Below are 144,179 nucleotides of genomic sequence, written 5' to 3'. Positions count from 1 at the left end.
AGGCGATATTATTCCAATGAATGAAGATTCATTCTTTTTTTAAAAACAATTAATAAGTAATATTATTTATCAAAGGAACACAATTAAAAAAAAGATATGGTTTACATTTGAGTCCCATGAGATGTAGTACAAGTTAAAGCCCCCCAAAAATGAAACTGCTCTATAGCTAATAAAGAAAAAAAGGCTGCACGTAAGCAATTTTAGCTACTATCTTCCTTGTGATCTATGGTTGGGGTTCAACATTTTAGACTGCCAACTGCAGTCTCTACTGTTACTATCCTTGACACTAGTTATACAAGATATTTGACCGTGTCTGCATCCTAACAAAATAGAAGTCACTGATTGATGATGGGTCAATGCTTTAAGGTATGAAGCTGAAGTGGGCCAACCCACTAACTTGACAAAACCAACCCAGCCCAACCCGATGTCTTGGGTTGGGTTGGAATTTTATTTTGAGCCTTGAGTTTGGTTGGGTTCAGGTTGGTAGGTTTTCCAACCCATTTGATTATGGTTATTTTAGTTTTTTAGGTTGATTTATTTTAATATTTTAAGAATTAGTTTTGATGAGTTTGGAATATGATTTAGTCATATTATGTGAATTGTAAAAATTTATTAAAAAAAATGCTTAAATAGTTTATGAAAGCATAAATTTTTATAAGCCATGGAATATGTAAGCACAATCCACTAACCCAACCCAACTTGTTCCATGTGGGTTGGATTGGTTTCTACACATGTGAGGGATTGGGATGTGATGGGAATTTTTATTTTATATGTAAATAAATTTATTTAAAAAATGACAATCTAGTACACAGGTTGTATACAAGAATCCTAAAGAGGGGAAAAAAACAACTAGCTAGAGCCTAGGTAGTCCATAAAATCTAGGAACCCCTCAATTGAAGAAAACATTGAGCCCGTCGTACGCCCATATAAAGAATTCATAAAACCTCTGTCCCGGATCTTTAGAAGATGAGAATATGAGATCTCCTTTCATTGGCTGAAACGGATTATGCTTATGTATTAATTTGGCTAAAGGACATTGCAAATTTCTAATATTGGAAGTCTGTCTCTGATATGTACCCCACTTCATATATGTATTGATAATTAGGGGTAAGAGGAACCCTAGATGTCTATTGGAAATATCAAGAAGTGAAAGTTGAATTATAAGGTCTTGGCATATATATATATATATATATATATATATATATATATATATATATATATATATAAGTTCTATGGTTTTGACCAAAGGCATTTTATGTTTTACACATACATGTGGTTAAGCTAGCTTTTACAATATTTACAATGAGGGAGGGTGGTTAGAAACAATTATTGGTAGTAGAAACAAATAGATTCCTTCTTAAGTTGTTAACAAAAGCCAAGTAAATTTTTTAATGATGGTGTGATCATGCAAGTGTATGAATTTTCAATTGAAATGATCTTTTACTGGACTGGTGGTGTTTGAGTAAATTAAATCCCTAAGTAAGGCCACTTTGTAGAGTTAGAGCTTATAAATAGAGGCACCAAGCAATGAAGTCTGTCAATTTGCACAAAGTGCTCTAGCTCTTTCCCTCACAAATAACCGTGAAAGTTTTATCATTGTTCTTCCTTGCCACCATTATATCAACACACCGAGGAATCCCCCACCAAATTGGCGGCCACTACAATCCCAGCATTGACTGCCTCAGTTGGCATCTAGCTGTGGAAACTAACAACATCCGTGATTGGGAGGTGGTTCCAAAAGCTTGTGAAAACTACATTGGACACTCTCGAGTGTGCATCAGAGCCATCAAGTAGAAACAATTATTGCTAGTAGGACAAAAAATTGCTATTTGGGTGGATCCTGTACTTAGGCACATAACTTCTTCTGTCTTTCTTTGATTGGTAGATAGTGGGGAGATGGGAGGTGAGGTTTGAACCATAGGGCAGTTGGCAGCCTAAAATGTTGAACCCCAACCATATATCACAAGGAAGATAGTAGCTAAAATTGCAATAGCGCAGCCTTTTTTTCTTTATTAGCTATAGAGCAGTTTCATTTTTGGGGGGCTTCAACTTGTACTACATCTCATGGGACTCAAATGTAAACCATATCTTTTTTTCTCTCAATTATTCTCCTAAACAGAGTATTATAAAATTGGAATCCCATGCTTGCCTATTAGCAATCCAACCCCACAACAGCAATATATCTCTAGATTAATGAGATCACAGTTCAATAGCAATCAAATCACATCCAATTCATCATCATTCAATCATTATCACTAAAGAATGTTAAAAATTGAATTTTTATCAAAAGCCCATAAACACAATCATGATTCTTGAATGAGAAACATAATAAAGAAAACTACTTTATCCATTTATTCCCAACCCACCAAAAAAAAACACAGGGGTCTCAAAAGCAACCAAAAACCCAAATAAATCCACACCCATGAAGAAACAAAAACAGCAGAAGCAACAAATCTCTCAGCCAAAATAAGTTAACAAACAACACCCAAATCTCCTATCAAAATAATAAAAATAAAAACCCAAATCAATTAATAGCATTAGGGATTACTAACAATGAATAAAACTAAATACAAATCATGCGTTGATAGTCAAAGAAACTTTAATAATCAGTATATTAGCAGTAAAATCAACTTCGTCTGAGAGAAAGAGAGAGAGAAAGACAAACCTATTTCAAATATCGTCGCCGGGTAGAGGACGGCCGATACTGTTTCTTCTTCTTTGGGTTTTGTTTAGCCGCCTTGGGTTCTTGTGGTTTATTAGTAAGAGAAGAAGCCGATTCTGGGTTCTTCAGATAAACCGAATCGGAAGCGCGAGAGAAAGAAGCCCGATGGAGAGAATTTTGTTCGTGAGAAAGAGAAGCACACAGTGAAGACTGGGTTTTTTTTTTTTTTTTTACTTATATATATATATAACTTGTTTGACCGGTAGCCAGTGTTTGCTTTAAATTACTCTAAATTAAATGAATGGTCCGGATCAAATTTTTGTTTATTCAACGGTTTAGATTTAGGTGGGTACCATACCCTCTAAAAAAAGAGGGGGTATGGTAGAATGACCTATATATATATATATATATATTAAGAGAATACAGATTGAGTAAAAAAAATTGAAATAGAAAATATTGTGCCAAACAGATTCATCAGTTTTTTGGGGTGAGAAAACAATTATATATATATAAAAATAAAAATAAAACCAATTAGAGAACAAATTCTCAAAACACTATAAGAAAACCAATTTTGAAAACACAAAACCCAAGTTGCCATGGCCACATAAATTTTTTTTTTTCCTGGGAAACGGTTTTTTAAATCAACTATCAAACACATCATCCTGTCGAAAGGGATAGGCTATAATTCTCTAAAAAACAACCAAAAGAACGCTATAATTGTGTGCTTGAAAGCATCCCCTTTAAAAAATTTCTCCGTGTAAAAATTAAAAAATTCTGCCGTATATTTACAAATGTACAATCTTCATCAGAATTACGTAGTCATTGATTATCATCTTGGGGAAAATACCAAACTTTTGGTTAGATCCCAAATTCCCAATAAAATAATTAACCATGGCTATGATTGATGGTTCCACAAAGCTTGTGGAAACTCCACATTAATCTATGCACACATCAAGCTAAACTTGTAAGGAGACACACCCACTAATTTTGTAGTTTGTGTTGTTCTTATCTTCCTTTTATGTATATATAAAATTTATTTTCTTTTTAATTGGATCTTCCCCTTCTTGTCAAAATGTTAAGTGCTGACTATCGCCTTTCTAACTACCTTGTTTCACCAATTCACCCAATGTAAACCAGGATCAATTACAGAGATCTACTAATATGAAACCAGTGAGATCTTGAAGCATACAGGCCTTGGGACATGAATATAATACACAGTAACAGATTTAGTATACGTATGGATTTTTTTGTCAGTTTATTAATTGATTTGTTTATGCACAATTTCTTACTCCTATTTTTATAGATACAACTGCATTCTGATCAATTTTAACAAATAAACAAATAAAATTTCAAGAAGAAACAAATCTAAAGGCACCTCAAAGGACTGGCCTGCATTAATACAAATAGCTAGGCTCTAGCTGTTCTGTCAAACAAGAAATAAAAGTGAACTAAGTACTCCACTCAACTAAAATTATATTAGGAGCTCAAAATGTGGCCAAGAAGGTTTCATTTGTTATATGGATAAAGTTTGGCTACAAATGAACTTATTTATAGCTTAAGACTACAAATCACATTAAAAAAATTAACATGACTACATATTTTGAAAATCTAACTATAAATTGCATGTTCTTTATATTCATAATACACATGTCAAATTTCATTTCAATCAGATGTTATTTACTATCTATAAATTTATTTTTTTATGTATAATTTTAGATTAAAAAAATTAGAAATTTAAACATTCAATTGATGACATAGCGATTTATCTTTAATCTTCTGAAAATTTTGCAAGTATGAAATATATAGAAAGAAGATGTAATCTAATGGTAGATTTGTCAAAATTCACTTTCAATAAAAAGATATTAAATGAAGTTGTAGTCTTAGCTTAGGCTACAACAAAGTTTGTTGTCAAACTTTGCACTTGTTATACTGAGAATTGAAATTAGTTTATCAATTCAACTTTGATAACTCAAGAAACAGAGCTTGACTACAATTAATAGTTTTTTTTTGGGGGTAAAGAATTCATAAAATTGCTGGTGGCAACCCTGGTTACTTAACCGTAATGCATTAATATGACAATGTTATTTTTTAGCTTTACCTATTACACTTTTTTTTTTTGGTTTGCCTTGGGGGTGTGGGAGGAGTTGGAGGATTAGTTTTGAAATGGTATTTTTTACTCACTTGCATTGTCAACATATCCAAATTAAGGCCAACATAACATTGTAGGGTTATAAGGGTGCAAATTCGCGTTGATAGGTCATGTTCATGTTGTATCGTGTCAAGGTAATTGAGGGTATTCAATTACATAGATCAGTCCAAACATGACCTATTTAAGAATCGTGTCAAGTTAATAAAACACTACCGACATAACAAACTTATTAAACAAGCCATGTTAGGTTATTAATACAAACATGGCATATTTCAAGCCGTTTAATATACGTATTGTCTTTGATGGTTGAATAAGAGATTTTGGGTCCAATTCTCGTCTATGGCTAAAACCAATTGGTATTTTGGTCCAATAATAAATAGTGCAATCATTAAAAACGGACGCTATAGGTTGAAACTATATGTGTGTGTGTGTGTATGTATTGTTTGGGTTTTCACATACCACCTTTTTTTTTTTTTGTGCTGAGTCACCCATTTTAATTAAACCACTTAACAAACAAGACTCAAAATGGTTAACTTATTTTTATTTTTTGTAAGCACAAAAATTATCATAATTATAAACAAATAAAATTCGTGCAAATTCTATTTCAGAATAACACCAATTCAAATTCTAAAAACATACAATTTAAAATTTATTATTTCAACCAAATGAAATACCATCTAAATTTAGAAATACACAATTTAAGAAAAATAAAATGAAATGATAATATCTTTTTCTTTTATTTTGAGTAAAAGGGCTAGGGAGTTTCAACAAATAATTTACAAATATAACCATAAAAGTTCTCTTAATTACTCAATTCTATATTTAAAATTCAAAGTTATATTTGTTAAAAATGAAAATAATTTAAGTGGGTGAAACAAGTTTTTCTTAAATGAGTTAACTTGTCTTAACACAAAAATTTATCATCTCATTTTGGGATGATTGCAGGCCAACACGAAATTGACCAATTTTTTTACTCACGTAAAAGTAGATAGACTGCTTTAACACTCTTGACACAAATTAATTTAGACTAAACATTACCACATAAAAAAGAGTGTAGTGTTTATGTTAAACAATCTTAACCTTATGTAGCAAAATACTAAAATGAACAAGAGATTTTTTTATTTATTTAAAATTTAAAATGGATTAGGGTTGATTTGTACTTGATTCTTGCTATATAACAAATGGATAAACAATACTCTTATTATTTTTAGTCAATGCCATGACCATGAGTTTGAGAATAATTAAGGAGCCTAATGAACAAGTTTACAACACTAAGGAATTGCAAATAAGTTTTGCTTATATACGAAATCCTATATAAATATATATTTGCCTATGTTAAATGGCATTTTGTTTTTTTTTTAATTTCCTCTCTTAGTGGTACAAGTTACATGATCATCAGCACGTGTTTCCTTTAAAACATGCTTATGTTGCATAATCTTAGATATGAATACCTTTTAACATTTGTGAAGAATACATGCATTTAGCATCAGGCAATACCTGCAACTTAAACATCCCAAACCGTAACAGTTAAGGACTTACAGTGCATGAAAGATACTACTATATCTTCTTCCTATTGAAAATGTTCGTTTCTGTAACTTTCCGATTGATAATTTCAGCATATCTTGTAAGTTGTAAGTTGTAACTGCAACCCAAATTGGTCATGTCATTGAACAATAATTAAGCTTCTCAAGATTTAGTTTAGGTAATATGTTTATTCCACATATATATTAGATAGTTCTCTCTCTCTCTCTCTCTATGCATTGAAGAACTAGTTATATTCAGTTCTTGACAATAACTCAAAAGCAGCTAGCAACAACTTCTTAGAACTTCTACACCACCTCTTGTGAAGAAGTATTATACAACATAAGACATCAGCAACAACTTCCAAATGCCTTCAAATTTCACCATTGTGTAGGGACCCAGTACTAAAGGTTGGAGGCACCATGACAGAAGAAGAAACTTTGAACCTCTTACTCCTTGAACCCTCCTCCTCCTCCTTGCCGCTACCACCAACACCCATGAATTCTGGGCTATCTATCCACCCTGATATCGTTTGGTCCACAAAACCTTGCTCATTAAAACTAACTTCTCCAATATCTGACCCATCTGAATCCAACCCAAGTTGCCTGAACCCGACCCATTCAGTACTGCAATCCGAAACACTAGAGCATTCCCAAGAAGAAGGCTCAGTACTAGTAGTAGTGCTAGTCTCCACATGGGGCACAATAATGCTTGGCTGCACCACTTTCTCTATGTTGTTGATGTCCATCTGGCTTTGGTATTGGTAATTTCTGAAGTGAAAAATCCTTGCAAAAGTAAAGTGGTCACTCACTCTACTCTTTGAGGACTTATTGTCACTTGTCCTTGCCATGATATTTTGGATGTTTTTGCTCAATTTAGCTTTCAAGGAAGAGAAGCTGAGTCCATGCCTCCCATCAGATTGTGATGGTAACCCTCCATTACTAGGTGAAGAACCTGTTAGGCTCGAATTAATGGGGTTCACTGATGCAAAGTTGGTTCGAGCATTTTCCCCACGTAGAGCTCGAGCAGCTTCATCATAGGCTCTAGCCGCTTCTTCTGGGGTATCATATGTTCCTAGCCATAGTCTAACACGTTGTGATGAGTCTTTAATCTCTGCCACCCATCTCCCTGAGGGCCTTTGTCTCACTCCCACAAATCTACGAACTGCCTGTTTGCTTGATTGCACCATTTTATTGGCCTTGGTAGTGGTGGTAGTGGTGTTGGTGGCGGTGATGTTGGAGGCAATAGTAGTTTTGGTGGTTTCAGCACCCGACATAGACACAAATATAGTAGGGAGAGATTATAATTTAGCTTTAATTTACTAGGCTTCTTTTGGGTTCGGTGAGGACTGAGGACTGAGGACTAGTGGGAGAATTTGTAATTGGCTTTGGCTTATTGCATGTGAAAGGCACATTGCATATAAATGATACTATCTCTGGCACTATATATATACGAAGCCTTCGAGAATTATAAGTGATATATGATGATGATGAATGTAGGCAGTAGGCTCATACCTATCTCTATTATGAGTTTTGTTTTCTTGTAGTTTTTTAATCTCCAACGGTGTGAAGAATGTACTTTCAAACTGTCTCAGCAATATTGGCTTATTGGGCATAAGCTCAGCTCGGCTTGCCAAAACATAATTAAAACTTAGCCAGATCCGATCCATTACAAAAGTCTAACTATATATTAGGTACATAATAATTGGATGTTCAAGTGCTAAAATAATAATCGAATAAATAATTTTACTATTTTTTAATTACTTGAGTTTTTGGAACATATACATACACGGAAGCCAGCTTTGCCTGCTTTGGTTTTTGTATAAGTCTTGATTTATCACTAAAATATTAAAAGATATTTCTATTCTTATATAACCTTCACAAAATGATGTAATAATAAATGTGATTTGTAGATTTCTAAAACTTAACAAATGAATGTATGAATTAATTAATTTTTTATAATTGGTGCCATATGTAAAGTTTTTCTCTAAATTAGTTTGGAGAAATCTACTCCAACCACATTAAACCATCTACGTGTATTATTTAAACAAGTCATATAACTAATTAAATAGATGATCATGTAACTAAAAGTATATGTAGATAATTTTTTGGATAAAATTTAGTTACAAGCTTAGTTGTAACCTTAGGCTACAACTTCCTTTAAAAAAATTAGCATTGCTACATATTTTGAAAATCTAACCAATGGATTGCATGTTCTTTACATTCTTAACACACATGTCAAATTTTGTACCAATCGGATGTTATATTTACTATATGATCCATAAACTTATTTTTATGCTTAATTATATACTACAAAAACTTGCGCAATTTAAACAATTTATTGATGACATAGTTTTGGATCTTTAATTTTTTGGAAATTTTGCAAGCATGGAGGATATAAGAAAAAATGTAATCCAATGGTGCATTTGCTAAAATTCACATCCAATAAAAATATATTGAGTGAGGTTGTAACCTAAGGTCACAACAAAATTTATAACTAAACTTTTTCCTAATTTTATTGATTGCCTCATAGTGAATTGGGAGAATTTTTATCCAAGCTAATTTGGAGGTAAACTTTTTCCTTGGTGCCACTTATATTTGTAAAAGTAATGTAATAAAATTGTAATATTCTTAACAACACTCTTAGAATAAAATAATAAAACCCGCACTATGTATTGTTAAACATGCATTTGTTTTGGATCGCGGATAACATCATCAAATGACTAATTTGAAATTTCCTTTAATAGTTTCTGTTTGTAAAATGATTGACAAATAGATGATAAATGTGATCCAAATAACTTCCTTGAATTTGAATACATATCCTTTGTACCATTTGTTGTGTATTCAATCACAACTTGCCATGTGTTGATTTTACTTTCCATATAAAATAACTGAAGTTTAGAATGGAAAAAAAAAATCAATAAATGACAAGTTGTGATTGGTGGAACATAAAACGGTACACAAAAAATGGTACAGAGAATTTGTATTCCTTAAATTTGTACATGGTAAAGTGAGGAAAAAATTGGATGCTCTTATGTTTAGTTATTCATAAGGCTGTAAAATAATAAAATTGTTTATGAAAAATTCAAACTTGGCTCTATAAAAAAACTTATTAATGTTAATTTATTTGTTTAGTAAATAAGCCAAGTTGAAGCCACAATTTAGACTCGACTATTAAATTAAGCTAAACTAAAACATAATAATGTGTTCATTATCAAGCTTGTAAACATGAGATTCGATTTAAGTATATATAACATTATATTTTTATATGTATACATGTATAAAAAAAAATACATATATAGGCTTGGCATTGAATTGTATAAGTTTGTAAATAAGTTCATATGATATTAAATTATTTTTTGTAACCCTTGCCCCCCCACACCCCACAAGTACTTATACTTATGGAGTGACCATCACACCAAGGGTGTGTGGTGGCTATTTTGTCAATAACATAAATAGTTTATTCATAATAAACATTCATATATTTATGAAGAAAAAAAAATGGTTAGTCATTGTTATACTATATATATGAAAAGAATAAGTTAATTATGTAACTCATTAACAAGCTCTAACTTTCTCAACAAGAAAATGAATTAAGCTAGAATATGTAAATTTGCTTGATGATGAGCTCGAACTTGGCTCATTTTCAAAATAAAATTAAATGAATAAGCTTATGAACTTTTAATACTAGACTCAATTTGGCTCATTTATAACCCTACTCAACCAAAAAAAAAAAACAAAGAGAAAAGGATAATTGGACAAGGTTTAGATACAAAACTGGTTGTAGCTTTAAGGCTACAACCTTACTCAATAAAATAAACACTATTACATATTTTGAAAATCTAACCGTTGAATTGCATGCTTTTTACGCACTTAGTACGAACACATGTCAAATTTTTGTGTCAATCAAATATTATTTACTATATGATCTATACACATATTTTATACATAATTTTAACCTATAAAAACTTGCAATTTAAATAATTTATTGATGACAAAACTATAAATCTTTAATTTTTTTAGATATTTTGCAAGCATGGAGGATATAAGAAGAAGATCTTATCCAATGATTGATTTGTCAAAATTCACATTCAATAAAAAGATATTGAGTTAGGTTGTTATTTTTTTTTATTTCTAATTATTTTGAACAAAATTTAGTTACAAAATTAGTTGTAGCCTAAGACTACAACAAATTTTATAACTAAACTTTATCCAAGGTAATTAGAAAGAAAGAAAAAGCCAAGCATTTGTTTAAGGTTTCACAATTCAATATCTTTTATAGCGTGTTGTAATGCGCGCGCTCTCTCTCTCTCTCTCTCTCTCTCTCTCTCTCTCATAAAAAAAAGTGGCAATATCATTTGCATTAAGGTGATAATAAATGACACAATCACACACCCTTGGTGCAATGGTCACTCTACAAATATAAGTGCTTGTGGAGTGTGGGGGGCAAGGGCCAGGATTCAAGTCTCCAAGAGGGAGCTTCACATACATATACACTTAGATTAGACTAGAGTAGAATTCTATCTTGTATATAAATAAATAAAAAGTGATAATAAATAGCAGTTAATGATATATAAAAAATAATATATATATATGTATATATTAGCTACCATTTATATATATTAATTAACTACTATTTATTAGTACTTTATATTTATAGGTCATGCTAATGAGTGATCTTAGAGTATTGGCTAATAATCCATTTTAGGAAAATTTTGACACAAATTTTATGGGAAATGAAAAATACTATCAAAAGATAAATGTTTTTTTTTCCCATAAAAACTTTATTTAAATGGATTATTAACTAATGCTCTAAGGGAATTCGTTAGCATTTCCCTATATTAATATATGTTTACATCATTAACTGCCATTTATTATCACTTTAATGCAAATGATATTGCCACTTCCTAACTTATAATAACACATGTGAAATAAATAATTTTTTTATTTAGCTGAAACTAAAATTATTTGTTGTTGAAAGAATTGTAGATAAAAGTAAAAGTTAGCTGAAACAGTACAGTGGGATCTATGAATAATATCAAAAAGTGCAGTGAGACCTATGAATGGTAGCAAAAATAAGCTGAATAGTAAAATAAGCTGGCAAAAATAATCAATGTTAAACGCACACCCACTTTGATATTATAATTATGTCACGTGAGTTAAACTCATTAGCACTTTTTTAAAGGCTCAGTTTGGGAGTCATGGATGTGGGAAGGTGAAAAATGAATTTTCTCATCCATCTTAGGTTTAATCAAAAACTTTACAAATGACTTGACATTTGCGTAACCCATCAAAAAATTCGATGCATGGCAAGATGGAGAGAAAAAAAAAAAAAAAAAACCCCAACACTCATGAAGTCCTATACGTATAGTATTTGGTTGAAATTCAATCAAAATTACTCTCTAATTAAAGTTCATTGTAACATAGTAATCGATTAATTCAAGTTAGTTTATGCTTTCTGTTTGTCATATGCTAATTTGCATTTTTTGTTAAGTTTTTATATTTATTTTACTTAGTCAAAGTGTTTTTTATTGAGGCTATCAGACCAACTCAAGTTATATCCTCTTTCAAATTATAATTTGGTATTGAAAGATATTACAATCATAATCTGCCAATAACTACAAAACCAAACCACAAACCTTATGTCATATAAATTCTGAAGCTATAAAGCACATGTAGTTTTTTTTTTTTTTTTTGACAAAGCCAAAGATATCATTTTTCATCCCACTATGTAGCAATTCATAAGACTATCAATATATATTAGTTAAACTAGTCACATGACTTACTAAAAATTTTATGTGATTAAAAGTATACATTGATGGTTTTTTCAATCCTTACATAGAATGGATTGGAAAAAGATAACACCAAACTAATTAGGAGTTAAAAAACTTTTCCCTTTATTTTAAAGTGCTAATGAATGTGTCCGGAACTCTTTGAATAATTAATTATTAATTCCCCATGTGTGTGTGGTCTCCCTGTTCAACACCTACCAAGTAATTATGAAAAGAATCCTTTAGAGTGACCCCAAGACATTGGCTACTACAATTTCAAACTCCAAGATCTCATCAATTTTGATAGGTTTAGACCCCTGTCAATACACTATATTTAACTGATTTTAAGGTCAACTAGACAATTAGGTTAATTATACACTATATTTAACTGATTTTAAGGGTCAACTAGATAATTAGGTTAATTATGGAAGCCTTAGGTTAAATAAACAATTTTTTTTGATGAACAGGTTAAATAAACAATTGTCAATAGCATGCAAGTGCAGAAATATAAATGAGACAAGAAATGATGACCTAGGAAACCAATGAAAAAAATCGTTTCACAGGAAAAACCTAGGGGGACTTGACCTTATCAATCCCGATGTGAACAAATTCACTATTAAGTAGAGATGTATAGTCTGAATAACCCTATTTGTTGTAAATCTAACTATAGTTACTGAACTGAGCTCTAAATCACATAAACATCTCTAATAGCAATTTGCTGCAACATGAATCTACAATCCATGACTTCAATGTCCCCTTGAAGATTTGAATCTAGTACACTTGATATATGGAGAGCAGCAACTTGAAATTGAATCCACCGATTCAAAGAGTATGTGAGTGATCACCGATAGGGATGGACCCAGAATTTTAAGCTAGCGGGGGTTGGAGTAAAAAAAAAAAAAAAAAACTCCAAATAGGCATCCATATAGTATTAAAAATACTCAAAATTGTTGTTTCTAATTACATTAAGATGAAATCATTTACCAACAAAGACAAAAACAAAAATAGAATAATGTTTTTTTTAGTACTAAGCTAGCTAGGATTTTTTGTTGTTGTTGAAGTTAGAGCATTCACATTGGTGGTGTTATAAAATTTAGCTTTTAACACCTCAAAAAACTACTTTATCTATTTTACCACTTCACTTTACAATACATAAACAACTCATTAAAATAATAAAGGAAGAGAGAGAATTTGAGCTTTTAATTAAAGGAAGAGATATAATCTTAATAAAATATTGTATTTTGTTTTTAATAATTTGCTATAGTCAACTGGTATTTATACCAATTTACTGTAGTTACAAAAAAAATTAGCTTTAGCTTCTCTAATAACACGTGATTTTTTGGTTCTTTAGTGATAAAATAGTTTTTTTTTTTTTTTTTGCTAAAATACAATCACTATTGTGAATGTTTTTATTAAATTTTTGGGTTGGATAGTTACAATTTGGGTGAAGCTAGCTAGGATTATTGAGGAGAAATGGGCCTAAGGTTTTGGAAGGAGGGCTCAACTACAAAAAAAAAGAAATATATATATATATATATATATATATATATATATAATAACTAAAAAAATAAAAATTGGATCTAGGGGGGCCCGAGCCCCCACCTAGGTCCGTCCTTGATCACTGGTAGTGACTTGAAAGAGCAATAAGTATAAACTTTTTAGATCTAAAAATGAGCTGCCCTAAAGTCTTGAAAAAAATGCATGGCTTAAGGTTTTTATTAATATTTATTTTTATATACTTAGTGAAGTAAGTCTAAAACCCTGATCATCTGATGGGCTGATAAGATGAATTTCTAATTCTGCAAATATGTAGTTTGATTGGTTGAACACTAGAACTTAAGTTTTGTTAACAATTCTGATCCTTGAATCACTTGAAATCCTATTCTTGCTCACTGAATGACAGTATCTTGATCATTGACTAAACATTCTTAGAAACTTTATGAGCTATAACCTATAACTAACTAGACAAGTTTATGTTCACAAGTTCGCCAACAAAACTAAACAAATTTCATGAGGCCAGGTCAACCCTTTCCATTGAAGCTATCTTGAACTTTAACAATAAAACCGGGCATATTCCAAATGGATTGAATTCCTATCATCATAGTCGTGTATTTTTCTTTGGATTGGCCTTAGCTAATCACAAACCCACTTGCTAATTCAGTGATTCTTGCAAACCATCAACTTGTTAAAATCCCAAAAAAAGATATATCTCAACTCCCATGCATTAATTTGTCTTCATCCAAAAGAAGCAAGCTTAGCCAAGATCCAACCATGATGAGCTAACATGAAAGCAAGCAGCAGCTCAATCACCAAAGCCGAACCAGACGAGTTGGGTCAAAGAAAAATACAAAGAGAACACGACACAAGAAAGACGGTCCGATTTTGTCGGGTTGCAATTGAAAACGGATTTGGAACGTTGGATCGGAATTTTAAAATCCGGCGGGAAAGTTATATTAATTGGTAGTGACGTGAAAGTTGACCGTTGGATTTTAGTAGTTTGGAGTTAGAGTTGGAGATGGAATGAGTTGTGGGCTCCAAAACTCCGTACCGTGTCTTTTGTGTTGTTTGCATTTCCCTTATGAAATTGCCCTTGAATATTTGAAAAAAAAAAACTCAATCATGCAATCAAATTATGGATTACTAATTTGTTTTTGGTATTAAGTGTATTGGGTTGATTGGAAGCAAAATAAATTTTTTGACTTGTTTTTGAAGCCATGATGGGGGGTTTTTGGATTAGGGTTATAGTAATCTAATTTGTGGCCAAATTGATTCCCAATTTTTCATTCTTATCTATGTAGGTGAGAGATTTTGTCTGCTTATTCTCACTCAATCACTATATTGGCAATTTGCAATGCAGGTTTACTAATAAATGGTGACAAAAAAAAAAAAAAAAACCCATTTGTGTGATCTAAATTTTGCCAATCTCGGTATGAATTTTTATACTATATCCAAATTCCAAGGAATTCTATGCTTCTTAATGATTGTAGGAGGCTAATAATAGATGAACAAATGAGGTAGCAGTTCCCTTCAAGGATAACCGACTTTGCAACTTGGTAGCTGTTGTTTGTTAATTAATGTTGGGTAGTAAATAATATCATAGCTAGCGTCGATTATGACGACAAAAATGACTCAGTCATGATAAGTGAGAGCAATGGAGTTGAATCAATCTTCTCTACTACTTGATTGGTCATTTTCCTACTAACCAAACCGCGACTTAGTCATATAGTATAATAATATCATTGTTTCGTAGTATTTTTGGCAATTTTCTTACTAACCTACTTAGATTAAAGACAATCAATGAAGAAGCATATAAGAATCTAGTGGGGGCAAGGGAACTACATGCTTCCATCAAAGATAATGATATTATTATGCCTATTTTGCTGAATAAAAAATTCTGTGCTTTTTGTTTTATGGCAATTGATTAATATAAAAACAAATCGCCTACATTTCATATTAATCGAACAAAAAGGAGTATTAAGTGGAAGAGTTTGATCTCGTTTGATCAGATGTAGTATTTCCTTGGAAAAAGCTGAACACATTGAAGAATTATGAAATTAAGGCCTGCTGTATCAGAGTCTCATGTCCAATCTAAAATGACTCCACCCAAAAAGAAAATCCATAATAATAGGGGTGATTTCCATCATCTAATGCAAAGCTGCAAAGATTATAAAAAGTGTCACGATTATAATGTTCATTATTGCCGCAGGAGAAGCTGAAGTTGTCAATTTTTCATTTGTGTTTGAACCAATGAAGTGAAGAACAAACCGGTACAAAATTTGGCTAATTAAGCCCAAGCTCCATAGACGATGGGTTCAGACAGTTCGAGTGGATGGATGACTCTGTTAATTTTAAGATCAGTCATAATTCCATCTCAAGTTTTCCCGAGAAGTTGCAAGAGCATCTTGGCCAGTCACATTAGCTTTTCATGACCTCACCTACTACGAAGTTTAAATGTTATAAAACAGGGGAAGGTTCTAGCTCACGAGGTGTATTACATACATCTGGTGAATATATTCCTACTCTCACATTAGGGGCATCCCCGAAACACGTCCTAACACCATGCCCCCTTAGCCGCCTTGAGGGGACAAAAAGTTGTCAAAACAACTCCCACCTCATAGGAAGGGCCCACCAATGCCACGCACCAATACCTATTGTTGGTTAATAATAATTATAAATAAATTGTTAAATTTCTTAGTATTATGCAATTTCTTTATATTGGATTGGCTTGTAAATGAAAATGTGTAAGAGTTTCAATTTTTTATGGAGAATTAAGGGGTGTTTGGTGGTTGTTTTTAAATAACCATTTTCAGTTTTTAAACAACATTTTACGTATTTTCACACTTTTTCACCCACACGTATTTCCACAAATATTTTCAAACAACAATTTTCAGTTTTTAAACACACGTACCAAACGAGCCCTTAGGCCCTGTTTGGATGGTGAGTTATTCTTATCTCATCACTTATCACCCTATAACTAATTTCTTATCACTTAAAAATCCCTAAATTATACCCTAGCTATGTTTGGCACTTAAACCTGATTGAGTTTTCATTCCAAAAACTTAGAAAACTCACATTTTTGTAGGACCCACAGATTGAGCATTGTGCAGTGCCCACAGAAAGACTACCCATGGAACCCATCAACCCACATAATCATATTACTCTTATTTCCTTCAGCCTCCAAAACCCAATTGCGCCTAACCCTTCAAATGAACAAAGTTTCTCTCCAAATTAGTTTGGAGAGAAACCCTACAAACTCATCATATATCTTTATATTGAGTGTGAATTTTGAAAATCTAACCATTAGATTGCTTGTTCTTATTACATTCTTAATGCTTACAAAATTTCAAGAAGATCAAAGATTAATTGCTATGTCATCAAATCAATGTTATAATTTCAAGTTTTTGTGATCTAAAGTTGTATATAAAAAATAAGTTAATTGATCAAATAGTAAATAACATCCAATTTGAACGAAATTTGATATGTATGTTAAAAACATAAGGAACATGAAATTCAACGGTTAGATTCTGAAAATTCACACCCAAAAAAGAAATATATGAGAAGTTTGAAGAGTTTCTCTCCAAACTAGTTTGAAGAGAAACTTTGTTCCCTTCAAATCATCTCCTCCATCCTCACCCAATTGCGCCAAAGCCATGAATTTCATGTTTCTCTTCCTCCATCCTCATCCCTGAAACCGAACCCACAAAGTAGTTCTAGACCTCCTTCCTCCATCCTCAACCTTGAAACCGAACCCAGAAACCCCCCTTTTGGTGCTCTACTCCTCGATCAGATCGGTGGTGGTTAAGAGAAGAAGCGGAATCAAATGGCTGAGCTTGCTGCATCGACTGGTGGAGCTTTAGCACTCATTGTGCTTTGTAACAAAGCTTTGTTCCCTATTAGAGTTCTGATCACCATCGCTCTTACCCCTTCGTTTGTGAGGTTTTTGGCTCGAAGGAAAATTACCAAGACCAGTGTATGAATTTTTCTTGTTCTTTTCTGAAAATTTAGAGAAAAAAAAAAGGAACTTTTTTATGGATATGTCATGGTATTCAATAAAGTTTATTTCTTTGTTGTTGTTGTTGTTGTTTATGTGTCTATGTTGATTAGAGAAATGAGAAATGGATAATAGTATACATGGGTTATTTTTAAGATATGGTATTGGTTTCAAATTTTAAGGATTTGGTTGGGATTTTATGTGGGAAGGGACTATTGGGTAGAGATTGGAATTAGAAATGTGGGTGTTGTTGGTGAGAATATAAAAGGGTGAGAATATGGCAAAGAATAAAGTTGATTATTGAGTTGAATTTAACTACTTGTTTCTCCTTTAAAGTATCAAGCAGCTTTGTAGTTTGACGAGTTAATTGCATTGTAGATTTTAGTTTGTAAGATGTTTACTTTACTATGGGTGTTTTTGATCGGAATGGGAGGGAGAAAATCGGTGGGTATGGAATGGAGAGCTAGTGCTTGGGAGCTGAAGAAAAGAAAGTGAAGTGTGATCAGGGGCGTAGCCAGGAATTTTCGCTTGAGGGGGCCAACGTAAAACTATCATTTTGATTCAACGAAAAACTCAAAGTACAGTATATTTATAACACAAGCTTGTTGATAGAATTTTTTTGTCAGTGTAATTCTATAGCACTCAAAAATCAAAATACTAACAAGTTAATCAACCAATTAAGCATCTTAAGTCTTTTTTTTCTTCTTGAATTTCTCCTATTTTTTTGAAAATCCATAAGTCCATAATATTCATAGAAATCAAATATAATTATACAATGAAACTGAAGAAGAAGAAGAAGAAGAAAAAAAAAAGTTGGTATTTCTCAATATTTGCTTAGCTTTAAATAAGAAAACTCTTTGTCAAGGAAGTGAGAGAAACTAATGAAAATGTGATTACGTGAGAGCATCCTATGGAAGAATTAATGTAGAGAAACTGAAGAGAGAACGCCAAGTGATGAGGAGAGTCTTTTGTGGAATTGTAAAGTGGAAGGAGATATTGTAATAGTTTTGAGAAAGTGTAAAACTTAAGTACAATGTCCTAAATGTAATACATTACGTTCTTCAATTAAATTCAAGCACATATTTAACATGTCCAATAAAATACAAACAATAATATTATTTTTAAGGACACTGAAATTCAATACATATGAGTTTAATCAAGTAACCTAAAGTACTACTCCTTAGTATTATCCTTTCACAAAAATTGAATAACTAAAAACTAGAAAAATATGGACGTGGCTATCATGCTTTAGAGAAGAATGGGAAAGACAAGAGGAGTTAATTTTTACTATTGCAGAGTTGGGATTTGGGGTGGGGAGAATTTTATGAGTGATGTGTTGGAGGGGGGGCCAATCTTTTAGTCTTGTGGGGGCCAGCTCTTAACTCAAAATGATTGTAAACTAATTTTACTTATAATTAGAGAGGTTTTTAAAAAAATTGGAGGGGCCATGGCCCCCCCAATGCATAAGGTGGCTCCGCCCCTGAGTGTGATGTATAGGAGAAATAGGGTTGGTTTGAAAATAAATTAGAGCCATTGGTGGGAGAGTAAAGTTTAAAGTGTGATGTGACAATACTCTAACTGTAGGGTCCATTAGTGAGGGAATTTACCAATTTTGTCACCATAATTCTATTTTTATATCTCAAAACACCATTTTTTTTTTATTCTCACTAACTCATAGCTCAATTTGGTGAGATTTGAGTGATGGAAACAGAAAATGAAAACTCATCCAAACAAGTGTAACATGCATGGGATCCACAGATTTTGAGTGATGAGTGATGAAAAACACAAAATCCAAACACCCTCTTAGTGTCTTGAATCTAATTCCAACCTTTAATTACAGAAACTCTTATGATTATAATAATGAATATAATTATATGAATAAATGGGTTATAATGCCCATTAATCTTAAGTAGGTCTTGTCAATCTATAAACAAGACTATTTGCATCATTCCTTACACATATATATGTATAACAATACAATATTTATAGATGTTTGATGTATATTTGAGAATGATTGGGCAAAGAAATGTTTTTTATTCGGTGGAGCTATGGGCTAAGATATTGGTACAAAATTAGTTTAAGTCACACGACAATGTAGTCAAGCTATTGTATCTTGGAGTAAACAAGTCAAATAGAGTTTCTAGTTTCTATTGCACCCATTTGTAGAATTTGTCATCCACAGAAGGCTTGAAACTCCTTAAATAAAGAAAAATTTCCCTGCCTCAGCCTAACTAGTTTTATTATAATTTTTTATTTATTTATATTTCTCCAATTGGCCTTTTTCTAGTTTTAAATTTCATGTAATTTTTATTACTCCCTTACAAGACCCAATCCCCTCACTTAATATTTTGGAGGATCTAATCCCGATTTAGAAAGTAGGTTTGTTTGTTGTTCACATGAACTACCCATGAAGAGAAGAGCCAGACAACCATCGATCCTCAATTTGGTTGGAATCCTTGCTGTGATTCCTATATTTTCATAACACACAGCTTTTTAAAGACATCGTATATTTGCAACAATTAAAATCAGATCGGTAGTATACTTTCAATAGAGCTTTTGTTACAAACTATGTTTCAAAATTTAATGAATATACATTTGCAGCCCATCATGGTGCAATACTAAGGCCCAATGATCAATATTAATCATAAAAGAACCATGCGGACCACAGTGTCAAGCCCATGCTGATTGTAGAGAAAAACTTGCCATTGCACTTTCTAGCTAGGTTTTTTATTTTATTATTTTATTTTTATTATAAATAATTTTAAAATAATGTTGAAGGAGAGAGAGTGATATCTTTTATAGTACCGTGTGAGCGTCTCCACACGTGAGTTAAACACAAGAGTGTTTTAAACCCAAAGCTTAAGAGCATCCACATCAGTGGATTAGTCTTTTAAAATACAAAAATCTATTCATTTTACATATTTTGGCCAAAAAAAACATCCACATTAGTGGGGTAAAATTGTGTATAATTGTGCATAAATATACAATTGCTACAGTAACCATATATATATGCACGGTTAGTGTAGCTCGTGTATATGATATTTTATTATTTTTTTCTCTCTCCTACCTCTGACTCTCATCACAGCTCTCTCTTTCTCTCATCTCACCTCTGCACTGCAAAGCCGATCAGCTTCTCCTTCTTCTCCAAAATCTCAGGCTTTGAAGACGAAGACGACGATAGCTCGACGGAGATCTATCGCGCCACGGACTGAGTCCGATCGGCGAGTGAGTTGGGAACGCTAATCAGCCTTTTCGATCCAACAATCCGTTTGGAAACGAAGACGGTGACGGAGAATTGATCGGACGAGAGCAAGCCTAGCATAGTGGAAATGGTCTGCTTCATGGAATCCTTGGCCGAATTAGAAACGGCCTTGGATACAACCGAAGTATCCAAGGGCTCGATCTTCTTCAACATGTTGGCGACGACAGAGAATCCGCGATCGAGCTTCAAGTTCCGCGTCGAGAAGACGGTGGCTGTCTAGGTGTGGGTGATTTTGTTCTATTTGATCGTTGATGGTGGCTGGGAGTGGGCGATTTTGGGTTTGTGTTGGGTTTGTAGCTCGACGGAGAAGATGGTGGCTGGCGGCTGGGTGTGGCTGATTTGGGTTTGTGTTGGGTCTGTAGCTCGACGGAGAAGATGGTGGTTGGGTGTGGGTGATTTTGGGTTTGTGTTGGGTCTATGAGAGGGTTCTAGATAGGAGATGGAAGGAAATAATAAAAAATGTAAAAAGAAATAGTATTTTATTGAATAATGTGTAGAATAGATAAACTGATGTGGGTATTTTGTAAAAGTAGATGGGTAAAATAGAAAAGTAGTTTTTTTTCTTGCAAAATAGACAAAAAACTTGCACAAACTGATGTGGTTGCTTAGCCGGCCACCTCACATATTGGTGAGAGTCAAACCCAAGCACTCATGGCGAGAAATCCAAAGTCATACCACCCCACTAACGAGCTTCAGTGGTCAATTTCTAGCTAGATTAGTCTTGCACTTTTCTACTTTGAGTTTCTTCTCTTCAATGGATACTTGAGTAGCCAAAAGACAATTTGCACTGCTTGGTGCACATGACATATGTATACATAGAAATGTCCCCTGATTGGATCAACAGATCATTAGTGACACACGTACTCCACTTTAATAATTAATTCCAAGTCCTTAGCTCTTAGTTTTGAGTCAAATTCAAAGAAGGTGTTTGATTAGTAAAGTCATACAAAAAAAGGTTGGAAGCAGGAGGAGGCTTGTCTAAATTAAAAGCTAGTACTATTGATGTTGCATATGAGGAACCAAACTCACTTTTTGCAAGGTTCCAAATAATAACTTTAAAAAAGCTTCAAATGATAGATTCACTTCTATCTTTCTCTTTGGTTTGGGTTGGGGTGGGGGGCTTCTTGATATTGATGGGGTGGAAGTTAATGAGCTGGTGATAAATAGACTTAGGTAGTTAGGTTCTTATCATTTTACGTACTAACAAATTGACATAATCATAATGTGATTGCTACTATATTAATAATATCATAAATAAATTGACATAATCATGAAGGTGATTAGTATTATATCAATAATATCAAGAATAATTTTTTTACTCCATTGAAAAATTGACATAAATATTCCTAATATTACTTTAATCATAAATGTGTAGAGTGGCATGGTTTTCTCTTATGTTTATTTATTTTGATATTAATATTTTCTAAAAAAAAAGAAATCATTTTTCTAAAAAGTATTTTCTAGAAAACTATTTCATTTTCTTATGTTTGATATTAAATTTAAAATGAGTTGGAAACTATTTTTTGACTATCTTTATTTAGCTTGGAGTAAGATAGAATTGTTTTCTAGAAAATTTTAATGGAAAATTATTCTATCTCATGCCAACCTCTATAAGGGAAGTCAATAAATAGGTTTTTTTTTTTTAAATCATTTTTTTATGATATTACAAAACAAAAACAAAAAACGCAGAAAACTATCTTCACATAATGTTTTCTATTAAGACAAATAGAAAATATGACATGTTTATTAAATGGATTGACATGATACTACTTACGTAACAAGTTTGATAAACAAGCCATGTTTGGTTCAATGGGTTGATACTGACATGACCCATTTCAACTTGATAAAAAAAGTTTTCAAAAAAAAAAATTGATTAAAAAATGACAAAAACTGATTAACTAATTTTTTTTTACATAAATTATAATTATTACAAACAAATAAATTTACCAATTGTATTTCATAATAGCATCAATTAAAGTACAAATAGCAAACAATCTAAAACAGTCATTATTTCAACCTAATAAATTTTATCCAAGTTTTAAAATTACACGATCTAATAGGGAAAAAAAATTAAATCTTTGTTTTGGATAAAAGCGTCAAAGACTAGGTTAAAAAAATAACCAAAATCCACCCCCCCCCCCTCAATTCTTTTCATTTCTCAATTCTAAATTTAAAATATAATCCTATAAAAAAATTAATATAAAATTAAGATAAAATACCACTTATTTACATGGGTTAAACGTGTTCTTGTCAAGATTGATCATTTTGTGTCAAAAAAGGTCAGTTCATTTTGATACACATCTATTTACATTAAAAATTAATTCATAAAAAATCATATCATCTCTGTGTCATATCAAACATGGTAGAAAAAACATAAGCTAAAATGCAAAACTGACCTTCTAACTTTTTTTTTTTTTTTAAGATTTTATTTTAGTCCTCTAATTTTACTTTCGTTCATTGTAGTCTTCTAAGTTTCAGATTTATTCAATTAAGGCATTTCTGTTAACTTTTGTTAAAATTTTTTGAAAAAAAAAATCTGGGAAATTTTTTTCAATCAATAATTGAATTTTTTTAATTAAAAAAATTTGAAATTTTTTTTATAAAATTGAAAGATTAACCACAACATATAACAAAAGTTGATGGAAAAGGCTTAATTAAATAAATTTGAAAGTTAGAAGTGTGAAATGAACAAAAGCAAAATTAGAAGACTAAAATGAAATTTGAAGAAATTTAAAAGGTCAGTTTTGCATTTTATCCTTTTATTTATCACTAAAAAATAAAATGGTAAAATTCAATAAATTACCCTGAGGTTTGGAGTAATACCAAACGCATCCAAAACATTTTTAAAATGACTAATTTAATCCTTCTACTCAAACAGAGTTAATGTTTTTCGTTAATAACAATATTTTCATAAAACCAAATTGAAACTCAGATCTACTCTCTCCCTCTTCTTTTCTTTTTTTCCTAACACACCAACTCTCTCTCTCAACTTTATTTTTCTTTGCTTGTTCAAATCTTTGTACAGTTTGTCATGGTCCCAAAGATTCATTCTTTGAATTTTTCTCCTTTTTTGGCTTAAAATCAACAATAGAAGCAAAACTTTTATTGGTTCTTTTTCTTAAAATAATTTTTAACAAAAAAAGGTAATTACTTTGCTACTTTATGTTTGGTAGCCCGAGAAAATCTAAGAAAATCAAAAGGAAAAGCCATAGAAAAAGTAACATCTCATCCATGTAGCGTTTGACAGCCAAGAAAATTTGAGAAAACCAAAAGGAAAAGCCACAAAAAAAAAAGGGAAAAGTACAGTAAACCCACCTGTGGTTAGGCCCGTTTTTACTTTGCCTACTTATGGTTTAAAACTTAACACTTTGCTCGCCTGAGGTAACTTCTGTTAGGGATCTGTTACCCACCTCTCCCTTTGTCGTTAAAAAAACATATTTTTAGAGAAAAACAAACATAACAAAAATAAAAAAGTTAGGGTTTTTGATTGCTTAAGAACTTCTATGAGAACAAATTTTCTCAATGCAAAATGAATTTTTAACCAAGCCCCACGTTAAACAAAAGATATATCAAAGCAAATAACAACAAAAACAAAGACAACAAGGACAAGGACAACTTTGTCAAAGCTAGCCTTTCCTGGTTTCTTCCTAGCCTAGTTTCTCAATCCTATAATCTTCACCATCACTCCCAAACCCAGAAGTCGAACTCGAATTCAAATTCAAATCCGCACTACTTTCCCAAACCCCTCTTCCTTCCAATCCCATCAAACGCGCCTCGCGTCATTTCTTATACTCAACGATCACACACCCCATATGAAACAAACATTGCACCACATATCCAACGACCCACACCCTCAACGGCACAACCGGCCTCTCCTCCACGCTCAACCCCAACACCACCAACCCGACCCCAATAAACGCAAAGTTCCAAAGTATATCCAAAACCAAAACCGGCTTCGAGTACGCCCAGTTGCTCTACCTCTCCTCCAAAACCAGTAAGGGTCATCAAATAGCCCACGACCCATAGCCCGACCCAAAAACCCGACAGCCCACTGGGCTAATGGGCAACCCGGCCCGTTGTTATTGAGGCTCATAGGTATCCCACTAGTCCAATGGGTCAGACCGTGGGCTAGTTTTTATGCCCATGGCTACCTGGTGGGCTAGCCCAGTAGCCCAACCCGTTGCCCAGCACGTTGGCCTAACCCATTGGCCCCACCCAATTACTTATAATTCTTAACAAGAATATATAGGAAGTGTATGAAGGATTGATTTTGAGATATTATAGAGGAATTTCTTAAGAAAACTCTCTCAACCACTAAGATACTCAAAGTAATTGTGCTAAACTTAGTTTACTAAATATATATTTTTCTAGTAGTCTAGCAAATTTGAATTAACTATTTGACATTTTTTTTATTAAAGATAAAAATAAAAAACTATTTACAGCCTTAATAAAAAAAAATTAAATAGGTTTCCATCAACAAAACAAAAAATTAAATAAATTTGACTGTAAAAAAATTTGTAAATAAGTATTAAATTCTTTAATTCTTTCCTTTAAAAAAATAGATTGATTATTCCCGTATAAAAAATTGATTCTTTCCTTATAAAAATTGTACGTTTTTATAACCCTTAAACACAACCAGTTTAACCTAGTTATTCAGCCAAGTGATTAACTTAGGTGAATTATGCAGATTTAGGTTAACACATATAAATCATATCATTGTAAAGTGCGGAAAATAAAGAACACAACAATAAGATAACTCAGGAAAACCAAACCGGTAAAAAACCTAGGGAGGATTTAACCTAACTATCCTCAAGATAAAACTGAATCCACTATGAAAGAATTGAAGTTTACACAATAACGACTTAGACCACTAACATCCTATTGCTACCTTAAGTAGGAAACTTACTACCACGACCACGTGACAGCTCCGAGTCCACGGACTACTTCTTTCTTGAATTCCCAGCAAGCACAAGCAATCTCGCTTGTATATTTTTAAGCTCTTGAATCTGCAACTGAATTGATCACCAAGCTCTTGACATTTATCTAGATCTTGATAACCTTATGTGTATGTGAAGACAAACACCTCTAGATCTCACAAGAGATTCACAAACACAGCATAAATAGCATCCATCAAACGTGGCTAGGGTTTTTCCTTTTATACCTAGGGCAAAACATAAAACCCTACACGTAAAATGGACTTGGGCTGAGTTGGAAAATTTTACAGAAAAGCAATCTGCATGAGGTTTGATCGATCGAGTCTAATTTTCGATCGATCGAGCCAGGCAGATTTACACAGTAAATCCTGCAGAACACTCGATTCCAACTTTACAACTTAAACATACTTTAAGCAAGTCTAAAACAATACTAAACGTTTTGATCATGGTTTGCCAACATTACAAATTGAAGTTCTAATACATTTAAATTTAAAGTCTTAGAACCTAACAAACTCCCCTTCGGCAATCTGTGACAAAACACAAACTTAACCAAAAGCTCAAAGTCACAAACAAAACAACCATTTACAAAATTATAGCTCAACACAACAAATTCAACCTAACTACTATCCATCAGTTGCAAGTGTAGACAGCAGCATGACTGAATCAACCTGTATATTCCTATAACAATTAACAAACACATAAACGCATGTGTGGAAAATACAAGTAATCAAATATAACTTCTTGATTTCACATAACACAAAATAAAGACATATATAAAAAATAACCTCATAAATATAAATCAATAAACAATGTGAAACAAAAAACATATATAAACAAAGTATCTCCCCTTATCATGGATAATCCATACACAAAACATCATGAGCCAAAAATGTAAATACAGAATGAAGCACCTAGATACAATCTAAAACTCCATAGCTCCAAAACATCAAAAACACTCAAAATCTCCCCCTAACATAAAAAACACTCAAAATCTCCCCCTAACATCAAAAGCTCCTCTCTCTCCTCTCTACAACATATGTACTCCCCCTTTTTGTGACGAATTGCCAAAGGGCACTCACTCATCATTAAAAGGAGGTGGCAGTCTAATACTCTCCAAATCCACTCGCAAAGCACGAAACTCATCAAGCATGTCCACCAAAAGCTAACCATGAGCCGCCTGAATAGTTATGATAGTCTCCAACATACGACAAATATCGGAATCATCCGAAGTAGAAGGTGGAGGAACAACAGCAGCAACAGTAGGATCAACAGACACCTCAGCATAAGTATCACCTGTAAAAGAGGGAGGAGGAGGTGTGACACCAGAAGACTCAACTCTAAGACATTTAGAGCTTGCTCTCATCTGAGTAGCCCTCTGCCTAATAAAGGTGGCACCTATAGGAGCAACTATATGAACAGGCTCAGACACAGGAAAGTTTTCTAAACCCAAATGCAAAAGAATCTGATGAATAAAAACAGGAAAGAAAAGAGCATGAGAAACAGAACTACTCTGATGAACCTCAATCAAGGAATGAATAAACAGATGAAGAAAACTCATAGGAGCATCGGTAACAAGTGTATACAAAAATGCACATCTCTCGATAGAAATGGTGTGCAAATGAGAGATAGGCCACAAAGAATGACAAGCAATTCGAAAGAAAAGATAATGAATCTCGGTCAACTCAGTAGACGTGATTCGAGGATCAGAACTTCACTGGATAGAAGTACTAATGATGTATGACATGATGTCATCAAGAGGAGAAGACTCATCGTAAGGATACACAGGATGCTAAACCAGTGGCACCCCAATAGCAGCAACCACTACTGAAGGAATAATGGTGTACTCGTCAACCCGTATCCAACTTCTCACAAGAGTGTTGGAATCATAGGAATAGACAGAGAGGTTCAAGTAGAACTCTCTAATCAAGGTAGCCCAGCAATGGTAACCAACCCCTACGCTCAAAGTTTCTCCTAATCTCAGGATCTAGCTCATCTAAAACAACCTTTCTCTCAGCCCAGACGTTCCTAAAAAGGTTCAAGGTCTCATACGTTTCTTGGTTTTTCTCACTCAAAAATCTATCACTCTCAAAAGAAGGCGCAGAAGAAGAGGAAGCTTTCCTATTGGCTCTAGTTTTCCTAGGCATGGTGCTAAGGATAGGACAAGACACACAGAAAAAAACCAATAGAAAACAAAACAAAAGACTAAGGGCAGACTGCAAGTTAGCACAAAACGATATAGAAAAATAACAATCTATATGATGCATGAACAACATAATCAGATGATGCATGATCTAATGCAATGAGAATAAGTTCAATATAACTTTAAAAATACAAAATTGGCTTGAGCATAGAGTTTATATCAAAAATTCAAATTTTTTTTTGAAAAACCACTTGTACAATTTTCAAGAAATTGACCAATTGATCATTAAATAAGATAAATAATACATTATAATGATCAAATTAATCAATCCAACAAGCCAATTTCATCTAATTAAACTCAATTGAACAAAATCTCCAAATCGGGTAAATTCAAGCCCTAGAAATTTCCATTTGTCAAAATCCATCAAATTGATCAAATTAATTCACCAAGAACAGTTGTATATCATCCCACAACAAAAACTCATTGATCAATTTCCAAAGAAAACGCTTGAATCATCAAAAATTCCAATTTCCCTTAGGTTCAAAATATGCCCAAAATGCATGACAAAAATGCATGAAACATGAAAATAAATGAAAAAGGAAGGGCAAAAAGGTCTTACCGGCCTTGATGACAAAAACCTTGCAAAATTTTTGAAGGAAAACGACAAAAATCTTGCTTGAACCCTTAGACCGATAGAATAGAGAGAAAAAATGTTTTGAAAAGTTTGAAAAAGTGTTTGAACACGTGAAAAACTTAGTTTTTAAAAAACTCTCTATACGATTTTCGATTGATCGAAAAATAGATTCGATAGATCGAAAATGCCTTCGATTAATTGAACATCAATCGAGCACCGATCGAATCACACAGAATCAAACCAAAATTTTAATTGCAATTTTGATCGGTCGAGAAACAGGTTCGATCGATCGAGAAACAGGTTCAATTGATCAAAATTCTGGAAAAACTAATTTTTGAAAAACAAAGCATTTTTATGTAGAAACTCCTCAAAGCATATTGATTTATGAATAAAATGCATGAATATGAGATGAAATACTTTTCAAAAACACTTGTTTTGAACCCGGTTTTCCCAAAAATTAAGATTTTCAATCAGTTAACCCTAAATTTTCAAATTTCAAAATACGTTTTGCATAAATCTCAAGAAAGTTTCAATCTTGGATGGCCAAAACAAAATCACACACAATACCATGTACAAAGTTTAGCAAAGAGTAACTTGTGTAGTGTGTGCAACTAGCAAAAACTTGGGATACAAGTGAGGTGATATGTGAATAGTAATCAACCACAATTTTTACAAAATCCATCACATAAATTTAAAAGAGACTATCCCTTAAAGAGTTACATCATATAACTCTCACATCTCCTAAAATAAAAGCTTGCAATTATGTAAGTTTCTTGATTTGCCTCATAATGTACACACTAATTTTATTTGATTAGAAACTTATTAAAATTAGCCAGAATAATGTACACACCAATTTTATTTGATTGATTTAAATATAGTTCAATAATGTACACACCAATTTTAGCATTTAAACTGAGGCTACACCTTATGTTCTTTTTGTACTTGTGCTACACTTTCTTGAGCACAAAATTTTACGATATGCACTAAAGTGTTTATGATTGGCTAGTAAATATTGGTAAGATGGTTATTTATGCATTTCTCATTAAGATCAAGTCTGACAATCAAAGGCATGTGACTTCAAGATCAAGACAAAGTGATCAAAAACTATAAACATCTTCCCACGCAACATGCACTACAAAGCTCAAACTAGTAAAGTGCAATAAAATAAGCTTATCCAAGCTAAACAAGGTACATAAACATGTTATGTAAAAATAACTTGGCCAACCTTGATTTCAAATCCAAAAAAATGCAAAACACATTTTGCTTCCTTTTTTTAAAAATTTTTTGAAAAGAATTAACAAAAACAACCTAGAATGAAATGCATGAATGTTATGCAATGCAAATCCTAGAAAATCAAAGACAACAAAAACAAAACAAAGAAGGATGGTCACAAAGAGAAGAACGATGAAGCACAAGGACCATGTCAGAAAGACTCAATTGGATCGAGCTTTTTGCATCCAAAGCTTTTTAGATGCAACTCTAACATTGGAGTTATTATTCACATTAGAATTCTGAGTAACTCCAAGATTGGAATAAAAGTTTAAAGCCTTTACCAACTTACCAATAAGTACCATAGGATCTTGTGCTTGAGACATATGTACTTTTGGCTTATTTGCTCGCTTAGTAGCTTGCAACTTGAAACAGTTTGGATGAATGTATCCAGATTTTCCACAAAAATGACAAACCCATGCAGGTCTATCATGCAACTTGCCCTTAGAAGGATTAGAAGTCTTAGGTTTAGACTCTTGAAGATCAACCCTAATCTTCCTAGGAGGTGTAACTTCTACAGATTTGACAACCTCACTCACAGGGGGTTCAAAAGAAGGAACAAAGTTTGTGGAATGTGTTTTAGAAACAAAGATGCTTTCTACAAAACCTAAGCTAGTTTTGTCTGAATGAGACTTTTGAACACTCAACATATGATCAAGTTTGGAACTAACAGACCTATTTGTTTGTTCTCTAGCAATAGATAGTTCATGTTCCAAATTTTTAACTTTATCAAGTTAAAGCATGTTCTTAGTCTTCACATTATTCAACAATTCATTAGCATCAAACAGTTTTACAAGCAAATTTTTCTTATCAAGTTCAAGAGATGCAATTTTCTTCAAGTCTAGATCAACACTTATAGTATCCTTTGCAGCAACTTTGCAAAGCTTATTGTAAGCTTATTGTAAATCTGCATCTTCAGAGAGTTCTGCATTAGAAGGGTTCTCCTCAACAGCAACACTTTCATCAACTATAGCAGCAGCAATGAAAGCAATGAGGTTTCCATCCTCATCACTACTAGATTCATTGTCAAAAACTTCATCATCAGTAAGGGTTACAACCATACCTTTACCCTTAGACCTCAAGAATGTTGGACATTCAAATTTCACATAACCGTACCCTTGACAACCAAAACATTGTTGACCCATAAAATTATTAGAAGGTTGACCTACTTTTTCTTTAGGTTTCTCATTATTGTTTACCTTAATGGGTTCATTCCTCCTAAAATTTTTAGGTTCAACATTGTTTTTACCTCTTGCCATTCTGTTGTTGTTCCTAAGAAAATTTCTAAAGTTCTTGGCAAGATAGGCAATCTCTGTAGTAGAAAGCTCATCATCAAATCCACTCACATCAACATCATCAACAGTTTTAAGAGCCATTGATTTGAATTTGCTAGTCTTAGGTAGGTCCAACTTATAGGACTGAAGAGATCCTACAAGTTCATCAACAAGAATGGAGTTCACATCCTTGCTTTCTATGATGGCAGTTACTTTGGGTTTAAAATCTTCAGTTAAAGATCTAAGTATCTTCCTAACAATTTTAGGTTGATCATAGATTTCACCCAAATTATAAGCAGAATTAACAATATCATTAAGCTTAGCATAGAATTCTTCAAATATTTCATTATCAAACATCCTAATGCTTTCAAATCTAGTAGCTAATTGTTGCAGCTTATTGATCTTAACTACCTTTGTGCCTTCATGCACAATTTGAAAAATATTCCATGCAGTGTGAGCAACCTCAACATTAGAAATTTTTTTGAATTATTCCATAGAAATAGCATTAAAAATAACATTCATAGCTTTGTTATTAAAATTGGCTGCTTCTTTTTGAGAAGTTTGCCACTCACTCACTGGAGTAGTAGGCTTCTCCCATCCGTATTCAATGGAGTTCTAGACTCTCTCATCAATAGATTTCAAGAAAACTTTCATCCTTACTTTCTAATAAGCATAGTTGTTCCCATCAAAGTGAGGTAGGATCACAAGAGAATGACTGTGTTCCATGACAACATGGGTCAAGAATCAACTCTTAGATCAAAGGATCTAAACACAAGAGCTAACCCGCTCTGATACCACTTGTACATTTTTAGACCCCTTAAACACAACTTTCAACCTAATTATTTAGCCAAGTGATTAATTTAGGTAAATTATACAAATCTGGATTAACACATATAAATCATATCATTGTAAAGTACGGAAAATAAAGAACACAACAATATGATAACCTAGGAAAATCAAACCAGTAAAAAACCTGGGGAGGATTTAACCTATCTATCCTCAAGGTAAAACTAAATCCACTATGAAAGAATTGAAGTTTACACAATAGCGACTTAGACCACTAACATCCTATTGCTATCTCGAGTAGGAAACTTGCTATCACGACCATGTGACAGCTCCAAGTCCACGGATTACTTCTTTCTTGAATTCCCAGTAAGCACAAGTAGTCCCGCTTGTATATCTTTAAACTCTTGAATCTGCAACTGAATTGATCACCAAGCTCTTAACATCAATCTAGATCTTGATAACCCTAAGTGTATGTGAAGGCAAACACCTCTAGATCTCACAATAGATCCACACACACAGCATAAAGAGCACCCATAAAACATGGTAGGGCTTTCCTTTTTATATCTAGGCCAAAACATAAAACCCTACACGTAAAACGGGCTTGGGCTGAGTTGGAAAATTCTGCAGAAAAATAATCTATATGAGCTTTGATCAATCGAGTCTAATTTTTGATCGATCGAGCTAGGCAGATTTACACAGTAAATCCTGCAGAACACTCGATTCTAACTTTACAACTTAAACATCCTCTAAGCAAGTCTAAAACAAGACTAAACGTTTTGATCATGGTTTGCCGACATTACAAATTGAGGTTTTAATACATTTAAACTTAAAGTCTTAGAACCTAACAAAAAAAAATAAAATAATATGCTAATATAAGCCCATGGGTAACCCATTAGGCCCAACCCGATAGCCCAAATCGTTAAAGACAAAATGGCATTGCTTGTGGGCAGGGTCATGGGCTGAGGTTTTCTCTTTCGACCCAGCTCGACCTGGCCGTTAACTAGTTAATAACCTATTATGCCCAGCCCATTGTGCCCATGGGCCAAATAAAAATGGGTCGGGCCAGCCCGACCCGACCTGACCCGACCCATTGACGTCCCTTAAAAACTGGCGAATCCGAGCTTTGTTCGATTTCTTTGATGCTGCCAACCTGGGATACTTGGACTATCCCCAGATCGATATTAACACCATTTGTGTAAAGGATTAAATTGGTCATTTTTTGAAAGTCTTAAATGTATTTGGTATTTTTGGAGCATTTTAATATTAATTAATTAAAATGAATAAATATTACAACTGAAATGTAAAGATGTGGGAGTGAATATGGAAAATGAGGAGTTAGTGAAAATGTTTAATCCTATATTGAAGAGGAGAGAAACTATTTTATTCTTTTTAATTGTGGTGATTAATGGGCTATTATGAATTGAATTAGATATTAGACTAGATACGTGCACAAGGGGGAGGTGAAGGGTGCAGGTATCAACAAGTATTACCCAACACCTCAGGGTAGTTTGTTGTATTTTAACCAAAATAAAATCTAAAGGTGGTGGCCTTGTGGGACAAGAGAAGAGAAGTGATAGTTGTGGTTAACTGTGCTAATTGTAACTTTATTCATTTATTCATTTTAAGTGAAATGCTTAAAGTAATAACAATAATAACAATTTAGGCTTGTCCAATATATATATTTTTCCTGCAACCTGGCAAAACTAATGAAAACAAAACTTTCATACAATTAAAATAAAGGTAGTTAAAAATACTTTAGTTTACTTTCTTTTCCCAAATCAATAATTTTTTTTAAATAGTTATTTTTCAATATATATTATTAATTATAAACTTAATATTCATTTTTATGTATTTTTAAAATTATAAAACTATAAAATAAATATTTATGATATCACCGATCAGACCATTGACTCAACTCTAGTTTGACCAAAAAACTGATAACTACTATTTTTTCGGTTCTTTGACCGTACCAATTTTTAAAACAATACTAAAATATACCTTATTTTTGCCCCTCCCAATTACTGTAGCAATTGGAAAACACCTTGATAGTTTTTTCACCATATTTCTCATCTGTGTTACATAGAAACGAGACCAAGTTAGCAACTTTTAAAATTAGGGATAATTACAGATTACCCACCTGTGGTTTAGCCCGAATTTAACTTACCCACCCGTGGTTTCATTTTTGACACTTTACCCACCTGAGGTTACTTCCGTTTAGTCTCTGTTACCCACCTTTGTTAAAAAAATGGGTAAATAAGTCTTTTTACACCCATTTTATGTCTCTTTCCTCCCAAAACAAGAAGAAAAAAAAAACAAAAGAAAAAAAAGATTAAAATATGGTATTAGTTTCTCACAATTTACAAACTTGAAGAACATACAAAAACATGAAGAACATACACCCAGAAAACTAATACAAATTAAATCAAGCAATACCATCAAAGTACAAACTACAGATCTATAAAAATGCGACTAAAAACACAAGAGAAACAAGATAAAAAGTGGTATTGACCTCTCTCTCAATTCACACAAATCTTGAACATGAAAAACATAGACCCAGAAAAATCAAACTCAAATCAACCTCCACAAATATATATTTGCCTTGTTGTCTCTCTTTCACCACAATGGTTACTAATTTGTTCAAAGAAAAAAAAATCAATGGTCGACCACTCACACCTGTTCTTCTTCAACAATCTCTCTCCAAACCCTAAACTCAAACATGGCCGACCACTCACAGCTCATCTCCCCCACTCCAACACTACCTCAAATGGTGATTCTCAAGCTCGAACCTCCCTCTCACCGGAATCTCTATCTTAACCCGATCTCAGCCTAAACACCTCCCTCTCTCTTCGATCTTTCGGAATCTAAAAGAATTGAAGCTTCCAAGCTCCTTCACGGCAAACCCCAGCCACCACCACCTCTCCACTTCTCTACCCAATCCTTCCGAACCGAACTCTCAAACTCACTTTTCGATCTACCACCTAAGAGGGACATAAGCGGCACACGGAGCTCCAAACAGTGGTGTGGAGGCCCTGGACAACCAAACCTCACGTGTACTCCGCTTCACAATCAGACCCACTCAGATCTGCCTCTGCACAACCTCAAAGCGCTCTATGAGGTCTGTTTTTATTTATTTATTTGTGCTCTACGTAATTTGTATCAAATTTTTTTAAAAAAAATTCTTGTTGATGTTGTATTTGAAAATTGGTGGTGTGTGTTAATGTAGGAACTATCTGGAATTGCTCCCTCAAATCCCATTTTTCACAGTGGTTTATGTGTTTGGATTTGAGTTTTTGGCTGGGTTTAGATCTTGTTGTTGCCGGTGTTGGGTATGTTGTGGTAGATCTGCTGGGTTTGTGTGTTTAAACACGCAAGACATCAATTGAAAAAGAAAAAGCATATTCATTGAGTGAAGAATCAATCAAATCAAACTCCACCCAACATTTGGGAGAGAGATGAATGTTTGATCTGTTTTGGGTTTTGTTTTTTATGAAAAATGTGTTAGAGTAACGTCTGAAAGGGAGGTGGGTTATGGAGTAGTAATGGAAGGAAGCACAGGTGGGTAAAGTATCAAAAATAAAACCACGGGTGGGTAAGTTAAATTCGGGTTAAACCACAGGTGGGTAATTTGTAATTATCCCTTAAAATTAAAATGGTAAAGAAAGAAAAAAATATGACGTAAAAATGCAAAGTCAACCAAAGAAAAAAACGGGTACTAACCTCACCAGACATGAAAGGCAGGTCAGGGTCATCCACTATTGGAGAAAGTGTCCTATCATAGTCCAAAAACATGACTATTTTCTTTCCCATTGAAGCTTCAATAATTTGGTCAAACTTATCTAAGGCCGAAGGATGACAAACCTGCTTTTGTCCAATATTAAAACAACAAAAATTAGATTCATCCTACCCAACACCACAAAAACCAAATATAAAAAATAAAAATCCTTCTTTTCTTAAGCACAGTGAGAGTTTGATACTCACAATAGAAGAGCTGGAGGCACTATCAACCAAACATGTGGCTTTGATATGTGTAGGTGAATAAGCTCTCATTGAGTCAAGTAAAGAGTTAACTCCTGGGGAAGAATTTGCCTTGGTTGTACGTGTAGGAAGATGAAGAAGGAATAGAAACAGAGTACTCTATTTATGAAGAACTCTCTAATAGGTGAGTAATGTTTGGTAGCTAAAGCATGTAGAGCGCATTCCTATTTTATAAGTGCCATCGAGAAAACTTGGCCGTCAAAAACACTCACCCTAATTATGGGTTGATTCCTCTCACTCCCACAGCAAATTGTTTTATGTTTTTGGGTAAAAATTGCACAATTGGTGATTCCCCTCTTATTTTTTCCTTTTCTTCCTTTTTTGTTGGGTTGGAATTGAGAAGTAATCTAATAATCTCTTCTTTTTTGTGATATTCTCATCTGGTCATTTCTAATTATGTTTTGTGTAGATGAGACATAGTAAGCATGATAATCTCTTTCTTTCTTTTTGCTGGGTTGGAACTTTGGAAGTATGTAAGCAAAATATTCTCTTTTTTTCTCTCTTGAATTACAATTATTGCCTTTTTATTTCTTTTTAAAAACATATTTTGGTAACTTTTAAACCTTAAAAAATGATAAAATAAAAAAATAATTTGCACATAATTGATCCCAATTATGTTTTTATATGATAACTTTTTTTTAGGTGGATTTTTTATATAATAACTTGATAATTCGAAAAAGATAAATTTAAATTCTAAATATCTATGTTCAAAATACTATAAGATGTCAATTGCTCTATAAGATATAATTATTCAATAAGTATGATAGTGCTTTAAAAATGATGCTTACTATAAGTCAATAACCATTCAATAAGTACGTGTGTTTTAAGTTTTGTATACAATATTTGTCAAGCTATATATATATATATATACAGTAAGGAGTAGAATTGTACCAAACCATGTTCTTCATTTAGCCTTTATCAAAGAACAATATGAATCAAATGTCAAATCAAATCAAATCAAAAAAATATTCATCAAATGTACACCGCTAAAATGAGAGAAATGCTACTTGCTTAATGATGAATCATTACACTAATCACATTTATATACCTTCATTCTTGCATAACAAACTCTGATTATATAAATATATTTTGTAACTAATATGTGATTCTGGAACTAACAATAATATGTTGTAATCCACTAATAGACTCATGGTATTAACAGCTAGGAGCAAAATATTACCATTCTATTATTGATATAATTATTCAATAAGTATGATAGTGTTTTAAAAATGATGCATACTATAAGTCAATAACCATTCAATAAGTGTGATGTGTTTTAAGCTTTGCATACAATATTTGTCAAGCTATATATATATAGTAAGCTATATATATAGAGTAAGGAGTAGCATTATCGAACCATATTCTTCATTTAGCCTTCATCAAAGAACAATATTCATCAAATGTCAAATCAATTCAAATCAAATAAAAAAATATTCATCAAATATACACCACTGAAATGAGAGAGATGTTACATGCTTAATGATGAATTATTATACTAATCACATTTATATACCTTCATTCTTCCATAACAAACTCTGATTATATAAATATATTTTGTATCTGATATGTGATTTTGTAACTAACAATAATATCTTGTAATCCTCTAATAGATTCACGGTATTAACGACTAGGAGCAAAATATCACCGTTCTATTATTGATATAATTATTCAATAAGTATGATGGTGCTTTAAAAATGATGTTTACTATAAGTCAATAACCATTCAATAAGTGCAGTGTGTTTTAAGCTTTGCATACAATATTTGTCAAGCTATATATATATATATATATATATATATATATATATATATATATATATATATAGAGAGAGAGAGAGAGAGAGAGAGAGAGAGAGAGAGAGTAAGTTATACATATAGGGTAAGGAGTAGCATTGTATCGAATCATATTCTTCATTTAGCCTTTATCAAAGAACAAAATTCATCAAATGTCAAATCAAATCAAATCAAAAAAAAAATATTCATCAAATGTACACAACTTAAATGAGAGAGATGTTATTTGCTTAATGATGAATCATTACACTAATCACATTTATATACCTTCATTCTTGCACAACAAACTCTGATTATATAAATATTTTTTGTATCTAATATGTGATTCTATAACTAACAATAATATCTTGTAATCCTCTAATAGACTCACGGTATTAACGGCTAGGAGCCAAACATCACCGTTCTACTATTGATATAATTATTCAATAAGTATAATAGTGCTTTAAAAATTATGCTTACTATAAGTAAATAACCATTCAATAAGTGTGGTGTGTTTTAACCTTTGCATACAACATTTGTCAAGCTATATATATATACACAGTGGCGGCGCCACGTGCAACTCAGGGTGTTCCCAGGAGCACCCTAACCTAAAAAAAAAATTATATATAATAATTAAATTTTTTTATTTGTTTACCCTTAAAAAAAATTAGGAACATCCTCAATCACAAAATTAGGAACACCCTCAAATTTTAAAAAAAAATTTATTTGTTCTACTTTCAAGCAAAAAAAAAAAAAAATTTGAACTAAAATCTAAAGAAAAAAAAATTGTAACAGAGCAAGCGGCAAGCCCACAGATTCTCAAAAAAATAACAACGGACGACAAGCCCAACATTAAGCCCATGGCAAGCCCAACAGATTGCAGAGGTAACAAACCCACGGATTCTCAAAAAAAAAAAAAACCAAACCCCAATACAGAGCAAATCACTAAATCAGAAACCTCAAATCACTAAATCAAAAATCCCTAAATCAAAAATCACTAAAGCAAACCTAAAGACAGAGCAACGCTTCAGGCTCAAGCCAACAGACGGAGATCGGTCCAGTCCACTGAGTCCAAAGCACATCGCCACATCGGAGATCGGTCACGTCGCTTGCTCGTCATCGTCGGAGATCGCTCACGTCGCTCGCTCGTCATCGTCGGAGATCGCTCATCAGTCGTCACTGCCTCAGCTTTAGCCTTCAAGCCTCCCTGCTCTGGTGCTCCCTCAAAGTATTTCATTTTACTGACTTCTTTCACTTTTTCTCTCTGACTCTCTCTCAGTCACTCAATCTCTCTCTCTTTATCTGAAATCACTGAAATGAAATGAACGGGAGTCTCTCTCTCTCTCTCTCTCTCTCTCTCTCTCTCTTTATTCTTTAAGACTAACTTAACTTTATTTGATTCTTTTGAATAGTGATTGGCTGAAACTTTAACTTTATTAATATTTTGCCTGTTTTTTTACTTTTTGAATTTGGCTTTATCTTATCCGTTGGTGTTGGTGTTGGTGAGATATTAATTGTCTTTTAGGCTGCGTTTGGTTCGACGGTAAATCAATTCCGGACGGAAAATCATTTCCGGAAAAAATATTTTCCCGTAAAGAAAATGTACTAATGCTGTTTGGTTGCACCATGGAAAATAAGGGCAGCAAACAAATTCCACTGTTTGGCATTTTCTGAAATTCGTTTTACTGTATTCATTTTCCCATGTTTGGTTTGTTCACACATTTTACGGAAAATATGAAATGCATTTACAAATAAAAACCTGCATTGCCTAGATGAACCTGTAATAGCACAAAAATAATCATCCACTTCAACAGTTACAAAAAACATCACAAAAATAATCATCGACTTCAACATCAACAAAAAGCATCCGAATATCACGTGGTAATATTTATATCAAAACGCACATAATGTACTTTCACCATTACAAGTCCATGGTATGCAAAATTGATACCTACACGTGGTATCTGAACAGTGCACATGTGCCCTACATGCTTAAAGTCACCACACATAACTTGGGCAATTGTATCGTCCCAATATTACAAAAGAGTTCACATCCTACAGGTTACAAATACATACATAGGCTGCTTACCGATAATAGAATTGTCACATATATCATACAATGTTAGGATCATACTAGTACTACATCACACACAATCCCTACCATCACAATCAGCACTACACAGACAAGTCAAAGTCGAGTGAACAAATAACTATCCATTCAAAGCTTCCTCAACTTGGCAGTCTTGGCCAGAAATCCCCTAGCTACCTTCTTATTTTCACACAGATGGTCAAAGGCAGTTGCAAGCATATCTTCACTATACCCATCTGCCGCCATAGCCATCACCTCAGAGTAAAGACTATTAAAATCAACAGGCCCCCGACTGATTTCTTTCAAGGCCACAGCAATTTTTTTAAGCTGATCAGACAAATCAGTCAGAGCGCTATCATCAGAGAGAGGTGCACGGCCTCTTTTGCGGGACTTCGAAAGTGTGGACCCAGTGGTGGACGATTCGACCACATTCTTCCCCTTATCCACCACACCCTCCTCCCCATTATCAGCCACCATCTCAGTGCTCTCTGCATTGTCATGCTCTGTGTCAATATCAACATATGACTTAGCAAAGCTTCCTGTGGCCAAATCCTTACCCACTACAATGGCCAACTCATCATACAACTCTATCTTCTTGTTCAAAAAATCAGCATGCTTCCGATGCACCTGTAAGGGAGACAGGAACATACAATAACAATGCAATTATCACTTCACTCATAAATTCAATATTCAATTCAATATTTATGTCATTAGATGATTTATGTGAATGATAAACAAGTATAAGCTATTATTACCACAAGAGACATAATCCATGATTTATAGGATAAGAACAATAGAAAATATAATGCACAAATATAGTTGAAAGCCATACCATAACTTCCTCTTGGTACGTCTTCGCATCGCACGTGATCATTTTTAAGCTATCATCCCAACCGAACCCACTCTTCTTTTGAAGAGTTTGAATGGTAGTCCACATTGTCCTCAAAGTACGCATTCGATTCTCAACATACGAGGGGTGGCACTCGACCCCAAAGCTTGTTCGGTTATCGCCTTGGCGACGATGCCGAAGGAACCGGGCTTAAAAGTGTTCGAGGGCTTGTTGCCCTTCGTGGCCTCTTCGGCAAGTACAGTTAGCATCGTTGTGTGCATTGGTGGCAACCATCGAAATTGCTTACTACCCACCTTTTCTTTCCCTTTCGACATTACTACATATGATAATTGCATAGTGAGACTAGCATTTAAACAATCCAAGTAACATTCACAAATTACTGTGCATATGAACAACAAATCAAACACACATACAACCATGATTATAGATGTGAACAACAGAACGAAACAACTACTGGAAATAACAATGTATTGTTGAAAATAATGATCCTTACACCACCAGAAGTCTACAGTAAATAGATTAAACATATATAAAACAAGAATATAGTACATATGACAAGCACATAAATCTAAATAAAGTTCTACTCTCCACTCCTGGTATAATCAGACCACATAGCTTTGCATATCTCATCTCTCTTAGCATTCCACACTCTACTGTCTTCAAGGGACTCCCGACGTGACTGTGTTTCTTGTTGGGAGCCACTACCCTCTACTTGGTTCATTGCGCCTTCCATAATATAGTCGGCAGATCAACCCCCATAATGTGATTATGAATCACACAACATGCTAACACTACTTTCACTTGTGTTTCAAAAGACCAAAATGGTTCTGCATCCAACACTCGAAAACGTTTCTTCAACACTCCAAATCCTCGCTCAATGGTATTTCTCAAGGAAGAGTGTCGGAGGTTGAACAATTCTTGTTCATTCTCAGGAGGACGATCACTAAACTCTTTCAAGTGATATCGCACACTCCGATAGGGTGACAGAATTCCATTTTTATTACCATACCCAGCATCACCAAGATAATACTTACCTACATATGTTAAAAAATAAAACCAAATCACAACTATGCTTCGAAAAATGCACAAAATTTATTAAACTAATAAACTCAAAAGGTGAAGTCATCCTATAATACCTGAGGGAATTGAAAATCCCCGTGGCCTAGCAAATGCATCATTTAACACACGTGAATCATGTGCACTGCCTTCCCATCCAGCCAATACATAAGTGAACTTCAAGTCAAAACTAATGGCAGCTAACACATTTTGTGTGGTTCCACCTTTGCGACCACGAAACCTTCCTTGTATCTCAGGTGGCACAGATGCACGAACATGTGTACCATCTATCGCTCCAACACAATCCTAATTTTCGACAAACATAATGATTTAGAATTACACAAACTTTCACAATTTACACATATACACAAGTCTTAATATTTACCTTGAAATAGGGGTAGAACCTTCGCTATCCCTTATCTGCGGGGGTGTATCTTCGCTAGGCGATCTTATTAGAGCTCTATATAATTTCGGGACCCCCCTAAGGACGACGTTGAAGTAGCTATGGACAGTTTCGGTTGATCTATGGAACCGACTACCAATTACACGAAACCTCACATTATGACCAATAATGTGTAAAAAAATTAGCACTTGCTCCGTAACGGACATGTGCGTAGTAAGCGTATGTGCTCCCCTCGGTGAGGATGTGACATAAGTGGTGAAAAGCTATAGGTTTCATCCTAATTTGACTAACACAAAGTCTCTCACTTCCATGCAGAATACTATTTATGTAATGCTCTCTTTCGTACGCATGATTAACATAAGGCGCCACTGGCGGTCGTCTACGTCGCAATTTCCTTACCAACGCAACCCCCACAAGGAGGACGGATGCAAGGCGAGGCAAGAACCGCTGTTGCTTTGGTTTTTTCTTCATCTAAAACATCACAAACATTGTGGTCTAAGAGGTATGCAAACAAGCATGATATTGAGTACACAGTATATAGAAACAACCACAACAGTAAAACAATCCAAATTCAAGCAATCTATAGTATTTTTTTTTTTTTTTGAACAAGTGAGATCAAAACCATTATGAGCAACCATAAAATGTTTAATTCCCCTCTAAATAATAATCTAAACATTTTCTACGTAAACAGTAGGGTACCCATCAACAAAAACACCAAGAGCAGAAAATCCCCAACAAATCACATTGCATTTAATTAAATAATTGTAAGAGCAGCAAAATTGATATTTCTGTATAATTGTAAGAGTAGCAAAATTGAATTTCTGATATCAATAATTTAATAAATAACTAGATAATTAAAAAAAACAAAAAAGTAAATCAATAATTAAATAGGTATTTAATTAAATAATTATATATATATATATAAGCCAGAATGATGTCAACCCAGAGCACCATTTGCAGAGGGTGGGTCGGAGGTTTGGTCGGGTTTTGTAGAGGGGTGGGTCGAAGGTTTGTGGGTCGGAGGTAGGTGGATTGGGGGTGTGGGTTTGTCCAGTGGGCCGGAGCTTTGTGGGGATCGGAGGTGTGTGGGTGTGGGCCGGAGGTGTGGGTCGGAGGTTGTGGGTCGGAGCTGGGTGGATCGGGATGTGTAAAGTGGGTCGGCGGTGTGGGGCTGTGGGTTTGTCCAGTGGGCCGGAGCTGTGTGGGGATCGGAGGTGTGTGGGTGTGGGCCGGAGGTGTGGGTTGGAGGTTGTGGGTCGGAGCTGGGTGGATCGGGATGTGTCAAGTGGGTCGGCGGTGTGGGGCTGTGGGTTTGTCCAGTGGGCCGGAGCTGTGTGGGGATCGGAGGAGTGTGGGTGAGGTTGTGTGGGTGTGGGCCGGAGGTGTGGGTCGTTTGGTGTGTGAAGGGGACTGCGAGAAACGGTGGAGGAAACTCACCGTGGGAGTGGCGGTGCTCGTCGGACGGGGGTGAAGACGGACCGGCTTGAGGCAGGGAGTGGAGCTTGACTGGAGCTGTGTTTCTGGAGCTTGACTTGAGGCAGCGAGAAGGCGAGGGGAAAATGAGGGCTGAATTCAATTGAAGGTAAAATACAAGTGGAAAAGGATTTCCGGGTCAGACGCTGTTTTTTACGGTCAACTGATTGCTATTTTCCATTTGACCAAATTTTCAGCACCTGCCAAACATCCGAAAACGTGTAAAATCATTTCCTGAAACCGTTTACCGTCGAAACAAACGCAGCCTTAGTGTAATGTGTATTGTGATTGTGAATGTGAAATTTTCTAATTGGCAACTGGCTCTTGAGATTGGGGGCATCAAGCATGAGACTTGTTTGTTGAGTGGGGTGGGGGGCGGATGGGCACATAGGGCCGAGTAAACAATAATTAAAGCAGTGTAATGTGCACATGGAGTATGTAATGTGCACATGGCTGGCTCTTTTAGTGTAATGTGCACATGGGATGTGTGTTAGTGCAACTAATAAATAATAATTTACTTAACCAATAATTAATTGGGGAAAACAACTAATAAACAATAATTAATAATTGTATTAACCAATACATTATAAAAGACAAACAAATTAAATTATGTTAGGCTAAACAACAATTAATGATTTTATAATTAATGAAACAACAATATAACAAATAATAATTTATAAAAGACAAACAAATTAATGAAACAACTAAAGTATGATAAGTATGATAGTGCTTTAAAAATGATGCTTACTATAAGTCAATAACCATTCAATAAGTGCAGTGTGTTTTAAGCTTTGCATACAATATTTGTCAAGCTATATATATATAGTAAGGAGCAGCATTGTACCAAACCATATTCTTCATTTAGCCTTTATCAAAAAACAATATTCATCAAATGTCAAATCAAAAAAATATTCATCAAATGTACACTGCTAAAATGAGAGAAATGTTACTTGCTTAATGATGAATTATTACACTAATCACATTTATATACCTTCATTTACTACAAGAAAAAAGACTTAATATAACATAAAAAGTCCTTGCAATAACAACTAATGTTGCAATAGGTGTTATTGCAACGACAAAAAAGTTGATGTAAGCCATTGTAATAAACTCCAAGACAATAGGTTTATGCAACACTAGATTTTCATTGTAATAAATTTCATATATTGCAACGATTTACTTTGAAAATCTCCTTGTAATAGGTTATTTTTTTATTTAAAAAAAAAATAGGTTTTTATATATATAGTAAGCTATATGTATAGAGTAAAGAGCTGCATTGTATCGAACCATATTCTTCATTTAGCCTTTATCAAAGAACAATATTTATCAAATGTCAAATCAAATTAAATCAAAAAAATATTCATCAAAAGTACACCACTGCAATGAGAGAATTGTTACTTGCTTAATGATGAATCATTACACTAATCACATTTATATACCTTCATTCACTACAAAAAATAAAAGACTTAATACAACAAAAAAAGTCGTTGCAATAACAACTAATGCCGTTGTAATAGGTGTTATTGCAACAACCAAAAAATTGATGCAAGCCATTGTAATAAACTCCGAGGCAATTGGTTTATGCGATACTAGATTTTCGTTGCAATAAATTCCATATATTGCAACGATTTACTTTGAAAATATCCTTGCAATCGGTTATTTTTTTATTAAAAAAAGTAATAGGTTTATGCGACACTAGATTTTCGTTACAATAAATTCCATTTATTACAACGATTTACTTTGAAAATCTCATTGCAACAGGTTATTTTTTTATTAATTTTTTAATTTAAAAATAAATAAATCATTTTTTAAATAATATTTTTTTTATTAACTTGTTTTGCAATTCAAAAATCATATCTAGGTACTATACTAACAAATTAAAGATATGCATAAAAGATGAAAAACTCAAAATACTTCATTTCAATACATATGTCAAAAAACACAAATATATACACACAACTTGTTGAATTTACATTCAAACACATAGTTTCAAAAAGTATGTGTAAGGACCTAAATTGACCCACTGGCCCAATAAGCCCCAAGCAATGAATTTGTTAGAGTATGGGTTGGAAACTAAACATTCAAGGAGTCAATCATAGATCATAATGGGCTAGTTGGTAAATAAATGAGTAAAATAAACAATTCAAGAAGAAAAAGTACTTCCTCGGTCAAGTACGAGGACAGTCTGTTCTTATATATTTCTATGGACTTAAACAAATATTATAGTTCTTGGTTACACAATGATTTTCTCTCTCAATCTTAGATAATCTTCCATGTAATGGAAATTTTCCTTTTATATTTCCTCTCCCCTTTTATCTCAGCCCTTCACGTGTGGATCAGATTGCTAACCACCATGATACTTGTCTCATCAACACCTTTTTAAACTCTTTGTATGTAGCTGTAAGGCTAGAAGTTACTGTTCAAGTATCACTTCTACATTAATGCAGCCAAGGGGTTAGATGCAGAGCATTCAATGCGGTGGTAGCAGCTTTCTTCTTAGATATTTCTCATCTCTTTAGTGACTCATATCTTATTGAAGCTTATCCTCTCAAGAACGGCTGTCCATTGTCCAGTGTCTGATGATTGTTCGGACTTGAGGTTTCTGCTCTACTTGGCCGAGGAGGTATTTCTTCTCAGACAACGTCACCTGATCATTATGATCAGTCTTCTTTCTTGGTCTAGTATTCTACATGCTTGCCCTGCTACGTGCTTGTCCTCGGGTCTTATGACGTCCTCGAGCGAGGCCCACGGCCCAGCACCCTTACTTGGGCCCTTTATCCCCACAGTATGCAAAAATCAATACAACATGAAAGAAAAGTTTACTCTCGAAGGTGTTATCCAAGCATGCTTCACAATCATTTCATTGACTTACCACCTATTTTGGAAAAAAAAAGGAAAAAGAAAATAAGTATAAAGTTGAAAACATCATATATATATACAACACAATGACAACAATATACACCATTATTGATTCTAAAAAAAAAAAACACATACAAAACAATACTACTTGAAGACTGTACAATTAAACAAAGAAAAATCAAATTAAAATTTAAAGAGAACCAAAAAATTACCTAAAAGTTAGAGAGAAAATATTTAAACTGAGAAAAAGTCTCTCCAATGAGACTATGAATTAAGAGAGACTAAGGGTCCGTTTGGTTTAAAATTTATCATCACGCAATTCTCAATTCTCATCACTCATTACTTATCACTTAAAATACCTCAATTTTTCAAACCCACTGTTAGGCTCAATTCTCAGTTACATGTCTCTCCACCTTTTCCCCAAAATCGTGGACCCCACCACTGACATGCTACTGTTGCTACTCGCGTTTCATTAACAAAAAACCTTATACTGAGCTTTACTTCTCCCACTGTTGCTACCCACTGAAGCCATCTTCTTCTTTTACTTCTCGCACTGAACGAGTTAGGGCTGAAGCCATCTTTTTCTTTTTTTTGGTAAACTGAAGCCATCTTTTTCACTTGGTGAACTTGTAATCTAAAGGATCTAAGCATCATCTTCAGCTTTCTCGGCCCTCTCCTCTGTTCCAAGCATTCACAGAGTCACAGGTCACGTACAAGGCTGGCGTGGCGGTGCTCTGCGTCACGTGTGACTCCGATATCCACTCGGAGTCCAAACAACACCAATCTCCATCTCACCGGGTCCAAACAGCGCCGATCTCCACCTCACCGAGTCTAGACAGCGCCGATCTCCACCTTACTGAGTCCAAACAGCGCCGTTCCCCACCTCACTGAGTCCAAACAACGCCGATCCCGGCCTCACCGGGTCCAAATAGCACCGATCTCCACCCCTCTTCTCCGCCCCTTTCCTCTCTTTCATTTCTTACTTCTGGGTTTTGTTTGTGTTTGGAGAAGAAATTTTTAGATTTATTGTGTGGATGAACATGTTTGTGGGTTTGTGTTTGTTTGTTAGTGTGTATGATTTTATGGGTTTGAGAAATCGGTACCAATGAATTTTTTTTTTTTTGTTGATAAAGTTACCCATATGTTTTTGTGAAGAATAAAAGAAAGAAAAAAGAATGAAGAAGAAGAAATAAAATCGCCGTTGGAGCGAATCTGTGAAGAAGAAAACATGAAATCCAAAAAAAGCTGTTGAGTTGAGTGAATCTGTGAAGAAGAAAGGAGAGGAAAAAAATTAAAATAAAAGCAAGGACGTGACTTCTCTGACCGTGGGTCTCAGTGTGTGTTTAATTACCAAAATGTCATTGAAAACTGAGTTATGAAAAATAAAAACACCTAAAATGTGTTTTTAGTTTCCATAATTCATCACTAAAAAATCAGAGAATTGAGTGATGGAAGCAATAGTTGAAAACTAAGCCAAACAAAAAAATTGGTGTGGGTTTCATGTGTTTTGATAATTCAGTTATGAGTTTTGGATCATATCACTCAAAGCACCCTTAAACCAAACAAGCCCTAAAATTTGAGAGAGAAAATTTAGAGTTAGTAGATATGAGAGTGAGATGGAAATTTGAGAGATAAGTTTTGTAATTAGTAGATAAATTTGAATTTTGAGATACGCTTATGAGAGAGAGAGAGAGAGAGAGAGAGAGTTTGAGATTAAAAAAAAGGAGATAGAGGTGGGTGAGATAAAGAGGGAAACTAAGATGAAAAAAAAAAAGATAGGCGTGTGTAAGTTAATTTTGAGATGAAAAAAATAGGAAGATAGATGTGGTGAGAGAAAGTGAGAAATTAAGATGAGATAAAAAAGGAAGACCTGTTGTGAGAGAAGTATTGAGATGAGAAAAAAAAAAGGGATAGACATGGGTGAGAGAGAGGAAATAAATGGAAAAAAAAATAGCACCAATTTCTTAAATTTTCCCATTTGATGTGAAATAAAGATTTAACCCATTACAATAATATAGATCGATGTGAAATTAAAAAAATTACCTATTGCAACAACGTAAAATAAGAGTTACCTATTACATCAATATATTTTAATGTAACATAATAATTATTGCTATAATCTCATATTGATGTAATAAATTTAAGTTACTATTACAACAAAAAAACAACCTAAAGATGTAATAGAATATATATTACATTTTTTTTTTTTTGGTAATAATACTTGTTGTATTATGTCTTTTTTCTTTTAGTGATTCTTGCATAACAAACTCTAATTATATAAATATATTTTGTATCTAATATGTGATTCTGTAACTAACAATAATATCTTGTAATCCTCTAATAGACTCACGGTATTAACGTCTAGGAGTAAAACATCACTGTTCTATTACTGAGATCTGGTCCGGGTCGATTTGAGTGTGAGACCAGAATGATAGGTTGTTTACAAAAGCCCCAATCCAAATGCTATGTTTTTTGGATTGAATGAATAGTTACCCCAATCCAAATGCTATGTTTTTTCTAATTTAGGTTTAAGGAGGTCCCATTGAGTAGGTCTGAGAGTTGCCCTTGATTTGGTTTTAGCTCATTTTGGAGTATGGTGGATGATTGAATCCAACCATTGAGTGGGATCATAAAAACATGCACTGTATTTATTTATTTATTATTTATTTATTTTATAAAAGTTAGAACATTATCCAAAATTATAATCCATAAAAAAATTTAATGTTCTATTTTTATTTTCCATAAGAACTTCAGAATGGGAAAGAACAAGAAACTATTAATAGTTTTCTGTTTTGAAAATTATACTTTTGAGTCTCTGATCCTTAATATTTGGAGTTACTTTCATTTTGTACATTTACATTTTAAAATTTTTATTTTTATAACAACAACAACAAAAAACTGAATTAAATATAAGTATATTTTTACTGTTTTATATCTTAAGGAACATTAAGAATTTAAGATCCGATCAAGCTTTATTTTTATTTTATTTTATTTTTTTAATTTTTAAACTAGTATAAAATTAATGAGGGAATATTCCTGGAGAATATTATACCGACAGTGTATAATAAGATTCATGGATATGCAGGTCCTAACCTATCAACGATGAGTTTATGATCAGACAGACATTCATACATTCATTCAACCATCTTATTCCAAAATTTCCATTTCTAATAATTATATCTTTCTCATTCTTTTGTAAATTTCAACTTCAATGGCTGATCCAGCTCTTCATCCAGAAACCCAACCCCTGAAACAAATCGCCATCGACTACACCCCAGAAGCGTGCACGCATTGCCCCAACTCCAACACCATCACCCTCACCTTCGACCACCGCGGTGGCGCTAGGTGGCGCACCACCACTCGCTTCCTCTACGGCACCTTCAGCGCCCTCATTCAGTGTCCAACAGGGAACACCGATGGCCTCAACTTCAACCTCTACCTCTCCTCCTTAGAGGGTGACAAGTCACAGGACGAGATCGACTTCGAGTTCTTGGGCAAAGACAAAACCATTGTTCAAACTAACTATTACACCACTGGCACTGGCAACAGAGAGAGCATTCACCAACTGGGTTTTGATTGCTCTGATGGGTTCCATGAGTATGTCATCAAGTGGGGCCCTGGTGAGATCGTGTGGCTGATTGATGGGAAGGTTGTGAGGAAGGTGGAGAGGAAAGAGGGTGAGGGCTTTCCTGAAAAGCCTATGTTTTTGTATTCTTCGGTTTGGGATGCTAGCTATATTGATGAGGGAAGGTGGACTGGGAAGTATGTGGGTTGTGATGCACCTTATGTTTGTGTTTATAAGGATATTCATGTGCCAACAGAGACTGCTCTGGAGTGTTCTTGTGATTCCTGATCTGGGTTTTTGATTTGGCCAGGTGGGCGTTTGAGAATTTAAATAAATGTTTAGTTTTTTTTTTTTTTTTGGATTGATGTGTTAATTAGCTGACTATTTTGTTTGGATTATACAGAATAATGTGTCTTTGAGGTGGATTATTGGGCATTTCATGAGAATTGGGTTGTTTAAGATTTTGAATGGAGATAGTCTATGGTTGTACTCATGTTTTTGTTGAATATAGTTGTTGATGATGTTGATTACTTTTTTCTTAGCAACTTGTGTTTCAAAAGATCAAAAAATTACCTAAACATGGATGAATCAAAAGTGATGAATTGGTTTAATTACAATGCAAGTATAGTTATTTGCATATTATTCTAAATTTTATTGTAATAGTAATGTTGGATAAGTTTCTATTTCATTTTGAAGTGGTTTTCTTGTGTGGAATAATGCAGCTTGGATATCTGATGGGGTAACATATCTTTACTCTGAACAAGCATAGTGGAATGCTTATTTGTATTAGTTTAGTGGTCTGAGCATTTTTATCAATTTATGGGATCATATTTACTTTAAATGTCATGGAGGTTGTCTAGATCCATATATGCTGTGCTGTGTTTCAATGACATTCAGCTTCATGTGGCAATGACACTTGAGAATTCAGTAAAAGATGATTTTGAGTTCTTGATTTTGGTTTTGTGGTTGTGTATACACTTAATATGTTTGTTGCTTGAGATTTTCTTTATAAAATTTCTTATTTGTATTGTTGCAGTTCTTTAACCATGTTTAAAAAAGATATCATTGTTGACAAATGGATACATCTCTTGTATGCTTAGCAGTTAACACAAATTAGTTGAGTACCTGCACGATGTGCGACACAACATATTGTTAGTTTTCTACAATATTTCGATAAATTTTGCTAAAAATCTTGTAACTCAATTGATTGTCACCTCAATTTTCAATAAAAAAAATTCAGAATTCAAATCCCCAACCCCAACTATCGACGTATAAAAAAGATATTTCAATAAATTTCATTGTAAAAAATTGTAATATTTAGTTATTTTATATATAGACAAAATAGAAATATACTAAGAATAGTATATTGATATGATCATTCTATATATATCAGTGTTGTTAAAAGCGCTGAGCGCACTTAAGCGCAAAGGCCTCCTGGAGCCTAGACGCAAAGCGCAAGCGCGAGCCTGGTCGATGTGAAGTGCATATTTTAAAAAAAAATTTAATAAATTAAAAAAAAATATTATTAATGATCAATACAACAATCAAGTGATCAATTAATCATATAAATTACAATAAAACATTTTATATAATTTATATAACATTTATATAATTCTTTTGTGCTTTACAAAATATATACAACCATGATATTTGATGGCCATGATTACAAAACATGGTTGAATCAAAATAGAAGTATAGAACCAAGAAGACAAAGGCTAAAGAGTACTAGAATGTTAAGTAATGTTAATCTTTGTGAGTGTTTGGTTTAGCGTTTGTTTGTGTGGTTGTGGTTAAAAGTTCAAAAATATCTAAAGAGATAGACAGGTGTATGGTAGCACACCACACTATTAGTTTTTATATATTAAATCAATGGCTTATATCAAACATATTTATATCTAAGGACTAAAAATCAAATCATGAATTTTTAAAAAAAACTGTACAAAAAGCTCAAAAAAGTGCGCTTTGCACTTAATAAAAAAGCTAAAAAAAACGCGCTTTTGTGAGGGTGCTTCGCTTTAGAGAAAAAAAGCCCCAAGGGCTTTGTGCTTAAGTGCGCTTTTAACAACACTACTATATATGTGTGTGTGTGTGTGTGTTTACAAATTGAAAATTGCATAATATAGTAGCTAATATAGATAGACATGTTTCATGCCTACTAAAAAATGCATATATATTTCAAATTTTTTTTAAAAAAATATTTTTGATTGTGTGTTACTAAATAAATTTTCCCCTTTTTGTTGGACATGGTTTCAATTGTTCAAAAACAACTAGATTTGATTAAAAATGTCATATTTTAAATCAATTGTTTTTCACATTAAAAAAAAAAACAATTGTTACTCATATAAATATTAGAAAAATGATATTAAAATTTCATTATGCTTAAACTAATTAATATAACAAAATAAACATATTTATTATATTAGTAATCTTTCTAATTACATAGAATGCATACTACAGTGTTAGTTCCACACAAACACATACATACATGCGCGCACACACAAATGAGTTAAGAAATTTAAAGGATTAAGATTAATTTTAGTGAATTTACAAATATTGTATTTTTTATGGTTTTTGTGACAATTGTTGTCAAAAAAACTAAACATGAGTAAGAATGTCATATTTTAAATTTATTATTATTATTATTCCAACTAAAAATTATTTTCTGTATAGAGTTTTAAAAAATAATCATATAAATTCATTTAATATAAATAATTATTGCACAACAATAGATAATTCATATATGCATTTACTTTATTGGATAATTTAATGAACAAATACTTTAATATAAATGCAAACTTTGTTGAAGTAGAAAACTAAATAAAGAGAATTTCAAAGAATGCGCCACATGACACAACCTCTCACTCTGTAATATAAGGTTTTTGCTTATATATATATATATATATATATATATATATATATATATATATATTTTTTTTTTTTTGATTGATTAATTGATTGATGTGAAATCCACATGTATTTATAAGAGAACTTCGAGTAGAGTTCTAAGGTCTAGACTGCACAATTGATTTATATCTAAAGTTCCTATATAAATGGAATTGCAACTCTCAAATGCATTAAACCATACATGTGCCGGCATTGGAGGCATTGGATACTTTTTTTTAATTTGTAATATTTATCTAAACCATAAAATGAGTCCAAATCAAATGGAAATGGTCATTTTCAATATTAGGAAGGGTGCCTATAAGAGGGTTACAATCCAATGCGTCTTCCACAAATGTGATCAATTGACATATGTGCTAGGCTGCTAGCCTTCTGAGCATTCCCCCAAACACTTTACATGCGTGGAATTTCATCAAAATTTTGATATGCATGCTATGGCTTACCCGATAATTCTTAACTTTTTTTATTTTTTTATAGTTCGATGGTTACAATTGGAGAGAGGAATTTGAATCTTGGATGTTTCTGTAAGAAACACTCGAAGGTGCCAATTAATTGAGTTACAAGACTATTGGCTAAATAATTCTTAACTGATTGTAGTGATATGCAGTCAAATACATACTCATATGAGTCATATCTCATGCTGTGACACAACATTGATGTTTCATGTGGACTTAATAAAAATATGGACTTGGACTTAATAATAATACAACGAGAATTATGCAGGGTTAGTTTTGGTTTAGAGTGGTTTCATTGAGGTAAGCTTTGTTGCCAGAGTTGCCAAGATGGCCAGAACATTATAATATGAAGGGTTTAGTCTTGTTGAATCGCCCCTTATGGCTTTGTATGATATTTATAGGACTTTAATTATCTTATAGTACAAGTGGAGTCTCGCATTTCAGTTACTAACTTCATGACTGTCTCTCAAAAAAAAAAAAAAAAAACTTCATGACTTATGCTATGAGTCTACCTTTTTTTGTTGTTCCGACTCGTTGCTTCCGCTTTTATGATGTATTACCTGTAGAAGTTGAGGAATTTTTGTTGGTGTATATGGCTCATGATGGATCCTACTGTCAATAATTTGAATGGTTTTGTGGTTATGTAATAAGCTTGAAGTATATGCTGGTACCTATTTTGCTTTCGTTTTATTTACTTTTTTTTTTCTTGTGTAAAGAAAATCTTGCAGCTCTTTCAGTAGAAGCTTCAAATTTTTTGAAGTGGTTTTGATATGATGAACATCATGGTTGAGTTACAATGATAGTTCTGTACACAAAAGCGTGCTAGGCATGGAAATGATTTAATTTTATATTTTGGGTAACTTACACGGTTCTCTTTTGGGATTTCGAAGAATGACACTCTATCTTAAAGAAAAAAATAATCAACCCAATGACACTGTTTAACCAAACTTTATTAACCTCCTATTAAGTATTTTGTGGACTAACCTGACCGTTGTTTCACTTTGTGCTTTCCTCCTATAGACTTTTTGACTTGAGAGTTGAGAGCGTAGAGACGTGCTCTCTTGGAAAAACCATGTCCTGCAATTTGGTGGCATTATTTGTCCTTTTTAAATTAAAATTGTTAAAGAGTTACATTCAAATTAACATATTTTATATTTGGTGGCTAAAATTTAGCTCGTTGTAGTTTAGTTCAATCATAATTTAATTCTACAGATTTTTTAACTAATATATTTTGATCTTTAAAATTTAAATTTAAATAAAATTATTAACAATTCTTTGGATAGAACTCATAAAGATTTCATTTTTATTGTAAGGGAGTTCAAAATAACAATTGAAAATTGGAAAAAGTTTAGCTCCAAATCGGTTTAGAATTATCTTCCTCCGAACGTTTAATTTTAATAACATGATTTTTTTTAATAAGTTATATGACTTATTTAAATAATGTACATAAATAATTTTATAAATAGTCGTATAATGGGTTAGAGAAGATAGCTCCAAACTAGTTTGAAGCTAAACCTTCTCCTTACAAATTTAAAGACTAAATTATCATAACACAAAAATCATAGATAGATGAGTTGTTTTAGGGTCATAGCTTTATTTTGTCATAATTTTGCCCCAATTTTAATGTGACAGATTGTGAGTGACTGCCTACTACTTTCACATAAACTTACCATTTTTTTTAACCACTCACAATCTGTCACATAGAGTAATAACTAATAACAAAGTCGTAACAAAAAAATCATACTCCTAAATTTTCTCAAGCTTGATTATAATTTCATGAAATAAAAGTGAATCATGCTTGTTATAAGATTGACTAATTTTAGTACCAACTCTAATGTGACAGATTGTAAGTGACTATTTACCACTTTCACATAAACTTACCATTTTTTTTTCAACCACTCACAGGGACGGAGCCAGAACTTAGAGTTAGGGGGGGTGGCTCTGCTGTTGGTTGTGTGCAATAACTTCGGCCTTCGACTTTGTTGCTACTTAGTCGCTTAGTTGCTAGTTGTTTAAAAATTTTTAAAGGGTTAGATTTTTTGTTTTAAGTAAAATTGGCTGATCAGGCTTAATTTTTTTATTTTTTTTAGTTTTACTATTGATAATTTTTGTTGTTGTACTAATTTTTTTGGGCTTGTATATTTCTTTTTTAGATTTTAGACATATAAATATTTTTTAATGGTCTTTAAAATGTGGAAAATGTTTGAACTACAAACCTTTTTACAAATTGCTAATAATGTAAGTGGTAAGCCCAAATGCGAACCAATAAGAATTTGTTACCTTAACCGTCTGTAAAAATGTTATAGAAAAATTTGTGACTATAACAATACTCTTAAAAGAATCAATGATATTTTTAAGGGAGCAAAAGTGTAATTTTCTAAAACAAAATTGCTAAAATTAGTACCTAATATATATAATAATAATAATTTTTTTTTAAAAAAAGGGGGGGCCATTGCCCCCCCAAGTCCAAACATGGCTTCGTCCATGACCACTCACAATCTGTCACATAAAATAATAACTCATAACAAAGTCGTAACAAAAAATCATACTCTTAAATTTTCTCAAGCTTGATTATAATTTCATGAAATAAAATTGAATCATGCTTGTTATAAGATTGACTAATTTTAGTATCATATAAAAAGTGACAATTATAATACATGATAGCCTGTGACTGGCTGTTTATCACTTTTACATAAATTAATTGTTCTTTCTCTATTATTCATAACCTACCACGTTATGACAAAAATAATAATTTTTTTTTCGTGTTACTAATTTTTTTGCATAAGAATTGAGGGCAATGCCATACATCACACGAAAGAGAAAAAATTCTAATGCGCGTGGCGAGTCTTGATTTGAGCACAGCTACAACGTTTGGCACACGCACACGTGGTCTCGGTGGATGATGATACTTGGATTAAATTCTGCATAATGGAACATGTGCCTTGTCCGACTTCAAAAGTCTTCCTCTACCCCATATTTTGGTTTTGATTTATGAATATACTACGAAAAGACACCCCAAAAAGAATTTTGAGAAAAAAAAAAAAAGTAGAGCAAGAATTATGACTTGTCAAAGACTCATTCAAGAAATTCCACCTTATGGACCAAGGCACTCCCATTTCAATTACACAATAGTTCAATATACTCAACAAAGTTTAACAATTGATTAGTTTTTGATTGTCCAAAGTGAAAATGATGTTAGAGATGACCCATAACAAATGAGAAAAATAAATAAAACTCCTTAGTAAAATTTCTTGTCAAATCAATAAATTAAAAGGCTGTACTTTATCGTGTCTTTTAATAACAATTTTTTTGGGCAACTTTTAACAATAACAACAATTTTTATGATAGCTTTTGACAGGTTTTTCTTTTTGGGTATTTTTTTTAAATTTTAAAATGAGACACGTAATAGAAACCGTAAATGTCTAAATTTCACCTTACTTTCCTGGTCTTGTCCATATTAAGCAAAGATTGGGAAACAGGCAGAGCCTCCAGAGCTGCAAAAAGCGAATCGGGTCTAGACGACGAGATTCTCTACCTTAGACTCAATAGGAATCTCCCAGAATCCATTTTTTTACCGTTGAGTTCCTTTGCCGCCAAAACTAACAACCATCCTCAACCGTCTGATCTTAATAAATAAAAAAAAACTCTCTTGAATTCTGTAGGGGCCCTTCTACTTTGTGGGACCCTTCGCCGAATATGATTCCACTCCAATTCCAATGGGGCTAGGGAAGAGAGTGAAAGGTCTTAGTTCCATCCACATTTCTCTCTCAATTCTCTCATCCCCACCAACACAAAAAGCTCAAAGGTCCCAACTCACCCTTCAAGTCTTCTTTTACAGCTTTGAGTCCATCGAAAGCAATTCTGATTCTAATTCCATAAAGGGGTAGTTTTTTTTGTATTTTTTTTTTTTTTTTGTGAATCTTGCTTTCAAAACTTGCTCTTTCTTGGAAATTTCTTACCTGGGTCTTCGTCAAAACTTGTACTTCCTGTCAGTTTAGTCACCAAAAAGAAAAAAACAGGAAAATTTATTTATTTTTCATCTTGTTGGAGTTGCTGCTGTTTTTCCATCTGGGTTTTTGCTTGTGGACTTCGTGTGTGTGTGTGTGTGTGTTTTTTTTTTTTGAGAATTGGGAAGTTGGAGGTAATGGGTACAGGTATGAATTTGATTACCACTATTATTGGGTTTGGGATGAGTGCAACATTTATTGTATTTGTCTGCACAAGAATAATCTGTGGGAGGCTCCGCAGGGTTGAATCGCGACCCATGTTCGAGATTGAATCAAGGATTGATCTTGAACAGGTATCATACTATTACTTTAGCTCTTTATGCCTTCATTTCTTTGGTAGGTAGCTTGTAACAATAGCGGATTTGGGAATTTGACTATTTGTCTCAATTTGTTGTGTCTACACTAGGTGTTGTAGTGAGTCGTGCTTGAGGAGTTTTAGTTAGTATACACGCTTTATGTAAAGTGTAGTGACTACTGACTAGGATCAATCTGCAACTTTGTACCTTAATAGCTTTGTGGATATGTCCTTCAGTTCATGTTTCTATTATGTTCTGATTCTTAATGTCAATTTCACGATTGCTTGAACGCAATTGCGCAGTGAAGTATTGAAGAAGTAAATTTAAAAAAATTAATAATTAGTACTAGTAAGTGTAAAATGGAGTGATAAAGACATTAGCTGAAAAAGAAAGATAACAACAAAATCTGGGGGAGATTTGGGAGCATCTCATATAATCTTTTCATTCACCTGTCATAGTTACCTGTAAAGATTTTTTTCTTGTTAATTATTGGCACAATGTTCTTCACTACATTGACAAGAATAAAGAAAATACTAACTACCATTGGTGAACCTTAAGCCTGTATTTTTTTTCTTCCCACTCACAGATTGAATGACTTAATAGGACTAATTCATAAGAAAGTTGCACTTTTCTTCGTATTCCTTTCAATGTGATTGTATTGTAGTTGAGGTTGGAGCATTGGTTTTTAAATTTTCACTATTTGCTGACAGCCAGAGCCTCGGGCTGGTGGCCTCGAACAAGGTTTGGTTGCTGCAATCCCTACAATGAGGTTCAACCGTGAGGCTTTCAGTTCTATGGAAGATCCACAGTAAGTTTAGCTGCCAATATTTGTAGTCATTAAATAAGAACTTATTCACCTCAACATTCATGTGTTAATATTTGATACTATTCATTGAAGAGACTTTGGTTTCTCTTTTAGCCTCTTCAACATTTAGGAACTTCTTGTTTTTTTAGTTAAGTGATTGGTGTTTAGTCCTCTTTGATATAGACAAAGTTGAGGTTAGTCCAATTGCTCCTGCAGGTGCTCAATATGTTTGGCGGAGTACCAAGAGAAAGAAGTATTACGAATAATGCCCAAATGCAGCCACACTTTTCATCTCTCTTGCATTGATGTGTGGCTAAGAAGGCAGTCCACTTGTCCTGTCTGTCGTCTACCTTTACAAGACTCTCTTAGACCGAAACCTATGAGGCCACTTATGTTTGATATAACTCAGCCTTTTGATAATTCTGACGCCTCTATGGACCATTTTGAGCAATGGCTGCTACCAGGCTCTGTTCATTCAGAAGGGAATGCAAGTAATCAAGCACATGTTGTATCTGTTTCTGTCAATCCCCCAGAACCAACAGTTTCTGGAGAAGAAGAAAGAAGACATTGAAATCAACTAAAATTTATTCTGCTCCAAAGCAATACATGTCTCTTCTTCTACCAAGCCATGTTTTTATGTATATTCAATGAGTGAACAACTTTTAGGTATTGAGGCATTGAAATTAACACAGTGGGCAGGATATATCTGATTGGAGATTTTGTATTTCTGAATGTACAGGCTCAATTGTTTGGAACTATTGTAACAAAATCCTCAAAATTCTAGGAGTATCATAATGAAGTTTAGTTGATGTTTGGCATTCTCACTTTCTTATTCATAACTTTATTAATTAAAACTTCTGAATTAATAAGTTAATAAGAGTTCTATATCCAAATTTTGGTGGCTTACAAAAAGAAGAGTGAAACTTCCTGAATTATTCTGCATAATGCATAATATATGACAGTATATGGTACTCTATTGTGAAATGCATTTAGCTGAGTCTCAGATTCATTTTTCTAATTGATCAAGGAATTCTTTCCAAATCTCGCAATTACTAACAACTTCCTGAGTTGCCAATTGAATTCGAAACCTTGTATTTTTAGCTGCAGTAGCACTAAAGTGACAACATTCTTGCATAGCACTCTTTGAGAACCAAAAAATAATAAAAAAATTTAGAGAATGCAATTCAAGATAGTTCTTTGACTATAGATCTTTCACATGTTCAAGAGTTTTCCAAGAATAACATGGATCAGTGAATGTGGCTTCAAATACTTGGAATTGTAAATTATGGAAGTCACTTTGAAAAGAATGAAAATCCTCACAGAAACAAAAGGCTCTTCCCTTTTCAAATAGGTAATGTGATATTATTCTAATTACAATTTATTATTTCAATTAATTATAAAAAAAGCTATGCCCTTTATAAGTGCACAATTGCACCTGGACCCAAAGACAATTATGGGCTCAGGCCCAATGAGCCTTAAACAATGAAATTTGTAGAGTGTGAGCTTGCAATCTAGATTAGAGGTACTGAGAACTTGATAACAGACTATGGTGTGCAAACACTTGTAAATAATGAATAATAATTGCAGATGGACCTCCTTGGACGTGAGCCGAGGACTACTTCTGTATTATTTCTCTTTCTTTCTTAAAGATTACAATTCTTTTTCCACCCCTCTTTGGTTACAGACTCCCCCCCCCCTAAATACTTCTTCCCCTGATGCTTTATCCACGTGTTGCTCAAATCCCCTCCCCTCTAGATATTTCTTCTCTTAGTGCCTTTGAATAGTAACCAGAAGTTTTAGTTCTACTGTTCAGGGGTCACTTCCCCATTAATGCGGCCAGGGAGGTAGGTGCAGAGTCTTTAATGTGGAGGTGGCAGCCTTTGCTCATGATATTTTTCTAACATCTGTATCTAGAAGGTTCGTGGTTTCCTCTTAACCAACAGCCTTTTCCGAATTCTCGCTCGACCTTCGTAGTGAATCTCCGAGTTCTCTTGGGTCTGTCCGAGGAGAAACTCACCATCGGATGTGTCCTCGGACCCTCGGCGTATGGGCCGATTCGTAGTACTAACAAATTCTTAACTCAAGAACAGATCGGCCCTCCTTGTTAGAGCCCAAAGGCCCAAATACCCGCTTGGGTCCTTTTACTCCCCACAATAGCCCCTCAAAACTCTATTTTTCAACATTCGAGGAGAAAAATAGGGTTTTGATTCAACGAGAACCTACCCCACACGTTTTGTAAATAACTGCGCATGTGGAGATCGTTTCGTGTTCCAGAGGATGCCACTTGGCAGTTTTAATTTCAAAAACGCGCGCATTTATTACCGTAAGTTACACCTTGTCCCCCACGTTCAACGGTGAGATGAGTATCTAACGGCCCTTGTTACCTCCTGAAAATTTGGGCGGGACGAATGCAATTTCAAGGTAGCTTCCCGCACGTCGTGACGCTTTGGGAACCTGCGCCTTCATTTATTTCTTCAGAAGCTAATCCCATCAAAACATCAGTAATCACCTTTTCTCTGCAGAAATCCGTGAAAACTCGCACAACTTCAAACTTGTAAGTTCCTATTCTTTTTCTTTAACCCATTCTCCTCGGATCCTGTCCTCAGCTCCCATTTTAACCATTCTTTCCCTTAAAACTTAGTCTTTCGTTCCTTTCTGATGGGTAGATTTAAGTGTTTAGTTGACACTGCCACTGGGATGGAAGGTTTTAGAGCCAAATACCGTATTCCCAATGACGTAGGTTTAAGATACTGTCCGGCGGAAGCCGTGGCTGGGTCTAGGAAAACGGGAGAGGTTATCATCCCCATGATTACCTTCATAGAAGGTGGGATGACCCTCCCTATGAGAAGCGTGACCAGAGAATACCTCCGCAACCACCGGTTGTGCCCTGACCAGTGTGCTCCCAACGTATTTAGAGTCTTAGGAAGCGTCAATACTCTAAACGAGCAGATGGGTTTGAACCTTACCTGGCATGACGTCGCCTTTATGTACGAATGCCATAAACTTACTGGGGTAGGCTATTACATCAAATCCCGCTCTAGCGTAGTTAGGTTGATTTCTTGTCTGCCTAAGTCCAATAAAGGCATGAAGGACGACTACCTCATCGCCTCAGGCAACTGGCACGACGGCCCCCACTACCCAGTCGAGTGGGGAGATCCAAGTGTGACTCCTTAGGATCTAACTTCCCGCCCCGTAGCTCCATCTGAACATCTTAAAATGTCCATTTACGTTTACTAAGCATTTTAACTTTAGTTTATTACATTTCCTACAAATCTGACCATGTTTGTCTGTTTTGGTGTCTTTCTTTGCAGATAAACAATTCGTTCGCCCGCGCCTGAGCCATTGCAACGTTGCAGATTTGAACCGAGTGCTACGCTCAGAGGTGTTCGTGAGTGAAGACTTGCAACTGAGAGCGGCTCATTTGATATTAGGGTACAACCCTATCTCCTCGGACTTTCAGGGGATTGAGAACGCCATCGTTGCGGGTGACCGGAGGCGAAGAAGGATTCACGTAGCCAGACCACACTTCTTAGCCGACCACGACATTCCTGACGACCCCCACACTATATTGTACACACAGCCCATTGCGGCAATCCCCCTCGCCACGCACTCTCAGGCAACAGTTGTCCTAGAGGAGCAAGGGTCTTCATTGAACACGTTGGACGAGGAGATAAATAAGTTTCAACTTGAGGACGTCCAAAGGCCTCGTGAAAGCCCATTTGTCGTCCTCTTCGACGAGGAAGAGGAAGCCGCCGAGACCTCTGGGATAGCCGGTCCAGTGATAGCACGTCCAGACGATAGCTCTATTAAGGAGGAAATGGACGTGCTTAAGGACCTCCTGACCGCGAGAGGGGAGAAAGTTGCCAAAAAGGGGGCGAGGGGATCCCAAGCTCCCCCAGCCTTGCCACCACCCCCTCTTCCGGCCGAAGATCCGAAGAAGAAAAGGAAGTTGGAGGCCGACGGGGTTGGTGGCGAGAAGCAAAAGAAGTTGAAACAGCAGCCACCGCCGGCTCAGCAGCAGAAGCTGGACAAGGGCAAAGGGCGCGCCCGTTCAGTTGAAAGCGGGGAGATCGTAGACATGGCCGAGGTGCGCCGAGCACCGCCCATGTGGTCTCCCGAACCGAGACCGGATGGAGCGCCAATTCCTCCAGCCGAACATCGGATGTTCCAACAAGGCCATGCCCTCCACCTCGGCCGAGGCATCGAGCGTCCTTCTTCGCCGCCCAAGGACATGGAAGCCTTGGAGAAGATGAGCCAGCCTCAGCTGTTCCTTTCATTGAAAAAGGATTTAGCTCTGGTAAGTTCCACCTCATACTTATACTCTAGGTTCATTCGTAAACACTTTACCACATTTAACCCCCTGACATTTTTTTGCAGGCCATCCAAGAAGTTTTCGCGGCCAAGAAGTTCGTGGAGGATTCTCGGAAGCGAGCTGGAATGGAGCAAGAGCTACGGCAAGAGACAGAAAGGTCCCTAGGCCAGGCCCTAGCAGAAAATGGGAAGATCACATCGCAGCTGGCCGATCTAAAAAGAGAGAAAGATGGTGCCGAGGCTAGCTTAAGGACGATGAAGAAACAAGTGGAGGGGCAACGTAAGCTTCTTCGCCAAAAGGACGACGAGCTCTCCTAAGCCCAACGGGCACGCTCTGACTTGGAGAAGGAGCTTACACGGATGGAGGAGGAGGCTCGCACCCACAAGCGCTCACTGGAGGCCGCCTAAGGTGCAGCGCCCATCGAGGGAGTAACTCGCAACGCAGAACCGCGACGTAAGCCGCGGCCTTGTGCCGAGAGTACTGTCAATAGGTCTGGGGAGAGGCCTTGAACGCAGCAGGGGTTCCTGAAGCTTCCGAGCTGAGGAAGCCCGAGAACGTTTGGCTTCCCCTAGACATACAGGAGATAGAAGACCCTCATGTTGTTGCCTCTCCTGTCCTTCCTCCCGTGGTGCCAGAACTCGTTCCTAATCCTACAGAACCTGAAGGTTCCCATAAAGAGAAGGACGGGTGTGAAGCTGCCGAGAAGAAGCAAAACCAGAACATGGAGCCTATCCTTCCTCCAACAGATAAAGGGAAAAAAGTCTTGTCTACCTTTGAGTTGGAGTTGAGGAGCACCGAGGCTGGCAGCACTTCCCTTCAAGACCCCCCTCCCAAAGCTTAGGGCCTAGCATAGGACTTTTTCTGTACTTGCAGTTTCTTTACTTAATGATGTATTCTGCTTATAACTAATGAAGAACAATTTTTATTCAACTTTCATTCAAGTTGTATTTACTTTACTTTATCCTATTTATGCTTGTCATGAAAGTTCTTACTAGCACGTAGCTAAAGAAAGAATGGAATAAATAAGTCTAACTCCACTCAGTTAAACAATTATAACTTTTAAACACTCATATGCATACTTGCTTTGCAAAGTATATCATTCAAGAATCTCGTCAAAGCTAACTTAGCTTGGATGGTATGCAGTGCCTTACTTTGAAAGCCCACATGATAGTTAAACTTTGTAATCCGAAATATTAATTTTAGTAGAGTGTAAGGTTCGAAGATCATACCTTACAGAATCTTTGTTTCGATATTTACAGCTGCTTACCTTAAGATCCAATTTAACAGATGGTAAGGCATTTGAATTCCACAAAGTATGTGATAAGAATAAGAACAATGTCTAAATAATAAGATATCAAGGTTCTGTTTAACAAATGATAAGATATCAATTTCCACAAGGTTTGTGGTTCGAGGACCATACTTAACCAAGTTTCTGTTTGATACTTAAGAATAGTAACTGTAAATCCCAGAGGTATTTATAACTTTGAACTGTTAACTAACAAAAGCACATTTTATTAATAATAATACCTTCGAAGGTTATTTACATTTCATGGGCGTGGTACAATTCTTTCATCTAGGTCAGCTAGCCGATACGACCCTATGCCTGCTACTGAAACAATGCGGTAGAGGCCTTCCCAGTTTGGTCCTAGCTTACCCCAAACGAACCTACAGACCCCGATTTAAGGCCGTTGAACTACCTCATAGCAACAGGTCCCAAGCTAGAGGGGAAAACTTTACACATTAGGGTCTCGTTATGAGAGTGCACCGCCATCCTCTGGTTAAAGTGACTCACGTGCTCCACCGGATCAGTCCGGCCATTGTAGATGGTAAAGGTGGGCTGGGTGAACCTCTTGGGGAGCCTCCCCTTCTCAATCCTCCGTGAGAATGGAGATTTGGAGAGTTGGTGCAACGCCCGACTCATAGCATCGTTCCCCAAGCCCCTAGAAGGAAGTTTCTTGTGTCTGCGAGCTGGCGGGTCGTCCTCCTCACAAGAGGACATTGCGCTGGGGGGTGAGCATGACCTCGAGCTATAACTACCTCCCCGGACCTCTACTGAAGAAGGATTAGATGAGGACGGTGAAGGCTTACGTCTAGCGCGGCGCAGTTTTCTTTTCAAACGATTAATCTCCTTTTGCATGGCTTTAGCACCATCCTCGTGGGTGGCGCTGCCCCCACCATGAGTATGGCTAGCCCTAGGGTATTCTGTATGGACGCTTCCCTCTCGATCCATTCGACGCTCAAGACGCTCGAAAATATCCTCCGGTTGTGATTCTTGAGATTCTACATGGTGTGAACCTAGGCCTGCCATAGTATCCCAGCTCCTTCCGGACTAGATTCCCACAGACGACGCCAATTGTAAGTGCACAATTGCACCTGGACCCAAAGACAATTATGGGCTCAGGCCCAATGAGCCTTAAACAATGAAATTTGTAGAGTGTGGGCTTGCAATCTAGATTAGAGGTACTGAAAACTTGATAACAGACTATGGTGTGCAAACACTTGTAAATAATGAATGATAATTGCAGATGGACCTCATCGGACGTGAGCCGATGACTACTTCTGTATTATTTCTCTTTCTTTCTTAAAGATTACAATTCTTTTTCCACCCCCCTTTGGTTACAGACTCCCCTCCCATAAATACTTCTTCCCCTGATGCTTTATCCAGGTGTTGCTCAAATCCCCTCCCCTCTAGATATTTCTTCTCTTAGGGCCTTTGAATAGTAACCAGAAGTTTCAGTTCTACTGTTCAGGGGTCATTTCCCCATTAATGCAGCCAGGGAGGTAGGTGCAGAGTCTTTAATGTGGAGGTGGCAGCCTTTGCTCATGATATTTTTCTAACACTGGTGTATCTAGAAGGTTCAGGGTTTCCCCCTCTTAACCAACAGTCTTTCCGAAATTCTGCCTTGACCTTCATAGTGAATCTCCAAGTTCTCTTGGGTCTGTCCGAGGAGAAACTCACCCTCGGATGTGTCCTCGGACCCTCGGCGTATGGGTCGATTCATAGTATTAACAAATTCTTAGCTCAAGAACAGATCGGCCCTCCTTGTTAGAGCCCAAAGGCCCAAATGCCCACTTGGGTCCTTTTATTCCCCACACCCTTAATATCAAAGAAATTAATTTACTTACACAAATTGTGAAAGTTAAAACATTTATTTATAGATACGATGGGATTTGAAACTTATAGTATTCATTTCATGATGATTATTCTTTAACCTCATACCAAGAAACTAGTTGCTTTTCTTTTTTACGTTGATTCTTATTTGACAATAAAAGAGTTTACCACTCAAATCATGTTAACCTTAGTATTCATGTTTTGGTTTTTGTTTCTTTCCCCTAATTTTGTTATCTAGTAGATTAGTTTTTGGTATTTTGCATGAGTATACAAAGAGAGTTTCAACATATGACGTCCGCTTCTGATGATTGTTTTTTATTTTCAGACCAAGATGCCGATTGGTTTTTTAGTATAGGCGGGTCAAATAAGAATTGAACCCCATAATTCTTATTTGACGATAAGAAATTTTATAAGTTGAACTAACTAGAACCACATAATATGTTTGTTATCTATGTGCTCTACACTTGGACTTGACCATAGCAATAGCTCTGGTTAAAAGGTGTTGGGGAAGTTTTTGCAACAAAGGCTGAAAATATGAGAACGGCCAAAATCTCCCTCTTGGGTTCTTTAGAAGTGTTTATTGTGAAGAATCAAACCCAAAATTCCAAATGTATAATGAACAAAATACTAATGGTGCTTTGACAAGAGAGAATCAAAATGCTAATAACAAAAGTGCAGAAAAAATAAAATAAAAACATAATAGGTCTGAAACTTCGACCCACAGTCAGTGAGAAGAGGAAATTAAGAGAGGTTGTGAGGAAGAGAAGAAAGGTTCTCCTGTATCCATATTTCCACCCCTATACTTCAGAATTGCGAGGATGTTAGTTGGCTAAATGGGCTTAATAAGTGTGCAGAAAGAGCATAAAAATATAACAGGTTTGAAACTTCGACCCACAGTCAGCAAGAAAAGGAAATTGAGAGAGGTTGTGAGGAAGAGATGGAATGTTCCCCTGTACTCATATTTCCACTCCTAAGGTTAAGAATTGTGAAAATGTTTCCTGACTCAGTGGGTTTTTGCTCTCAAGTTTCAACTCTATAGGGAAAACGTGGTTGGTTAGTTTTTTAGCTGAAGAGAGAGTCTTGTTTTGAGATTGGGGTGTTGCTCTCAAAGTAGAAAATGTCATTCTCTTCTTTTGAATCTGATTGTGGTATTTATATTGTGTTTGGGGTGCTCTAAGTAACTGGTTTTTAGTCAACAGAAGATGCTTTGGATCCCAAGGTATTAATCAAGTAGTAATTTTCAAGTTTGCTTTTGTTTGGATAAAAGGAAGGATTACTTTTATCATCATTAAGGGAAATGCTTGACTAAACTCTCATTGACTCTTCATTTTCAGTTGTTTCAGACCATTAGGAGGCTCAACTAAATGAGAGCTAGCAGCTGAAGTTAGCCAATGAAAGCTAACCATTTTTAAAGAAGAAAAGTGCTCGGACAGAAACTTTGGGTCACAGTCACCTAGAGCATAAAAGCTATTTTGGGTTGGAAATTTTGAATACAAGACCTCCTCCATGAGTCTGAGGTGCTACCGATGTCCCTTATTCACTTGATAGCACACATGGGGCTGGCTCATGCAAAAGGTTTAAAAGAAACTGACCCATACATTCTAAACCACACTTTCTCAATTTCTCTCATAAGTCACGTGAGATTGAGTCATGCTTAAAAAAATATAATATAATATAATAAATGAATAGAACGCACAATGAAGTTGAGCTTGGTTGAATCGGTCCAGCTTGGTTGAATCGGTTTGTAGAAAATGTGTCGCCAAAATGGGAATGAACAAAAGGCATAGAATAGAAGGACCCTCAGTCACCTTGTACGCACATCGTTATCTTCTCCCTCACAGAAAAAAAGCCCATTGGCAGTAACCAATTAGCCAAAAGAAACGGGCTTGCCAGTTGCCACCGACTTAAGTGGTGGCCTAGCTTATTAAAAGCAATTTCGGAGTGAAAGAGAGAAGAGATAATGGTGGCACACGTGGGACTCATCTCTCTCACCTCATGCTTCTCTCCTCTCTGTCGTCTTCCTCGCCTCTCCTCCACCAAGCACAAACCATTTGCCAGTACGTAAACGTATCAAAATTACCAAGTTTATCATGTCTAATATGTGTATGCACTGAATTTTAGTTGTCTGTCACTGATTGAAGCTTTAAGGGAGACACTATATGAGCTTTATGACACTACCCATCGTTTGTTTGTTTGCTGTGTGTGTAAATATATGGGCATTTTGTTATGGAATTTTTTTTTTTTGGTGATATCGAATTACTTTGTTATTGTCGTTGTTGTTGTTATTAGGGGTTCAAGAAATTACCCATCATTGTTTTTGATGAATTTCTTGAGTTTCTAGCTATCTGTTTGTAGTGGGATACTGCTTTGTTGTTTTAGCTAATAAAAATTTGGACTTGAACTTTGATGGTGCAAATTCATATTATTTCTCTAAATGCTTCTTTGATACCTATTGGTCCTGCGGTGAAGGCAATTAATGGGTTTCTGGAATTTTTCCTCCTCCCAGTCCTTTCTTTTTATGGTTTTTCGCTGTAATGGAGTAACCTGTGGGTATTAAGAGATTTCCCATCACTGATTTGTGGCTACCATGAAGTGCTTTTGCACTTAATATTGACTGATTGTGAGCAGCAGTGGAGGCAATAATATTTTAGTTGGTCTTGGGTCATTGATTTGGTGATATGATGACTTAAATTCTAAATTTGGTATTTTTTCAATTTGAGCTGTAATAAAGCTGATTTATTGGGTTTTGGAGAATAAGAGAGCTTACTCATTAAAATGAAACTATTAAGCTGTGTTCCTGTTCCACAAAATTCTGCTGAGGGAAACTATGTTTTAACTATGCTGGTTATATTAATCAGTATTAGTTGTTTGGCAGTGGCTGCAATGAATGAAGATCCAGTCCGTCAGTGGATTCTGTCAGAAGGAAAGGCAACTGAGATAACAAATATCAGTTCCATAGGCGGTGGTTGCATTAATCTTGCTAATCGTTATGACACTGATGCAGGTTCTTTCTTTGTGAAAACAAACAGGTAGATTTCATATTCTGAATTTCAAATCCTTTTAAATCCATGTCAAAGTAACAAATACATTATGATTTTCAAACACTGGATCAGGAGTATTGGACCTTCAATGTTTGAGGGAGAGGCTCTTGGTTTAGGTGCTATGTATGAAACTGGATCAATCCGTGTGCCTAAGCCATTTAAGGTCCGCAACATTAATTTTGTATATATACCAAATTGTTGTTTATTGCAACTTAAGCCCATTATTTGGCAATACAGCTTAAGTGAGCCTGTTGCTAAGCATTGTAGGTTGGACCCCTACCTACGGGTGGTTCCTACATTATCATGGAATTCATTGAATTTGGTTCTTCCAGAGGAAATCAGGTGAGACTGGAATTGTGAATATGGTGTGGGTGGTAACAACTTATATTTGAATTTTAACCATTTGTTAATTCTCAGTCTGTTCTGGGGAGAAAACTTGCTGAAATGCATAAAGCTGGAAAATCTGAGAAAGGCTTTGGTTTTGATGTTAATAACACCATTGGCAGGTACAGTATCTGGATTTTTGAACTATGGATCTCATCTCTCTCTCTCTCTCTCTCTCTCTCTCTCTCACACACACACACACACACACACACACGCACATGCGCACACATTTACAATTCTTTGGCATTTATAGAATAATACTGATTGCTTTCTAATAAGATCATATATATTCCTTGTAGTACTCCACAGATGAACACTTGGTCATCAGATTGGATTCAGTTTTATGGGGAGCATAGATTGGTTTACCAGTTGAAGTTGGCACTAGACCAGTATGGTGATAGTACCATTTACGAAAAAGGTTATCTAGCATTTGAAATAATATTTATTCCCATGAAATTATTATGATTCTAAATCATAGTTTGTTAAATACTTGTAGATACATCAATTAAAGATAATTTATTCAATCAATTTAACTCAAACAAAGTATAATAACTATATGACATGCCACTGGTTCTGTGATTGATATGTTGGAAACTTTTTCCTATTCGAAATAACAGTCCCATGGAATTCTTACATGCCTTTGTCTTTGTCCTTGCTTTTGCATTTATAATTGAAATCCAACCACAAGATAGTTGTGGGATTTTAAAGTTCCCCTTTTATACTTGAAGTGTGTGCAGTGTGCTATAAAAGTAAATCCCATGGGAAACATAAGTATCTAGATGAAGTGTGTGCAGTGTGCTATCCAAATAAGGAGTATTTTAAGATAATATCTGGCTACAAAATCATTTGAAGCTTACAAGATATGGTTTGAATTAAGTCTGACTAGAATATAAATCCTTTATCCCATTTTTTGTATTCCACTTTATACTCCACTAATTATTATATGCCACGTGTCTGATTTTTTTTTTTCCATTTTAAACTTTAGTTATTTTACAAGTAGAAAGAATACATGGCAAGTTGTGATTGGTGGAGTATAAAGTGGCAAACAAAAAATTGGGATAAAGGATTTGTATTTGTCGGACTATATATTTATATTTCAGAGATTGTTGCTATATGGCAGTTCAGGCTCCGCAGAGCTGATGAGACAGAATTTAGAACTTCAATTACCTAAATGCCTACTCTTTCATGATAATCTTGTTAAAATATGTTGTAGGGTAATACCATCAAACCCCCTTCCCCTTCCACCCAAAAACAAAAGAGAGGTATTTGCTATCATTAGCTTTTGCCAATTCACTGAAGATTTCTGGAAATGATGTATGGCAGATGATATATATATTCATCATTTTAAGCAGGACAAAGACTGGTGAAGAGTATGGGACCTCTCTTTGACAATGTGGTGATAGAGCCATGCTTGCTACATGGAGACCTGTGGAGTGGAAATATCAGCTCTGATAAAAATGGCGAGCCTGTTATACTTGACCCAGCATGTTACTGTAAGTCCAAGATAGTTAAGATATATTGTGCCAGGAGGCCCAGGCCAAATCATTTTGAGATTAAAAACTAAAAAGTGTTACTTTTAAGCATTGAAAATTAAGCTTTGCTTGTAGTTCTGTGAAGCTGATTTCTTAATCTCTTCGCTGAAGTTAGCTGCTGATATTAATTGCTTATGATGTGGAATCTTAGGATGGACATATTCTGCCTGAGTTCACGAAATGAGGAAATCAAGAATATCTTGGCATGTTTTAATTATTTCAAATCTTCACAGAGAGAGGAAAAAGAAAAAGAAAAAGAAAGAAGCAACCAAAGCTTCTTCAGAATAGTGCCTCTTTTTCATTGAGACACAGATAAAGTTATTAACATGCTACTAAGTCAAACCTTAGCAGTTACTGTAGAAATAACCAGACAACCATAGATATTAAAGGAGGCTTCCTTACCATAATTTAGATGAGAGTGACTTAGATGGATAGACGAACTTCCGTGTATCTACTGACGATTGTCTTTAGAGAATATGGAGAGATGGCAGTTGAGGACATGTCCAGAATAATGGTTGTGTTTTTGGATAATGGTGAAGTTTAGATTATAAATCAACATGTTGTTACTCAGCTGCTTAAGCAAGAAGACTTATTTTGTCCCTAAAAAAAGGATATGCTCATGTGTGAATAAAACAACCAAAATAACAGAACATATGGGAATTATTCAGAGTTTTGAAATAACACTCTAAAAATGCACATGGTTTGTACTGTCTACCAATAAAAATTGCAAGGGATGTAATAGTATATTTTTGCATTTGACTAGGATTTTAAGTTTTTGCTGTTTCATCCACTCGATCATGTTATGGAAATTGATAATTTAAAGCACTACATGCAATGACACTGTTAATTAACTTTTTGTACAGATGGACATAGTGAGGCAGACTTTGGAATGTCGTGGTGTGCTGGATTTGGAGGAGCATTCTTTAATGCTTATTTTGAGGTAATATCATCTGCTAACAGATAATCCAAAGAATTTCAGTAGCTTGCATAGGCATATCATCTGAACATAACCATATTGTTAATTGCTTAAAACCTAGACTTGAACTATATTTACTATTATTACAAAATAAACTAGATCATATTCTTAACAAGTTTTCTGGAGGAGAACTGACTAACCCAACCTCAAGCTGATTTGCACTTGTATTTTGAATGTGTCAATCAGTCTGAACCGTCTCTGTATTTCCTTTTAAGCACTAGGTTCTCAATATCTACATTGATATTAACAGTTGTCTTTTGCTAAATTGTATGTCTTCTTCAGGTGATGCCCAAACAGCCAGGCTTTGAGAAGAGGAGAGATCTTTATATGTTGTATCATTATTTGAATCATTACAATCTCTTTGGTTCTGGCTACCGGTCATCTGCCATGTCTATTATTGATGACTATCTAAGAATGTTAAATGCTTAGCATTAGGTCTGAAATGATCATGTTTATACACAACAAAGTTAACTCTGCCTTTATATTTTGCTGCTTTGGCCAAATGAACTGATACATCAAAGTGATATCAGCACTCCTGTTTTCTTGGAACTAAAAGAAGAAGAAGATATTAACAAACAAGTTGCAGACATTATTTTTGAGTAGCTTCAGTTTGAATTTCTTCATTAGGTATAATATCTCAGAAGTCAGAAGATGGAAAAAGGAGGTGATGTTTTCTTACAAAGGTGAAGCAATACACAAAATATGTTCATTTAGGTAATGACACCCTTTCTAAATTGCAGGAAGTCAGACGAATGATAGAAAGTTCGGTGTGTATTTAATGCATTAAAAAAGTGCTCTTGTTACTCATCTCTAGATTAAAAAAGCAATGACTTCTAATGATATTTCTGTAGGTTGTTGATGTGATAGTAAGGAGTTTATGAGAAATCAGATTACTCAATTATGTATGAATTTCGAGAATAACAATTTCATGAAAACCAATGGGATAAGATTCCCTTTAAATTTTCTTTGAGAGAAAGATTCCCTTTAATTGAATCTTCCTATTCTCTCCAATTTTTATTCTGGTGTAAGACATGCAGCATTTAATATTTAAACAAGTGCCATGTATTGCACTTGCACATCCGGCAAAAAAGAAGAGGGAATCGAATGATTCAACTGGAGAGAGTCATTTCTCAAAATGAAATTAGATTTGGCTTGTCCATTATAGTCTCTAAAATTTGTAATTTAAGGTTTATATAGTAAATAGTCTCATAGCTAGGAATGCAAGAATTCTTTTGTAATCTTTTTGAGCAACCACACCATGCACATGTAAAGGAATAAAAATCACTTATCCTAATTTGGATGTTTCACTCTATACTCTACCAATGGTAGCTGATTACATGCTTATTTTTTTAACTTTTTTTCTATGTTCACAATATTTTTACAACAAATGCTAAGTGTGAAAAAAAAAGTAATTTTAAGTGTTGGAATCAAATTTAAATTAAAAACAACTTACAATTTAGAATTCGTAATGAAAGTGTTGTAAAAATGTAATACTTCTAAAAAAAAAACCTCACAAACCATATACTATAATTTGTTTTTTTTTTTTTTTGGATTAACGTTGATAGAGTATAAGTTTAAATAATGTTTAATACTCCAAATGAGACATGAAATAAATTTAAATGAAAATTCCCACTCTCTCAATTATTGAATTAGAAAAAGAAAAATTGTTTGTCCTGTTCTTAATTTCTTATCTTATTTGTTTCTCAGAAAAAAAAAAAACAAAATTCTTATCTTATTTCTGTTTTGGTTGCAGAGTGAATACCCTTTTCTTATTCGACTTAAAAAAAGAAAAAGAAAAAGAGAGTGTATATTTTATTATTATTATTATCAGATAATCAAAGAAAAAAAAAAATTAATAAAGATGGATACCATATGAGTTCATGAAAAGCCTGAGTGAGCCCAAGAAACAGTTAGCCCACAACATCACATCAACTAAATAATAAGAATTTACAACAGAACAGAACTCATCCCACCTGCAGTTCCCAGTTCCCACTACTTCTACTTACCTGTTAGAACTCTCCATCAGCAAGAAGTTTCTAGAAAGAAGACCAGAAAAGACAAAACACAGAGAAAAAATAGAGAGAAGAAACTCTGTACACACAGAGAGTGAGAGACAGAGGAAAAAAAAAAAAAAATCAAAGATCATTAAATCATGGAAGGCATGGCAGAGGCAGTAGCAGTACCACCAGCACCATTGCAAGAGCTGGTACTGACTCTAGAGCAAGCCACCCACATGGCCAAACAGCTCCCCGCCACCACTGACCCCACCCACCTCCTCCAAATCTACACCTCTCTCCACCAAGCCCACCACCACCTCTCTAACTTTCTCTCCAAAACCCATCAACAACAATTCCCTCCTCCTCCTCCTCCTTTCCCTTCTCTGCTGCCTCTGCCACACGCTGCCGCCGAGAACTCCGTCTCCTCCGCAACCGGCGGTGCTGACACTGACCCGATGCAACTGGCGGATGATGATGGGGAAGATACTGAAGGGAATTCAAAGGGCACAATTGAAAAAGTTGAGGAGAAGATGAGGGATTGCTTTATTAAGAATAAGCGGCCAAAGCGGCCGCTTTCGCCTTCGGCGGCCACGATGGCGGAGGAGAGAAGGCTTTATGATGATGGGTTTGGGAGGAGTGTAAAGGGTTTTGATCCTTATGCCACGAGGTTGAGGGCTTTGGACCTTGTGTACCAGTTTCATGGGTGAAGATGAAGAAACAGAGCAAAACAGAGGAATTCAATTGCAGAAGTGAGTTTTGGGCAACATGTTATTTTATTTTTAAATTAAATGTGGCCCAAATTTTCGTTTTTTGGTTTCTGGTACGGAAGGATATGGATTTTGGAGTAGAAGATTGCGATACTGGAATCATGGGTCTTTGTGGATTCAGTCCTAAATGATTAGGAAAATGTGGATGTGGGTTAACTTTTTCTAGTGAACCCTAATTTTGGGATTTTGTAATTAATTCATTTTGGCTTTCTTTTCTCTCGGCCATTGTGTTTGGAATATGAGCGAGCAAGATGGCAATTTTTTTTCTGCATGAACCTCAGTTGGGATTTAACTCCTTCATGGTTTGTTTGTTCTTTTACAACAGAGAATGAACAGAACTGGCTCCTTTGTCTTTTCTGGTAAAAAGAACGCAACACTGTAGCATTTTGTCTCGAATTATTATAATCTTTATTTTACAATAGAGTATTACATGTAATGTACAGTAAACAATGCTTATAATTTGAAGCATCCAGCTAAATTGCTAATGCAAGACTTTTGGGGTACTTCATGATCATATACACTGTATGCAGCCGAAATTTGGGCCCAAAGATGCTACTTCCGCTATAAATATGCTTGCTATAGCCCTTGGAATATCTATGTGAAAGAGATTCGCTCACAACCCATTTTGTCTCCCCGATCTCACCATTAGCTTTAAGCCACTCATATAGAAAAATCTCGGGCAAATGTTTTTCATTGTTGAATGTTGACATCAATATTTGAATATCTGGTGCAATTCCAACAATGAGGTGAAACCGTCTGTGTGTGTGCCAATTTTGTGGGTGTTTGCCTTGATTGCCCTTTCATGAAGGCACTATATTTTCACAATCAAGTTATGCAACTTCACAAAGTCATCCATGGTAAGCTCCTCTGGTCTTGACTGCAACAGAAACCGAATGTATCAATAAAATTAGCAGAAATTATGGGACACTTAAACCCCATGTCGTTGACTCTGTTACACTACTCAAAATAAACGGAAGTATCAAAATATAAGACAGGAACTGAAAATAAAGCTCTTCTAATAGACAGCTGTAAGGGAAGAGAAAACAAGAGACCAATGAACTCTAGCCCAGCTGGCGCCTCCTCTCCTTAGAGATAGAGGGTGAGGCCGTGGGTTTAAGACCTATTGGTTGCATGTGTACCTTACCAATAAAGAAAAGTAAATAGAAAATATGAGGGCATAGTTGATAATTCTATATTTTTTTTTGTTAATGATGTTAGCTACAAGAGACAAAAATGTAGTTCCCCCCTCCCCCCCTCCCTTTTTTTATTTTTGGGGTGGGGGGAATTATGACCAAATGAATGAGTTTTTGCAATGTTTACTGATCAGTCAACTGGATATTATTTACCAACTTACTGTAGCTGGAAGGCCAACACTTCCCAAAGCTTCCTCAATTTCAATGGACGTGCATATGTGCTGAAGTGATTTTCGCAACATCTTACGTTTCCCATTGAATGCTGAATTGACCTATATCCAAACAACTGAGGCATGTTAACAGAAAGAAATGATATATAAGCATAAAGAGTTAAAAGGCAATGTTTGATATAGCAGGCGACAAATAGATAGGCTTGACTCAAGTAATGAAGGTAGTGGGCAGGGTTAGATAAGTTTTAGGTTGAAGTCTTACCAATAAACAATAATTATTATAAATTTAAAAAAGAAAAACATGAGCTAATTGTGCATCCTTTTTCTACTGCATGTCAGGCTATCAGCCAAAAGTAGACAATATAACATAATTGTTGCCAAAGGCCAGCATTAAAACTAGCTTAAGTTTCTTGAATATGATAAAACTTGAAACAGTTCAAGAGTATAATATCTTGCACATTGAAATTGAAACAACCATTGAGAAGAAACTCTTAGTAGAAGAAACTCGGGGATAGTCTGCAGCTTGTTTGAGCTTAAATACAACAACAGCGGCATCAACCTACAGAAACAAGAAAGGATCAGCTTAATCTCCATTCATTTAACTAATAGGTTGTGTGATGTGTTGTTGATATAAGACATTCATTATATATAAGACAAGATGTATGATGTGTTGTTGATAGTCATGCATCCCTCATACATTGTAACTATCGTTCATAGTCAAGCATCACTAACTATCATGCTATCCCCCAACCCACAGCACTAACAACATCATTTAATATGTTTGAGCAACTACTATGGCAAAACAGAATATTTAGCATATAAAATCAGTAACAATTGAGGGCCAGTGGTTCTATACTTGAAAAAGTTGCAAGTGTCCTGATGGGTTTGAGATGAGTGATTTTCTTTTCGGTGCAGAAAACAAGTATTGGTCAAGTTTTGCCATATTTAGATATGTTACAAGCATGATGAGGTATGCCATGGACGGATGTCAGCTCTATAGAGAAGGAAAAAGTTATCAGACCATACTTTAAAACCTTTCACTCAACATTGTTTCAAACTCATATAGCCAGAAATTGATGGACTTCTTTGAAAGTTTCTTATCACTGTTTGGTAAAGTGGCAACTTGGGAGAAAGCATACAGGTAAGAGACATTGGCCAGCTACTTCAAGTTGTGACAGGCACATGAAAAACCTAGAAGTTGCAGGCTAGAAAGAATTCCATCTTTCTGGCTGAGGAAGACAAGGGTAATACCTTTATTCATTGGCAAGTTACACATACACCCGATGGACATTGAACCCATGAGCTCACTCTCCACCTTACACTTACATGGGGAGGAGATGCCATTCAAGCTAGAGATCATTGTCATGTTACATGAAGTTCAAAAAGAAAGGGGGGAAAAACAGAGGAAATTTTAATAGAGAAATGCTTTCATGAAGTGCAAAAAGCCATGGTATCACCATTTTATGTTTGTTCATATGTCTAGTGTCTCCCTCCTTGAAGGAAATAACTTCGTGCATTTTACCTTTTCCCCCTTGCTAGTAAATTTTACTTCGTTTTAGATAGGTAGATAGTGGGGGAGGGGGAGGTGGGGTTCGAACCACAAGCATGGAAAAGGCTTGTTATGCACATTATGCATGTATAAGATATACTAGCCATAGTCTAGTAAAAATTTAAATTTATTCAGTCAAAGTTTCTATATAATTGTTATGGCATGTGCATTTAAACAGAAATTACAAGTGATTGTGTTAAGAAGTATGTATATGAATTTATGGAATATTAATCACTTACATTGGGCTGAGGGAAAAAATTTGTCCGTGGGACCTTAAACTTGTATTCAGGATCTGAATAGGGAATTCACAAACAGAAAACCTACGTCAGAAAGATATCTACAAAATTGTGCAAAATATTCTGGGTAATAGGCAGGTAGAGAAATTTATAAGCACCAAAATTTGATAATTCTTTAACATAATATTGTTTTGGCTTCTTTGATTGATTTGAAGAAAAATAAGCAAACTTGACTGTCATTTATAAACAGCATTAAAAAAAGGGTAACAAATTGATCCACTCATCTTCACATTTTTCAGTACAAAAGCTCACCAGTCGTGTTAAAGATCCTCAGTTGATATCCATTTTGAAATCGTTTTAAATAGTTTATATTATTGCAAAGATACCTGAATAGAAATTGACGAAGATATTGATAGGTCGGTACTCTGATGTTCGCAAAGATGATTGCACCAAGCGCACTGCCGTCTCCTCCTGGAAATATTCAATAGTGAAAGTAAGTAGATAAGTCTGTTAAACAAATCTGAGTATGATCCACAATCCAATCTGATAATCTGAGAAGTAAGAATCTGTCTTTTTCTCATTTACTTGGCTGTTTGAAAATCATTTACAATTCTGTTGATCAATTTAGTCAAGCAGATCAAGCCAATAGTCCAACTACCAAGCCTACTGACACATTCTGCCTTGCTAACATTCATCTTTTCCAAAGCAAATCCCTTCTTTTTTTTTTTGAAACCTAGAAATTAAGGAAAAATTTAACTTCTAACCTCACATGAAAGTCTGAAGTCTTCCAAAAAAAACCCTCTTGGTTATCAAGAAATAATTGTTGAAAACAACCCTATCAGCATTATCTCTTCATCCTTTGCTAAAAGATAAAATATTTGGCCTTTATACTATCCCTTATGCCATCAAGTTTCTATGGCTCTTCAGGCCCATGCTTGAACCTTAAAATGTAGAATGCTTCAATCAAAATTAAATTTTCAATAAGTGCATTACCACAATTAAACAGTGGAAGTGGATTTAGTAGAAATGACAGAAAATTTAAGCAGCCTAATTCGTTCACATTAATAGAGTTAAGGAACCATCATATAGCAGATAAAACTAGAAAAAGGCCATAAATCCCTTTGAGGATTTAGAGAGGTCTATTTCAGATATTAAACTCTTCTTCCTTAAGACTCTTCTGGATTGGGTTGCAGTGTTAGGCTTTCGTTCTTTTTCTTCAGTCCATAGTTTCACGGACTTTTGTACTTTATGCACTTGATTTGTTTTTTTCCTTGATGTATACTTCCTGTATACTTAGGTGAAACCCTTCTTCTTTTTAATATATTTTTATTACTTATCCAAAAAAAAATCCCTTTTCCAATTCCAAAGGCAAGTGCCTCCTAATAATAAATTTCTAAAAAACAGTACAAATAAGAAGTAAATAACAGAAAGGTAGATATATTAACCTGTATACTGAAAAGAATGGAGAAAAAAGGAATAGAAAAAGAGGGGGGAAATACTGACCTGGAGTAAGAGAACAACTTCTGAAAAAATGTCTCCCATTGGAAGTAATAGTTTCACTACTTCTGTACTTATATTGAAGGGTATATTAGAGACTACCTGCAAACAAGAAACTCATAGCTATGTTGTCTTTAATGTTTACTCAAAGTATATTGTAAAAAAAAAATAGATACACAATTTGAGGATTTGGATAGTTCTAGTGTTCAGATGATTGCCTCTTTTAGTGGGAGTCTTTTTGATTGGTCTCGGGCTTGGGGACTCACGACTAGTGATTCTCTCCCCTCTTTTCTTAGCTCTCTTTCTCTCTTGTAATTATTCTGTTGTTTAGTTTTCTTTTTTGTTTTTTCAGTCTTTTTCTTCTTGTATTTTCTGGGTTTGCTCTATGTTTTTCATGCATAGAGTAGCCTTTCGTATATATAACATTCTTACTTATAAAAAAAAAAACACACATAAATATACGATATCATCCCAAACTCATGTTCTGGAGAGTCTTGAGCCACATTTGTAAACAAGTGCAATGAATTTAATCATTTGGGCTACATACTTTCTCAAAAGATGCATTTGCTGCAACATATCTATAAATAGGACCAGATTTAGGAGGATAGTGTCCAAAAAAAACAAAGGCAGATAGCACATAAATATGAAGAAGGGTTCTCACTTTGGCATATCTTGACATTGGATCATCCAATGACTTTTTACTTCCCAGCAACAACGTCATGTGCCAGTGAATATGACATTTGACAAAGTCTTCTTTCAAAACCTATAGGTTTCAATTATAGAAGTCAGCATTGTTCCCAATGTACAGCAGGAAATGAGAACTCAAAAAGTTGCAAAATAATAGGAATCACACCTTGGAGAAGGTTATCTTTTCAGAAGCCTTGAAGCTTCGTTTGAGGTTGTGTGATACACCTTCTCTAAGGTGTGATGCCCTCCGTCCCAAATTGTTGGGCCTCTATTCCATTTTGGGATGTCCCAAAATGTAGTCCTTTTTAAAATTCAATAAATAAAATTCCTATCTTACCTCTTACTTTATTTAAAAATCACTACCATTCTTTCTCTAGAGTTTAAATTAATGAGGGCAGTTTTGGAAACTTGTACCTCTTTAAATAAAAGACAACGCATCAAATGTGTTCCCCTAAAAAGTTAGATTTTCTAAATAGGACCAACAATTTGGAATAGAGGGAGTATTTGTTTATGTTTTCTGTTCTTAAATTCCCAACCTTGCAAACACACATTGGTTTGCCACCTTTTAAACCAAAATCCAAAACTTCAAAACCCTAAACCACCCATCTATCAATTAGCCCCAAATAATTGACATAGTCAAAACACTGTTCACTGGTTACTATCTATAGCCCTGGAAACAGCAACCCAAATCCTAATTTTCCCCGATAAGTCATCAACAAATCCTTCCATTCCTCTTTACCATTAAAAACCCCATATCTCTTACTATTGTCTACCCATTTTCTGACCAAACCCTAACCCAAATTTCTCAAAAATCTCAGCTGTCCAAACTGCTAGATCTGATTTGGTTTTGCTCCCTTTGTCCTAATTTAATTTTGGTATCAAAGTGGTTAGTTACACCAATACATTTCCACACAGTGGTATTTTACACACCTTCAGTGATGTGATGGGGGGGGGGGGGTGGGGGGGGAATTACAGATGCATCTTAAAGTAAAGGTTTTTCAAGATAGACTTAAAACAAATATTTTACGATGATAACAGTTAGTTTTCAGTTTTCAACAAGGTTGTCAGTGATTGATTATGCTAGAAAGTTCAATGAGCGTTATCAAATGTGGAGTAGATGAAAGTGTATGCATAACAATTGGCTATAAAGTGCAAAAGTTAAAATCTTCCAGAGTTCAATGGAAACCTGTTACACTTAAAAGTACACAGCAATTTGTATGATGGCCATTTTTGCATAGCATCCAGAAAATTCGTAAACTTACTGAGAACATATCTTTATAATGAAATACATCTAAAGTCATTCACTCAAAAGTGTGAAAAGGTAACTAATACATGAAATTTCTGAACTGCAGTCTTTCATTCTGCTGGTTTATTGAAATGTTATACTGAAAAGCAAGTACCAGCTCCTCACAGATGATGCATTTAAGTTGTCACTTTCAAAAGAACAATATAACATGTGCATCTCAGCAAGAAAGAGACTAGCCAGAACACATTATTACTTCTCAAAGGTTATTTATCATGAAAAGTATAGTTTACCTTGAACCTTTCTGTACTTGCAAATCTTTCACTCACAAGAGAAGCCATGTATGGATCCTAAAAATCAAGAGTACACAAATAAGTCTGTGATATCGAAATAAAACAGAAAAGCATTGTCCTAGTTTTTGCAATAAACAACACAATCTCTCCTCATGGTTGCTTGCAAGGCTTCAGATTGTATAAAACCCTGAAAAAAAACCTCAAGATCCTACTTTTATAATAAACAACTTCAAATTGTCGATGATTCAGAGGCCTATTATGAAAACCCAAAATACTATTCTAATGAAAATTCAATATTCCTGAATAGTGTTCACTAGAGTTGAGGACATGTTTTATGCTAAAACAAAATGCCATAGACCTTAGGATTTTTTTTTTTTTTTGATAGGTAACGACAAATATTATTAAAAAAAAAAAAGCCAACCCGAGTACATTGGGGATGTACTATGGGGCAAAAATCAAGAACAAAAATTACAATGATCAAGTAAATCAGAAATGGAAAAACAAGTAAAATGCGACCGAGCCACATAAGTAACTTATGCATCATATTCAAGTTAAAGAAAGCATATATATGAATGAATGGGACACAATTACGTGCACACACAAAAAATACAAATACATATACATATGCTTACACATAGGAACACAAACCTTTATATATATATATATAACTTGGAACTAACCTTTTCAATGGCAAGCACAAATGCACCGGCATTTAAAAGAACATTAGTCAAGGAGCCAGTTCCAGGCCCAATTTCTAGCACCACGTCGCCTTCTTCAACATGGGCGGCACTCGCGAGCTGCTCATTGATGTCAGAATTCAACATATAATGCTGCAAAAATCACAACAACATTCGTTCATTGAGGCATTTCGTCGAACACCCAACAGAGTATACAACTGACTTCAACTATATTTCTTCACTTGACTAAATTTAGAAACTTTTGGTGAGAAACGAAAGTAAGAGCAAAGAAAAACTGTTGACTGAGTGTTGGGAATATGGACCTGGCCGAGGGATTTTCTGGGGACGCGGCCTTTGGAGTTGAGAGCTTGAAGAGTGGACCGGTAATCGTCTGGGCTTCTGTTTCTGCTTCTGCTTCCATTGGTGGCGCAAGATATGTATAGTGGTGTGCCTGCGGTGCTATTGTGCGCCGGGAGTGTAGGTTTGAGGGTTGTTTGACTTCGTAGTGGTGTAGTAGTAGGAGATATTGGCGGGAGAGATTGGAGTGAGAGAGGTCTGCTACTCATCTTTCAAAATGCAATGCTAAGTAAAATACTAAAATGTACTTCATGCATATGATATCATGCGAATGGCAACAAGACGGATATGGGGTGGTTTTTCTTTCCTCAAATCTTGTCTTAGTGGTTACCTATCTCCCACCACTAAAAAAAAATTGTATGAGACAGACATTTACGCCCAATATCTCACTGACGTATGGGTCTCACATGCGCTTGTCTCACAAGTTACTATCTCTTCCCACCACACTTGAATTAATTTATACTAGTCTCGTCGCACGCGCACAATTAATTTATACTAGTCTCGTCATATGCGCTTTGCGCATGCAATGAGACTTTTTTTTTTTTTTTAGTGGTCATAGCAACAACAAAAAAATCTGAGTTTTTTTTTCTAAAGGAAAAAAAAAAGAGCAGCAAATGTGGTTTGTTTAACTTATTTTTTTATTTAAAAAAAATAAATGTGTAGTTACTTTGAAGAAGTGGGTTAGTAGGAGAGTGTTCCTATTTTGTAGGCAATATTTTAGTGCAAGTTAGACGTATTTTTACTGAACTATCATTTGGTTTTGTCTCTACTTAAACCTAGGGATGTAGGGGTATTTTGGAACAAAAAAAAAACTAGTCCAAATAGGAGCAGCCTCTTAAATAGTAGTATAGATATAAATTTTAGTTAAAAATATACTCTATCATTCACTAAGTTTAAACTCATAAAACTTCTTAAAAGTCAAGTTTTTAAGGCTACGAAAACCTTCTCAAATTATAACTATAACAATCATAAATTTAAAATTTAAAGTTTAAGCAAATATATATGCGTGATTAAAAATTTTTAGAAAAAATCTATAAATATAAACGAGGCGAGTTCAGAGAAAAAGTTAACCCCGATCCTCACCCTATTTACTTGTGGGATGGGTAAAACCCACCCATTAAGGGTTTGTGAGGCGAGTTTAAATTGTTATTCTATTCTTAGCTATTTTATAATTTCTAAGGCTTTTATTTGTTACTTATTTAGCAAATATATATACCTTTATTTGTTTTGTACTCTCAATAGTATACCATCTTCATATCTTGCCTTAAATGTGAACACTTTTAAAAATGTGAACATCATTAATATGGAACAAAGTTTCTATTCAAACTAGTTTGGAGAAAAACTCTTCAAACTTATCATATATCTCTTTTTCGGGTGTGAATTCTGAAAATCTAACCATTGAATTTCATGTTTCTTATGTTCTTAACATGCATATCAAATTTTGTTCAAATTGGATTTTATTTACTATTTGATCAATGAACTTATTTTTTATACACAATTTTAGATTATAAAAACTTGAAATTTTTACATTTGTTTGATGATATAACAATTGATTTTTGATCTTCTTGAAATTTGCAAGCATGAAGGTTATAATAAGAACATGTAATTCAACAGTTAGATTTTCAAATTTCACATTCAATTTAAAAATATATGGTAAGTTTAAAGGGTTTCTCTCCAAACTAGTTTGAAGAGAAAATTTATTCATTAATATGTTTTTGGCATCAACTTATTTAACTTTTTGTTAAAAGTATGCTACAATATTTTCCTCTTATTAAGTTATCATTAATTTATTATAATATATGCTTTATTTTGTGCATGCCAGTGTGAGTGTGTGCACTATTACGAAGTTACCCTTGTCCATTGGCATGCTTTCCATAAAATGTATGTGCATTTACGGTTGTGTGTAAAAAACAACACCCTTTACAAACCACACCGTTATCATGATCAAAGCATGATTCAAGTGGCTTTTGGTTCTATTCTTATTTTAAAAGAAAAAACAATAGTTTTGCTTTTATTTCAAGCAAAGGGGAAGGTGATTTTTTTTTAAAGAGTTTCAATCTATGACGTCTGCTTCTGATAATAACTTTTTTATCATCAAAGCAAGACATCAATAAGTTTTTGGTGTAGGTGGTGATTGAACAAGGCAAAGGTGATTTGGTTTATTTATTTGAGCAATAAATTAATGTAATGCATCTTTTTGTCTGTAATTGGTTCGTGCATTATATAATAGGACTCCTGTGAATGGATGTCTTAATGCATGAATGGACTCCAGCACTAATGTAACAGATCAGTCAAATTTGTTGCCAGATCTACATCCTTAATAGAATCTTCAACTTCAAAATGACATATTTCTCTCCACAAAAAAAAAAACCCTTTAAAATGGAAGAAATTTATGCTTGTTTGTTCGCTTGAGACCAATTTTGTTACTTTTTCTAGTTTATGAGGACTAGAAATTAACATAGTGATCCACAGGAGAATAAGAGGAGAAAATGGGATAAATATATCAAAATTCATAAGTAAACGCAATATCTTTTCAGTTGATTCAAGATCAATGGATAGCAAAGTGGTTTGTAATTTGTATTTAAAAGGATTACATAACTACATAGAGCAAAAAAATTGTTTTACTATAGGAATTAAATACAAGAAAAGTATGAATGAACCTTCATGTTTTGTTTGCTACAAAATTGCATGACTTGAAAATTAAATGTCCTCTTCGGAGATTAAATTGTCAAAATCACTGCTTAGAAACAGTTGAATAATCTCTTCTGGAAAATCAATATCTTCATTGGCCCCAAAACTGTATGATTCATCTTGTAGCAGTGATGGAAGTGGTGGAGGTGGAGGCAGAGAATGTTGCTGCTGTGGAATGGAGTTCATGAACATTGAAGGGTACTGGTTCATAGTCTTGCAACCGGAATTTTGGGACATGGACGGAGTCATACTTCTTCTAATTTCATTGGCATGTTTAAGACTCCCTTGGTCATGCCCAACATACTTCCCATCACTGGTCATCTTGATTCCACAAACACAAGGGTTACCCGTGAATAAACGTGGATATTCATTGGCATTGCTTTGTGATTCAGTGCTTAATATGTTTACCAGACTGTTAATGTTAACTAGGTCACCTTGGAGATGAGTTGAACCCACCTGTGTCAAGCCCTTATGAGTACCATGCTCTGCAATCCCAAAATATGATCCACTGTTGTTGTTTAGAGGAGATGCATCAATTTTAGATGCCTTCCTATAGTTATGCTCATATGCTTTGGGGTCAAGAATATGAGCATAACCATGGGAAGGAACGGTAATGTTGCCATTGCATCCTGGTTGAGATGGTGTCCTGTTGGGCCACTTAATGGAGAACTGAGAATTTAGCTGTTGTGTATTAAGAGGAGAACCACCAAATAGAAAAGAAAGTTAATCAGCATCATTGATTGAGATTATATCATGCACAGAACGTGTAGACTGCTTTCCTACCTGAACTTGCTTTAAGTTCCGACGGTATTTCTGCAAAAAAGACACACCCTTCATCACCAAATATATGAAAGCCTCCAGTATTTAATCCAAGAGCATATCAAGGAATTCTGCAACACAAACTCATACTTGGATATGAGTCTGAAATCATTTGAAATTTCTTTAAACCTGATTTGTCTTCCATTGCAAGATTTGGTGATGCAAGGTGGAGTGATTGCATAATATCTTTGGACAACAGAAATGTGCAAAAGAGTTTGCTACCTATTTTCAGAAAGTAGAGGTTTGGGTATATTATCCAGGTAGATATCCTACTGGATCAATATTTTCACACAACAAAACATTCATGAACTTGCACCTTGTTCTTCTTTTCTTATAAAACAAGCTATCTGATTTAGTATGAGCAAAGGCACAAGTAAATTCTTGTTTCCTTAACTAAAAAGGAAATATGTGATAATATTGCGCGGCATATGTAAAGCAGACCAAGGAAGATACCTGCAAGTGGCTTGCAACATGATGTCTAGTTAATCCAGGCACATTCATAAACTCAGAGACTCTCTTAGGGACAGCCCCTACATTCAAATAATGGGAAAGAAAAAAATCATAAAAAATGAGAGAGAGAGAGAGAATAATAGATAAAATTTGAGGATGGAAAAAAAATAAAAATAAAAGGAGAATGACAACCATATCTGATAGAAAGCATGCATAAGGTCTCTTACTTTCAAGTCCCAAGTGGTTAATAGCTTCCAAAAATTTTTCTTGCAACTCATTAGTCCACCGAACCTTATGCTTTTTTTGTGGGGTGGAATCATCTTTATCTACGTCTTTTTTTTCACTTCTCCTCCGTGGTTCTGGTCTATTAGCGTCTTGGTGAACCCAAGTTGCTTCACTAACAGATGTGCTTGCCATTGTTTTACTTGCTTTCTGTGCAAGGAGATGTTGCCAGAGGTTTTGAACTTCGTTTGAGCTTGAAGGCTTCATGATATATAGTGAAATGCCACATTCAAGATCTTGTGATACAAATTTCTCCATAAAATTGGCAGACATCACTAGATATACAACGAAAAAACATTAAAATCAATAACAGAGAAAGAACTAAAAACCTTAATGCTCCAACTGATTGCTGAGATGTCAGAAGAAAAAAATTTCAGAGTTTCACTTATGTTCACGGCTTCTCAGCAATTAACCTATATAATATATGTATGCAAATGAGCAGTTACACTTACAGATAACGGGAAAGTTGAATTCCTTCTCAAGGCAATTCAGGAATTGAAACCTGTTCACTTCTGGCATATAGATGTCTGTCAGAACAAGGTCAAGTCTGGCCTTCCTCTCTTGAATAGCCTCTAATGCTTCAGTTGGCTTATCATAATGAATAACTGATAGAGAGACAAAGAAAAAAGTCATGACCATGGAATCAAATGTTGGCAACCTTTTCTAACTAAAACTAAGGTTGACATGTTTTTACTGTTATCTTTTTTAACCATCTAATTCTATCAAACTGTCATTTTATCAAAAGCTGTGATAGAGAATATTTGGAATGAATTAATAGAATACACAAATTGCAAGCAAAATATTCCCAAATATCTTAAAAGGAAAATTCCTAAGAGAGATTTATATGTATGGAAACATCATTTTAATGCAGTACCTTCATAATTGCCAGCTTCAAGCATCGTGGTTGCAATGTGATGACATGTAGAACTACCATCTTGTACCAGGATGCAGATTTCTGAAGGAAAGTTGTCAGTTTTGTTCCACTCAATTGTCCTAGAATGAGTTGCATCCATCATTGAAAACTTATGTAGTCTATTTTCAAATGCCTTGATTTGTATCTATGATCATGGAACGTCAAAGCGGAAAAGCATGCATGCATTGTTAGGATAGTTTTTCCATTCAATCTCTTCAATTTATAGTTTGTTATTAATAGGACAGGCAAGGATTTCAACTATCAAGGAGAAAGAAAAACGTGTTGTAGGCATTGAATTTACCACACAGAATCAGTAATAATTATAAAGGGAAAAAAAATGCGTGAGTGTTTGATGTGTATTTTTGCCAAAGTGGTAATAAAATAATTTAGATACCTGTCTTTGTTTACAGTATGTTCCTTTTTATTAATTTTTTTTCTCCCTACTTTTGAGTTTATTCATATTGTGTGGTGCATTGGTTACTGACTAAAAACATTTGTAATGTGTTAATGGTATTTGTCATAAAATACAAAGGAGAAGAGATTATAGTGGAGTAAAGAGTGTTTAAATGATGAATTTGCTTCTTTTCACATTGTCATATGTTTACTGTGAACTAAGCTTATTGTAAAATGAACTTCATAGCAACAAGATAATATTGCAACCTAGAAAGTATGTAATGTATTGATATATTAATTAAGGACACGTTTGGTACACTGTAATAAACATTGTAATGGAATAAGTATTACATAGGAATAATCATTCAATTGTTTGGTTATGTTTTTATTACAAGTAATAGCTATTTTTTAAAATGAAGAATGGTTATTCCTTCTCAATATGGTTGTAATTGTTATTCTTTAACCTACATAATTAACTATTAAAATAAAGTTAACAAAATACCCAAAGCTACTACTGCTATTCTCTTCTCCATTAAGGGTAAATTGTTTCTCAAGGAAAAAAAAATATTAAGGGTAAATTGTTAAATCATAGTCATAGATACATACCTATATCATGAGTTTCTATCATTAAAAACACTGTGATCCTGCAAATAGAGCATTTAGTACTCATCTTGTCAGGATTGTTTGAATTTATGTGACCTTTTTATGAATTTATTGAGTCCCCATTTTACATATTCCTTCTAGGAGAGAAAAATTTATTACTTGACCATAAATGTGGCTAGTACCATTTAATATAAACTTAAAACCTTACCAACAACAAGGTTTTAACAAACACTGGTATTGATTAAGAGTAATAATTATCTTCTTTTTTTCATTACACTCACATTTTTGCCCACACCATGTTACTGTTGTAAACTTTGACACCATTAATCCTGCAATATTTGGATTCCAGGATTTAATTACATCATTGTTTGTGATTAGGATACTACTATAACAAATTTGACAACATCCACATGCTTGAAGATTGCTTGGGCATATATTGTTATGGCTACCTCAATGCAATAATATGGAGAAGAATTGGTTAACACAAAAATTTTATTTCTGTAATTGGACATTGTCTTCTGAACAAAAATTATTCATGATTAGAAGTGAAATTAGCTATAGATGGAAGAGTGCAACTAATCAGCTTGTGAAGATAACAGGGAATAGATGGCATTTTAAAATTTTATTTAGTGACAATTCTAGACAGTATCGTTACCAATAGGTCTCTTATGAGGCGAAGACACAATTTTAAGGGTGACACAGATTGTCACCAGCTCACCACGCAGAGCTATTTGCCTCCCCAACATAGTTCTTAGGGTGCAAATTATTAATGGTAAATAAAAAATTAATGTCAATGGTATGCTTAGATGAGAACCAATACAAGCTTGCCAACTCAAACGTTGTCAATTTTTTTGCGCAAATACCATTGCTCTTACTGCTTGTTTCATGTTTTTCTAGTTGGTGTTACTGTTTGGAGAGCAACAAGCATAATATTTGCATATTATGTATAGTTTTTTAAAACTTCAAATTTCTTTTTAAGATGCAATAATACTTTAACACAACTAATTTTTTAGGAAATAACCTGTCTGTAAATTTCAGAATTTTGAAAATTATTTGCTAGAGATGTTTGTATTTATTTCTCATGTCATATAATATTTTGAGATTTATATGATGACAAATGGTGGGAGACGGCCTTTTCACTTCATCAGTATCATATGCAAAAGCACATTAATCAACAAAATGGGAAAACATCCTCACATATTAAGATGATGCATAAAATAATACCTATATGTTTACTGGTAACAAAGATCAAATTTCCATGTGCGTACTTATAGTAAGTGAGCCTCATTATTTCTTATGCAGACTCAAATGACTAGATTTGAATAGAAGCTTTAAAACTTAATACCATGCAACTAGAAAATGGCTTTTGTTTAAGGTTGAAAACATATATCTAGCTTTTAGTTGTTTAAAATAAAATAATGGTATTTTAACCTCGGAACTTAGAGTTTAAGGATTGAAGTATCACTTGAACTAAACAGAGCTGTATAGCTTGATGCAGATCTCATAGAAAAGAAAGACAGTGTAAAACAAATTCCCATAACAGACTGAATAGTGAATACACAAAGATATCTGTCAAACAGTATTTTATTGTAATGCAAGAAAGAAATAGAAACCAAACAAAGCATCATCAAATTCAAGTACTTACTCCCAACCACTATCCATCAAACAGTGCTTTATTGTAATGCTAATAAGAAATAGCAACAAAACAAAAACAACATCATCAAATTCAAGTACTTCCTCCAAACCAATAACTGTAAACTCAAACCATCAGACTCAAATTGGAAAACAAATGATAAGTTTTACACTTTTCTTGCTTGGATTCCAAACTTTCACCCATGGCTTAAGCCATATTTCTGGAATCTCACTGTCCATATAAAAAGCAAGATTAATGTCCAAGAACATGGCCTCTTCTTGCCTTGTGGCGCCTAAATGTTGAAACACTTGGCTTATAAGTGCGAAGAATTTTCAAAATTCCAGGACAAGGAAAGAAGGTACATAAAGGTCTATGTTAAGTAGCATTAATATACCTGGAAACAAAATTCATCTATTACCAGAGATCATCAAGTTCCTCATCATGCATGATTAGGGTCTTTTGAAAGATCAAATAATTCCTCTATTTCTCCTCATTAAAACCCAAAAAAGTCATGTTATTTTGGCTCCTGTGGTGGTTGTGGTGGTGGAGGTAGCGGCTGATATGGTTGCGGCTGCTGCTGCAGAAATGGTTGCCGCTGCTGCAGAAATGGTTGTTGCTGCTGCAGAAGTGGTTGTTGCTGCTGCAGAAGTGGTTGTCGCTGCTGCAGAAGTAGTTGTTGATGCTGCAGAAATTGTTGTTGCTGCTGCAGAAATTGATGTTGCTGCTGCAGTTGTTCCTGTTGTGTGTTATCACTCAGAAAGCCAATATTATGCACACTAAAAGGATCCATGTTCCTGCTGACGGTCTCTTCACCACTACAATTTCTGATCTGGACAAAGCCTGCTAACTCATTGCTAATGATCCAACTTCCAACTTGACTAGAATTAGGAAAAGTATAACCTAGCTGACTGCCTGGTGGAGTCAATTGCCCATGCATAGAATTGGATGGATTACTACAACTTGAGTCTATGTAATTAGGAATATGTGCAGAACCAACAAAGGGCATGTAGATGTGACCACTTAAATTCCTCTGCAAACCATTTCCAAGCACTGGTTGATATGATGTTGATGTGGATTGCTGATTTGAAAATTGAAGTCCATGTAAATTGAATGCTGATGAAGGATAGTATGATCCAAGGCTTGAGTCTACATAATTAGGAAAATGTGCAGAACCATCAAAGGGCATGTACATGTGACTACTTAAATTCCTCCGCAAATCATTTCCAAACTCTGGTTGATATGATGTTGATGCAGATTGCTGATTTGGAAATTGAAGTCCATGTAAATTGAATGCTGGTGAAGGATAGTGTGATCCAAGGCTTGAATTTACATAATTAGGAAAATGTGCAGAACCAAGAAAGGGCTTGTACATGTGACTACTTAAATTCCTCTGCAAATCATTTCCAAACCCTGGTTGATATGATGTTGATACAGATTGCTGATTTGAAAATTGATGAAGTCCATGTGAATTGAATGCTGATGAAGGATAGTATGGTCCAAGGCTTGATCCAATAGATTCTCCAATCATGGTCTTTTGAATTGCATCTTCTTGACATTTCAAGGGGAGATGATATCTCTGCAATGGTAACATTTATGATAAGTTCTTTTGAGTCACAACTGACACCATTGTGCCATTACCAGATCTGTACATATCTACGGAAAAAATTGGAGTATAGAGCAAAACATTTCTTGATACTTATCTAAAACAAAAGATGGAATTCAGGAAATTCATAAGTCACTGTGAAAAAGTGATTGTGCTGCAACTAAGTTTCGTTTAGAAATTTAGGATATTTTTTCCCTTTTTTGCTCAGCATGGCAAATTGGGATTCAATTATTACTATTTCTTGCCATATTGAAATCCCAGCGTATGTCAAAGGGTGCTTATATATTTTCATAGAGATACCTCTCAATTCAAGAACAAAATTTGAAAAGATTGCACTTCCTTTCAAAATACAAACCTGTAAATGGCTTGAAATATTTTCCCTTTTCAGTCCCGGGGCATTCATATGCTGAATTATCTTCTTTGGATGAGCTGCTAAATCAAGACAGGAATCATGTACCATAATTATGAAGAGCGGAGACAGTACCAAATAGGATAAATTTTCACCAGCAAACTATAATTAAGAAAATGCTTACTGTCAATGCCTAATACATTAAAAGCTTGTGGGAATCTGTTGTGTAACTCATTATTCCACATTAGATTTGGCTTCTTTAGGACTGATGAATCATAGTTCTCTTCCTCCTCGTCTTTGTTCATCTCTTCCGGTGCTTTTCTTTTGGCCTTTTGGTGGCTTTGCTCCTTTTTATTCTCAAATGGCTGATTCACTGATTCCTCAGATAATGCCCCTTGACCACTGCTTATTCTATCAGCAGCTAAGGTTTTGTCACTTTTCTTCATGAGTGCAAACTGCCAAAGGTTTTTCATGTCATTCAAAGTGATTGGTTTCACGAGATACAACACAGCACCTTTAAACAGGCTGCCTAACATGGCTTTCTCACTATCATCAGCTGACATAACTGCATTAGGAACAAAAGACACAGTGTCAGAGAGAAGAAACCACCCATTGAGAACATTTTGTGGTAAAAGAAAAAAAAAGAAAAGAAAAAACCAAATCTGGAGTGATACTTACAAATGACTGGCAATTTAGACACTTCTTGCATTCTCTCTAGGAACTCATATTTATCCATGTCAGGCAAATGAGCCTCTGTCAGAACAAGCTGAAGATCATCTTTATCCCGTGCAATTGCCAATGCATCAGAGCCTTGCTTAGCAGTCACAACTGATGGTGAAATGATTAGGAACATTCAGAAAATAATTCTAGCAAAATGTTAGTCCTGGATGCTCACAAAGAAGACATAGGAAAAGACAAGATAAAGAAAGTTTCAAAAGTTCTGAGGGACTTGTGGTTGAAACGATTGTAATCTCCGACAACTACACTGAGCATATTAGTCCTAAAGGATATAATACATATCTGTTTCTCTAAATTACGAGAATATATGACGTTTTCTTCAAAAAGGGCTGTAACATGTCAATGTTCATCACAATAGCAAAAGGGAAGCAATGAATACATCATAATTGCAGGGTTGGCTTTGGGTCTAGGCTTAAGACACCCCATTAGGGAAAAAAAGCCCTAATATTCCAAATTTTGAGATAATTGGTCTTCCAAAGAGGGAGAAAAAAACATAATTGGCTTGTATGCTTTCTCCCCCACCCAAAGAAAGCTCACAAAATTGTCAGCCATTAGAAATCCAACCCAATTGAAAACCTAGTTGTTTCACACACACAAAAAAAATGTTGACGATCAATTTTCCTAACAGCTTGAGACTTCAATTTTTCTAAACTAGTTCCTCACACAGTAAATTTTTAACATTAGCCACTCAATCTCCCACATAACCACACATCAAACAATCTCTCTCTCTCTCTCTCTCTCTCTCTTAACACCATTATCAAATTTGGAAATTAAATTTCAGCTTTCCTTCACCATGTATCACCTTTACCTAAGATAAAGTAAAACTTTTTTTTTTTTAAATAAAAATAATAAATTTGCTATCTTTTTGTTAAATTCTACGTCTGAACCATAAAATTTGAATCTTTATATAAAATTAATCTTGATTTAGTTAGTTCTAATTCACTGATGTGTGTCTAATTCGTTTTTGGTTGGGCAGATTGAGGTTATTAGGTGAGTCTGTACTCTATAGTTAGCTAAAGTTGCGATAGTGCCTTTGATAACTTAGATTCTATTGATCTATGCCTTAAATTTATTTTATTCTTGTCAAATTATAATTTAACATTGTAGATAGTGATCTTCTTATTTGAAAATATTTTTCAATAATAAATGACTACTAGAAAATATCAATTTAGATATGAGAAACATTTTAAATTAAAAGTGGGATTGAAAGAAAAATATAGAAAAACTAATTGAATCTCAGATAGAAAATTTCATTTAAAAAAATTACCTAGTAAAAAAACAAAATTATAATTTTGTTTATCAAATAGCACGAAGAATTTTTTAAATAAACAATTTGCAAGAAGAATGAATTTTAAATAAAAATTTTATAATAGAAAAGGTGAAATAAATAGTATTAAAATATTATTTAATATATAAAAAAAAATTAAAAAAAAAAAGAAAAGAAAAGATCCCACTGAAAATTGTCGCCTTAGGTTTCAAACAGCGTCGAGTTGGCCTTGCATATTTGCTATACATTTTTCATTAATTAGTGAATATTGATTATAAATCATCTGGAAAGAGAGAGAGACCAAAAAAAAAAAAAAGAATCACTATTATATCTTAATTAGGATCTTAGAAAAATAAGAAAGATCCCAAAAGCATATAATAATATCAACAAAAAGAAAGAATTGTTTCTTCCTATTATAATCTCTATTGATTACCTTTGTAACCAAATCTAGAGAGCATTTTTGATATGATGGTGAGACAAGTAGAATCGCCGTCCACAACCAAAACGCTGACATCCCTAGGCAATGAACTGGAATTGTGGATAGGTTCAACTGAGATGCTCTTCTCACGGTTCATACTGGTTACGCTATAAAAGACAAAATGAAGCTCAGAGATGGGGGAAATATTTGGTTAGAGCACTAACAACGTCAAGAGTGAGAGAGAAAGAGAGAGAGATGCTTATACCACATGCTTATATAGTGTATATTGAGATTCATACAATTCTAACCCAAAAGGAAGTCTCTGACAAAACTGTTTATTTTTACAATTGGCTAGTGCTAGTGCTATTGCATGGCGCTTATATTGGCCAGCAATTGCAATTATAAACTAGAAACTCATTAGTCAAGCAATATTTCTTCTGAAATGTAAATTTGCAAAGCAACAAGTAAGAGTTGGTAATTGATTTGAGCACCCTAAGCTTTTCAACTCTTTTGAAAAGTTGGGAGCAGGAGCACACAGTAAAGTCCAGAGAATATTTAGCATGTCATTTATCAAAATGAAATTTGCCACATATAAAGAGGGAGTCAAGTTCAATACTGAGCTTCCTTGTAACAAATTTTTGAAATTTTGTACATACAACATATATTAAAAATATATTAATACGGTTAATTACTTTCACAGATTTGTTGTGCAACATTTATATAAAAGCCTTAATAAGGATACCTTACTTTATAAGATTTATTTCATTTTATATTATAATCTTGACTTGTTCAATTAGAGTAATTCATGTTGCTCTTAGTTGTTGGAGGTCTCAAAACCTATTTGACTGTCATAGACTTAAAAAAGTAAGTAAATTTAGTTAACTTATTATTAAATCCAATTTAAGTTTCACAGTTTAATCCATGGGGCTCCACACCTAGCATATCAAGGGCCATTTCAAGTTACATGACTCCATGATTTTCCAATTAGTATTTTTTAAACTCTGCTGATGATCACTTGATTGTTGCATGCATCAATATCAAACACATATACTAGGATCTCCCACCACAGGATTTACTTATGGTCTCATATTTGGAGCCCAACATACCATAAGTTTCTCAAAATAAATTCTTATAATATTCCTGAATATCCTTGTTAGTTTGTCCGGTGTCAATTTCCGGAACAAGCTGCTGTTCATTTGTTACATGATTTATTTAAAACTGCCTGCATTCCTTTGCATATTTGAGTTATCAACAGCAGATAGGAATATAATTGAGAATGGGAAGATGAATGAGAAAGGCTACATTTTATGATCTGACAGGTACCTTCATGCCTAATCAATCTCAAAGTGCTTGTATAAAATCTTCATATTTGATTTTCCAATTTCCACTACATCAATTATGATTGATTAGGCTCTGACACAAACGGATACCATAATAAAAGAATGCTTGTTTGTATTCCTGTACAAATTTTCAACTTTTGAAAATTTATTTAGTGACACATCAAAACTATATCGTTACAAAAAGATATTACTGAGGTGTAGATGCAGTTGCAAGGGTGACAGATGGTCACCATGCAGAGCCATTGGCCTCGACAACAGAGTTGTTACCAAAAATGTGTTCTTATGGCATAAAAACATTTTATAAAATGATTTTATTGCTCATTTCATGTTTTCCTAGTCTGCATCATTATTTTGAGAATGACAGTATTGCCTTGAAAGTTTTGAAAAGATTCCAGATTTGTCAAAATTTTGGAAATTACTTGTTTGAGACGATTTTTATAGTAATTTTCATGTCATATAATGTTTTGAGATTAACATGATGACAAACTGCAGAAGACAATTTTTCACTTTATCAATATCATATTCAAAAGCATTAATCAACAAAATGAATGAACATCCTCACATAATTAATATGATGCATAATTAATACCTAGATGTTTTCTTGTAGTAAAGATCAAATTTCTATATGCATAATTATGATAAGTGAGCCTCATCAATTTTAAATTAGACTCAAGTGACTAACTTTGAGTACCACTTCAAGCTTTTTTTTTGATAGGTGAGTACCACTTCAAGCTTTAGAACCTACAAACCTTGCAATTAGAAAACAACTTTTGTTTAAGCTTTAAAGAATATATCTAGCTTAGAATTATGGCTAAATGATTAAGCCTAATCAATCTCAAAGTGCTTGTATAAAATCTTCATATTTGATTTTCCAATTTCGATTACATCAATTATGATTGATTAGGCTCTGACACAAACAGATACCGTAATAAAAGAATGCTTGTTTGTATTCCTGTACAAATTTTCAACTATTGAAAATTTATTTAGTGACACATCAAAACTATATCGTTACGAAAAGATATAACTGAGATGTAGATGCAGTTGCAAGGGTGACAGATGGTCACCATGCAGAGCCATTGGCCTCGGCAACAGAGATGTTACCAAAAATGTGTTGTTATGGGATAAAAGCATTTCATAAAATGATTATATCGTTCATTTCATGTTTGCCTAGTCTGCATTATTATTTGAGGAAATGACAGTATTGCCTTGAAAGTTTTGAAAATATTCCAGATTTGTCAAAATTTTGGAAATTGTTTGTTTGAGATGGTTTTTATAGTAATTTTCATGTCATCTAATGTTATGAGATTAACATGATGACAATGTTTCACTTTATCAAAATCATATTCAAAAGCATTAATCAACAAAATGGCAGAACATCCTCACATAATTAATATGATGCATAATATAATACCTAGATGTTATCTTGTAATAAAGATCAAATTTCTATATGTGTAATTATAATAAGTGAGCCTCATTAATTTTAAATTAGACTCAAATGACTAACTTTGAATAACACTTCAATCTTTAGAACCTACAAACCTTGCAACTAGAAAACAACTTTTGTTTAAGCTTTAAAGAATATATCTAGCTTGTTAGAATTATGACTAAATGATTAAATTCACCATTTTTAACAAGTTAAGCTTTTAGAACAATCAATAATTTATCACAGTATCAGAGTAGGAGATCCCGTTTGGCCCCACTAATTAAGAGGGAGTTTAGGCCCACACATGAGGGGAAGTGTTAGAATTATAGTAAAAAAGAAAGACAATCTAACCCAAATTGTATTGATAGACTGAATAGTGAATAGACAAAGATATTCATCAAACAGTGATTTATTGCAATGCATGTAAGATATAGCAACCAAAGGAAAACAACATCATCAAATTCAACTACTTCCTCCAAACCACTATCCATCAAACAGTGTTTTATTATAATGCAAGTAAGAAATAACAACTAAACAAAAACAACATCATCAAATTCAAGTATTTCCTCCAAACCACTAAGAGTGAACTCAAACCTTCAGACTAAAATTGAAAAACAAATGTAAGTTTTACACCTTTTGTGCTTGGATTCCAAACTTTCACCCAATGCTTAAGCTATAAATCTGGAAGCTTACTGGTCCATATAAATAGTAATGCCAATGTCCATGTACATGGCCTCTTCTCACCCTTGATGCCTACACATTTAAAAACATGGCTTATAAGTGAGAAGAATTTTCAAAATGCCAGGAAAAAGAAAAAAGGTACATAAATTTCAACATTAAGTAGCACTAATATACCTGGACACAAAACTCGTTGATTGCCAGAGATCGTCAAGGTCCTCATCATTGAACATATTATTAGGGTCTTTCAAAAGATCAAATAATTCATCTATTTCTCCTCTTTCAACCCCAAAACTGTCACGTTCTTCTGGTTCCTGTGGTGGTTGTGGTGGTGGAGGAAGTGGTTGATATGGTTGCTGCAGCTGTTCATGTTGTGTGGTATCACTCAGAAAACCAATATGATCCACACCAAAATAATCCATGTTCCCGCTGAGGGTCTTTTCACCACTAGAATTTCCTATCTGGACAAAGCCTGCTAACTCATTGCTAGTGATCCAGCTTCCAACATAACTAGAATCAGAATAAGTAGAATCTAGCTGATTCACTGGAGGAGTCAATTGCCTATACGTAGGATTGGATGGATCACTACAACTTGAGTCTATGTAATTAGGAAAATCTGCAGAGCCATGAAAGGGCATGTGCATTTGACTACTTAAATTCCTCTGTAAATCATTTCCTAATTCTGGTTGATTTGATGTGGCTGAGGATTGCCGATTTGAAACTTGAAGAAGTCCTTGTAAATTGAATGTTGATGAAGGATAGTATGACGTAAGGCTTGATTCAGTAGGATCTCTTATCATTGTCTTTAGGATTGCATCTTGCTCCCGTTTCAAGGAGAGACGATATTTCTGCAATAGTAACATTTATGACAAGTTCTTTACAGTCACAATTGACATCATTATGCCATTACAAGATTGGTACATTTACAGAAAAAAAAAAATTGGAGTATGGAGCAAAATATTTCTTGATACCTCTCTAAAACAAAAGCTGGAATTCAGGAAAATTCAGAAGTCATGGTGAAAAATTAATTGTGCTTCAGCTAAGTTTCATTTGGAAAATTAATATATTTTTTTCCCTTTTTTGCTTGGCATTGCAAATTGGGGTTCAAGTATTACTACTTCTTGCCATATGGGAACCCCAGCTCATATCAAAAGGGTGCTTTTAGATTTTTATAAAGATACCAATTACATCAAGAACATACTTTTGAAAAGATTGCACTTCCTTATATAAGACATACCTGTAAATGGCTTGAAATATTCTCCTTTTTCAGTCCTGGCGTATTCATATACTTAAGTATCTTCTTTGGATGAGCTCCTAAATCAAGACAGGAATCAGCCGCCATAATTATGAAGAGTAGAAACAGTATTAAATAGGAAAAACTTCCACCATCAGACTAGAATTAAGAAATGCTTACTGTATTGAAGCCAAAAAAAAAAATGCTTACTGTCAATGCCTAGTACTTTTATAGCCTGCAGGAATCTGTCATGTAGCTCATTAGTCCAAGTTAGCTTTGGCTTCTTTAGGACTGATGAATCATAATTCTCTTCCTCCTCGTTTTTTTCCGTCTCTTCCGGTGCTATTCTTTTGCCCTTTTGGAGGCTTTGCTTCCTTCTATTCTCAAATGATCGACTCTCTGTATCCTCATCTGATGCACTCTCCTCAGATGATTCCCCTTGAACACTGCTTACTCCATCAGCAACTAGTGTTTTCTCACTATTCTTCATGAATGCAAACTGCCATAGGTTTTTCATGTCGTTCAAAGTAATTGGTTTTATGAGATATAATGCAGCACCTTTAAACAAGCTGCCTAACACGGTATTTTCATTATCATCAGCTGACATAACTACATTAGGAATAAAAGATCAGTACTGTCAGATGGAACCACGCCTTTGATGACATTTTATGGTCAAAGAAAACAAGAGAAAAGGCTTAATCTGAAGTGAGACTTACTAACGACAGGCAATTTGGACATTTCTCCCATTCTCTCTAGGAACTCATATTTATCCATGTCAGGCAAATGAGCTTCTGCCAGAACAAGTTGAAGATCATCTTCCTCCCGTGCAATTGCCAAAGCATCAGAGGCTCGTTTAGCAGTCACAACTGGTGGTAAAATTGATTAGGATAATTTAGAAAATAACTATAGTGAAATGTTAGTCCCAGATGCTACTTAAGTTTGATAGTGCTTTGTGCTCATTTGGGAGATCTTATTTTCATTGGTATATCGAGCTTAAAAAATAAGTTGGCAAAAGTACAGTTTTACTTAGAAAAAAATTAGAACTTCAAAAAATTATACATAAACTAAATAAGCCGAGTAAGCTGGAAATAAGCTTTGACAAAATGAGAGGTTACAAAGAAGACAGAGGAAAAGATGAGATAAATTACATCTTAAAAGTTCTGAGGAACTTGTGGTAGAAATGGTTGTAAAGTCCTTGGGAGCCAAATTGAGCATATTAGCCTAGAAGGATATAATACGTGCCTGTCTCTCAGAATTATGAAAAGATATGATGTTTTCTTTAGACAGTGATGTAACATCTTGACGTTCATCACCATAACAAAAAAAGGAGCAACAAATACATATATTTGGAGGGCCAACTTTAGGCCTAGGCCTGAGGCACCTCATTAGAAAAAGGCCCCAAAATTTTTAAATTGGGGTATAATTAGTTTTCCATGGGGATTGGGAGAAACCTTAATTGTTTCGCAAAAAAAAATGATGCAAGTGTGCCGAATGCCGAATCATCATTAATGATCAATTTCCCCCAACGGCTTGAAACTTCAATTTTTGTAAATCAATTTCCCACGTGGTCGATTTAACATTAGTCACTTAGTTTCCAACATAACCTCACATCAAACAATCTCTCTCTCTCTCTCTCAACACCATTATTGAAATTGAAAATCAGATTTAGTTTTCCTTCACCATGCATTGCCTTACCCAAGATATAATAAATTTTCGTTTCTTTTTGTTAAATTTTAGGCCCAAACCTTGATATTTGATTTTATATATGAAATTAAACTTGGTTTGGTTAGTATTAATTCATCAAGTTATGCGTTTAATTTGTTTTTGCAAGGACAATTTAAAGTTACTGGGTGATTCCATTGTTAAGTGAAATTGCAATGGCCAGGGTTCAAGTCTACAGGAGAGAATTTCACACACATATACACTTAGATTATGCTAGAGTAGAAATTCTATCTTGTATAAAAATAAATAAATAAATTAGATTCTATTTTTTTACGATTTAAAATTTATTTAATTCTTGTCATATTGTAATGTTATATTGTAGATAGTGTTTCTTTTATTTCTAGATATTTTTTAATTATAAATTTCTATTATAAAATATCAATTTGTTTTTTATAATAAATAAAATATATATATTTAAAAAAACAAAGCCTTAGATCAAAATTTTTAGGGGTTCAGCTATGGGGTTCTCAACAAATTAGTTAAAGTCAGCCACATGTATTCTTTTTTTCTATTCTATTTGATATAAAGTTATACTCTATGTTACTTCCACATTTCCCAAATTTGGATATAAAAGAATTTTTTTTATAAGCAAGGGGTAGAGAGAAGAATAGAAAATTTAATTAAATCCTAAAGAAATTTCAATCAATAAAAACATAATTAGTAATTTGGCATCTCAAAAAGCAAGGAGAATAGATGTTATATATATATATATAGAGAGAGAGAGAGAGAGAGAGAGAGAGAGAAAGTGAAATAAATATTATTTTATTTATATTGAAAGATAAAAAGATCCCACTTAAAAAATTGTTGTCTTAGGTCTCAATTAGTGTTGAGCTGGCCCTGCATATCTATGCATTTTTCTTTGATTAGTCTAAATGCTGATACAACTAAATGAAACATATCTACTCATGCCGCCCCCCCCCCCCCCCCCCACACCCAAAAAACAAACAATTTATAGATAATTCCACAAACATATAAAAATAACAACAAAAAGAAAGAATTGTCTCTTTCTATTGTAATCTCTACTAATTACCTTTGTAACCAAATCTACAGAGCATTTCGGATATGATGGTGAGACATGTAGGATCACAATCCACAACCAAAATGCTGATGCCTTTAGGCAATGAACTGGAATTTCTGATAGATTCAATTGAGATGCTCTTCTCGTTATTCATGCTGGTTACGCTATAAGACAAGGTAAAACTCAGAGATGAAGAAGATATTTGTTTTGAGCACAAACAACGTCAAGAGAGAGAGAGAGAGAGAGAGAGAGAGAGATGCTTATACTGTATTCTTATATAGTGTATACTGTGACGCATACCACTTTTAAAGGAAATTTATGTCAAACTCACTTACTTTTTACCATTCACTAGTGCTAGTGCTAGTGCTATCAAGTGGTGATTATATTGTACAGCAACTGCAATTATAAACAAGAAACTCATCATCAAGCAAGATTTCTTCTGTAAAGTAATTTTGCCAAGCAACGAAGTAAAAGAGTTGGTAATTGATTTGAGCAACCATAGCTTTTCAACTCTTCTGAAATGTTGGAAGTGTACAGGAAGGTCAAAAGAATATTTAGCATGTCATTTATCAAATTAAAAACTGCCATATATAAAGAGGGAGTCAAGATCAATAATGAGCTTCCATGTAAGAAAATTGTAGAAATTTTGGACATACAACAACAAGAAGCAGTAATCCCAAATTTTTGGGGTCGGCTATGAATCCTTAACAAATTAGTTAGGATCGGCCACATGTATTAGGGAATGCCTCAATTAGTATCCATATTGAATTCACTCATACTAAAGAGAGAAAATTTTACACTAGCCTTCAACCTACCACAACCCCCCTCCTTTTCTTGGGCTTGGGACTAGCAGTGAACAAATATAGAAACACTACGCACAGACACATACAGAGTTAAGGATAGCAACCTACAAAGAGAAAAAATTGCTTTATAGAGTTACTAAATTTTGGACATATAACATAAATTAAAATACCTTAATAAGGTTACCTTACTTTTAAAGGTTTGTTTTGTTTACATATATTAAAAAAACCATAATCAGGTTACCTTAGTTTTATAGATTTGTTTCATTTATTATTATAACCTTGACTTGGTCAACTAGAGTTAATTCAGGATGCTCTTAGTTGTTTCAAAACCTAATTGAGAGTCAAAGAATTGAAAAAGAATAGTAAATTTAGCCAACCTTATTATTATATCCAAGTTAACTTTCACGTTTTATTCCATGGGGTTCCACACCTAGCCTATCAAGCGCCATTGCAGGTTACATAACTCCATGAAATTTTCCAATTTGTACTCTTTAAAATATGCTGATGATCACGAGTGTTGCATGCATCAATTTCAAACACATGCTAGGATCTCCCACAATCGCAGGATTTATTCATGTTCTCATATTTGGAGCCCAAAACACCTTAAATTCCTCAAAACAGTTTCTTATAATATTCCTAAATACCCTTTTTTTTAGGTAGAGTTTCAACCTATGGCAACCACTCTCAATGATTACCCTTTATCATCAGACCAAAACTCCAATTAGTTTTTGATGTGAGTGGAGATAAAACCCCATATCTCTTATTCGACGATAAGAGATTTTACCAATTGAACTAAAAATCATTTTTAGTTTTTCTAGTGTCAATTTCCAGAACAAGGTGCTGTTCATTTAATGGCTGTCTGCATTCCTTTGCATAGTAATCAATAAGACAACAACAAATAGGTATATAATAGAGATGGGATGGATGAATGAAGAAGGCTACATTTTATGATCTGGCATGTTATCATGCCCAAGTTTAGTAGAAGTTTAATTTCAATGTGATTTACCATTTTTTGTTTTTTAATATTTCCTTTATAGAACAAAAGGTGAAGAAATTCTGCTCCTATGTAATCAAAATTCTATTTCAACATTTGAATTGAACAACTAACATACATCTCCTTTACTAAATTCAAAAACAATGAAAAATAACAAGTCCATACCAAATAGAACTTTTGTAGATGACGTCATAAAAATAAAAATAAATAAATAATACAGAGGTAACGTCATGGTGATAATCAACCTCAAAGTGCTCTTATAAAATCTTGAAATTTGATTTTCCAATTTTCACTACATCAATTGATTGTAGTAATAAGAGCACTTTCAATGCTTCTTTGTATTTAGGTTTAAAATTCCGTACAACTTAATTAAAAGCTGAAACTGATTAAAAAAAAAGGGTCATATTAGGTAAAACATCCACAGATGAATGATTTACTAGGCACAGAAACTAATAGGCTTAGCAAACCAAAAAAAAAAAGTAAAGAAGTATAGATATTGCCAGATATACTTGTCCAAGAAAAGAAAAGGACAGATACTCTAAAAAGTTGTTTTCCTAAAAGTATAAATAGAATTTATAATGTCACCTGAAAATTCCAGGGTGCTGAAGTCTTGTCAAGCTCATTTTACTTCATGAACAACAATTCATGCATATAATCAAGCAGCTGAGGTAATCTTTGGCATCACAGTAACCTTGCCCTTGCACAGTGTGGAAGTGTGGTGGCATCAATACTGAATGCAGAATCAATATTATCTACCATGGCAGCTCAACTCAACCTATTCAGAAGAAAATTTTGATTGTAAAGCAAAGCTTGATTTAAAACCAGAATGAAGAGTGAGTCCAACCTTTCATTTGACTTGATTCTAATTAGGTTAGATTCAGTTTGGCGGTTTCTGACCAGAAGCCTTATTTTGATTATGCAATGGTCCTAGCTCAAGGTGAGGACATTGAACAAAGATCACCCTGCCTAGATATCAAACTGAGGTTTTCATTTTTGCCAGTTACATCAGTCCCTAAATCTAGGCCATGTCCACCCCAATCCATTGAATTGGTGACAACCAAGTGATTGGTGGCTCAGGCTGAAAATCCACACATCCAACCCTGGGATCATTCCCCCCCCCCCCCCACAACAAAAAAATAACGACAACAATAATCTCTATGGCCATAATTTCACTGTTGATTTCCACAAATATTTTCCTGGTGAAAATGGGAAATATTCAGGAACTGAAATTGATCCCAAAACATTTTCATTCAAGTGGCTCGCATGGAAAATCATCAGTATTTTTTGTTGGCACAATAGTGGTGATTGGGGCAGAGTTAGGAGACGCAACAATGGCAATGAAGGAGATGTGGCAGTAGTGGAGGTGTTGTGACAACAGTGATGGCAGTAGTGGTGGTGGTGACATAAAGGAATGAAGGCATTTTCAGCAGAAGCATTTTTCACCTCTTTTGGGTTATTTTCCATTGACTTGTCAAATGTTTCCCGCTGATTAAGATTCTCAACCACACCAAACACCAAAAAATGCAAAAACATTACTGAAACAAACGAGTCATTTGAAAGATTAATTACCGACTGAATTATGTTTCAGAGGACTAAAGTAGTTCACAGTATGGTTTTTGATAAATTGCCGACTGCTTTTTTAAATGGGGTCAAGCACGTGGGAATTTTTAAAAATAGAAAGTAAGGTGCAGAGTCTGTAGACAGGGTTCTATCCTAAGACCTCTTGCTTTGATACCATGATATATTACCAATTGTCCCAAAAGCTTAAGTTGATGGAAATTAGTGAATTTACTCTCCATTTGTTTTGTTGTGAAATGTTTTTCTGGCAAAAACATTTTCTTTTTTGGTGTTTGGTTGAGTTATTGAAAATGCTCAGAAAATCAATTTTGGTGTTTAGTTGTGTTCCTAAAAATGTTCAGGAAAAAATCAAAATAACACCCAAGATCAAAAAAAAAAATTACACATCAAAAACGGATCTGAAAATCACACCCAAAAGAGATCTGAAAAATCTCAAGCGTCAATCTGAAAATCCCAAAAACGACAACCACCGTGAGATCCACCTGTGAGAAAGCCAAATACCCACATGGTTGATGCTGGAGAATTCGCAATGAATCCCACCACCCATTGCCGACAAACTCTATTATCATGAAAGGCCTAGGCCAGTCACGAATAAACCCCAGTGCCATGCAATTCCTCCAATTTTCAGGATAAACCCCAGTGCTATGAAATTCCTCCAATTTTCAGCCTGAGACCGACGCCAGAGACTGTCAACCGCCTCAATTAACATCAATGTCTCTACAAGAGAGAAGGGAAGAGAGGATGGGGATTTGTGCAAGAGAGAATAATAGCGAGGGGAGTTTGTAGGTGAGTGAATTTTTGAAAATGTTATACTAAAAATTGTCATAAAACGCTTTACAAATTTCTATAGAGTCTTCTTGTTAACAGAAAAGATTTTCAGGTTTGACCAAATTTTACAATAAAACAAACACTCAAAAATGCGAAAAAAAAAAAATTGAAAATATTTTACAAGCAAACAGAGGGTTAATCACTTAATCTAACAGCTTCAATGATAGTTGTGTCATTGCATAAAATTGATGCAACGACAAGCACTTACCCCTAGTTCATACTACACAATATCACCTGGATTTCAATAAGATCTATAGTTGGAAAAACAAACCATTTACATTTGTGAAGGATAGCAACTTAAAAAGAGAAAAATGTTTACTTTATACAAACTCAAAAGAAGCAACATTGTTTTGCTTGGAGAAAACATTGGGAGCCATCCTACAATACGTAAACCTAAATACTTACAAAAATATCCCTCAGCCTAGCTTAAAAGCAAGGGGATCCTAAATCTTAAACTATCCTACTTAAACAAAAGGCGACGCCTAACAGACTTGGAAAGATTTGGATTTGACACTTTCCTCTTCTCTTTTGAGGTCCCATCACCCTGACTATCAGAAACCCTCGGTAGATCTTCTCCTGGTTTTAACTGAATTTGAACTTTGGTTGAACGGTAGAATTCAGTAATACTTAGTTGGACACCTCGTGAACTTTTTAGTTCTGACTTTTCATTTGTCCCTTCGGATCTTAAGCTTGAACTCTTTTTTCGTTTGGATTCTTTTAATTCCTGCAAAATTTCAAGCACACAGAAATAATCATGTGGCAGCTCCAAAATTAATAAATAACTTAATTAGTTCAAACTTTTTTCTTTTTTTTTGGATTGTAAATCCTAAAGTTCCAGGAATCCGCCTCTCTAAAAAAATGGGGGTATGGCTACCTACCGATCACCTCTCCCAAACCCCACAAAAGAGGTAGCTTTGTGCACAAAGTACGACCTTTTTTTGTAAATTCTGAAGTTCACCAAACCATTTGCAGAAAACCCCAACGAATACAAAGGGAATACCTTCATAGCACATCAAGCAACTTCCCCAAAAGATCTCTTTTCTAGCAAACAACACTCATTGTATATATTACACAAGGTAGGTTTAATTACCATTTTGGTCCCTAACATTTGTACCATGTCAAAATGGTTCCTACCCGTTTCAAATGTGTCAATTTGGTCCATAAACTTTTGGTATTGTGTCAAAATAGTCTCTGCTTTTACGTGATGGATAGAAAATGCTGACATGACTAACAACAATATTAAAACATTAATTTTTTTATGCCACCTAGGCTTTCACGTGGACTGACACATGGCCTTACTTTAAAAATAAAATATATAAAACTCTCAACTATACACTCTCTTTCACGCCCCTGCCATCCCATAAGACACAACTCCTTCAGCCACCAACACCGTGGTATCACAACACACATCTATAGGCCACTGCAAATTCCATTGCCTCAATTGTCTCTCAAGATTGACTCCCATCACAAAGTGACTACCCGTGTCTCTCTCTCTCTCTCTCTCTCTCTCTCTCTCTCTCACTCTCTCTCTCTCTAAAAATAAATTGATATGTTGTGGGTTGTGGTTGGTGGTTAATGGGAATGAAGCTTTGAGGATATGATTGGGGGTTTCACTTGTTGAACCTTACCTCAAAACCCTAACCCCACCACCACAATAAAAGGTCTCTCTGTTTATCTTTCTATTTATTTGTTAAAATTTTTGTTTAAGAAGAAAGTAATGGTTGATATGCCTTGTCATTTTTCTCGAGGAAGATCAAGTGAAAAGTGAACAAGCACCTTTAGTACTGCTTACCAGGTAAGTTTTCCGATTGTGCTTTCTCTGTTTAGGTCAGTTTTATTTTAATTTTTTTGTAGTCAGGGAGGAAGAAGCAACAGCGGCTGCAGTGAACCGTAGATTTGCATTGTGGTGATACAGTGTTGATGGCTGAAGGGGTTGGGTCTTCTGGTGGCAGCAGGGGTGCAAGAGAGAGTGTATAGTTGAGAGTTTTTTTATTAAAAAAAATTCGATTAAATTAAATTAAGGCCAGGTAACATTAAAAGAAAAAAATTTTAAATTTTTTTTTCCACGTTAGCTTTTTCTATCCACCACTTAACAGTAGGGACTATTTTCAATATTTTGACACAATACCAAAAGGTAAAGGACTAAACTAACACATTTGAACCATTATAAACCATTTTGAAACATAGGGCAAACATTAGGGACCAAAATAGTAATTAAACCTACAAGGTATTATCACCAACTTCTTGCACATTCATCAATGCCTTCTCTTTTATTTAGTTTCTTGTCTTGCCATCCATTAATCTCTACAACCTTGTATAAGAAACTGAGCAACAATACTTTCTAGGCATTTCAGCTCTTGATAGTCCTGAATTTTGGACTGTAAAAAGCACAATTGCCAGTAAATCCACTCTCATTTTCTTCCTTAAATTTTATAAATTAATAGTGATGCATCTTTTTTAAATTATTTTTCAAAAGAATTTCTCTTTACCTATACTGTTCTAATTCTGCTAATATATTATTCTAGCCTTGTCCGGACCTCCACCTTAGTACCTCCTTTCACAATCAACCAAATAAATATAACAGAAAGTCATCTCTATTTTTCTAGGCTGTCAATATTCACCATCTCTTGTTACAACTCCTAGCTTGAATAATTCAATCTAGCAGATATTCAACAAATGCCAAATCCAACAACTAACTAGAATTCTTGACATTAAGATCCTCATTTTACAATAACTAAATTAAATTATAACATATAACCATGACAAAATCCAGATAAGAGGGGGTAAAAAGGAAGAAGAAATGGCCAAAATATAATATATATACATATATATATGTATAATAAAAAGAAAAGAGAACACACCTTTTCATGCAAAAATCTGTCAACTTCTTCTGGAAAAGCAGCCTGAACAATGTCCATATTTTCATCTGTCAAAAGGTAGCTGCTACCCTCCTCAACATGAATCCTGGGGCCCTCAGACTCATCCCCTAAATCAAGAGATTCATCAACATCCACAACATCTTGTTGCATATCAGACTCCTCAGAAAGGATTGTATTCATAACACTGCCCAGGGCGGGCACAGCTTTTTTCCACTTGACCACATAGAATTGATGCCCATATCTTATCTTCAGACGCTGTATAGAGTCAAACTCATACTGCCCATATAACAAAGTTTTTACAGGATTTTTTGCCATTTCTCGTAAGAAAACGGTAGACAACATAGGAAGCATCATCCGCCGAATGTAGGATGGCTCCCAATGCTGATGAAAAGCTAAGAAATCAACAAGCATTTCAGTATTTGGGCTTCCCCATGATATGCAAGGACCAACTTTTTCTGTACAAAAATTCAAGAATCACAGTTACAGAGCATGGCATTCTATAATCCAAAAAATGCATACAAAATTATGATAGGAAGCAAAACATCTTAACACAACAAACTTTCAAAATATTGATCTTGTAGTTCATTTAGCTTTTCCCAGGGCCTGAATACTGGGCTGAACAACGGAGAACATTGAAAAGGATCAAGAGTAAAGGGAAACCTTCCCCTACTAAATGAGCATCCCCCCTACCCCATTTCACTCCCACAAAGAAGAAACAAATGATTCAAGCAAATTTCTAACAGAGAGCAGCCATTGGTTGATTTGGATGGAAATATTTAAAGAGAAGTGTTTGAATTTCAGTTTTTGAGTTTAAACAACTTGAGTAAATAAGAAAAAGGCAAAATTTTTATATTGATGAAATTCATGAACAGGATTCAACATGTGGATTTGAAACAATTAGGTGTAATTATATTCACAACAGCACAAGTATTTTTGTTAAAGCAACATCCTCAAAATCCAAATCCGTAATGTGTAGTTAAAATCCATATTAAGCAAGTTATGCTATCAATTGTTCTTCATATCCCTTTAAATCCTCAAATCTAGTTGCAACCTATATTTTAGATGCAGGAACATATAGTCTAAGGAGAAATGTCCAAGAGTTGTAATAAAGCCACATACAAAGCAATTGTTTCCTTTTGTTTGTGTGTATGTGTGTGTGTGTGAGTGTGTGTGTGTGTGAGAGAGAGAGAGAGAGAGAGAGAGATTCAATAAAAATAAGTAACTACTTTTTGTATATGGGAAACATTTAATTTAATTGACCATTTAAGCATCCTAAATTATATTCAATGCATGCCAAAAAGGAAGTTCATGTCAATATCACTGCACTAATTTACTGAAGTACCAATAAGTTCTTTCTAGGAAAGACTCATGAATCCAAACAAACATACCAGTAAAATCACCATGGTTGCTGCACAAATACATTTTAATAATCTCATCATTGGGGAAATTAGACTCCATAGCTATCTTGTTGCAAACTTTTATTCTCCAATTTTCTTGCTTCTTCTGTTCCTTTTCTCTCCGATCCTGCCATTTAGACACCATTTAATGCTTTTAATAAGAATTGAATAAAACACACATCGCATAGAGACGTTAAAAGTGATTGCAACTCTTTGACTATAAGTATAAAAGAAGGTATCCCAAATTGTCACTACAACAATTATGAAAAGAATAATAAAGTAATGGCAACGACTAAGGCCATACCATATCACAGGAGGAGCAATCACATTTAAACCCCTCCGGTTTTTTCATGCAGCCCTCACCATTACTAGTACTGCAGTATTCACAAGAAAACTTAAAATGAGCTCTCTTGCTGCCAGGATGTCCACAGAGGGAACAATGAGAACATTTTATCTTCAGTGAGCTCTCACTCGAGACAGGTACACAATCATCTAAAGATTTTATAGCACCTTGAAATATTGGACTATCTCCACTGCCTATTTCATGTAACCTGCAAGAAAGTATCAATCACAACATAACATCATCACCAAGTATTTGTGTAGAATTTCAAGAACACATCAAACCAGTTAAGGAGCACACCTATTCAATATCTCATCTTCAGAAAAAGCTTGTACAAAACGTAGAGCAGTATCAAGCCCAATGCCTTGCACCCCATTTAAATCATGGTCATTTCCAACCAAAAGAGAGATGGCTATCAAGTGTTTCCTCTTTAACCCAAGACCGGCTTCAATATCTGACATATGGTAGCATTCAAATGGTTCCTGCATACAATGAGATTCTCAAACTTGCCAAAAAAGGATGCTATGGCAAGACAAATTTGTAAACAACAAAGACTATACAGCCAAACTCAAAAAGTCAAAATATAAAGGTACATCAGCTGATAAGGGCATGTCAATTTCCACATTAAAAAGTAATTGCTGTAAATCAACTGATACGAGCACAAAGAAATCCTTGAACTACAAATACCACATAGATGTAATTGCCTTATAAAAAAAATGATTGGATGGCAATTCAAAATGGAACCTAATGCTCAAATGGGGCACAAATAACCTACTAACGCACTTGTACTTACTTTGGAATTGGGCCGAACAAATTTTATCACACATTTAGCCCCAAAGAGGAATGCATCATTATCAGCTGTGACACATGCATCTACGTAACCCTCACTGTCCAACTGTGCACACAGTGCTTCAGCCTCTCCTTTTGCTTTTACTACAGGCATACCAAATAGCTCAAGCAGTTCCTATCAAGACACAATTAGTAAATAAATAAAATAGGGTCCAAAGTATCACCAACAAATCAAAAGAAACTGTATAAGCAACAACCATCTGGCAGGTAGTAGAAAGAATTCTAACATGAGATATAAAATAAAATGATGATAAGAAGAGCTAAAGTGATCTCACACTTTGATTCACAAGACACAAATGAAGCAAAACAAGGATGAAAGCTCTTACTTGAATCTTTTAACATCATTCAGTTTCTTCATCACAAACATACTGTGCAATCATAAGGTATTTTACTAGACTCTAGTTCATAACATAAAGGTTTTTTTTTTCTAAGATCATATGGGGGACTCTTCCCTAGTTCACATAAGCCCTTCTCTGGACATTAAAATATAGACCTAAACATAACTAAGATTATTAAACTTTTTAACTTCATTCTGTTTCTCCAGTTCCTCAGCAAGTAAGAGGAGAATTATCACTGAAAGCATGAAACACTGCTGATTGAAGCACAAAACAGAAAGACCATAATTCCTACACATCTAAAAGCTGGATGGAAAGCATGATAAAAGAGACAACCCACCACACACTCTTGAACACACTTTGAAAATGCTGTATTCCTCTCAACTGAAACACCCTCTTCAGCCACAGGCAAATCTGACAAATCAATGCCAGAAGCATGAAAGAATCTTGCAATCCTTGCCCGCGATTTCAGTGGCGATGGAGTTCCATCAGTGACAAAGACCGGAAATGCTCCAAACTATAAAAATCTCAATGCAGTTATTATCAAAATATTAAAAATAAATAAATAAATTATTCTTTGTAATAAAAACTAGTGATTATTTTAAAAGTTAGAGTCATAAAAGAATGACCCTCCATTTAATAAGCCAAACATAATCATTCAGCTAACATAGCCGTCTGACAAAGAACGGAGGGTCATGTCAGTTTGACCGCTGACGTAGTAGATCACAGTTGTTTTTTTTCTACGCTTGGTAATTTACTCACGCGTACAAGGAGACTTGAAGTCGTGACCACCCCCTTCCCCCCCAAACGGGCCAAACCTCACCTGCAACCCCGTACTTTTATTGGGTGAAGCTCCCATTTGGCCCAAAGAACACAAGCAACATAGAACATTACTTATAATCATTACATTGAGAGAGGTTTCATGGAGCTGATCCTATAAGTAGGACTAATGCTTAGTGGAGTTGAGGGTTTTTAATATACATACATATATACACACACACACACATATTATTTCAAATAGCATAATGCTCCTTTTGGTTTCTGAGATTATTTAAGAAACAACTAGCAATTACAATGTTACCATCTATCACTTTAATTATCATTAACCCAGAAAACTAAGAACCTCCCCCCCCCCCCCTCCATAATTTGCTACCTCAAAACACAATTAACAGACCCAAAAAAAAAAAAAAAACCAAATTCTACTTTCACATTGTTATCACTCTCTTTTCTAAGCATCCAAAGAGGGGAAAAAGAAAAATAAATAAATAAATATATATATATATATATATATATATATATATATATATATATATATATATATATATATATATATATATATATATAGGCCACTAGATAAATTAAGGAACTTTTTTCAAGAGAAGAGAAAAAGGGCCAAAAGGGTCTCTGTAAAAAGCTATAGTAAACCAAAACATGCACTACAGAGCCCAAAATCTTTTATTTTTCTTGGAGACCAAACAGGGTAAAAAAAATGTACCTTGGATAAAAGATTGATGGTACGGAAGAAAGTAAGCCTGAGGTGTGGGTTTCTGACACGGGCTTTGATAGCGGTTTCGTGCTGGACGATCCAGAAGGAGAGGTCCACGGCGACCCGTTTGTTAACCAGGAAATCTGGGCCTTCGGGTCGGGCATAGGGTTTAAGCAAGTCCCAGAGACCTACAACCCCCATTGCTTTTTTTCCGAAGTGGGTTTAAGAGAGATTATAGGGGACTAGAGGGTTAGCGATAGTACGGACAAAGATTGAGAAAGAAGAAGTGGCTGAAGCTATTGAGGTTTCATCGGTTCAGACTTCGGAGAAGAAGAGAGATTTTGGTTTTTGTGCCGTTACGTGATTTAACGGGTCAAAAAATTGAGAGTTTCGGCCTAATGTTTTTGGGCTCCAAATGTTTCTGCATGTTTAAGGGGGTTGGAAAGACTATTAATCAAAGCCCACATTTGGTTTCAATATTTATGAGATTTTTTCATTTTTGGGAAACAAAAATTGGTGAGTTTTTTTTTTTTTAATATATTTATAGGTGGGTAGGTATTAGGAACCAATTGAAATACAACATTCTTTGGTGAAATTGATGAGAGTTATATTTAACGATCACTATTGAAAAAATAAATATAGTATTATCTGTTAAAAGAGTAATATTACAGAGGCAATTTTCAGAGTAACAGTGTGAGGGAGGGCAATATAATAAGTTAACACACATTTGAAACGTATTAACGAAATAACATCTCGAGTTCCATTTTAAAACTTGAGTCCCAGACACTCACTTTATACTTGATGACGTGGACAGGAAATTCTAGAAAATGCCACATAGATCTCGAGTTTGTAAGACTCGAGATCTAAATCGAGTTCCACAGACGCAGGACCAACGAAGAGAACCCAAGCAGAACATTCTTCATTGAAGAAGAGAGAAACCCAGTAGAACACGAAGAAGAAAGAAAACGAAGAAGAAAAGAAGAAACCCAGAACGAAGATGATGAAGAAAAAAAGAAGAAACCCAGGAACGAAGATGATGAAGAAAAGAGGAAGAAACCTAGAAATGCAAAACATTCTTCGTTGAAGAGGAGAAACCCAGTAGAACACGAAGAAGAGAGAAACCCAGTTGAAGATGAAGCCCAAACCCAAGAAGAACGGAACGAAGAAGAAAAGAAAAAACCCAGAACAAAAATGATGAAGAAAAGAAGAAGAAACCCAGAAACGAAAGAGAAAAATGGTAGAACTCGAGTATCTAAAACTCGAGTATTTAAAACTCGAGTTCTACATGAAAGGCAAAAAATGTGGAACTTGAGTTTCTAAAACTCAATTTCTACGTGGAATTTTTTCCACCTCAACTTTTACCACTTAAGTCTCGAGTTTTAAAAACTTGAGTTCAACCTTGAACTCGAGTTTTTAAAACTCGAGATGCTAGTTTCCCACTTTCTTTTGCAACAGGACAACTAACGATATTATTAGAAAATTAACGTTAAATAGAAAAAAAATTATAATATTACATATACAAACTATTTTATAACATTTTACAAATTGTTAATGTGGGTTTAGCATTTTTCAAATAGTTATTGTGGGGAGTAAAAGGACCCAAATAGGCATATGGGCCTTTGGACTGTAGCATGGAGGGCCGACCTGCTCCAGAATTAAACTCTACGAATTGGCCCATACGCCGAGGATCCGAGGGTACAGCCGAGGGCGAGCTTCTCCTCGGACAGATCCAAGAAAACTCAAGACTTCATTATGAAGGTCAAGGCACAACTCTGGAAAGACTAATGGTTAAAGGGGAACACCCTGAACCTTCTAGATGCACCAGTGTTAAAGAAAATATCAAGGGGAAAGGCTGCCACCTCCGCATTAAAAGCTCTGCACCTACCTCCCTGGCCGCATTGATGGGGAAGTGACCCCTGAACAGTAGGGCTGAAACTTCTAGTTACTGTCCAAAAGGTATCAGAGGAGGAAGTATTTAAGGGGGGTAGAGGCCAGAGAGAAGAGGGGGGGGGGGGGGCAAGAAACAAAAGAAAGAAAGAAGAATTGTAACATTTAAGAAAGAAAGAGAAATAATACAAAAGTAGTCCTCGGCCCACGTCCGAGGAGGTCTATTTGCAATTATCGTTTATTATTTACAAGTGTTTGTAACTTTTAGTCTGTTCTCAAGTTCTCAGTATTTCTAATCTAGATTTCAAGCCCACACTCTACAAATTTCATTGTTTAAGGCTCATTGGGCCTGAGCTCGTAGTTGTCTTTGGGTCCAGGTGCAATTGTGCACTTACAGTTATTATAAGTAAAAAAAAGTGATGTTAGTGATGGGTCCATATTAAAACTAGTAAGAATTTGCCACATCAGTAATTTGTAAAAATGTTGTAATATAATTTGTGTTTGTAGCATTACTCTTGTTAAAATCACATAATTAAGTCAATAAGTTAACAGTATCCCATAAATAATAATAATTGGAAAATTATTGAATACTCCGGGAGTACCATGAATATGTACTCACTCCTCTCACATGAATTATGGGTCTCATTATAAATTTAATTAATAGGACTCACACTTATATGAGAGGGGAAAATACGCATTTATGGTACTCCAGAAATACTCACTCAAGATTCAGATCCTCTAGATTTCTTAGGGTACTCTACCAAATAGATTTATTTAAATCCTAACCATTCTTTAATGATTTAATGGTCTAGATTCTGCCATGTCAGCATTCCACTAACAATAATCTTAATTGTTTTATTTGTAACATTATTTTATTATTTTAAGAATATTATTAGTAGAATGCTGACATGGCAGAATCTAGACCATTAAATCATTAAAGCGTGGTTAGGATTTAAGGAAATCTATTGGTAGAGTACCCTAGAAAATCTAGAGGATCTTAATCAATAATTACCCTAATAATAATAAATTAACAATAAATAAACTTGCCAAAAACACATAATTTTGGTATAATTTATATAATCAAACACATTAAAAGCATCACTTAAGTCATTCATAAATAAGTTGATAATATATTGAATCTTACTACCAATTTTGCAATTGTTTTTTTTTTTTTTAACAAGATAGAATTTCTACTCTAGCCTAATCTAAATGTATATGTATGTGAAGCTCCCTCCTAAAAATTTGAACCCCGACCTTTACCTCCCACATCCCACAAGTATTTATACTTGTGGAGTGATCACCGCCCAAGGGTGTGCGATCCAATTTTGCAATTGTTGGGTATTATTCTTTTTGCAAATACAAGTAAGAGATTTTAGTTTTTGGGCTATGAGTGAGTATAGAGGGATTTGGAATTGTAAAGGGAGAGGACTACTCCTATTATGTAGTCCAACAGTGATAGTGTCTAACATTGATCCAAACCATAAGGATTATCTTTGTATTTTACTTTCTTTTCTTTTTTTAGATTTTAGGACCCAAAAGAAGATGTGAAAAAAAAATATGCACCGAGTATTGATAAGGAAGTTAGTAAGCTACCCAACCACAAAGGGAGAGTAGAATTATAAATAAAATGACCATTTTCAAAATTTAAATAAAAAAATAAAAATAAAACTCAATTTGAGGGGAAAACAAATCAAAATAAAAAACAATGAAGTCATTTTCTGACTAAAATCCAAGATCTATCTCAGTACAATTGAAAACTACTCTAGTATGACTGCTATTTAAATTGACACGAAATAACTGTGTTTTTGTACCAGCCTGAGCACCAATACATAAAATACCAACTAGTCTGACCAATATGGTATAAAATTGACTCCAAGATTTAAATTTAATTAAAATATATATTAAAATAGTGATGGGTATTTTACCAAGGACAACATGAAACTTGTGGAAAATGGATCTGTTGGATACTTGGATTGGAATTAACTTAGCAAAGACTAACAATCGAATCAATTCTAACAGATTAGAAAACGCATGTGGAAAATATGTAGAAAAAAAAAATCTAATCCAAAATATAATCTTTGATATTTGATATTTGGGAATATAAATTACTTTTAATTTAATAGGGGCATAATAATAATTTAAGATAAACTATTTTTTCTATTCTCTTATCTTTTTTTTCACCTCAACTAAATAGAAGAATTTTATATGGTTAAATTGCATAAATAGTCTCTCTTTTTTTTTTCTGATACAAATTGCATAAATAGTCTTAACCTTGACATCTTGTGTTAATTTGGTCGCAACCATTTGATATTGTGTGATTTTGGTCCTTGCTCATGTGTCTAGCAAACTAGATAAAATTTTATTTATTTGCCATGTAAGCAAGCACTTAGAATGCCACATCATATTACATTTATAGAAATTTAAAGAAAAAAGAAAAAAAAAAACAAACAAACAAACAAACAAAGAACAAAATATAAGCATGCATCATCACTCGTGAGTCCAAACCTGTTTGGGATAGAAGATTCAAAAGCCCTAATTCTCTTGTTAGGTATTCAAACCATCCCTCATCACTCCAAACCAGTATACATAGTAACCTCTTAAAGAGCACTACCCCCCCCCAGTTGCTATTTTACAACCCAAGACACCTAAAATCCACTCCATCTAGGTTTGTAAACTTAAAAAAAATTTGCAAACTATGAAAGTAAGGTTGCATATATGCAACCTTGCTACTCATAGGTTGTAAAGAAAAAATATTATTTTAATCTTGTGGTTGTGTGTGAAGAGAAAAAAATTGTTAGATATTCAAATCATCCCTCATCACTCCAAATCATTATACATAGTAACCTCTTAAGAGCACTAGCATTTGGAGGTGTAAATACCTTCCCGTTGATATTTTACAACCCAAGACACCCAAAACTCACTCCATTTGAGTTTGTAGAGTTAAAAAAATTTGCAACCTAATGCAACCTTATTGTTCATAGGTTGTAAAGAAAACAAGATATTATTTTGATCTTGTGGCTGTGTGTGAAGAGAAAAGAAAAGTGAGAGGAAAAAGAGAGAGAATAATTTTTTTTAAAATATTTTATTAGATAGTTTATATTATTCTATTGGGTTGTATGTAAAAATAAAAATAGAATGTAAGATAAGTTGTAAAATGAGTTGGTAAAATAGATAAAGTAGTATTTAAGGATACAAAATAGTTTTTTTTTTTTCTTGCATCCCCAAATGCTATTGCTCTAACATTTTGGTTGATAACAAAGGTTGCAGATGGTGAGGACTGACAATTCTGGTGAGTATTCTCTCTCTCTCTCTCTCAGCTGAAATGGGTCATGAGTTTTGCTTATTTTGGATATTGGCATATGTTGTTGTACACACATTCTTTCTCTTTGTTGCTATTTTTTTGCTATGGTTGTTTTGTTTTGGATATTTGTGATGCTGGGTTTTGCTAAATTGGCACAAAGATGGGTTGAATTAGGTATTGGTTGAAAATTGAAATGGTGATTGGAGGATATCCTTTTGAGTTTTTGTGTCATGTGTGTTGCAATGTGTTGATGTGATTGTCTACTTTGAATTTGTAATCTTGAAGTTTGTGTTGGGAATGGATTTTGTTTTATTTGTTGATTGGAACATACACTTTTGAGCATTTGTTCCTTTTATCTATGTTTGCATTACAGTGATCTGGATCTGTGATTTTGGGGTTTAGTTTGATTTATTGAAATAGAGGCATGTTTCTATTCTGTTCTTTAGGGCCGGTCAGATTGAAGGGAGAGTCGAGTAGGATAGAGTTGGTTAAAAATAAGGTTAATTTTAGGTTAATTTTACTTTACTTTACTCTACTCTCCTTTCTCTCAATTCAAATAGACCATTATTTAAGTGTAATATGATATGACATTTAAAGTGTCAAGTATCCACTTATGTGCCAATGAAATAAATTTTTATTTAAATCGTAGACATGTCATTAATTTCTGTCCAAGAGTTAACATCAAGGACCAAATAGACATATCATCGAAAATTTAGAGACCAAATTGACATAATGATTAAAAATTAGGACTATTTATCTGTATATATTAAGAGGATTCAGAAAGTTAGTTATTGTTTTTTTTTTTCCGTCAAAATACCCATAAATTAATTAACCAACAAATTAGAAAATGGGGTTAAAATGGTAAATTGGCAAAAGAAAGTTAGTTATTACTTTTTTATTGTCAAAAATACCCCTACCTAAAACTTAAAAATGAGGTTAAAATAATAAATTAATAAAAATAATAAATTCTTACTTTTAGGTTGAAATGTCTTCCTGCCTCTAATAAACTCCTACTTTGATGTTAATTTAAATTCCTACATCTACTCATTAACTCCCTACAAAATAAGACCACTTTTTTATTAGTTTTAAAACTTCTACAATTTACAAAACTCACCACACATACTCATCACACCCTCAAATTTTTTTTTTTTAAGTAAAAATTTCAAATTATAATAAATGCAAAATTATTAATCTTTACCAAAAAAAGAAAAAAAGAAAAAAAAAAAAAGAGAAAAGCCTCATAGGCTATTATAATTTACCCATTTCATATTTATTTTGCTTTTTTTTTTTTTTTTTTTCATCTTCTGTATAAGCAACAGAAATATTTTCTAATTCCTTTTACATATTCATATCCTATCATCTCGCTTTTGGGGTTCTGTTGCGTTGTGGGAGTGACTGACCGTGTGAGTGTGTCCTCTTAAAAACCCTATAGAGAGAGAGTGAAACAGAGAAAGGAAATTATCAGAAGAATTTAGAGAGAATCAAAAGTAAAAGATATCATCATATTCGTCATGGGTAAGGGCAAGGATCGTGGGAGCGGCACCGGCACTGGCGAGTCCGAGAATGCTCTTCACTCGGCTGCTCGGTCGGGTGACCTGAATGCGGTGCAGTCCATCTTGAGCTCCAACAACCCTTTGTCCATCATCGTCAATTCTAGAGATAAGCACTCTAGAACTCCGTATCCTATTCCTATTCCTATTCCTATTCCTCCTCAACTCTTTTTTATTACTTATTTTTACCTTCTTCTTAGTGAAACTTCTGTTGGGTCTTATTGAATTTATAGAAAGAAACAAACAAACCCAGTTCCAGTTTAATGGTGATATAGTAGAAAACTGTCTAACTTCTTCTGGGTCTTTTGTGTTTTACAATAACATGGATGAAATAGAAATAAATTATTGCCTATTTGCTTTGTCTTTGGGATTTGAAATGGTTTTGCTCATTGTGGTTTATTGGAGAATATACTGAACACATGTCTAGTCTACCTGTGCATTTTTATATATTTTTTGGATGCCCATCTGATGAAAACATTTATACTATTTTGTGATGCAAATATTGTGCATTTTGAAAAGTTGATAGACCCATTTTAATAACTGTACTCACATTTTATTTTATTTGAAAATTCAATTAGTGCGTGTTCATGTTTGCTCAACTGATAAAATTGCTTGTCGTCAAATAAGAGATTTGGGTTTGAACCACCCGTTTACTTCAAAAACTAATTAGTGTCTTAGCTTGATGATAAAAAACAATCATCATGGAGTACATACGTTGAAATTCTATCATATCTATCCTCCCAAAAAAAAAAAATCAATTCCCTTTATTATTTTGCTTTATTTGAGTTTAAATTAAGGACAGTAGTTTTAGAAAGACAATTAATTAGATAATATCCCCTTAGAGAAGTTGAATTTTCTAAACATGACCAACAATATTGATTGGAGGAAGTACTTATCAGAATAATATTTTTCTGGTGTTGGGTATCTAGCAAATTAAAAATTGTTTTGAGTACCCTTCAGACTAGCCATGTTTATTACTGTGTCTTTTGTATTTTTAAGAGACAATTCTTGTTATTGAGTGATTTATGGATGTCTCATGTTTTATACCAACTTGTTTGTTGAAAATGGTGTAAATCACTTTTCTTGTTTTTCAACTATTTATCGGTGTCCATTGTACTCCCAAACAGCACTTTATTGAAGAAACCACGAGGAAATACAGTAATTTTCTTGTAAAATTCACACTCTGAAGGCCCAAATTCTCTCTTTTGAATGTTCGCATTTCTTCTTGTATGCTATCACCAATACTAACAAGTAATCCTGCAATATTAAAATAATGTCTTCAAGTTCCATCTTATTTTTTTGGTTTTGAGAGCATGGACTCTCAACTTCAAATGTTACTTTTGTCTTTCACATGTAACTTGAGTATTGTCAAATTAGCACGTCAATGTTGGTGTTTATTCAGCTAAAAAAATGTAAATGTTGGTAACCTGTTCAATTTTTTTATTTATTTTTAATTTATATATATATTAAAAAAAACACTGTAATGCTTAGTTAGTCTATATGCTAATCCAGCTTTGTGAACTTATAAATGAACTTTAGTGGCTGCTATTAAAATAATGGGAAACAATTTACCTATCTTTGGCCAACTCCATTGGTTAGCAGAGAGTCTTGTATATCAACTTGCTGTCTGCTGAGGCTTACCTATTACTGAGTGGAGAAACTTCTAATACAAGACTTGTATTTCCTATAGGACTTGTTTTATTTTCCAGGCACCTTAGAAGATGAGTGAAGTCACCATGGCATCTTTGTTAATCCTGTATTCCTGATGGATATGGACTTCATCATTTTTTTTCCCTTTTTAATGATTCACTATTTTCTTCTAGGTGTGAGCTTTGTTTGTGCTTATAGTTGGCTCAGATAGTTAGTTCTATTATGCTCTTCTCCATTTTCTAGTGCAACGTGTATCTATTATACAGCAATCTAGTGTTTGGATTTTGTTTCTTTGACACAAGCCACTTGGACCATAGACTACATTTAGCTGCATGGTCTGGCCAAGCAGAGGTGGTGAGTTATCTCTGCAAGCACAAGGCTGATGTTGGTGCAGCTGCTATGGATGATATGGGTGCAATTCACTTTGCTGCCCAGAAGGGACATTTAGAAGTCATACGAACTCTGCTTTCATCTGGAGCCTCCATTAATGCTTTTACTCGCAAGGGCTTGACTCCTCTACACTATGCTGTCCAAGGATCCCACCTGGAACTTGTTAAGTACTTGGTTAAAAAAGGTGCAAGTCTGAGTGCCAAGACAAAAGCAGGGAAGACTCCAGCTGATCTTGCTAACAATGAAGAAATTCTCTCCTTTCTGGAGGAATACGAAAAGTCATCTAAGAAAAGAGATCTTCATGGTAGACAGAAGGCTGGAGAATCTGATTCAAAGCCATCTATGCAGGAGAAGGAAGAAAATACTGGTGATAAAGTTCCTTCAGTTGTACATGATGAACTAGAGAAAGAAAAGGTGGAGATGAAGGATGATGAAGATGATAGGAAGGAGGACTCGTCAAAGCCAAAAAAGGCACGAGTTTCACTCAATCACCTTCTAACTGCAGATGACAATCTAGAAGACGAAGAAAACATGTAAGGCTATACAACAATTGTGGTAGATTGACTATACAACAGCATTATGAATTTTGCTTTGTACAACATTATGAATTTCTTCATTGTATTACTTTCTGTAATAGGATTTTCTTCTTAATTTCGTTGTTGTTATATTATGATTTTCTTCCCACCAATAGCCTTGTATGATAATTTTAAAATACTGTTAGGGGCTTATTATTGCTGAGTATTGTTAAAGTATAATGTCAGAGTACAGTACTTTTTACACTTGAATCTTCAATATGATTAATTGCCAATCATGCATGGCAATGTTTGTCTGTGTAGGAAGTTGAGATTTCACAGGGGAGAATTGTTATGGTTGGATTGGAGTCATTGGACCACCAACTTATGATATATATTATCATGGCTTGGTGTGATTAGAAATGCAGGTGGACAGAAGTTTTACCTTGCGAAGGGCGTGGAAGGTGGACTGAAATTTTAAGTGATGGAAGTTCAAAGTAAGAGGTGGAGAAGGAAAACAGAAAACATAAATTGGGTGGGAGGTGGACTGAAATTTTAAGTGATGGAAGTTCGAAGTAAGAGGTAGAGAAGGAAAACAGAAAACATGAATTGGGTCGATGTTACATGGTCAATTAAGTGCTGTGCTGTGTTACCTTGTGCATATACCAAGGAGGCAAGGCTGTGTTGTTCTTGTGAAGACTACTAGTGCAACAGCTTACAGACCAAGCAACAATACACTTATATGCATGCAAGTAAGCCGTGTGTGTGTCTTGTGCAAACAATTCTAAGGCAAGAGTAATGGAAATGAATTGAAAGAACTCAGTTGCTTAGAAGCACCAGAAAAATTTACAACTTTTCATGAGCAGTCTCTTGGAAACTAGTAATGAGGCTAAATCTGGATCAATATTCAAAACTAAGTTTGTACAGCTTTGGGCTGTATATACTATGTACATGCCATGCTTGATTGCTAGTTATCCTATAATCAATTAGCCACTAATATTTTCCTGAAAAGGAAATTAGTAAGCATAGTCGTATGTGGTCTAAGTAACTTGTTGCTTGTTTGAAATTGCAAGGCAGTATGTTAACATAAATAGAAATTTCTGACCAGTGGGATATTGGAGCCGACATGAGAGCAGAGACACCATGTCTCTCAATCTCTTGTAAAATCAACAACATCGGATTCCTTCTTGCAATGGGGTCCACATATCGCTGAAAATAGTAGCCGCACCTGTTCAAAGCTAATCAAGATTGGCCACGTGCAATGCCCCTAGTGACCTGGCAAGGAGCTAGTAGACAAACTGAAAAATTGGGAAAATCTTTCGAGTTCATCGTTCATGCACTAGTTGATTGCTAAACTCCCAACTCGCAAGCCTACAGAACTATCAAGTATCAAAACGGACCCCATCAAATCAATTGTTCAATGGGGTAGTACAATTGAAAATAGAACATGAAAAACAAGAAAAGAAAAAAAGACCCCATGCAAAACTTGCAAGTCAATATCTATAATATTGCAGACAAATCAGAGGCAGGCTTATGATTTTTTATTCGGAAGTGGTTAATTAGATAGCTAATTAAATGAGTAAAATGTGACTATAATATTTTCTTAATGTGTACCATTATAGATGTTCGGTTTTGTTTTAGCTTTTTATTATTATATTTATTTGTAAAGAAACTTGTGTTGAAATGAGCTCCACAATAGAAATAAGTAAGTAAGAAAAATATTTTTCTAGTATTGGTTCCGCAATACTTGAAAGCACTTTGATAAAGCAATTGAAACTGTTATTTTCATCATGATTCTAGAGTTTTATTCAAAATTCTGTTTGAAGTGGATAAATAATTAAATATTATATCCCTAAAATCATTACAATATACAGTACTACAAAAATCATTTTAAGTCATCTTATTAGTTATTATACAAAATCTTAGGGTGCGTTTGTTTCGACAGTAAAGCAATTCTGGAAAATGTTTTCAGAAAAGGAAAATATTTTCGGAAAAGGAAAATATTTTTAGATGTTTGGTGGCATTTTAAAAAATACTTTGAAAAATATTTTCAAGTGTTTTGTAACATTCTGAAAATGCAAATTTTTTACTGATTTCTCACATTTTCTCAACCATTTTCTCACATTCCAAACAAATTTTATAATAGAACATTACAATCCATCAACTTCTAAACAAACAAAAATCAAATAAAACACCATGGCCAAATCAAATTAAACTGAGAGAGGGAGGTGAGACAGGGAGGAGGAAGAGGGAGATCGGTGGGTCATCGATCTCGCCGGCGCGATCACGCTCGTTGATCTCGCCGGGCGCGAGCTCGATGGCGCAAGATCGCACGTCGATCTCGCTCGGCGCGAGCTCGACGGCGCGAGATTGCACGACGATCTCGCTCGGCGCGAGCTCGACGGCAGGCCTTTGGGTTGAGGACGGCGTGGTCTTGGCTTCACCGGCGATCTCCCTCTAGCTCTCTCTCTCTCTCTCTCTCTCTCTCTTTTCTGGTGTGGGTTGTTGCTCTCTCCCTCTCCTTCTCTTTCTCTGTTTTCCAACGGAAAACTCAATTTGAAGGTAAAATAGACATGAAAAATATTTTCCGGGTGGGGAGGGCAAATTTTACGGTCAATGGTTCATCTTTCCGTTTGACCAAAATTTCCGGTGTTGCCAAATACCCGCGAATGCTGAAAACATTTTTCGGAATTGCTTTACTGTCGAAATAAACGCACCCTTAATTGATACTAGCCTCCTTACACACGCAAAGCACGTGGGATGAGATTTTTTTTTTTTTTTTTTGAAAATCTAATTTATAAATGGATAAAGTAATTTGAAAATTAATAGAAGATGAAGCTTTTTTTTGTGGTCCTATTTTGGAGAAAAAATTGTGTTTTTTTAATTATATATATATAATTTTTCTTTTGAAAATATAATTTATAAGTGGATAAAGTAATTTGAAAATTAACAGGAAAGTAGTCCTATTTTTTAGGCAATGTTTTAGTGGGAGTTAGAATTGCATTTTTACCAAATTGTCCTGTAGTTTTATCTCTACTTAAACATAGGGGTAGAGAGAGAGAGTGAGAGAGAGAGTCCAATTAGAGTCTAGTTTTGCACCATGTCCCATCTAATCTAAATTTTAAAATTTTTGTGTCAAGTTATTTAATTTAGTATCAAAATTGGAATTCAATCAAAGTCTAATTTCAAGCCATGTGTCTCATTTAATGTAAGTTTTTTTTAATTTTTATGTCAAGTGAGTTTAATTCTACATAGAAAATGAAGAGTTCAATATAAATAAACCATAAAAACCTAAATTATATAGGAGTACACACACACACACACATATTAATAGGCAAAGCAAAGAGAAAATCTAACAAAATTTCAAATTGAAATTCAATTAGAGTCTAATTTTACTCTATATTTCCCATATTATCTAAGTTTTAAAATTTTTGTGCCAAGTTATTTTAATTTAGTGTAAAAATTAGAATTCAATTAAAGTTTAATTTTACATCACGTATCTCATCTAATGTAAGTTTTTAAAATTTTTGTGTCAAATGAGTTTACTATGTAGAAAACAACAAATTCAATATAAATAAACCATAAAAAACCTAATCACACACACACACACACACATATATTAATAGGCAAAGTAGAGAGAAAATCTAATTAGATTCAAATTGAAATTCAATTATGTGAAGTTTGGTACGGGGTAATATTTTAGGATTCCTAGGAATGTTTAAAGATTCTCATGTTTGGTTGCAAATAACGCTAGAGAATCAGCCGCCAGAAGAATCTGAATTCCCCTCTTAAACCCCTCTCAGTAGGAATGTGGATTCTTTTTAAAACAGGTGGGAATCCAGATTCTCAAGCTTAAAGGAAATTGTATTTTTTATAAATTGACAATTTTAACCCTTTTTTCTTTATCATTTAAACAATTAAGATAAAATATAAAACAAATTATTATGGATTAAACTCTTTTAAAAATTATTATTAAGAATAAAAGCATTTGAGAATTTAAATAGTTATTTTTGTATCGTACATATTTTGAAATATTAGACTATAATTTTAATAAATTTGTCATAATGAATAGTTTATATTTGGTTTTTCATTATTTATTTAGAGGAAATTTTTTTTTAAAGGACTTGATAGTTCACATTCAAATCAAATGATAGAATGAGAAAAATGAATAATTCATTTAAGATTTTTAGGAATAAACCAAACATTATCATCTCACATTCTTAGAAATCTTAAGAGATTCCCAATGAAACCAAACATAGGTATAGCTACATTCATAGGAATGTGATTCCTAGGAATCTGGATGCCAAGAGTAATGTAGATTCTCCTATACCAAACGTCATATTAGAGTCTAATTTTACACCACATGTCCCATTTAATCTAAGTTTTTAAATTTGTGCCAAGTTATTTAATTTAGTGTAAAAATTAGAATTCAATTAGAATTTAATTTTATGCTACGTGTCTCATCTAATGTAAGTTTTTTAAATTTTTGTGTCAAGTGAGTTTAATTCTATGTAGAAAACGAGAAGTTCAATATAAATAAATTATAAAAAACCTAATTATATATATATATATATATATATATATATATATATATATATATATATTTATAAACCATAAAAAACCCAATGCTTATTGAAAATTTAATTAGATCCAAAATTGAATTTTCTTTTTGTTAGCTTTCCATACAAATTAAATTGTTTATATTTTTGTTATTATTTTTTCTTTGAACTAATGAGCATATTTTTTATACTATTTCTATTCATATGTTTTGTATGTTAGGATTTTGAACATAACAAATTACAATTGAGCTAAATGATCTTATGCACTTATCTCCATTCAATATAGGAGATATTTTTGGACAAATTTTTTTTTTTTTTGTGTGCGCTGTATTTAATAGAATTTTACAGATAGTGATTGTGAATTGATATTATATATGTAATATATCCAATAGTGATTTTTAAAATTATATACATAATAGCAATGTAATAGAGAAATTTAGTGTAACTAATATCATAAAAATTGCAAGAAAAAACAATTTTAATATCTCTAAATGTTCTGATCGAACTAATATCTTATATATTTTATAACACAAGCTAACATCAATAATACTATTACAATTGATTACGCAGGTACTAGTTTTTGTAATAGTAGCCTATTGCAGTCTCTTTAATTCACTTTCTGCTAAAAATGCTATAGTGAAAATGAAATTACTTCCAACAATTATAGCATATATTTGGATATAGACCCACCCTCCCAAACATCATTTTCAATCACAACCTGAAGGGTACAATTAATATAGATCACAAAAAATCAACCTGCAGGTACTCTTCAAATAAATGCATGTGATGAGACACAGATGACAGTTAATAGTACTAGGGGAGTCAAGCCAATTTCCCCGTACGACATGCTTCTTATCTTACTCCAAAATCCAAAAATACCAGAAATTTATATATATATACAATCTCCACATCTGACTCTTCCTTTTATATATATATATATATATATATATATATATATATTATAGAAAACCAGTAAAAGAGAAACATCCACGCTTCTACCTTAGTTTGTCATCTTCCTCAATTTTAATTTTTCATTGTCTCTCTCACCCGCACGAGCTTCTTACCTGGAGATCTCCACCTAGAAGCTGCCTCTCACTTTCTTCTTCTTCCTTCTTCACCCCCTTTATATTCACATATCACATCACACCACACATCTCACTATCACTCTCATTTTCCATTTCATTCTCTTCTCAAACCAAACCATCTCTCACTTTCTTTGTACCCTGTATTACAAGTCTCATATTTAGCAGACAATTGGGTTAGGTACTCATTGGATTATTTAGGTGAGTTAGGCTATACCCTTTTCTCTATACCATACTAAACTGTCACAATACCACGTACAAATATTCTATCCCCCCTTCGAACCATGGCTTCATATTCCAAGACCAAAGTAGTACTGCAACAAAGAAAACCTTTTCCAAATGATGGTATTGGTAGGCCTAGAATGCTTAAAGATTTCCTCAATGACACATCAAATTCATGCACTTCAACCGGATTCAAATCACTCCCTAGACAACCCTGCAATCCCAATGCACAAGTTTTCACCAACAACACAAATTCTAAGTTGCTTAGAAGCTCATCAAAAGCTGCATCAACAACAATCTCAGCCCTCCAAGCCATGATCAACGCAGTTAAAAATTTCCCGTTGAAAAATTCCTCTTCCATTTTGCCTAGAAGCCTTTCAAGGAGACTGTCGAGAAAGAAACCAAGCGAAGTCAAAATTACAATCAGAGTCAAAGACATCATACGGTGGACATCGTTTCGGGACTTGGTGGAGGAGAAATCTCAGCCCTTGGATTTCAATTCCTCGCCTAGTCACTGCACCACAACTACCCTTACAACGGGGTCCACAAATACCACGTGTAGTAGCAACAACTCGAGTTGGTGTGAAAGTGATTTTACCTCGGAGTATTTACCGTCGTGGGGGGGCGGTAATTCTCAGGACAACGTTGTAAAGGAGGTTGAAGTAGGTAAAAAGTATTTACCACTTGTCGGCGAGGATTGTCCGAAAACGACAACAGGGACAGAAACTTATGCTGACGTGGGACCCAATGTAAGCAATTATTTAGTGCATCGCATCTGTAAAATATATTGTATGTGTCTGCTAGTGAGGGTTCCTTGGTCGATTTTAAAAGTTTTATATTTTATATTTATTTATTGCATTGTCATTGTGTTTTTCGTGGTCAGATTCGTTTTGACAAAATAAAATAAAATAAAAAGGCTGAGACAAATTTGATAATAAATATGATATAATGTGTGTATATACTATAGTAAAGTTGGTTTTGTCTCATTGTGACAATTGCCCATAGTTTATTATTATTTTTTGATGAACAAAAAGGGTCTCTCACATAGTTTATTATTATTTGATTGGCAATTTGGCACATAGTTTATTATTATCACATCAAACAAAAGAGAAGTAACAAGGAACTGAGGAAGTTAATTTGTACAATATACTATTATACATTCTTAGTTTAGAGTTTAGACTCTTTGCTTTCGGTGTTAAATTTGTCGGATTCTACATTAATTATGTGGTTTGTATATATTTTCCATTTGCACAACTTGCTACGCAACACAGTTCAAATAGCTGGAGATTAGTGTTACAAATCATTAATTAAAAATTTCGTATATCCTATTTTACTTTAAAACTTCAACATAAATCTTAATTTAGTGATAATTTGTAGATAATGCATTATTTAGTGAACCTTAAATTAGTGTTAGAAACTTAATTTTATGGGCTTTAAAGTTTAAAATCAACTTTCTCCTTTGAACTCAGTACAATGGTACATGTACATCTGTACATCCTTAAAACAAAAAATATCACAGAAAAATTGAGAAACTAAAATAAAATATCGAAGTTAATTCAAAAATATAGGTTATAAAAAAATTTTCTTTAAATTTTTTTACTATATTCAATTAGCTCCAAATTATAACACGGTTACTTGAAGTCTTGAACACTTTTTTTTTTTAATCATACAAGAAGTGGGAAGAGATTCAAACATAGATTTTTCCCTATGAAAAAGATCAAATAATATTTTTGTTATTATGTGTAGGAGTGACTTCTTTTCTAATAAACAACTTTTTTTTTAATGAGAATCGATTAATAAGTAACTCTAACTTACATCTAAATTTTTGAATGCCAAGAATGTGTACTAACATTTATAGTTGCTTGATTCTCAAAAAAAAGACATTTATAGTTGCTTCGCACATAATTAATGGTGCGTGATCCAATGAAAAGCACTGTTGAGAAACTCTCTATGCTAAAATATCTTGATTTAAGGCACATATAATGTGAAGATTTTGACTATCAAACTTTCAAAATAGCTAGTGGGAAAACGCTTAAAAAGATAATTTTTAATATTTTTTTCCTAATCCCACATTTCTTTAGTCTTTTCTGTAGTCTTCGATATGGTGCATAAATATTGTTCTATTGTTTTTTTTTTTTTTGAATTTGTACTCATTTTGATTGGCCCAAAATATAAATTCTGACAGGGAGAATCATGGTGCGATGAGAAAGAACAGCAAAGCCCAGTTTCGGTGCTTAATTTTCAAGTTGGGGAGGGTGAAGAGTCATTCTCATCTTTTACCCGAAGCCTTGCCAATATGGAGAGTACGTTCCTGTCTTTCCCTATTCATTTTTTGGTACACAAGTCTTCATGCACTATGGCCGGTATATAGTGGCCTCACTTAGTTATAGGTTTTCATTTTTAATTCCAATGAATGTAGGGGCACAAAATTTTTCGGGGTTAATGTGATCGATTTTGGTTGGTGTCTGATAATAGTAGTGTCACTTGTCAGGGTGAGTCCATGAGAAAATGATGTTATTCCAATAACAACTTATCATTTTAATAAATTATAAAAAAATTTGTGAAAATTTTTGTATCCCTAATATTACATTTTTATATTTTCATGTGTGTACTGGAAATTTTAGGGGTACGATGATTTTCTTAAAATTTTGTGTATGCTTGTGGGTTTGTAATCTTTTCAATGTAGGAGGTATGCAAATTAGTGGGCATAAACAGCAATCCTTACTTTTGTTTTTGGGTGCAAATGGAAATTTTAAAGGCAGAAATTAAAAACAACACTTGGTTTAACATTGCACAACTATGAATATAGGTCATGAGAACAATGCTAACAAATCATGATTTTCTAACAGGGACAAGACAAAACCTCTTGCAAAAGATCCAGCTCTTTGAGATTCTTGCTAAACTGGAGCCTTTTAACCAAGAGGAATGCATGTCCATGGAAGAGAATACCAAATTCGATGAAGAAGAACCAGATGAATTTGAAAAGAAGGTCTCGGAGCTGTTTGTCAAAACAAGAAGTACAGTAGATATTGGCAATGCCGGAGTGGAACTATTATTGTTGGATTTCTTTAGGGATGAATTGACTACAAAGAGATGCCAAACTAAAATGGATGATGATGAGTTTGATAGCGAGGTGGTGAGCACGGCAAAAGCATGGGTGAGAGGGGAACATAATGGACTACATGAATGGGGTATAGAGCATAAGAGGGAGGCTTATATTAGTGACATGTATAGAAGAGAGAGGTGGAGCAACTTTGAGGGGGAGCAAGAGGAGCTAGCTTTTGAATTTGAGTCTGGGATTCTGGGGGATTTGTTGGATGAGGTTCTGGTTGATCTCTTCTTACACTGAGAAAAATGGTTAATTGTGTTGGAAGAAAAGTAATGCTAAAGATGCAAAAATTTTCACTACTATTGACATGGCTAGTTGTGATTAGAGCAAGACATTACTTTCATCTGGCTCCACCATTGTTGACATTATTTTTATCATGCATCGATCGCAAATAGGCCATATTGAAAGTTGTGTCGGTAAATTTCTTGAAGAAAGTTTTACTCAATGGCTATGCTACTCAACCAGACATGATGGTGTGGGTACAGTGGCTTCAGATTCAATTTTGCACTCAACATGGCTTTGGACCTTTGGAGAAGCGGTCATGCCCATTAGATTACCAACATTACTTTGATGCCTGGCTAATGGCTATGAATGAGAAAAATGTGGCAATGGGTAAAATATCAATATTTGGCCTTTTTGGCTAAGATGGAAAGGTAAATATAGCTGAGTGTTGGCTTTTAAGTCGGTACAGCTTGGTGCTTAGAGCATTTCAATTTTGGCATGTAAAGATGGGAGAAGAAACTCTTGTAGGGCAAAACTCATGCCTGGCATGTAAAAATTGGTTTCGCATAACAGCAGAGCCTTTTTGTTGTAGCGAGATGAAGCTTACCATTTGTAAAATAAATAAGAAAAGTCCATTTTTAATTGAACTTTTACTAGATAAGGATGATCCTACGATATTTCTTCAATTCAATATCATATATATGTAGCTTATATATCAAAATCAAAGCATGTGCAGATAGTAATTGTTTTGATGAATGAGTAATTTTTTAAGAAGCAACAAATCAGAGCTGACAACAACCTGTTACAAACAAAGCAGCAAGTTGCAACAGGTTAATTTGTGTCTGACATCAAACCTTATTGCCTTTCAAGGTTAATTTGAACTATATAAGCAATTACAAGAAGAATTAAACATGACTTGACTAGTTCTTTAGGGATTGCATAAATTTGAATTTGATTGACCCTCTCCTTAACAAACGCTATCAAAGCCAAGTAATCCCATATAGCTCAAGGTAAATGGAAGCTTGTGAAACTTCTGAGTGTGTTGGATATAAAAGCAATTAAAGCCAACCTAGTAATCCCATATAGCGTAGAGTACTATGAAGGATTATGTTTTATTGGATGAGTGGTAGACATAGCTTAAAAATGGATTTGTTTTTTTTTTTTTTGGTCAGAGAATTCAAAGGAATTGGAGGTGCAGGATATGATGAAGGCCAGTGGCGGAGCCAGGAAATTTTCTTAGGAGTAGGTGAATACATTTTTGTGTAATTTTTAGATTTATTACCAAATATAAAAGAAGATTAATGAAAATTTTCAAAAGCTAAAGGGGACCATGGCCCCCCTTGGCACCCCCTAGCTCCTTTTATTGAAGCATGAATAAATCTCGTACCATTCCATCCGCTTTGAGATGTCCAGCTTGTTGTAGAATTATTCAATAATCTTTGCATTATATGGACTGAAGTGTGGGCTGTCATGGAACGTTATGCTTCAAGCAGTTGTGAAAAAGGTTCACAATGGCTCTTTCAATCGGGCATCAACCTTCATGGATCATGGCCAAAGCAGTGGCCTGACGTTAAGCCCAATAATAGTTTCATCTCCGGCCCTTAACTAAATGTTTCATCCCCAGTCCCCACCCCCATTTGCCAAACTTTGTTATACTAAAGGTATGTTTAGTAGACTAGTGTAAATAACTATTTAGTAACTTCGTTATGTGGTTCCTTATAAATAATTATTTTTTAAAATGAGAAATAATTATTCTTCTATAAAAGAGGTGTAACAATTTCTAAAATTAATATATTTTTAAATAAACAAACTTTTCATATGCATATAGTAATTATCAAAATAAAAAATAACTAATCTCTCTCTCAAATTTAAAAAAAAAAATACATATATTATTTTTTAGAAAATATAATTGTATTTCTTAGAATATATCTTAAGTTTTATTCTAATGTTACATAGCTTACAGCCAAACTTATGAATATATTTAATTATTTCATTACAACACGTTTTAGTATTCTTAGTAATAAAAATTATCATTTATGTTGTAATTCATATTCAGCATACTAAGCGTGCTCTAACACACCTGTGGGGTTGAAGTCATAGCCCAGCAATAAATTTATATTTTGTGGTATCTAGTGACTATTTATTTTTTAATAGGAAGACAAAGAATTTTATTCAAATAGAGAAATAGAAAGTTAGAAACTACATCATAGAGAAAGCCTATTCTAAAGAACCAAAGACTTTCTTTAATCTAAGTAGAAAACTCAACTCTATGAATACTTAATGTTTTGCTAACAAATGGAATAAACAATAAAGCACGTTGATAATTACATAATCAACGCTAGAGTTTGATATTGATTTTAAGCTAAGCTCCAGATTTTCATTTACATAAATGTTTCACAATACAATTTTAAATTATTGCAATTTAAAAACTTTATGAGTCTATATTAATTGAAATAAAATAAATTTTATTTAAGATGTACTTGGTATTATCTAATTACTAAAAAAATTTCATCCATGAGTCAAATATTGACTTTAAAAAAATTGAAAAATAAATTATTCACGTAAAAAAAATTATAATAGATAAATTGTTAAATGCAATATAATATTCACATAGAGGTATGTACGTAAATGCACGTATCACAGATTCACATATTTGTCCCGCAATCATGGCTTGGCGATTGCCAAATAAATTTTTATTTATTTTTTTATTTTTTTTGATGAGATTGCCAAGTAAACTTTGATATACAATTATACTATTACAGATTCACTTCAATCGAAAAGTCTATGATAATCTGTGATAATCTTAATAGATAATTATCCTTAAGTAAATGACGATTCAGTCTAATCTTAATAGATAATTAAGCCATTTGCATGTGCTCTTGTACATCAACTCCAAGGTAAGCTACTAAGCTTGGTGATAATCAAAGTTTCCAATACTTAATTATTACTTACAACATGAGACAGTTGCTGGGGTTTATTCCTGTAATTTGTAAACCTTCGGATCGGAATTAGGTTCAATTTGATGTGTGTAATTAAAATCTTATTTGTCTAATTACAAATTTTAGACCTAAAATATTATTAGCATCCTATACCATGCTGTATTGTACGCCATCTATATACTACGAGCACACTCCATTGTGGTCTTGTATACACGTGTCCAAACGACCACAATTGTCTTTGACAAAATATAATTTGAAGCATTTGGTGCTACAATGATCCAATTAGGGCACAAATGGGCCATCTTTTTAGGAGGATTTCATGTTACATAGGAATTCTAGTTTGTAATTTAAGTATGATTACACTTTACGTACGTCAGAAGAGTACATGAGCTATCCCCATAGTTCTAGGTCAATGAATGAGAGTTGATTAATTAATAAAATGGTTGTCATAACCTTGTATTAATCATCTTTCTTTCTTTTTTCTTTTTCTTTTTTTGTTTCTTTTGGTTGTCTCTTTGATTAGATCTAGCAGTATACACTCAAAACTTTTAAATACCTAAAATAATATTTTCACAGTTATAAGTTTTTTTTAAAAGAAATAATAAACATAACCTTTTAAAGGGGCAAGAGATCATGGATTTGTCACATAGCTAGCTAATTCCAAAGTCAAATTTCAAAATCTAGGACTCAATGAGAACAACTATGCAAGGAGCCCATTGCTAATCATTCAAGCAATATTTTGTAGTCAACCCGGGTATTTATAATATTTGTCACAAAACAGAGTCATAGTCTTTAGCATTATTCAAGCAAAAAAAAGAAAGTCTTTAGCATTATAAATTGAGGCCCAATTATCTAAGCTACGGCATTGAGAAAGATATATTATACTAGTTAATCAGCAACCAATTAGTACAATTTGTTTGGTCCATCGATTAACTAATTTTTTTTGTTTTTTGTTTTTTTTTGTTTAAGCGATTAACTAATTAAGTACGCTCATTATTCATGCCATAATTTTCTATCAAGGAAGAAGAATTCTTTTCCTAATACATACCAATCTTGTGCGATTAAAATGCAGAAGTAGTTTTAGTGGAATAGTCACATTTGAATTGCGTGGTTGTTAAACATTTGGATAATAATAAAAATAGTGAATAGTTAATATAATATAGTTGAGCTTAGATCTATTGGCTTAAGCTTTTGGGTTAAATGATGTATTTATATGATATATTAACCTCTCAATTGAAATCCCATTAAAGTATTCTTACTTACAAGTGGTATCAGGGCTAATGATTTGAGGGCAAGTATTCATTAGTAGATTCCACCAAATAGGACGAAATTGAGCTCAGATTCGCTCACCCAAGGTTGAGTAAATGTTATATTAGATGTGTATTAATAACTCTCATAGTTGTGTAAGAAAGACTCTCTCAACCATAACGTTATAACGGTTCAAACTAGAATATGTCCCATATCTCCACTTATGTTTGCTTAACGACTTCCAATTAAAAATCAATTAAAAGGGCCCTTGCATGTATGCATGCGTAGCATGAAATATTGAATCTTCTAATTTCTATCTGATTCATATAATTTTTTGTGGTCCTTTTGAGTATATTCCAGCATATATATCAGAACATACACAACTTGCTGTACGAATCGTGTATCTCAAAATCTTGCCAATAGATTGCGAACTCTTAGAGTCTCAACAGCAAACAATAAATCTCGTGCCTAAAATGAAATTTGGCATAACCGAGGATCAAAGGAAAGGACCACTTAGCTCTTTGGGACCAATTCGAAAACTATAAATAACTAAAGGACCACTTTGCTCATTGCTGGGACTGTGTGGAACCCAATTATACGATATTATACACAATTAATGGATATTATCAAATCTCAATACATATACTATATATATATATATATATATATATATATATTATATATACGCATGTGTAGTTTGCAATGGCTAAGTAGAAAGCGATATCAGATAAAGAGGGACTAGGATGAGAGGCGTGAGAAAAACAGAATTTTCAACGTGTGTGTGTATATATATATATATATATATATATATATCAGATAAAGAGGGAATAGGATGAGAGGCGTGAGAAAAACAGAATTTTCAACGTGTATATATATATATATCGTTGCAATTACGGACACAGTGCAAGTTAATTTTGCGCAAGTTGTGTTTTGTTGAGTTGCATATATGGTGTGTCCTATGATTACGAAACTTTGTTTGATTCTTTGGATTTGAAGAGAGTAAATTGTTAATCTTAATATTGCTCCATTGTAGTAAGAAAAAAAAAAGTTTGTTATTTAATTTATGTACTTACAATTTACTTCTTAATGTGTCATTTTTATTATTGTGATGCAATGACTATGAGGTTAACTAATTTTTACATTTTCATTAAAAAAAAAAAAACTAATTTTTACATTTTTCAAATCAATTATGAAATCAACCTGCAGGGAGCAACACGTGGAAATGCATTTCATTTTCACTATAAATTAACCATATACGATATAAAGTATAAACACTGAGTTCTTTGTTTCTCAATGCAAGTAAAATTTATAATTTGGGTCTTTCAGCCGGTTTGCATTAAAAAAAGATTATAACACAAATATAAAATGGTGAACTTTATCCGGCTACCATTAGGAAAGGAAAATAAATTTCTTTCACACACAAACTCAGTTTTAAACAATAAAAGGATTTTTTTTTTTTTTTTGTTGCAATTATAACATTTCAACTATTAGTGCATTCATCTTCGTTGTCAATTCATACCACAAAAGTTTGGTCATATTAGTTATGTGATTATTGCCTATCACTGTGTGGATTCTTTTTTTTTTTTTTTTATAAGTAAAATGTCACTAAACTAAGAATCTTTTAATTCAATTAAATTTTAAATGAAAACATTCAAAATTCAAATCTTTCGGTCCAAACTATTAAAATGCCATTAAAATGAAAGTAACAAAAATTAAACGCCATTAAAGATGGCCTCCACTACCCTACTAGCTAGGAAAGAAGGATGACCAAATATCTTAACAAAGGCATTTACATGAGCACAATGAAAAGCACAACCAGCTAACAAGTGAATCCTTTTGTTCCTCTATTTATTCACCCAACCAAAAACAAAATCAATAGCAGGATATTATAATGAATTGATACAATAGACATCTGTCAAGATAAATACCTGTAACAATCTGCTACTTAAAATTTATTATGAAAATGTCATGTACATAACATTTCACTATTGTGGGTTTCGGTTAGCTTAACTGATAAAGTCTATGATGGTTGTATAAGAGATCTAGGGTTCAATCCCCGCCTACACCAAAAACTAATTAGTATTTTGGTCTTATGATAAAAAACTATTATCAAGAGCGGACGCTATAGATTGAAACTCTCTTTAAAAATAAAAAATAAATAATCCCTCTATTTATATAAGTTGTCAAATGGGACAAAGCCTGGTTTCCCTGTGCCCTTCTTTTTGGCCTATGGTCTATGGACCATAGTTACTAATTTAACGTATGGAATATGCTCTAATAAGTACGTGCTTAATTTAGTACTAGCTTCATTTCGCGCGTGAGATGGGGCTTTCTTTTTTGTTTTTTAGTGGTAGTAGAAAAAAAAATCTATATTTTTTATTATATATATTATTTTTATTTTGAGAATCTAATTTATACGTGGATAAATAAATTTGAAAATCAATAGGAAAGTGACCCTATTTTTAGGCAATATTTTAGTGGAAGTTAGGGTTGTATTTTTACCGGACTGTCCTTTAGTTTTGTCTCTACTTAAACATATGAATGTAAGAGTATTTTAGAACAAAAAAAAATCCTGATTGTCCTTTAGTTTATATATATAGATTTGTTTTTGGATAAACGTGTAGTGTTTAACTTATTTTTCCCAATTAAAAAAAAAATGTATTGTTACTTTGAAGAAGTGTGTTAGTGGAAGAGTGTTCCTATTTTGTAGGCAATATTTAGTGCAAGTTAGACATGTATTTTTACCAAACTATCCTTTAGTTTTGTCTCTACTTAAACCTAAGGTGTAGGGGTATTTTGGAACAAAAAAAAAATCCAGTCCAAACAGGGGCAGCTGCTTAAATAGTAGTATAGATATAGTTTTCCCTTTTTCATTTCTTTAAATTTTTGGATGTATTTTCAAGCAAATTGTTATGTATTTTAAATATATAAGTAATATATATGACAATATATATATATATATATATATATATATATATATAGTTCTTTGTATGACTTTAAAATCTAATTATCCAAATTATATTAAAATCTTACTATCGAATAAAAATATGAAAATGTTAATTTTCAATATAAATTATAAAATATGAAATTAAGAAATATTGATTTTGATAGTTGTATTTTCATATATAATAACATGCTTTAGTACAGTGTAAGGGGACGAGGATCTGAAAATACAAATAAGGGGATTAAGGACAGCGTTGGAAAAACGAACCTCAGAAAACACCAACAAACTGTCCTCGGAAAGATACAAGTGACCTTATGCAAGTGCGAACAGGCTACAATGGAAGAGGAACCCAAGGATGCTAGCATGCTCTCGGAAGGCTAAGAACCAAGGCTAAAGGTTGTTGGGTGCAAGTCGAGGGCGAAGAGAAAGATGTGTTGCCGAGCGAGGAAGAAAGGAAAGTGAATGGACAACCCAACCATCACCTTCGCATTTAATGCACTGCAACCACTTAATTGCCCGTATTAATGAGGAAATGACCTTGAACACTATCCACCCAGCTCATACCTCAATGTAGAAACCTTCTAGTACGAACTTGATGTGACAATTATCAAGGAAATCCGATCCTGACCTTCTAAATGTAGGGCTCAGATACACCTTGGCTGATTATATAAAGCCAAGAAGCCCCTAATCAAGGGATGAACTTTTTTGGACTTAGAAATTACATGTAACTTCTATCTCGGACTAAACTCGAGGACCCTAATATAAGCATTTCAAGACTGTTCCTTATTAAATATCATTTGTCCATGTTTGGAACCAATTCTAACACATCACCTAAATATTTCCCTCTTGTTAAAGGTATTTAAGGTTGATTGAGCATCCCACCTCTTAAAAATTAATTGTGTGAACAAGAGTAGCAAGATAAAATCCGACAATATCCTTATTTACTTTTTGCCCGCCACATACAGGAAACAAATAGTTCTGAGAAGACTATTAAAAATTTAAAATTGGGGCAAATTATGGTATTTTCATACAAATATGATGCATAAGATATTTTATTTTACTTTTAGACCTTTAATTATAAAAATCGCATATTTTTAATACTATTATTGTTTCATCAAGTAAACGGAAGTTATTATAATATGTATGTTTTACACTTTTATTAATTATTCTACAGCTATACGTTGTTGTGGTCGAATTATTGGCAAAATATACACAATAGAGATCACCGCATGTTTTATTTTATTAAAAATTAGAACAAAAATTATAAGTAGTTTTAAATTTAGGTAAGAATATTAACATGTGACTAATTACGTTTACTTTAAAAAATAATTTGACTAATTATTTATGGTCAATCCATCTTTAGTAAGAGAACAAATCTCCTGTCTCTGCTAAAAAATTCGAGGACCATTGCCTTGAGAATACCTATATTGTAGATCAAGCCTCACTTCTCGAGCTATCTTGAAATAGACAATACTAGGCTATAAATCTTTAGAGACTAAATTGAACAACCATGCCAAAGCTGTAATATTGCATTTGCACCAAGCTATATAGCATGGATGTTCAACAGGCTGTGGTTTTGGTATGAAACCATCAATGAAACAAATTTCGGATTTAGCATCCAAGGAAATAAGGACTATTCTACTCCAAGTACTGTAATTTTCTTCTTCAGTAAGGTGTTGAACCACAAGTGACATCCCAGGATTATCACTGCTAGACAGATAATAAGGACTAGAAGCATTCTCCCATGGTTGAAGAGTTGGAGCAGGGGCACTAGAAGTACTCTCTGCCATCTTCTATTGCAATCAAGCAAACACAGATACAGTTGAAAACCAAGATTCAAACAAGAGTAGAGGGAATACACAAATCCAACCAGTGATCAATGAGAAACAATCAGGAATTGCCTTCTTAGAAGCCAAACTACTCCAATTACGAAGAATCAACTAGGGAAACAAGAATCAATCCAAGAACTTGGCAATTGATGATACAATTATACAATCTTCAAACTAGTAACTGAAAACCCTAAATCAAGAATTCAATTGCTACTCTATGTAAAAAGAAATCAAGATTTAGGATTGAAAACTCAATGTAGAAACAAGAGAAATACAAACAAGAATTTCTACTTGATTCACGCAAGCAGCATTAAGCAAGAAAGAAAATAGAGTAATTGAGCTAAGGATTTTAGAGAAATACCAAATTGAAGGTTCTTTGGCTTAACTCTGCTTTGATACCATGTTAGAATACATAACACATAGCTTCATCAATGGCGGAATAAAATTGTAGTTCAAAGAGAGAATGATTGAATGAATTCTGTATTGAATGAAAAAGAGATATACAATAATATAACTCAGCCCCTTTATATACACAAACTAGGGCAGGAAAGAAATGTAACTACCCTAACAGACTAATAGACTTGATAGTTGTATTAACTGACTCAACAACTAACTATTTAGCTAAACTACCTATAGTTTATCCAATCTTACAAGCTTATGTACATAAACGACTTGTAATATTTACAAATACAGTACACAGACTACAAACATAGTACACAGACTCTAACAGTTAGTCATTTTTTGGATAAGCAAGCAAAATTTAAAAGGAAAAAAAATCTTAACAATCAACCCCTCAAACAGTCAAACTTCACTTAAATTACAAATCATGCGATTTTAATTAAATGCCCTCTCAGTTGTCTCAGCCACCACGAGAATCCTTGCTTTGTTGGTCTTTGATATGAAAAGGAAAAGGTAATTTTGCTCTACCTTCTTAAGTCACACAATAGCTTTAAAAAGTAAAAAAATTCTAAAAGATCATTGTTTGTTATGTTGGTAATAGTGTAAGGTTAATCTTTTCAATAAAAGTAACTGTAGGGCCATTGGTCCCAAGAATATACCTGGGTTGGCCCAAAGAGTATTCTTCAGGCTAAAAGCCCTGTCCGAGGACACAGGATGGTCTGAGGGTGTATGAATGTTAACCCATAAGAAAATACTAAACAAATGAGAAATAATGTCTGAAAAGGTATGTCCGAGGAAGATTGTGTCATCGGCTATATGAAGCCGAGGTGGGAGAAAGGTTAGTTAAAATCCACAAGCTATGTTCTAGAAGTTCCGTAGGCTATGTTCTAGATACGGCACACGTGGAAGACAAGAAGAAGGGCAGTGGAATATCTGAGATAAAGTTGTTTATCACTGCCCTAGCATTGAATGCTCTGCATATGATATTCTGGCCACATTAATGGGGAAGTGAGACTTGAATATCAGGTTTGAAACTTGGTCCCTATCTCCTGGGATTTCAAGGAAGGTGGATGGGACAAGTATCTAGACCAGTAGTTTAACCACGAGGTGGAGGATGAGAAGGGGAAGAGGAAGGGAGTATAAAAGAGAGAAGGGACCTTCGGTAAAGAGGAGGCCCTTTTGGAAAGAAAAGAAAGAAAAGTACATTGTAAATTTGACTGTCCACAATTATAATCTATCTTGAGCATCAGTAATATCAACTATCCTTGGATTGTGTCCGAGGAGAAGTTTTTCATTCATATTCCTTTAAACCACTCCTTGAAGTGCCATTGGGCCCAAAGCCCATCATTCTTTGTTATTTAAACATCACTAGAACCTAGATTTCAAACCCACTCTCTACAAATTTCATTGTAAAAAGGCTTTCAGGCCCATTCCCTTCTGATTGTGGGTTTGGGCTCGAATTGTGTCCTACAGTAACATTTTTTTATAAGATAATAAAAGTAACATTTATAATTATTGATTATAATATTTTCATTTAAAATTTAACAAGTACAAGTATAGGTTTAACTTCATAAAAAAAGTATAGGTTTAACCAAAAAAATAAAAAAGTATAGGTTTAACCAATTCACATCAAGGCACCAAATTTAGTTCAAGAAATTACAATCTCAATTTTTTCTGATATATTAATTTAATTTTTTATATATGTATCAATTTTTTTTTTTTTTAATGAAACACGTATTTTTTAACTAAAAAAAAGTAAGCTTGTTTTATGTATCATCATTTTATTCAACCAAATGATTTTTTTTCATTTATTAGAATTTAATATATAGGGGAGATACCATCATTATTATTATTTAAAATATTTTTTTTTAACATTTATGGATATAGTAATCTTTAGCCAATAACAATTATATTAATCATAAAATTATTTTATTTATACATAATTGAATGATACACCATACCAACTATGAAATACAAATTCAAGGTTTTAAGTACTATGTTATCACCAAATAAATGAATATGAGTAGTTATTTAGAAATTTTTTTTTTACTTGTGATATTTTTAAAAAAACTAATGAGAAAATGACCATTGAAGTTATGAATTTTAAAATATATTCATCACAAACCCAATTAGGGTTGTAAACAAATTGAACCAAACTCATTACTAAAAATTAATGATTAGTGTGTGTGTGTATATATATATATATGAATTTATTTTTGGAACAAAAATCCAATATAAGGAATATAATTTTTTTGAAGCAGTATAAAAGTTAAACAATTCAAGCTTGATTTTTTTTTTTTTTTTTTTTTTTTCTTTCTTTTTTTCTTTTATAGTAAGGAGCAAATTGTCATACAACAAGCTATGATCTATCACACCAAATGTTGGGCCGATAAGAAACAACATATTCATAAAATAAGTATAGTTTAATGAGAATGTTAATATGGATAAGTAGATATACACAAAAAGATAGGATTAGAAATGATGAAAATAACTTATAAAGGTGCTTTGGCAGTCAATTTGGAGCTTGTCAGTCTTGAGTAAGGTCAAGCACCTGGTATGGAGAGCATCCAAAAATTCACTACCTACGAAGATGAGCTTGGTGAGGAGAAAAATTATTGCCGATGACTGCTGTGAAATTTGTTAGGGGCAGCAAGAAGATGTGCTCCATGCTCTTTATAGCTGCCCGAAGCTTGAAGAACTATGGTCCCTAAATCCGTTATGGAACCATAGTAGTTTAAAGCAAACGACTTCCTTTCTTGATCTTATAGGCAATATTTTCACAGAGAATAGGGATCCG

At 34.0% G+C, this 144,179-nt stretch overlaps 13 protein-coding genes across 18 annotated transcripts in view; 7 read left to right on the top strand and 6 right to left on the bottom strand.

Annotated features, from left to right (window-relative positions):
- LOC142638603 (uncharacterized) overlaps positions 1–2,860 on the bottom strand; it is a 7,417-nt gene extending 4,557 nt beyond the window's left edge. For all 5 annotated transcript variants that reach the window (XR_012845031.1, XM_075812646.1, XM_075812644.1 and 2 more), the window contains exon 1: positions 2,666–2,860. The gene's annotated coding sequence lies outside the window, so the exon portion shown is untranslated. The remainder of the gene's footprint in view (positions 1–2,665) is intronic.
- Positions 2,861–49,635: 46,775 nt separating this feature from the next.
- On the top strand, positions 49,636–50,277 carry LOC142640204 (putative xyloglucan endotransglucosylase/hydrolase protein 27). The gene has a single exon (XM_075814288.1). It carries the CDS (start codon positions 49,636–49,638, stop codon positions 50,275–50,277), a length of 642 nt encoding a protein of 213 aa, XP_075670403.1.
- A 6,522-nt stretch (positions 50,278–56,799) lies between these two features.
- LOC142638773 (RING-H2 finger protein ATL64-like) lies at positions 56,800–59,270 on the top strand. Its single transcript, XM_075812837.1, has 3 exons — positions 56,800–57,645; positions 58,359–58,456; positions 58,670–59,270. The coding sequence occupies exons 1-3, from the start codon at positions 57,490–57,492 to the stop codon at positions 59,022–59,024; spliced, it is 609 nt and encodes a 202-aa protein (XP_075668952.1). The 5' UTR covers positions 56,800–57,489; the 3' UTR covers positions 59,025–59,270.
- Positions 59,271–67,684: 8,414 nt separating this feature from the next.
- Positions 67,685–72,528, top strand: LOC142638696 (protein-ribulosamine 3-kinase, chloroplastic). The gene is made up of 9 exons (XM_075812757.1): positions 67,685–67,934; positions 68,753–68,906; positions 68,991–69,081; positions 69,186–69,260; positions 69,336–69,424; positions 69,602–69,720; positions 70,655–70,795; positions 71,698–71,774; positions 72,093–72,528. The coding sequence occupies exons 1-9, from the start codon at positions 67,838–67,840 to the stop codon at positions 72,237–72,239; spliced, it is 990 nt and encodes a 329-aa protein (XP_075668872.1). The 5' UTR covers positions 67,685–67,837; the 3' UTR covers positions 72,240–72,528.
- Positions 72,529–73,822: 1,294 nt separating this feature from the next.
- Positions 73,823–75,122, top strand: LOC142641696 (uncharacterized). The gene has a single exon (XM_075816174.1). The coding sequence runs from the start codon at positions 73,963–73,965 to the stop codon at positions 74,512–74,514; it is 552 nt and encodes a 183-aa protein (XP_075672289.1). The 5' UTR covers positions 73,823–73,962; the 3' UTR covers positions 74,515–75,122.
- LOC142641695 (ribosomal RNA small subunit methyltransferase, chloroplastic) lies at positions 74,904–82,825 on the bottom strand. Its single transcript, XM_075816173.1, has 10 exons — positions 82,443–82,825; positions 82,123–82,272; positions 81,443–81,499; positions 79,881–79,982; positions 79,226–79,321; positions 78,109–78,193; positions 77,726–77,778; positions 76,413–76,496; positions 75,929–76,039; positions 74,904–75,451 (listed from the first exon to the last, which is right to left on the bottom strand). The coding sequence occupies exons 1-10, from the start codon at positions 82,683–82,685 to the stop codon at positions 75,386–75,388; spliced, it is 1,047 nt and encodes a 348-aa protein (XP_075672288.1). The 5' UTR covers positions 82,686–82,825; the 3' UTR covers positions 74,904–75,385.
- A 2,351-nt stretch (positions 82,826–85,176) lies between these two features.
- LOC142640203 (two-component response regulator ARR10-like) lies at positions 85,177–87,731 on the bottom strand. Its single transcript, XM_075814287.1, has 6 exons — positions 87,593–87,731; positions 87,171–87,323; positions 86,664–86,993; positions 86,440–86,516; positions 85,951–85,980; positions 85,177–85,848 (listed from the first exon to the last, which is right to left on the bottom strand). Exons 1-6 carry the CDS (start codon positions 87,729–87,731, stop codon positions 85,177–85,179), a joined length of 1,401 nt encoding a protein of 466 aa, XP_075670402.1.
- Positions 87,732–90,283: 2,552 nt separating this feature from the next.
- LOC142639063 (two-component response regulator ORR23-like) lies at positions 90,284–98,110 on the bottom strand. Of its 2 annotated transcripts, none has more exons than XM_075813157.1 (6): positions 98,032–98,110; positions 94,651–94,802; positions 92,891–93,040; positions 92,397–92,777; positions 92,219–92,295; positions 90,284–91,836 (listed from the first exon to the last, which is right to left on the bottom strand). In XM_075813157.1, the coding sequence occupies exons 2-6, from the start codon at positions 94,790–94,792 to the stop codon at positions 90,775–90,777; spliced, it is 1,812 nt and encodes a 603-aa protein (XP_075669272.1). In that variant the 5' UTR covers positions 94,793–94,802; positions 98,032–98,110; the 3' UTR covers positions 90,284–90,774. The 2 variants fall into 2 exon arrangements, with proteins under 2 accessions (XP_075669272.1, XP_075669273.1); XM_075813158.1 differs by having other exon boundaries at positions 92,219–92,292.
- On the bottom strand, positions 98,040–102,210 carry LOC142639065 (two-component response regulator ARR14-like). The gene is made up of 6 exons (XM_075813159.1): positions 102,063–102,210; positions 100,027–100,176; positions 99,521–99,919; positions 99,314–99,390; positions 98,254–98,924; positions 98,040–98,151 (listed from the first exon to the last, which is right to left on the bottom strand). Exons 1-6 carry the CDS (start codon positions 102,202–102,204, stop codon positions 98,139–98,141), a joined length of 1,452 nt encoding a protein of 483 aa, XP_075669274.1. The 5' UTR covers positions 102,205–102,210; the 3' UTR covers positions 98,040–98,138.
- A 4,340-nt stretch (positions 102,211–106,550) lies between these two features.
- LOC142638629 (flap endonuclease GEN-like 1) lies at positions 106,551–113,875 on the bottom strand. Its single transcript, XM_075812676.1, has 8 exons — positions 113,549–113,875; positions 112,394–112,570; positions 111,663–111,833; positions 111,170–111,351; positions 110,834–111,080; positions 110,521–110,656; positions 109,115–109,587; positions 106,551–106,977 (listed from the first exon to the last, which is right to left on the bottom strand). The coding sequence occupies exons 1-8, from the start codon at positions 113,738–113,740 to the stop codon at positions 106,714–106,716; spliced, it is 1,842 nt and encodes a 613-aa protein (XP_075668791.1). The 5' UTR covers positions 113,741–113,875; the 3' UTR covers positions 106,551–106,713.
- Positions 113,876–120,067: 6,192 nt separating this feature from the next.
- Positions 120,068–123,005, top strand: LOC142637863 (uncharacterized). Its single transcript, XM_075811814.1, has 2 exons — positions 120,068–120,405; positions 122,245–123,005. The coding sequence occupies exons 1-2, from the start codon at positions 120,239–120,241 to the stop codon at positions 122,852–122,854; spliced, it is 777 nt and encodes a 258-aa protein (XP_075667929.1). The 5' UTR covers positions 120,068–120,238; the 3' UTR covers positions 122,855–123,005.
- A 5,434-nt stretch (positions 123,006–128,439) lies between these two features.
- LOC142639098 (uncharacterized) lies at positions 128,440–132,650 on the top strand. The gene is made up of 3 exons (XM_075813202.1): positions 128,440–129,441; positions 130,878–130,995; positions 131,542–132,650. The coding sequence occupies exons 1-3, from the start codon at positions 128,755–128,757 to the stop codon at positions 132,039–132,041; spliced, it is 1,305 nt and encodes a 434-aa protein (XP_075669317.1). The 5' UTR covers positions 128,440–128,754; the 3' UTR covers positions 132,042–132,650.
- A 9,504-nt stretch (positions 132,651–142,154) lies between these two features.
- LOC142640202 (uncharacterized) overlaps positions 142,155–144,179 on the top strand; it is a 2,685-nt gene continuing 660 nt past the window's right edge. The window contains exons 1-2 of the mRNA XM_075814286.1: positions 142,155–142,166; positions 144,027–144,179. The exon at positions 144,027–144,179 is cut by the window's right edge and continues 660 nt beyond it. Coding sequence (XP_075670401.1) covers positions 142,155–142,166; positions 144,027–144,179 — 165 coding nt within the window. The remainder of the gene's footprint in view (positions 142,167–144,026) is intronic.

This window comes from Castanea sativa, chromosome 6 (genome assembly GCF_040712315.1).
Source record: "Castanea sativa cultivar Marrone di Chiusa Pesio chromosome 6, ASM4071231v1".
Classification (NCBI taxonomy): domain Eukaryota; kingdom Viridiplantae; phylum Streptophyta; class Magnoliopsida; order Fagales; family Fagaceae; genus Castanea; species Castanea sativa.
Note: the sequence above shows the minus strand (reverse complement) of the source record. Positions and strands in the feature narration are given on the sequence as shown.

Coding starts and splice junctions, on each gene's coding strand:
- LOC142639065 (XM_075813159.1), bottom strand. CDS start 102,204: ATGAATAACGAGAAGAGCATCTCAATTGAATCTATCAGAAATTCCAGT. Junction 100,177..102,062: donor CTGTAGATTTGGTTACAAAG/GTAATTAGTAGA, acceptor TTTTACCACCAG/TTGTGACTGCTAAACGAGCC. Junction 98,925..99,313: donor ATATTTCAAGCCATTTACAG/GTATGTCTTATA, acceptor TTACTATTGCAG/AAATATCGTCTCTCCTTGAA.
- LOC142639098 (XM_075813202.1), top strand. CDS start 128,755: ATGGCTTCATATTCCAAGACCAAAGTAGTACTGCAACAAAGAAAACCT. Junction 129,442..130,877: donor ATGCTGACGTGGGACCCAAT/GTAAGCAATTAT, acceptor AAATTCTGACAG/GGAGAATCATGGTGCGATGA. Junction 130,996..131,541: donor AAGCCTTGCCAATATGGAGA/GTACGTTCCTGT, acceptor ATTTTCTAACAG/GGACAAGACAAAACCTCTTG.
- LOC142641696 (XM_075816174.1), top strand. CDS start 73,963: ATGGAAGGCATGGCAGAGGCAGTAGCAGTACCACCAGCACCATTGCAA.
- LOC142641695 (XM_075816173.1), bottom strand. CDS start 82,685: ATGAGTAGCAGACCTCTCTCACTCCAATCTCTCCCGCCAATATCTCCT. Junction 76,040..76,412: donor CTAAGAGTTTCTTCTCAATG/GTTGTTTCAATT, acceptor GTTTGGATATAG/GTCAATTCAGCATTCAATGG. Junction 75,452..75,928: donor GTGTTGGCCTTCCAGCTACA/GTAAGTTGGTAA, acceptor TTTCTGTTGCAG/TCAAGACCAGAGGAGCTTAC.
- LOC142637863 (XM_075811814.1), top strand. CDS start 120,239: ATGGGTAAGGGCAAGGATCGTGGGAGCGGCACCGGCACTGGCGAGTCC. Junction 120,406..122,244: donor GATAAGCACTCTAGAACTCC/GTATCCTATTCC, acceptor CTTGGACCATAG/ACTACATTTAGCTGCATGGT.
- LOC142640203 (XM_075814287.1), bottom strand. CDS start 87,731: ATGGATGCAACTCATTCTAGGACAATTGAGTGGAACAAAACTGACAAC. Junction 86,517..86,663: donor TAACCACTTGGGACTTGAAA/GTAAGAGACCTT, acceptor ATTTGAATGTAG/GGGCTGTCCCTAAGAGAGTC. Junction 85,849..85,950: donor GGAACTTAAAGCAAGTTCAG/GTAGGAAAGCAG, acceptor AATACACAACAG/CTAAATTCTCAGTTCTCCAT.
- LOC142638629 (XM_075812676.1), bottom strand. CDS start 113,740: ATGGGGGTTGTAGGTCTCTGGGACTTGCTTAAACCCTATGCCCGACCC. Junction 110,657..110,833: donor ATTGCTCCTCCTGTGATATG/GTATGGCCTTAG, acceptor TCTAAATGGCAG/GATCGGAGAGAAAAGGAACA. Junction 106,978..109,114: donor ACAGATTTTTGCATGAAAAG/GTGTGTTCTCTT, acceptor GAAATTTTGCAG/GAATTAAAAGAATCCAAACG.
- LOC142638696 (XM_075812757.1), top strand. CDS start 67,838: ATGGTGGCACACGTGGGACTCATCTCTCTCACCTCATGCTTCTCTCCT. Junction 69,261..69,335: donor GTTCTTCCAGAGGAAATCAG/GTGAGACTGGAA, acceptor GTTAATTCTCAG/TCTGTTCTGGGGAGAAAACT. Junction 70,796..71,697: donor ACTTGACCCAGCATGTTACT/GTAAGTCCAAGA, acceptor CTTTTTGTACAG/ATGGACATAGTGAGGCAGAC.
- LOC142639063 (XM_075813157.1), bottom strand. CDS start 94,792: ATGAACCGTGAGAAGAGCATCTCAGTTGAACCTATCCACAATTCCAGT. Junction 92,296..92,396: donor TAATGTATTAGGCATTGACA/GTAAGCATTTTC, acceptor GTCTTGATTTAG/CAGCTCATCCAAAGAAGATA. Junction 91,837..92,218: donor ATATTTCAAGCCATTTACAG/GTTTGTATTTTG, acceptor TTACCATTGCAG/AGATATCATCTCCCCTTGAA.
- LOC142638773 (XM_075812837.1), top strand. CDS start 57,490: ATGGGTACAGGTATGAATTTGATTACCACTATTATTGGGTTTGGGATG. Junction 57,646..58,358: donor CAAGGATTGATCTTGAACAG/GTATCATACTAT, acceptor ATTTGCTGACAG/CCAGAGCCTCGGGCTGGTGG. Junction 58,457..58,669: donor AGTTCTATGGAAGATCCACA/GTAAGTTTAGCT, acceptor TTGCTCCTGCAG/GTGCTCAATATGTTTGGCGG.
- LOC142640204 (XM_075814288.1), top strand. CDS start 49,636: ATGGCTGATCCAGCTCTTCATCCAGAAACCCAACCCCTGAAACAAATC.